Source organism: Oncorhynchus tshawytscha, linkage group LG10 (assembly GCF_018296145.1).
Source record: "Oncorhynchus tshawytscha isolate Ot180627B linkage group LG10, Otsh_v2.0, whole genome shotgun sequence".
Taxonomy (NCBI): Eukaryota; Metazoa; Chordata; class Actinopteri; order Salmoniformes; family Salmonidae; genus Oncorhynchus; species Oncorhynchus tshawytscha.
Window position 1 is genome coordinate 81,102,191 of NC_056438.1, and position 144,179 is coordinate 81,246,369.

At 44.2% G+C, this 144,179-nt stretch overlaps 4 protein-coding genes across 14 annotated transcripts in view; all 4 read right to left on the bottom strand.

Annotated features, from left to right (window-relative positions):
* Nucleotides 1-7,848: 7,848 nt before the first annotated feature.
* Nucleotides 7,849-23,008, bottom strand: tmem236 (transmembrane protein 236). The gene is made up of 4 exons (XM_042329182.1): nucleotides 21,775-23,008; nucleotides 19,831-19,903; nucleotides 14,463-14,592; nucleotides 7,849-8,662 (listed from the first exon to the last, which is right to left on the bottom strand). The coding sequence occupies exons 1-4, from the start codon at nucleotides 22,023-22,025 to the stop codon at nucleotides 8,067-8,069; spliced, it is 1,050 nt and encodes a 349-aa protein (XP_042185116.1). The 5' UTR covers nucleotides 22,026-23,008; the 3' UTR covers nucleotides 7,849-8,066.
* A 4,283-nt stretch (nucleotides 23,009-27,291) lies between these two features.
* stam (signal transducing adaptor molecule (SH3 domain and ITAM motif) 1) lies at nucleotides 27,292-70,152 on the bottom strand. 8 transcript variants are annotated; one of them, XM_042329185.1, is made up of 14 exons: nucleotides 69,920-70,152; nucleotides 67,677-67,761; nucleotides 61,699-61,774; nucleotides 60,915-60,989; nucleotides 54,526-54,717; nucleotides 54,306-54,396; nucleotides 53,833-54,031; nucleotides 50,557-50,651; nucleotides 48,549-48,637; nucleotides 41,634-41,721; nucleotides 36,728-36,782; nucleotides 36,406-36,553; nucleotides 28,276-28,385; nucleotides 27,292-28,059 (listed from the first exon to the last, which is right to left on the bottom strand). In XM_042329185.1, exons 1-14 carry the CDS (start codon nucleotides 69,957-69,959, stop codon nucleotides 27,882-27,884), a joined length of 1,521 nt encoding a protein of 506 aa, XP_042185119.1. In that variant the 5' UTR covers nucleotides 69,960-70,152; the 3' UTR covers nucleotides 27,292-27,881. The 8 variants fall into 8 exon arrangements, with proteins under 8 accessions (XP_042185119.1, XP_042185117.1, XP_042185118.1 ...); XM_042329183.1 differs by having other exon boundaries at nucleotides 60,873-60,989; XM_042329184.1 differs by having other exon boundaries at nucleotides 60,894-60,989; nucleotides 69,920-70,151.
* A 50,591-nt stretch (nucleotides 70,153-120,743) lies between these two features.
* LOC112238213 (glucagon family neuropeptides-like) lies at nucleotides 120,744-135,321 on the bottom strand. The gene is made up of 5 exons (XM_042329564.1): nucleotides 135,240-135,321; nucleotides 134,711-134,815; nucleotides 127,919-128,050; nucleotides 123,206-123,310; nucleotides 120,744-121,218 (listed from the first exon to the last, which is right to left on the bottom strand). Exons 2-5 carry the CDS (start codon nucleotides 134,812-134,814, stop codon nucleotides 121,035-121,037), a joined length of 525 nt encoding a protein of 174 aa, XP_042185498.1. The 5' UTR covers nucleotide 134,815; nucleotides 135,240-135,321; the 3' UTR covers nucleotides 120,744-121,034.
* Nucleotides 135,322-142,577: 7,256 nt separating this feature from the next.
* Nucleotides 142,578-144,179, bottom strand: part of clul1 (clusterin-like 1 (retinal)) — an 11,414-nt gene continuing 9,812 nt past the window's right edge. For 3 of the 4 annotated variants that reach the window (XM_042329193.1, XM_042329192.1, XM_042329191.1), the window contains exons 8-11: nucleotides 144,146-144,179; nucleotides 143,926-144,057; nucleotides 142,938-143,116; nucleotides 142,578-142,834 (exon numbers count right to left, since the gene is read on the bottom strand). The exon at nucleotides 144,146-144,179 is cut by the window's right edge and continues 49 nt beyond it. In XM_042329193.1, the coding sequence (XP_042185127.1) occupies nucleotides 142,819-142,834; nucleotides 142,938-143,116; nucleotides 143,926-144,057; nucleotides 144,146-144,179 (361 nt within the window). In that variant the 3' untranslated portion in view covers nucleotides 142,578-142,818. The remainder of the gene's footprint in view (nucleotides 142,835-142,937; nucleotides 143,117-143,925; nucleotides 144,058-144,145) is intronic. The other variant, XM_042329194.1, reaches the window with a different exon arrangement.

The window sequence follows — 144,179 nt, forward strand, 5'->3', positions numbered from 1 at the left end:
GCAACCTAGCTCATATCCGGAGCTCAGAGAACGAGGGAATGTAGATGACAGGAGATTTCAGCCTCTTTCTCTTAGCCATTCGGGCCACAGTGAATTGGGGCCTCCTCGCCAACACAATCACAGCATGACTTTTCCTCTTGGCCTTTCGGCCCACAATTCCCCACGGGAGAGTGCAGATGCTTCCCGCGCACTTGGCGGGATCGCCTTGGCAAAATCGTCAAAAACTCCCGCCTCTTTGACCCCGTTCCGGGAAAGCCAAACAACATTGAGACATTCTTAGCAGACATAGAGGACGCCTTGGATGGCTACCCAAATGCTACGAATGCAGACAGGCTCTACCATTTGAAATGAAAGTCCAACAGACACGTGACAAGGTTCATCCGTCTACAAGAGCAACACATGCAAAACGACTATGCTAAACTTGCCACGGTTTTGACAAATAGAATTCAGTGGTTCTGAGACTCGCAAACACGATAGCTCGTTGGCTAACAATATCAGACAAGCTCGAAATGAACATCCACAAGCCTACTATCACCGGCTTCGTTCAGCTTCCTTTGGCATGCTCACTGAAACCGGAATGGAAGATCGATTGCCATTTAACTTAAGGTATAGGGGGCAGCATTTTCACTTTTGGATAAATAGCGTGCCCAATTTCAACTTCCTACTACTCATGCCAGGAATATAAGATATGCATATTATTAGTAGATTTGGATAGAAAACACTCTGATGTTTTGAAAACTGTTTGAATCATGTCTGTGAGTATAACAGAACATATGTAGCAGGCGAAACCCAGAGGAAAAACCATTCCGATTAGTTTTTCTTTGAGGTCACTCTCTTTTCAATGGGGTTTCATTGGGAATCCAGATTTCTAAGGGACCCTCTTGCAGTTCCTACCGCTTCCAATGGATGTCTCCAGTCTTAAGAAATTGGTTGAGGTTTTTCCTTTGTGTAATGACGAAGTAGCCCTGTTCAAAACGAGGGTCACTTGAAGTGTACTGTTAGATAGAGGCGCGTGACCAGAAAGGTAGCGTCAGTTTGTTTTCTTCCTGTATTGAACACAGATCATCCCGTCTTCAATACAACCTAAAGTTGTATTACAAAAGTAGTTTGAAATGTTTTGGCAAAGTTTACAGGTACCTTTTGAGATATTTTGTAGTCACGTTGCGCAAGTTGGAACCAGTGTTTTTCTGGATCAAACGCGCCAAATAAATTGACTTTTTTTTTTGCGCTTGCAGGGTTGAAATATGTTTTCTCTCTTTGTTTACTATGGTGCTATCTTCAGATAATAGCATCGTTTGCTTTCGCCAAAAAGGCTTTTTGAAATCTGATATGTTGGCTGGATTCACAACACGTGTAGCTTTAATTTGGTATCTTACATTTGTGATTTAATGAAAGTTAGATTTTTATAGTAATTTATTTGAATTTGGAGATCTGCATTTTCTCTGGCTTTTGGCCATACGGGCAAGAATCTAGCTACACTTTTGATTGCAAGTTAAAGCTTACTGTTAGCTGACGTTAGGTGGCTGGCTCGCTAGATAACATTAAGTCTATGATCTGAGTAGTAATATTATCTCAGAAAGCCATTTGTATTGCTAGTTATAACCTAATGCTAGTTAGCTAACTAGCTAACATTGAACCTATTTGGTTAACTTTAGCTAGCTATGACCATCGGTTTGTATTGCTACTAGTACTCTATGGATTTGGATTATGGTTAATTGAGATTATGGTTTCAAAGCAGAATGACTTTCCCATTGTTCCTCAAATGCAGTGTATGTTATACCATTTCGTAGCTCTGAGTCTCTTCTTTTATCCAATGTAAAGAACACAATTTCATATTTTGTTTCATAAGACTGAACCAAGGCGGTCAGCCACATATTTCACAAACCCCCGAGGTGCCTTTTTGTCATTATAAACTGGTTACCACTGTAATTAGAGCAGTAAAAATAAATATTGTCATACCCGTGGTATTATATACCATGGGTGTCAGCCAATCAGCATTCAGGGCTCGAACCACTCAGGTCATAAATTACATTAACAACTGGGTGGTTTGAGCCCTGAATGCTGATTGGCTGACAGCTGTGGTATATCAGACCGTATGCCACGGGTATGACGAAGCATTTCTTTTTACTGCTCTAATTACGTTGGTATCCAGCTTATAATAGCAATAAGGCACCTCGGGATTTGTGGTATATGGCCAATATACCACGGCTAAGGTCTGTATCCAGGCACTCCGCGTTGTGTGTCTATGAACAGCCCTTGGCCGTGGTATATTGGCCATATACCACACCCACCCATTACATATGACATTACTCTAGTACAGTGATCTGACCATCTGTTTCTAATATTATCCCAATCCCAATTATCCCAATGTTTCCACATTTTAAAACATTTTTTAAACCTTTATTTAACTACAAAAGTCAGTTAAGAACAAATTCAAGAAGTACGAACATTGCTGTAAAGACATCTCTGAGGATCAATTTGTAAACGTTGATGTAATATTTAAAATAGTACAACAAAGTAAATCCTATATAGATTTGGCCATACAAGCAGAACTTATTGGACAGCTGCTGCTTAGCACTGGATTTCTTCAAATGCTTGAAGAAACTTCCGAAGAAATGACATGCACCTGCATGTTAAAACTCGGTTGCAACCAAAAACCCACAAGAATAAACCAGCAGATCAGTTGAACTTGCGCTTTTATTGAGTCAAACGAGTTAGATACCAGACAGCTGCGTCTAGGTTCTTTACTCTTGGCCCAATGAAATATCGATGTATCAGGAACATTGAAAATAGCAAGGCTGGTAATTAATATTTATCTTAAGAATATGGACCCATTGAATTGTAAGAAACTTGAGTACAGTAAACTCTAGTATAGTTCAGAACAGTACAGGAAAGTATTCAGTACAGTATAGTTCCATAGCGTGTCTAGGAGGTGTGAGTCACTTGAGTGAGTCACTGACGTGATCTTCCTGTCCAGATTGTTGCCCTCCCCTGGGTTGTGACGTGGCGGAGATCTTTGTGGCCTATACTCAGCCTTGTCTCAGGATGGTAAGTTGGTGGTTGAAGATATCCCTCTAGTAGTGTGGGGGCTGTGCTTTGGCAAAGTGGGTGGGGTTATATTCTGCCTGTTTGGCCCTGTCCGGGGTATCGTCGGACGGGGTCACAGTGTCTCCCGACCCCTCCGGTCTCAGCCTCCAATATTTATGCTGCAGTAGTTTGTGTCTCGGGGGGCTAGGGTTAGTCTGCTATATCTGGAGTATTTCTCCTGTCTTATCCGGTGTCCTGTGTGAATTTAAGTATGCTCTCTCTAATCCGCTCTCTCTCTCTCTCGGATGACCTGAGACTTAGGACCATGCCTCAGGACTACCTAGCCTGATGACTCTGTGCTGTCCCCAGTCCACTTGGCCGTGCTGCTGCTCCAGTTTCAACTGTTCTGCCTGCGGCCGGACCTGTTCACCGGATGTGCTACCTGTCCCAGACCTGCTGTTTTCAACTCTCTAGAGACAGCAGGAGCGGTACAGATACTCAATGATCGGCTATGAAAAGCCAACTGACATTTACTCCTGAGGTGCTGACTTGCTGCACCCTCAACAACCACTGTGATTATTATTATTTGACCCTGCTGGTCATCTATGAACATTTTGGCCATGTTCTGTTATAATCGCCACCCGGCACAGCCAGAAGAGGCCACCCCTCATAGCCTCTCCCCTCATAGTTCCTCTCTACGATTCTCCATAGGTTCTGGCCTTTCTAGGTAGTTTTTCCTAGCTACCGTGTTTCTACACCTGCATTGCCTGCTGTTTGGGGTTTTAGACTGGGTTTCTGTAGAGCACTTTGAGATATCAGCTGATGTAAGAAAGGCTTCAAAAATACATTTGATTGATTACATTCTACTTTGCCGTACTGAACTCTACTTTACTGTACTCTACTGTCCTTTGATTAAAAAAAACTACCATACTGTATTAAGACAAGCTTTTATTTATGGCTTATATACATTGGAAATGACAAGTAGACCAACAAGCCTTACATTCATCAAATGTGTAATGTGTAAATGTGTAAAATGAGTAATTTCAGTTGTACAGACTGATTGTCAATTTTTAGATCTGTGCTTAGTCTACTCAAATATGAGTTTTAAATCACACTGCAAATACAGAAGAAATTGTCTTGAAAAATGTTGGCCGCAACCAGGATCAAATCAGATTATTTTGTCACATGTCAAGAACAGTTGTAGACCAACAGTAAAATGCTTACTACTGGGGTAAAGGACCCCACCAGAGGGCAATGCCGTCCCCATTCTGACATAATTCCTGTTCTAGAGCCGGAAACTCTATTTTAGGTTCCACCTCCAAAGAATAAGGGAGGCTACATACTCACGAATTGGGGGTGGGAAGGAACATCGTCACGTGGAGAAACATCAACAAATAAGGCACTGACAGCTGTCAGTGTAGCTGCCTAGCTAATGTGTTGATGTTGCTGTTTGTTTTTTACTATATTCAGAAGATTAGCCAGCTGGCTGGTTCTGGATATGTCATAAGCATTTAGGAAAAACTTTGCAACAAATGGAAACCAGTATCGTTGACTTCGCCATCTATTGTTATCTAAAGTTTTAGCATTTTCATATAAATAAATGGAATAAGACAAAACTCAGGTAATATAGATAACTATTGAAAGGTTTGGGATAGAGATGCGCTTCCTTCATTGTTATGGACATTGTGCAACCTTTGGTAGGTAGGCTGCTGCCAGGCTTCGGCTGCGGTACAGCAAAGCCAAGTCAGCTGTGCTCATGGTTCTCACAGGGGAAGTGAAATGACTTTGCACATGATGCACTCTGCAAATGGCATGTAACACCCTGAGCGCATTGGACATGAAACACCAATACAAATGTAACAGCACAACACAGATTAACGAGTTCCTTGACACCAGTCTCAACGTCATCAGTGAAGAGGCGACTCCAGGATGCTGGCCTTCTAGGCACAGTTCTTCTGTCCAGTGTCTGTTCTTTTGCCCATGTTAATCTTTTCTTTTTATTGGCCAGTCTGAGATACGGCTTTTCCTTTGTAACTCTGCCTAAAAGACCAGTATCCCAGAGTCGCCTCCTCACTGTTGACACTGAAACTGGTGTTTTGCAGGTACTATTTAATGAAGCTGCCAGTTGAGGACTTGTGAGGTATCCGTTTCTCAAACTAGACACTAATGTACTTGTCCTCATGCTAAGTTGGGCAGAACAAGAATAGACTGACAAGTTTCAGACGAAAGTCCTTTGTTTCTGGCCATTTTGAGCCTGTAATCGAACCCACAAATGCTGATGCCAGATACTCAACTAGTCTAAAGGCAGACAGTTGTATTGCTTCTTTAATCAGGACAACCGTTTTCATCTGTGCTAACATAATTGCAAAAGGCTTTTCTAATGATCAATTAGCCTTTTAAAATGATCAACTTGGATCAGCTAACACAACATGCCATTGGAACACAGGAGTTATTGTTGCTGATAATGGGCTTCTGTAGATATTCCATTTTTTTAAAATCAGCAGTTTCCAGCTACAATAGTCATTTACAACATTAACAATGTATACACTGGATTTCTGATTAATTTGATGTTATTTTAAATTGACAAAAAATGTGCTTCCTTTCAAGAACAAGGACATTTCTAAGTGACCCCAAACTTTTGAATGCAAGAGTATATCATACTTTGACAAAAATGATGAGGTAAATCATTGTACAACACCATGGGTAAGCTCTGGCCATCATCGTTCAGCTTGAATAAGTGGATTTCAGTTGATATGGGTGTTTTAACATGGACATCAGCTTTAGGGAGCGGTAATAGTGGCCAATTGTAGTTGAAATTGAGATCAACTGGGCGGGTAATCTTAGCGCATATTATTGGTTTAACGAGAGATCACCTGGTGTTGAGACTGTTGGTTGTAATTGACCCACAAAGTCCTTTTGGATGATAACATGTGATAACTGATGATAACAAATGATAACATCCTTGAATTCTCTCTCCAGTCATGTAATATTTACAAATATGTAGTACGATGGAGTAGGAATAAATACTTAACTTACATTTAAACACATTTAACTCAAAAGCGATGGCTCACGACACATTTTACATTGTATTGTAGTTATATAGGCTAACCCTAGGGGGTATGCAATACCTTATACAAGAAACAAGCTGTAAAGTACCTGGGAAAGACGTGTCTGATACATTATGGGGATATCATTTCATTTCTTTGACATTCAGAGGCTGACTTTGCTTGGGAAGTAATCTAATTTTGTCACTATCAATTGATTAAGCTAGTCACTATCTGTACAATAGTAGATGTTTAACCCAGACCCTTTTTAGGGAAACACTTATTACCTTCTCTCATTAGGTTAAGCCTAATGACGTCTCAGATTGAACTATTTTCAAATAGGGATCATTTTGTTGCAAACAAGGCACACTTTGGCATTGGAGAAACATGTTAAGATGAACACATAGGCCTATCTCTGTCCATTCTCAGTCTGTAATTTGTTGTATTACAAAAAGATTATGCTAATGTGTTAAATTACATAGAATTGCATGGAATGTTAATGAAACGTAATTATTTCTCTGTGCTGCAAATACGATGATAGATCTGATAGCTTCTACTATAAATGAAATCGTTCCACCCCTACTCTTGTCTACGGTGGTCTGCAAACCCACAAACTCCTGTCCTGCAAACCCATGCACTATCAAAATTATCGCTTTGCCATGTAATGCTTACAGGACAAAGAACAGTTTTTAAAACGACATATCTAAAGTTTTAGTCTGTCCAAGAATTGAGGGTAAATTGTAGACATGTTCTCTGCTTTCCATTTAATTTTCATTATTATTTTGGCTATAGGGGATGGTTCAGGCAGGGCCATCCATTCTCATTTCAGAGGTGTCCAATTTTCCCCATGTAACCCTTACTATAAATAATGTTCACTCCCTAGCCCTAGGGGACATGGGCTAGCCCTAAAGTCTTCCTCAACGATGGTATAAAAACCAATAACAACTCAGTGAATCCTGATGATGTAATCTATTTAGAACATGCTTAACCTTGTCCCCAGGCTCGATTTGCTGACATATAGAGCCTGGTAACACTGCTATAAAGACTTGAAAGGGGTGTAGTTAAAATTGAGGTGTGAGAGGGAGCGAGCTGGCTACAGCTGTATTATGGGAATCTGAGAAATGGCAAAGTGTTCGATCACATTAACCATATTATTTTTGGGAAGCTCAACTGATTCTGTGTTCGGGCATATAAAGTTTATAAGTGAAAAAAAATCTAAGATGCATACTTTCAGATTGTCCTAACTCACTTCGTTGTTTAAATCACTTGCTCTGCTTGGCACATTAAACTCAACAATGGAGGGGGGAGGTTCTAAGGGTTCTGCTAGATGGTGATGGACTGAGCGATCAGCCAATTAAAACGGACTGTTTACCAGTGGTGGAATAAGTACCCAATTTTCATCCTTGAGCAAATGTAAAAAGATACCTTAATAGAAAATGGCTCAAGTAAAAGTGAAAGTCAACCAATAAAATACTACTTGAGTAAAAGTCTAAAAGTATTTGGTTTTAAATGTACTTAAGTATCAAAAGTAAAATAATAAATAGAAAATTCCTTATATTAAGCAAACCAGACAACACTATTTTCTTGTGTTTTAAATTTACAGATAGCCAGGTGCACAGTTCACCACTCAGATATAATTTGCAAACTAAGCATTTGTGTTTAGTGAGTCTGCCAGATCAGAGGCAGTAGGGATGACCAGGGATGTTATCTTGATAAGTGTGTGAATTAGACAATTATCCTGTGCAGCTAAGCATTCAAAATGTGATGTGTACTTTTGGGTGTCAGGGAAAATGTAAGGAGTAAAAAGTACATTATTTTCTGTAGGAATGTAGTGGAGTAAAAGTTGTCAAAAACATAAATAGTAAATAAAAGTACAGATAAAATGTACTTTACACCACTTTTCACTGCTCCTGCCATAGACTCCCCGTCATGTCCAGTTCTGAGGCGCTGTGAAACCAGACGTCTCGACAGAGAGAGAGTGTCTGGTGGGCAAGACTAGAACATGCTATCTCTGCGGAAGAGGCGGAGCTTGGTCAGGAAGTTGAAGTAGGTGAATGTAAGGCAGACCAACAGGTTCTTCATTGGGTAAAGCAGGGGTGTGATGTAGCCGTGGACAGAGATCAGACCGAGGCGCAGCAGCAGGAAAGGCAGGTCCTGCAGAAAAAAGCCAGCTGATGGCAGTAGAGCGCTGTGAGGCGTCACTGCCAGACGGAGACAGGACAGAAATGCCAGGATGTAGACAGCAAACACCCAGCCAGAGTAAAACACATCTGGAATCCCCGCCACACGCACCAGCTCCACCACATCCATCCAGAACAGGAAGCTGTGAACAATCACCTCTGACCTCATATCCTGGGACCACAGGACACGGAGCGGGCCAGAGTGGGAGTGTGATGAGGAGTACAGGTAGGCCGCGCTGGTTGATCGTGAGCCGACTGCTTCCTGGTCTCTCCACCTCCCTGTAGCAGAACTGTTCACCAACACCCCGTTCTGCCCCCTCTCATAGTACAGTTGGCCCGACACGCTGTTCACCTGCTCCAGGTGGGTCAGAACAGGACCCGGCATGTCCAGATCCATTTCCATATGGTCTGCTGGAGGAGACAACAGGACATCATTATATAGTAGTATCAGTGGTGCCCACATTGATCATGTCCCTGCTTAGAATAATAAAAATAAACTTATTTTATAGAAATTGGTCATGCCTTTCATCAAATAGCAGAAAACAGATAATTCAGTCTAAATTTTTACCGGTTACAGACCATGGCAATATTGTCTACATCAGGGATGTCAAACTCATTTGACCGCATTTGGTCTTCAACGAGGTCCGGAGGGCCACATTGAAAATGTGTTCTATTTCCTCGCTGACAAACCGTGGAAAAAATAATCTCAATGAATTGTTTTGGGAATTTTTGATGCTCTCTGACTGTTTCGCTTTTTCAGCGAGCTGGACCGTCAAGAAACAATATGAATGTAGGTCCATCATCATTACTACAGTTTCCATTTGGATTTAGTCATTTCTAAAAAGGTCCAATGCAGCTGTCTTTTTATCTCAAATAATATTTGATTCTGTATAATTCTGGCCCTTCTTTGGACACTGTGTTAGCTAACCTCCAGACAAGCTTGAATGCCATACAACACTCCTTTCCTGGCCTACAACTGCTCATAAAACTAAATGCATGCTCTTCAACCGATCGCTGCCCGCACATGCCCGCCAGTCCAGCATCACTACTCTGGACGGTTCTCACTTAGAATATGTGGACAACTACAAATACCTAGATGTCTGGTTAGACTGTAAACTCTCCTTCCAGACTCACATTAAGCATCTCCAATCCAAAATTAAATCTAGAACCGGCTTCCTATTTCGCAACAAAGCATCCTTCACTCATGCTGCTAAACATACCCTCGTAAAACTGACTATCCTACCAATCCTTGACTTCGGCGATGTCATTTACAAAATAGCCTCCAACACTCTACTCAGCAAATTGGATGCAGTCTACCACAAAGCCATCCGTTTTGTCACCAAAGCCCCATATACCACTGTGACCTGTATGCTCTCGTTGGCTGGCCCTCGCTTTGTATTCGTCGCCGAACCCACTGGCTCCAGGTCATCTAGAAGTCTTTGCTAGGTAAAGCCCCACCTTTTCTCAGCTCACTGGTCACCATAGCAGCAATCACCCGTAGCACACGCTTCAGCAGGTATATTTCACTGGTCACCCCCCAAAGCCTATTCCTCCTTTGGCCGCCTTTCCTTCCAGGTATCTGCTGCCAATGACAGGAACGAATAGCAAAAATCACTGAAGATGTAGACATATTTCCCTCACTAACTTTAAGCATCAGCTGTCAGAGCAGCTCACAGATCATTGCACCTGTACATAGCCCATGCACATAGCCCATCTGTAAATAGCCCATCCAATGACCTCATCCCCATAGTTATAATTTATTTATTTTTGCTCCTTTTCATCCCAGTATCTCTACTTGCACATTCATCTTCTGCACATCTATCACTCCAGTGTTTAATTTATAAATTCTAATTACTTCGCCACTACGGCCTACTTATTGCCTTACCTCATTTGCACAGACTGTATATAGATTTTTTTCTGTTGTGTTATTGACTGTACGTTTGCTTATTCCATGTGCTATAAATTCACAGACAACACAAAGATTCCTTGATGTCCTTCCAGATTCCCTCTGTCTACCCAAGGAAGCCAGAGGACAAAAATCAGTTAACCACCTAACTGAGGAACTCAATTTAACCTTGCGCAAGACCCTAGATGCAGTTGCACCCCTAAAAACTAAAAACATTTCTCATAAGAAACTAGCTCCCTGGTACACAGAAAATACCCGAGCTCTGAAGCAAGCTTCCAGAAAATTGGAACGGAAATGGCGCCACACCAAACTGGAAGTCTTCCGACTAGCATGGAAAGACAGTACCGTGCAGTACCTAAGAGCCCTTACTGCTGCTCGATCATCCTATTTTTCTAACTTAATCGAGGAAAATAAGAACAATCCGAAATTCCTTTTTGATACTGTCGCAAAGCTAACTAAAAAGCAGCATTCCCCAAGAGAGGATGGCTTTCACTTTAGCAGTGATAAATTCATGAACTTCTTTGAGGAAAAGATTATGATTATTAGAAAGCAAATGACGGACTCTTTAAATCTGCGTATTCCTTCAAAGCTCAGTTGTCCTGAGTCTGCACAACTCTGCCAGGACCTAGGATCTGGAGAGACGCTCAAGTATTTTAGTACTATATCTCTTGACACAATGATGAAAATAATCATGGCCTCTAAACCTTCAAGCTGCATACTGGACCCTATTCCAACTAAACTACTGAAAGAGCTGCTTCCTGTGCTTGGCCCTCCTATGTTGAACATAATAAACGGCTCTCTATCCACCGGATGTGTACCAAACTCACTAAAAGTGGCAGTAATAAAGCCTCTCTTGAAAAAGCCAAACCTTGACCCAGAAAATATAAAAAACTAATCGGCCTATAATCGAATCTTCCATTCCTCTCCATTTTTTTTGAAAAGGCTGTTGCGCAGAAACTCACTGCCTTCCTGAAGACAAACAATGTATACGAAATGCTTCAGTCTGGTTTTAGACCCCATCATAGCACTGAGACTGCACTTGTGAAGGTGGTAAATTACATTTTAATGGCATCGGACCGAGGCTCTGTATTTGTCCTCGTGCTCCTAGACCTTAGTGCCTCTTTTGATACCATCGATCACCACATTCTTTTGGAGAGATTGGAAACCCAAATTGGTCTACACGGACAAGTTCTGGCCTGGTTTAGATCTTATCTGTCGGAAAGATATCAGTTTGTCTCTGTGAATGGTTTGTCCTCTGACCCGGCTACCCGGATAAAGCACAAAATAAACTTCAGTTAGTGCTAAATACGGCTGCTAGAATCCTGACTAGAACCAAAACATTTTATCATGTTACTCCAGTGCTAGCCTCCCTACACTGGCTTCCTGTCAAAGCAAGGGCTGATTTCAAGGTTTTACTGCTAACCTACAAAGCATTACATGGGCTTGCTCCTACCCATCTCTCGGATTTGGTCCTGCCGTACATACCTACACGTACGCTACGGTCACAAGACGCAGGCCTCCTAATTGTCCCTAGAATTTCTAGTTCTAGAATTTCCATTTTTATGGAACGGTCTGCCTACCCATGTCAGAGACGCAAACTCGGTCTCACCCTTTAAGTCTTTACTGAAGACTCATCTCTTCAGTGGGTCATATGATTGAGTGTAGTCTGGCTCAGGAGTGGGAAGGTGAACGGAAAGGCTCTGGAGCAACGAACCGCCCTTGCTGTCTCTGCCTGGCCGGTTCACCCTCTTTCCACTGGGATTCTCTGCCTCTAACCCTATTACAGGGGCTGAGTCACTGGCTTACTGGGGCTCTCTCATGCCGTCCCTGGAGGGGGTGCGTCACCTGAGTGGGTTGATTCACTGATGTGGTCATCCTGTCTGGGTTGGCGCCCCCCCTTGGGTTGTGCCGTGGCAGAGATCTTTGTGGGCTATACTCGGCCTTGTCTCAGGATGGTAAGTTGGTGGTTGAAGTGGTGTGGTGTGGGGGCTGTGCTCTAGTGGTGTGGGGGCTGTGCTTTGGCAAAGTGGGTGGGGTTATATCCTTCCTGTTTGGCCCTGTCCGGGGGTGTCATCGGATGGGGCCACAGTGTCTCCTGACCCCTCCTGTCTCAGCCTCAAGTATTTATGCTGCAGTAGTTTATGTGTTGGGGGGCTAGGGTCAGTTTGTTATATCTGGAGTACTTCTCCTGTCCTATCCGGTGTCCTGTGTGAATTTAAGTATGCTCTCTCTAATTCTCTCTTTCTCTCTTTCTTTCTCTCTCTCGGAGGACCTGAGCCCTAGGACCATGTCTCAGGACTACCTGGCATGATGACTCCTTGCTGTCGCCAGTCCACGTGGCCGTGCTGCTGCTCCAGTTTCAACTGTTCTGCCTGTGATTATTATTATTTGACCATGCTGGTCATTTATGAACATTTGAACATCTTGGCCATGTTCTGTTATAATCTTCACCCGGCACAGCCAGAAGAGGACTGGCCACCCCATATAGCCTGGTTCCTCTCTAGGTTTCTTCCTAGGTTTTGGCCTTTCTAGGGAGTTTTTCCTAGCCACCGTGCTTCTGTACCTGCATTGCTTGCCGTTTGGAGTTTTAGGCTGGGTTTCTGTACAGCACTTTGAGATATCAGCTGATGTACAAAGAGCTATATAAATACATTGATTTGATTTGATCACTCCCATGTTCCAATGGCACATTTTGTTAGCTAATACAAGTTGATCATTTTAAAAAGGCAAATTGATCATTAGAAAAGCCTTTTGCGTTTATGTTAGCACAGCTGAAAACTGTTGTCCTGATTAAAGAAGCAATAAAAAAAATGGCATTCTGTTGAGTATCTGGAGCATCAGCATTTGTGGTTTTGACTACAGGCTCAAAATGTCCAGAAACAAAGCACTTTATTCTGAAACTAGTCAGTCTACACCTCACAAGTCCTCAACTGACATCTTCATTAAATAGTACCCGCAAAACACCAGTGTCATCGTCAACAGTGAAGAGGTGACTCCGGGATGCTGGCCTTCTAGGCAGAGTTGCAAAGAAAAAAAAGCCATATCTCAGACTGGCCAATAAAAATAAAAGATTAAGATGGGCAAAAGAACACAGACACTGGACAGAGGAACTCTGCTTAGAAGGCCAGTACCCCGGCGTCGAGACTGGTGTTTTGCGGGTACTATTTAATGAAGCTGCCAGTTGAGGACTTGTGAGGCGTCTGTTTCTCAAACTAGACACTAATGTACTTCTCCTTGTGCTCAGTTGGGCACCGGGGCCTCCCACTCTTTCTATTCTGGTTAGGGCCAGTTTGCTCTGTTCTGTGAAGGGAGTAGTACACAGCGTTGTACGAGATCTTCAGTTTCTTAGCAATTTCTTGCATGGAATAGCCTTCATTTCTCAGAACAAGAATAGACTAACATGTTATATTACTGAGTTTCAGAAGAAAGTGCTTTGTTTCTAGACATTTTGAGCCTGTAATCAAACCCACAAATGCTGATGCTCCAGATACTTAACTAGTCTAAAGGCCAGCTTTGTTGCTTCTTTAATCAGAACAGTTTTCAGCTGTGCTAAAATAATTGCATAAGGGTTTTCTAATGATCAATTAGCATTTTAAAATGATCAACTTCGATTAGCTAACAACGTGCCATTGGAAAACAGGAGTGATGGTTGCTGATATTGGGCCTCTGTACGCCTATATAGATATTCCACTCAAAATCAGCCGTTTCCAGCTACAATAGTAATTGTAACATTAACAATGTAACATTAACAATGTCTACACTGTATTTCTGATCAATTTGATGTTATTTTTATGTTTTTTGATTGCACTGGGCCTTTAAAATATTTCAACATTTGTAAAGGCAGTTTCTTGGCAATTTCTTCTTCAAATTCATTTCACAGGACATTTCAAGGAAATTTCTAAGTGACCCCAAACTTTTGAACGGTAGTGTACATCACTAGTAGAAGATATACATTACTAGTAGCAGATTTATCACTACCATCTGAAGTAAGTGAGCCAGTAACAACGGCACCACGCCCAGTGAGGCAGTAACAACGGCACCACGCCCAGTGAGGCAGTAACAACGGCACCACGCCCAGTGAGGCAGTAACAACGGCACCACGCCCAGTGAGGCAGTAACGCCCAACGGCACCACGCCCAGTGAGGCAGTAACAACGGCACCACGCCCAGTGAGGCAGTAACAACGGCACCACGCCCAGTGAGGCAGTAACAACGGCACCACGCCCAGTGAGGCAGTAACAACGGCACCACGCCCAGTGAGGCAGCAACAACGGCACCACGCCCAGTGAGGCATTAACAACAGTACCTTGCCCAGTGAGGCAGCACGGCCGGATCCTCTCGATGATATCCACACAGATGAGAGAGAAGAGCACAAGAGAGACGGGCAGCTCAGAGAAGTGGTCCTGTCTGTACTGCGGTCCCTTATCCACCTGCACCTGAATGGACCAACGTAGAGCGAGATTGAGTTAGGGTTTAGGGCTATGGGTTAAGGTTAGATGTCAGGGGTTAAGGTTAGGGTTAGATGTCAGGGGTTAAGGCAGTTCAGAGAAGTGGTCCTATCTGTACTGTGATTCTTTATCCACCTGCACCTGCATGGAGCAACTTAGAGAGAAACAGTTAAGGGTTAAGGTTAGGGTAAGGGCTTGGGGTTAGGATTTGGGGTTAGAGTGTTAAGGAAGTGCAGAGTATCTGTCCACCTGTATCAGAGAAAATGTCTTCTGTAACCATGTGTCAAATCAAATTTTATTTGTCACATGCGTCAAATACAACAGGTATTCAACGCTTACTTAGAAGCCCTTAAAACAACAATGCAGTTGAGAAAATGCCTAAAAGAAAGTAAGAGATAAGAACAACAAATAATTAAAGAGCAGCAGTAAATAACAATAGCGGGGCTATATACAGGGGGTACCGGTAAAGAGTCAATGTGCGGGGGCACCGGTGTTGAGGTAATTGAGGTAAAATGTACATGTGCAGTCATGGCCAAAAGTTTTGAGAATGACACAAATATTAATTTCCACAAAGTTTGCTGCTTCAGTGTCTAGATATTTTTGTCAGATGTTACTATTGAATACTGAAGTATAATTACAAGCATTTTATAAGTGTCAAAGGCTTTTATTGACAATTACATGAAGTTGATGCAAAGAGTCAAGATTTGCAGTGTTGACCCCTCTTTTTCAAGTCCTCTGCAATCCGCCCTGACATGCTGTCAATTAACTTCTGGGCCACATCCTGGCTGATGGGCAGCCCATTCATGCATAATCAATGCTTGGAGTTTGTCAGAATTTGTGGGTTTTTGTTTGTCTACCCAACTCTTGAAGTTTGACCACAAGTTCTCAATGGGATTAAGGTCTGGGGAGTTTCCTGGCCATGGACCCAAAATATCCATGTTTCGTTCCCAGAGCCACCTAGTTATTACCTTTTCCTTATGGCAAGGTGCTCCATCATGCTGGAAAAGGCATTGTTCGTCACCAAACTGTTCCTGGATGGTTGGGAGAAGTTGCTCTCGGAGGATGTGTTGGTACCGTTCTTTATTCATGGCTGTGTTCTTATGCAAAATTGTGAGTGAGCCCACTCGCTCGGCTGAGAAGCAACCCCACGCATGAATGTTCTCAGGATGCTTTACTGTTGGCATGACACAGGAATGATGGTAGCGCTCACCCTGTCTTCTCCGGACAAGCTTTATTCCGGATGCCCCAAACAACCGGAAAGTGGATTCATCAGAGAAAATGACTTTACCCCAGTCCTCAGCAGTCCAATCCCTGTACCTTTTGCAAAATATCAGTCTGTACCTGATGTTTTTCCTGGAGAGAAGTGGCTTCTTTGCTGCCCTTCTTGACACCAGGCCATCCTCCATAAATCTTCGCCTCACTGTGCATGCAGATGCACTCACATCTGCCTGCTTCCATTCCTGAGCAAGCTCTGTACTGGTGGTGCCCCGATCCCGCAGCTGAATCAACATTAGGAGACGGTCCTGGCGCTTGCTGGACTTTCTTGGGCGCCCTGAAGCCTTCTTCACAACAATTGAACAGCTCTCCTTGACGTTTTTGATGATCCGATAAATGGTTGATTTAGGTGCAATCTTACTGACAACAATATCCTTGCCTGTGAAGCCCTTTTTGTGCAAAGCAATGATGACGGCACGTGTTTCCTTGCAGGTAACCATGGTTGACAGAGGAAGAACAATGATTCCAAGCACCACCCTCCTTTTGAAGCTTCCAGTCTGTTATTCGAACTCAATCAGGATGACCGAGTGATCTCCAGCCTTGTCCTTGTCAACTCTCACATCTGTGTTAATGAGAGAATCACTGACATGTCAGCTGGTCCTTTTGTGGCAGGGCTGAAATGCAGTGGAAATGTTTTTTGGGGATTCAGGTCAATTGCATGCCAAAGAGGGACTTTGTAATTAATTGCAATTCATCTGAACACTTCATAACATTCTGGAGTATATGCAAATTGCCATCATACAAACTGAGGTAGCAGACTTTGTGAAAATTAATATTTGTGTCCTTCAAAACTTTTGGCCACGACTGAACAGTTGAAGTTGGGACTTTACATACACCTTAGCCAAATACATTTAAAAGCAGTTTTTCCACAATTCCTGATATTTCGTCCTAGTAAAAAATCCTTGTCTTAAGTCAATTATGATCAACACTATATTTTAAGAATGTGAAATGTCAGAATAATAGTAGAGAGAATTATTTATTTCAGCTTGTATTTCTTTCATCACATTCCTAGTGGATCAGAAGTTTACATGCACTCAATTACTATTTGGTAGCATTGCCTTTAAATTATTTAACTTGGGTCAAACGTTTCGGGTAGCCTTCCACAAGCTTCTCACAATAGTTTGGGGGAATTTTGGCCCATTCCTCCTGACAGAGCTGGTGTAACTGAGTAAGGTTTGTACATTAGGCCTCCTTGCTCGCACACACTTTTTCAGATCTGCCAGCAAATTTTCTATAGGACCTTGACTTTGTTGTCCTTAAGCCATTTTGCCACAACTTTGAAAGTATGCTTGGGGTCATTGTCCATTTGGAAGACCCATTTGCGGCCAAGCTTTAACTTCCTGATGTCTTGAGATGTTGCTTCAATATATCCATATAATTTTCCTGCCTTATGGTGCCATCTATTTTGTGAAGTGCACCAGTCCCTCCTGCAGCAAAGCACTCCCACAACATGATGCTGCCACCCCCGTGCATCACGGTTTGGATGTGTTCGGCTTGCAAGCCTCCCCCTTTTTCCTCCAAACAAAATGGTCATTATGGCCAAACAGTTATATTTTTGTTTCATCAGACCAGAGGACATTTCTCCAACAAGTATGATCTTTGTACCCATGTGCAATTGCAAACTTTAGTCTGGCTTTTTATGGCAGTTTTGGAACAGTGTCCTCTTCCTTGCTGAGCGCTCTTTCAGGTTATGCTGATATAGGACTCGTTTTACTGTGGATATAGATAAATTTGTACCCGTTTCCTCCAGCATCTTCACAAGGTCCAATGCTGTTGTTCTGTAATTGATTTGCACTTTTCGTACCAAAGTACGTTAATCTCTAGGAGAAAGAACACGTCTCCTTCCTTAGCGGTATGACGGCTGCGTGGTCCCATAGTGTTTATACTTGCATACTATTGTTTGTACATATACATGTGGTACCTTCAGGCGTTTGAACCAGACTTGTGGAGGTCTACAATTTGTTTTCTGAGGTATTGGCTAAATTATTTAGATTTTCCCATGATGTCAAGCATAGAGGCACTGAGTTTGAAGGTAGGCCTTGAAATACATCCACGGGTACACCTCCAATTGACTCAAATGATGTCAATTAGCGTATCAGAAGCTTCTAAAGCCATGACATAATTTTCTGGAATTTCCAAGCTGTTTAAAGGCACAGTCAACTTAGTGTATGTACACTTCTGACCCACTGGAATTGTGATACAGTGAATTGTAAGTGAAATAATCTGTCTGTAAACAATTGTCGGAAAAATTACTTGTGTCATGCACAAAATAGATGTCCTGACCGACTTGCCTAAACTATAGTTTGTTGAGAAGAAATTTGTGGAGTGGTTGAAAAATGTGTTTTAATGACTCCAACATAAGTGTTTGTAAACTTCCGACTTCAACTGTAGGAAAAGTTTACATTTTCCATCCAATTTTTATTCAAGTATCGTCATACCTTAAAAGTCTGATGGAAAGAGAAGGTTTTGGTACAATTTTCTTAATGCTGACAGATAATTGATTCGTTCGACATGGTGGGATATAAATAATTATGCAAGAAATGGCAGTGGAAACACCTTCATGCTCAAATATTGATTTAATAACCATCATATGGAGTAATGCGATGATATGGTGTGTGGTCCTCCCACCACAACTCTGAAAAGCATGGAGTTTATTAGGCTACAGATGAAAACATTTATGAACTTCACAGGCTGGTGAAAGGTCATGAGCTTGGTGCTCCTTTCCAATAAATATTGAAGGGCTGATTCTGGTGACATGATGATCCATGCTTGATTGCCGTTTGACAATAAAAATATTCTCCCTTTTATCCATAATAATCTCATGGAGACTAGCCTACCCGTTCTGTATCTGTGAGCTGTTGGCCAGAGTGCATATACCATGACCAGAGTAGGCATATTTGCTATTTAATGCAACAGTTTTTGTGACAAAAGCAAATGGTAGAGTTGAAAATGCAATAAAACATTGAACTTGAGGTTTTTCAGTACATGAAAACTTATACTTTTTTAAAAAAAGTATATTTTGTGTGCACTACATCACACAGATTTTTTTTCTGCAACAAGTCAGTTTGGTGGAAACCTATAACGTATACCTATAGAGGGAGACTGTCAGGAAAACGTCTTCATAGAGACGCCGTCAGGAAAACGTCTTCATAGAGACGCCGTCAGGAAAACGTCTTCATAGAGACGCCGTCAGGAAAACGTCTTCATAGAGACGCCGTCAGGAAAACGTCTTCAGAGAGACGCCGTCAGGAAAACGTCTTCAGAGAGACGCCGTCAGAAAACGTCTTCAGAGAGACGCCGTCAGGAAAACGTCTTCAGAGAGACGCCGTCAGGAAAACGTCTTCAGAGAGACGCCGTCAGGAAAACGTCTTCAGAGAGACGCCGTCAGGAAAACGTCTTCAGAGAGACGCCGTCAGGAAAACGTCTTCATAGAGACGCCGTCAGGAAAACGTCTTCATAGAGACGCCGTCAGGAAAACGTCTTCATAGAGACGCCGTCAGGAAAACGTCTTCATAGAGACGCCGTCAGGAAAACGTCTTCATGAGATAGAAAAATCTAAAATCTTCGTTATAAGATTTTGTCAGTAAGATCTCATTGAATGTCCTGAACATCAGCGAAGGAGATACTATGAAAGAGGAATGTAGCTGGTATATTTTGTGACCAAGTATTGGTTATTAGGGTTAAGGTGAGACGGTCAGGGTGAGACGGTCAGGGTGAGACTGTAATGACATGACGTAACCTTGTGTTTGAATTCCTACTTCATTCCACCGTGGATCAGGTTAATAGTTAAGCTGTTGTATTTAGGATTGTTAGTGAGTACCTGACTCCCCATCACATCCTGTTCCAGTGTGTGTGTTTGGTCACTGTGCACACATACTCCACTCACAAGAGAGTCAAAGTCAAGTGACACATGCCCTGACATTTATATAAAAAAATAAAAATATGTTTTACCTTGGAACCGGCGATCAGAATAGAGAAGCATGGTAATGTGCACAGAATCACATAGGCCAATGTTGTTGGTCTCCTGAAAAACAGCATGTTAGTCAATGACATAGGCCATACTACAATCCAAATCCTCCAATACCGCAACCCTGGCATTGCAAGTGACTCTACCAACTGAGCTACAGAGGAAAATGTAATATATAATGTAATGTATAATTAATGTATAATATATATACATATATATATATATATATATATATATATATATATATATATATGTTATGTATATTGAATCATGTATAATATAATGAATAATGTATAATGCAAAGTGTGATGTATAATAATGTATAATGTAATGCAAAGTGTGATGTATAATGTAATGTATAATGTAATGTATAATGTAATGTATAATGTAATGTATAATATACACTACTTCCGGCGCCGACAGAGATGGCCGCCTCGCTTCGCGTTCCTAGGAAACTATGCAGTTTGTTTTTTTACATTAGTACCCCAGGGCATCTTAGGTTTCATTACAGTCGAGAAGAACCACTGAATATAAGAGCAGCGTCAACTCACCATCAGTACGACCAAGAATATGACTTTCGCGAAGCGGATCCTGTGTTCTGCCTTTCACCCAGGACAACGGAATGGATCCCAGCCGGCGACCCAAAAAAACGACTTCGTAAAAGAGGGAAACATAGCGGTCTTCTGGTCAGACTCCGGAGACGGGTACATTGTGCACCACTCCCCAGTATACTTCTCGCCAATGTCCAGTCTCTTGACAACAAGGTTGATGAAATCCGAGCAAGGGTAGCATTCCAGAGGGACATCAGAGACTAACGTTCTTTGCTTCACGGAAACATGGCTCACTGGAGAGACGCTAGAACATTTGATTAGGGGTGTCAGTTTGGATGGGGAGTGTCACTGCACAGCTATTTTCAGGTCTCTTCAGAGATGTTTGATCGGGTTCAAGTCCGGGCTCTGGCTGGGCCACTCAAGGACATCCCCACAGCATGATGCTTTCACCACAATGCTTCACCATAGGGATGGTGTCAGGTTTCCTCCAGATGTGACGCTTGGCATTCAGGCCAGAGTTCAATCTTGGTTTCATCAGACCAGAGAATCTTGTTTCTCAAGGTCAGAGTCCTTTAGGTGCCTTTTGACAAACTCCAAGTGGGCTGTCATGTGCCTTTTACTGAGGAGTGGCTTCCGTCTGGCAACTCTATCATTAAGGCCTGATTGGTGGAGTGCTGCACAGATGGTTGTCCTTCTGGAAGGTTCTCCCATCTCCACGGGGGAACTCTGGAGCTCTGTCAGAGTGACCATCGGATTCTTGGTCACATTCCAGACCAAGGCCCTTCTCCCCCGATTGCTCAGTTTGGCTAGGCAGCCAGCTCCAGGAAGAGTCTTGGTGGTTCCAAACGTACTCCATTTAAGAATGATGGAGGCCACTGTGTTCGTTAGTACCTTCAATGCTGCAGAAATGTTTTGGTATCCTTCCCCAGAATCTGTGCCACAACACAATCCTGTCTCTGAGCTCTACAGACAATTCCTTCGACCTCATGGCTTGGTTTCTGCTCTGACAACTGTGGGACCTTACATAGAAAGGTGTGTGCCCTTCCAAATCATGTCCAATCAACTGCATTTACCACAGGTGGACTCCAATCAAGTTGTGGAAATATCTCAATGACGATCAAGATGCACCTGAGCTCAATTTCGAGTCTCATAGCAAATGGCCTAAATACGTATGTAAATAAGGTGTTTTTTATCGTTAATACATTTACAAAACTCTAAAAATCTGCTTTCGCTTTGTCATTTTGGGGTATTGTGTGTATATTGATGAGAAAAACGCATTTAATACATTTTAGAATAAGGCTGTTCCGTAACAAAATGTGGAAAAAGGGAAGAGGTCTGAATACTTTCCAAATACACTGTCTAATGTAATGTACTCACCACTGCGTGATGTCTGTGATGACCGTGCGCTGCTTGAGGACAAAGTACCGGAGTGGAACCCAGACCAGCAGAGATACAGAGGTAACGTAGGCAATGGAAGCTGCTACCACCAACCAATAGGCAGTCAGATCTCCTCTGACATGGAGCATCAGGGAAGCAAACCTCTCCATCACCACGAACATTGGAACACTGAGACAAGCGACCTGTAACACCTCATACACCACCAGCTTGATCATCCGCCCTGATGGCATGTCTTTAACCCTTGTTCCCCAGGGTTTAGATACAGCCCCTTCCTTTATCAACCTCTCACTCAACACCAGTCTGGTCTGAAACCCTTTCAATTCTCAGTCTGTTCTGAAACTACTCCTGTTCTCTGACTGGAGCAGAAACCAGTGAACCCTCCTGTGGACTCTGCTCACCAACACTGCTTACACGACTCGGGAAATCGTATACTTTTATTACTAAGGCAATAAGGTAGTCACGCTCAACTTTTTATGGGGTCGCAAGAAGAAGCACTCCCATACTGTACTAAGGGGGAAAATATTGTTGAACATTACCAGTGTCAACTAGATTATATATCCCAACCTAGAACATTACCCATGTCAGCTACATTACCTATCAACCTAGAACATTACCCATGTCAACTACATTACCTATCAACCTAGACCATTACCCATGTCACCTACATTGCCTATCAACCTAGACCATTACCCATGTCAACTACATTACCTATCAACCTAGACCATTACCCATGTCAACTACATTACCTATCAACCCAGAACATGATCAGTGTAAAAAGAAAAGCCAGTCATACAGAAATGATATAGTAAACCACAATATTCTGGATATTTGGCTTTTAGTTTTATTGTGAATACCAATGAATAAGCATGGTTAAAAGAGTAAATATTAAACAGCTGGGTACATTTAACAGAACCTTTACAACTATCATGTTTGAAAAGTAAACCCAGAGATCCTATTAAATGACAGTTAAACCAGGCATGAAGATTGATGCTACACTTTACTGTCAGTTGATCCAATGGGCTTTATATCCTCTTAAGGTCTGTTACATGCTCCGAGTATCAGGGATGTATAGACCAGAGCTAGGGGGCAGTAGAGGATGTAGTGACAGTATAGACCAGAGCTAGGGGGCAGTAGAGGATGTAGTGACAGTATAGACCAGAGCTAGGGGGCAGTAGAGGATGTAGTGACAGCATGGACCAGAGCTAGAGGATGTAGGGGACAGTAGAGGATGTAGTGACAGTATAGACCAGAGCTAGGGGGCAGTAGAGAATGTAGTGACAGCATGGACCAGAGCTAGGGGACAGTAGAGGATGTAGTGACAGTATAGACCAGAGCTAGGGGGCAGTAGAGGATGTAGTGACAATATGGACCAGAGCTAGGGGGTAGTAGATAATGTAGTGACAGTATAGACCAGAGCTAGGGGGGTAGTAGAGAACGTAGTGATAGTATGGATCAGAGCTAGGGGGAAGTAGAAGACAACACAGTAGACGACATTCCCCAGACTTGAAATGACAGGATTCTTTAGTTGTATAAACATAACCTTCATCCACAGACCTATTGCTCGGTTCTACTTCAGATAAATACAGTCAGAGGCCAGTCTATAAGGGGTAGTTAAGGTTAGATAAATACATTGAGATGAACAGCAGCTCCTGGATCTAAAGGGTTAAAATGAGAGAACACTTCTTATGAGCTATTTAAATATAGACCTAAAATCAGGAAGGACATCACATTCATTTTCTATCATGACAAATTCTGTAAAGTACTGTGCATGTAAAATAGCATAACAATAATCAAATATAAATTAAAACGCACAATAAAAAAAACTATCAATTTAACACTGGCAAGAGAAGCTTAAAGACAACAGCAGAATTAGTCAGATCCCCAGAGGCGGATCTCAAATGGAAATCTATTCCCTACATAGTTCAGTACTTTGGCCCGAGCTTCATAGGGCTGCCTCATAAGGCTCTGCTCTAGAGTAGTGTACTTCATGTCCCCAGGGACATGTGTTCACATGTCCAGGAGAGCAGGGGCAATTGCTGCTTGTTGTTTTGTTCGGGAAACACACACACACCCCATCAGACCTGGACAGACAAACACTATATAATATTACTAGTACATATACTATCTCATTCACTAGTACATTATATTATACACACACTATCATATTACTAGCACAGTACATATCACCAGTACAGTACACACACTACATATACAAAAATATGCGGATACCCCTTCAAACTAGTGGATTCAGCTATTTCCGCCACACCCATTACTTACAGGTGTGGAAAAATTGAGCACACAGCCATGCAATCTCAATAGACAAACATTGGCAGTAGAACGGCCTTACTGAAGAGCTCAGTGACTTTCAACGTAGCACTGTCATAGGATGCCACATTTCCAACAAGTCACTTCCTCAAATTTCTCCCCTGCTAGAGCTGCCCCGGTCAACTGTAAGTGGTGTTAGTGTGAAGTGGAAACTTCTAGGAGCAAAAACAGCTGCCCGAATGCATAGTGTCAACTGAAAAGTTGGTTGGAGGAGGAATAATGGTTCGGGCTCCTTCGTTCCAGTGAAGGGAAATCAACGCTGCAGCATACAATGACATTCTAGACGATTCTGTGCTTCCAACTTTGTGGCAACAGTTTGGGGAAGGCGCTTTCATGTTTCAGCATGACAATGCCCCCGTGGATAAAGCAAGGTCCATACAGAAAAGGTTTGTCGAGAACGGTGTGGAAGAACTTGACTGGCCTGCAGAGCCCTGACCTCAAACCCATCGAACACTTTTGGGATTAATTGGAACCCCGACTGTGAGCCAGGCCTAATCGCCCAACATCAGTGCCGACCTCAATAATGCGCTTGTGGCTGAATGGAAGCAAGTCCCTGCAGCAATGTTCCAACATCTAGTGGAAAGCCAGAAGAGTAGAGGCTGTTATTGCAGCAAACGGGGGACCAACTCCATATTAATGCCCATGAGCTTGGAATGAGATGTTCGAGGGAACAAGTGTCCACATACTTTAGGTCATGTAGTGTGTATGTATGCATGTATATATTTTTACTGCACTAGTCATATGATATAGTACATATGTACTATACTATATCATATGACTAGTTCAGTATGTGTCACCAGTACAGAATATATGTACTATACTATATCATATGAATAGTACAGTATATAGTACCAGTGGAGTATAAATGTACTAGACCATTTCATATGGCTAGTACAGCATGTCTCACTAGTATAAAATATACAGTGCATTCGGAAAGTATTCAGACCCCTTCACTTTTTTCACATTTTGTTGTTACAACCTTTTTATAAAACAGATTACATCTTTTTTTTTCTTCTCATCAATCTACACACAATACCCCCTAATGACAAAGAAGAAACTGTGTATTCAGACTCTTTACTCAGTGCTTTGTTGAAGCACTTATAGCATTGATTACAGCCTCAAGTGTTCTTGGGTATGACTCTACAAGCTTGGCATACATGTATTTGGGGAGTTTATCCCATTCTTCTCTGCAGATCCTCTCAATCTGGATGGGGAGCGTCGCTGCACAGCCGTTTTCAGGTCTTCAGATGTTCGATTGGGTTTAAGTCCGGGCTCTGACTGGCCACTCAAGGACATTCAGAGACTTGCCTTGAAGCCACTCCTGCGTTGTCTTGGCTGTGTGCTTAGGGTCATTGTCCTGTAGGAAGGTGAATCTTCACCCCAGTCTGAGGACCTGAGCACTCTGGAGCAGGTTTTCATCTCTGTACTTTGCTCCATTCATCTTTTCCTCGATCCTGACTAGTCTCCCAGTCCCTGCTGCATGGTGCCAGGTTTCCTCCAGATGTGACGCTTGGCATTCAGGCAAAGAGTTCAATCTTTGTTTCATCGGACCAGAAAATCTTGTTTATCATGGTCAGAGTCCTTTTGGCAAATTCCAAGTGGGCTGTCATTTTACTGAGTGGCTTCGGTCCGGCAACTCTACTATAAAGGCCTGATTGGTGGAGTGCTGCAGAGACAGTTGTTTTTCTGGAAGGTTCTCCCATCTCCACAGAGGAACTCTGGAGCTCTGTCGGAGTGACCATTGGGTTCTTGGTCACCTCCCAGACCAAGGCACTTCTCCCCGATTCCTCAGTTTGGCCAGACAGCCAGCTCTAGGAAGTCTTGGTGGTTCCAAACTTCTTCCATTTAAAAATGATGGAGGCCACTGTGTTCTTGGGGATCTTCAATGCTGCCGAAATGTTTTGGTACCCTTCCCCAGATCTGTGTCTCAACACAATCCTGTCTCAGAGCTTCACAGACAATTCCTTCCACCTCATGGCTTGGTTTCTGCTCTGACATGCACTGTCAACTGTGGGACCATTATATAGACAGGTGTGTATTTTCCAAATCATGGCCAATCAATTGTATTTGGACTCCAATCAAGTTGTCGAAACATCAAGGATGATCAACTGAAACAGGATGCACCTGAGCTCAATTTCGAGTCTCATAGCAAAAGGTCTGAATACTTATGTAAATAAGTTCTCTTTTTATTTTTTAAAATAAATTTGCAAAGTTTTCTAAAAACCTGTTTATACTTTGTCATTATGGGGTATTGTGTGTAGATTGATGAGGGGAAAAAGTAATTTAATCAATTTTAGAATAAGGCTGTAACTTAACAAAATGTGGAAAATGTCGGGGGGCCTGAATACTTTCCCGAATGCACTGTAGTACATCACCAGTACAGTACATTTAAACAATGTCTGCCTGTTTCACTATTTTCTCATCTTTAGTATTTCTAAAACGATGCAATGACAAGAAAGAATGAAGTAGCATAACATTGTCAGTTTCCTTTAAAAAAGAAAAGTTAAACAAGTTGCTGCTTCTCTTCATGATGTGGAACATCACTGTCTGTTCATATGCTGGACGGGCTTCATGGTTCTGCTCTTTTAGGGTGAGTGACAGATTAAATGACACAGAGAGCGAGAGACAGAGAGCGAGAGACAGAGAGCGAGAGACAGAGAGCGAGAGACAGAGAGCGAGAGACAGAGAGCGAGAGACAGAGAGCGAGAGACAGAGAGCGAGAGACAGAGAGCGAGAGACAGAGAGCGAGAGACAGAGAGCGAGAGACAGAGAGCGAGAGACAGAGAGCGAGAGACAGAGGAAATGACAGAGAGAGATGAAATGGCAGAGTATGCAGAATGTGTCCATGTCTACTTGTGTATCTGTAAATGTGTACTTGTGTGTGTAATTTGTAGTGTTTGTGTGGCGTGTGTAGTGTGGGTGTGTATTTTGCAGTGTGGGTGCGTAGTTTGCAGTGTGGGTGCGTGGCGTGTGTAGTTTGCAGTGTGGGCGCGTGGCGTGTGTAGTTTGCAGTGTGGGTGGGCAGTGTGGGCGTGGCGTGTGTAGTTTGCAGTGTGGGTGTGTGGCGTGTGTAGTTTGCAGTGTGGGTGCGTGGCGTGTGTAGTTTGCAGTGTGGGCGCGTGGCGTGTGTAGTTTGCAGTGTGGGTGCGTAGTTTGCAGTGTGGGCGCGTGGCGTGTGTAGTTTGCAGTGTGGGCGCGTGGCGTGTGTAGTTTGCAGTGTGGGTGCGTGGCGTGTGTAGTTTGCAGTGTGGGTGCGTGGCGTGTGTAGTTTGCAGTGTGGGTGCGTGTCGTGTGTAGTTTGCAGTGTGGGTGCGTGTCGTGTGTAGTTTGCAGTGTGGGTGCGTAGTTTGCAGTGTGGGCGCGTGGCGTGTGTAGTTTGCAGTGTGGGCGCGTGGCGTGTGTAGTTTGCAGTGTGGGCGCGTGGCGTGTGTAGTTTGCAGTGTGGGCGCGTGGCGTGTGTAGTTTGCAGTGTGGGCGCGTGGCGTGTGTAGTTTGCAGTGTGGGCGCGTGGCGTGTGTAGTTTGCAGTGTGGGCGCGTGGCGTGTGTAGTTTGCAGTGTGGGTGCGTGGCGTGTGTAGTTTGCAGTGTGGGTGCGTGGCGTGTGTAGTTTGCAGTGTGGGTGCGTGGCGTGTGTAGTTTGCAGTGTGGGTGCGTGGCGTGTGTAGTTTGCAGTGTGGGTGCGTAATGTGTGCGCGTGGCGTGTAGTAGCGTGGCATGGTGTGTAGTAGCGTGTAGCATGGCGTAGCGTTGCGTAGTGTTTTCTATAGAAGAGCCTTCTCGGGGTAGGGGTGCTGCTGTGTGTCAGGTGGGTGTGGAAGGCTCTGGCCAGGGTTGGGGATGGAGCTGTAGCCGGATGGCTGATTGGCTGGAGGCTGGTAGGACAAGCCCTCTGCAGCTGGACTGTAGACTGGAGGCTGGCCCATGTACATATGGAGATCACTAGAACACACACACAGCAGGTTAAAGGATCTACAGTAGGTAAAGTCCACCCAAACGGAGCTGACGGATGTCTGTTAGCATCGCTCTCTATGTAGTTCTATGTATATTTGTGCGGTTGAATTTTTGGAACGCAAACCAAACGGACTTCCATCAGCTCCATTTGTGAAGATCCCTTTAGGGTTAGGTGTGTGTGTGAATGGTTGTTAGGACAGTCACCTGGGTGCTGGCTGGCCAGTCTGTAGCTGCTCCAGAGAAACACTGTATCCCTGCTGAACCCCTCCTGGACCGCTCATCCCATAGGACCCTCCAGACTGACCCGGGTACACCTGGGGGAACAAACACAGAATACTAGAGAGATATATATATATAGACAGTTGAAGTCGGAAGTTTACATACACCTTAGCCAAACACCTTTAAACTCAGTTTTTCACAATTCCTGAAATGTAATCCTAGTAAAAATTACCTTTCTAAGGTCAGTTAGAATCACCACTTTATTTTAAGAATGTGAAACCTCCAAATAATAGGAGAGAGAATTTTTTTCAGATTTTATTTCTTTCATCACATTCCCAGTGGGTCAGAAGTTAACATACACTCAATTAGTATTTGGTAGCATTGCCTTTAAATTGTTTAACTTGGGCAAACGTTTCGGGGTAGCCTTCCACAAGCTTCCCCCAATAAGTTGGGTGAATTTTGGCCCATTCCTCCTGACAGAGCTGGTGTAACTGATTCAGGTTTATAAGCCTAGTTGCTCACACACGCCTTTGCAGTTCTGCCCACACATTTTCTATAGGACTGAGGTCAAGGCTTTGTGATGGCCACTCCAATACTTTGACTTTGTTGTCCTTAAGCCATTTTGCCACAACTTTGAAAGTATGCTTGGGGTCATTGTCCATTTGGAAGACCCATTTGCGACCAAGCTTTAACTTCCTGACTGATGTCTTGAGATGTTGCTTCACTATATCCACGTAATTTTCCTGCCTCATGATGACATCTATTTTGTGAAGTGCACCAGTCCTTCCTGCAGCAAAGCATCCCCTCTCCTGTACTTCCTGTTCACCCATGACTGCGTGGCCATGCACGCCTCCAACTCAATCATCAAGTTTGCAGACGACACTACAGTGGTAGGCTTGATTACGAACAATGACGAGATGGCCTACAGGGAGGTGGTGAGGGCCCTCGGATTGTGGTGTCAGGAAAATAACCTCACACTCAATGTCAACAAAACAAAGGAGAGGACTGTGGACTTCAGAAAACAGCAGAGGGAGCAGCACCCTATCTACATCGACGGGACAGTACTGGAATAGGTGGAAAGTTAAGTTCCTCGGCGTACACATCACGGACAAACTGAAATGGTCCACACATACAGACAGCGTGGTGAAGGCGGCGCAGCAGCGCCTCTTCAACCTCAGGCGGCTGAAGAAATTCAGCTTGTCACAGATTCACAATCGAGAGCATCCTGTCGGGCTGCATCACCACCTGGTACGGCAACTGCTCCTCCCACAACCGTAAGGCTCTCCAGAGGGTAGTGAGGTCTGCACAACATCACCGGACCAGGGGCAAACTGCCCTCCAGGACACCTACACCACCCGATGTCACAGGAAGGCCAAAAAGATCATCAAGGACAACAACCACCCGAGCCACTGCCTGTTCACCCCGCTATCATCCAGAAGGTGAGGTCAGTACAGGTGCATCAAAGCTGGGACCGAGAGACTGAAAAACATCTTCTATCTCAAAGACATCAGACTGTTAAACAGCCATCACTAACATTGAGTGGCTGCTGCCAACATACGGACTCATCTCTAGCCACTTTAAACAATGCAACTTTATATAATGTTTACAAACTCATCTCATATGTATATACTGTACTCTATACCATCTACTACATCTTGCCTATTCCGTTCGGCCATCACTCATTCATATTTGTTTTGTACATATTCTTATTAATTCCTTTACACTTGTGTGTATAAGGTAGTTGTGAAATTGTTAGGTTAGATTACATTTGAGATATTACTGCATGGTCGGAATTAGAAGCACAAGCATTTCGCTACACTCTCATTAACATCTGCTGACCATGTGTATGTGACAAATAACATTTTATTGGATTCTGTGCTTCACGGTTTGGATGGTGTTCTTCGGCTTGCAAGTCTCCCCCTTTTTCCTCCAAACATAACGATGGTCATTATGGCCCAACAGTTCTATTATTGTTTCATCAGACCAGAAGACATTTCTGCAAAAAGTACAATATTTGTCCCCATGTGCAGTTGCAAACTGTAGTCTGGATTTTCTATGGCGGTTTTGGAGCAGTGGCTTCATCCTTGCTGAGCGGCCTTTCAGGTTATGTCGATATAGGACTCGTTTCACTGTGGATATAGATACTTTTGTACCGGTTTCCTCCAGCATCTTCACAAGGTGTTGTAACTTGAATGTGTTAGAGTTAATGTTTATGTTAATTCATAGAGCTGTATCTGAAGATATTTCTTTACAGTTATTTACATATGTAATTGTATTGGTTAGTATTGAATTGTATTGGTTAGTATTGAATTACGCTTTTGACTGCAAGTTCCAGAATGCCTTGCGAATGAGAGAGATAACGTGCCAGTTAGGTGCAGGTGCAAAGTGATAAAGCTGATTTTCCGCTAGCATCTTACCTGCATTTCTCTGTAGAATCTAAAGTTGTTAAATGTAACGTGAACAAGTATTATTACTAAAAGAAGCTTTCATATCAAACCCGACGTCCCGAGTCATTACTTTGAAGACAGTTAATCTAAAACAAGGTCCTTTGCTGTTGTTCTGGGATTGATTTGCACTTTTCGCACCAAAGTACATTCATCTCTAGGAGACAGAATGTGTCTCCTTCCTGAGTGGTATGACGGCTGCGTGGTCCCACGGTGTTTATACTTGCGTAATATTGTTTGTAAAGATGAACGTAGTACCTTCAGGCGTTTGGAAATTGCTCCCAAGGATGAACCATATTTGGTGGAGGTCTACAATTTTTTTCTATAGTCTTGGCCACACTCCCCGTAGAGGCAGCAGCAGCAGGATAGGCAGCGAAACCTGGAGAGATGGACTTGGGAGGAGATTCTGGGCGGCAAGGGACCTGGACACAAGCAGGGGAATATTGGCGCCCTAAAGCAGAGCTGGAGGCAGCGAAAGCGGAGAGGCGCTGGTATGAGGAGGAAGCACGGCAGCGCGGCTGGAAACCCGAGAGGAAGCCCCAAACATTTCTTGGGGGGGGCACACGGGGAGTGTGGCTAAGTCAGGTAGGAGACCTAAGCCAACTCCCCATGCTTACCGGAGAGCGAGAGGGACCGGGCAGGCACCGTGTTATGCGGTGGTACGCAAGGTGTCCCCGGTGCTTGTGCATAGCCCGTTGCGCTACATTCCAGCTCCTCGTATCGGCCGGGCTAGAGTGGGCATCGAGCCAGGTGCCATGAAGCCGGCTCTACGCATCTGGTCTCCAGTGCATCTCCTTGGGCCGGCGTACATGGCACCAGCCGGTTCGCCAGCACAGCCCAGTGCGGGCTATTCCACCTCGCCGCACTGGCCTGGCTACGGGGAGCATTCAACCAGGTAAGGTTGGGCAGGCTTGGTGCTCAAGAGCTCCAGTGCGCCTGCACGCACCAGCCCTCCGGTGGCAGCCCCCTGCACCAGGCTGTCTCTCAGTCTTCTCCCTACAGGTGCTCCCGCCTGCCCGGCGCCGCCGGAGCCTCCCGCCTGTTCGGGACCCATTTCTGGGGTCCCCAGTCAGAGGTCGGCTGCGAGGGTCGCCGCTCGTACGAGGCCACGGAAGCGGACAATGAGGCGGAGAAAAACTGTGGTGAAGTGGGGTCCATGTCCCGCGCCAGAGCCGCCACCGTGGACAGACGCCCACCCAGACCCTCCCCTATAGGTTCAGGTTTTGCGGCTGGAGTCCGCACCTTTGGCAGGGGGGGAGGGGGGGGGGTACTGTCACGTTCTGACCTTGAATCCTTTGTTTTGTCTTTATTTAGTATGGTCAGGGCGTGAGTGGGGGTGGGCAGTCTTAGTATTTCTATATTTTCTATTTCTGTGTTTGGCCTGATATGGTTCTCAATCAGAGGCAGCTGTCTATCGTTGTCCCTGATTGAGAACCATATTTAGGTAGCCTGTTTTCCTTTTGTGTTTAGTGGGTGGTTATTTTCAGTCTGCGTGTCTACCAGATAGAACTGTTTCGGTTTTCATTTTGTTATTTTGTATTTGTAAAGTGTTCAGTTTGATTTAAAAAAAGGATGAACACTTACCACGCTGCGCTTCGGGTCCTCTCCTTCCAATGATGACAACCGTTACATTAACATAAGTATTTGGTACATCAGAAAAGCAGAACTTCATATTTGGTACAGAAACCTTTGTTTGCATTTACAGAGATCATATGTTTCCTGTAGTTCTTGACCAGGTTTGCACACACTGCAGCAGGGATTTTGGCCCACTCCTCCATACAGACTTTCTCCAGATCCTTCAGGTTTCGGGGCTGTCGCTGGGCAATACGGACTTTCAGCTCCCTCCAAAGATTTTCTATTGGGTTCAGGTCTGGAGACTGGCTAGGCTACTCCAGGACCTTGAGATGCTTCTTACGGAGCCACTCCATAATTGCCCTGGCTGTGTGTTTCGGATCGTTGTCATGCTGGAAGACCCAGCCACGACCCATCTTCAATGCTCTTACTGAGGGAAGGAGGTTGTTGGCCAAGATCTCGCAATACATGGCCCCATCCATCCTCTCCTCAATACGGTGCAGTCATCCTGTCCCCTTTGCAGAAAAGCATCCCCAAAGAATGATGTTTCCACCTCCATGCTTCACGGTTGGGATGGTGTTCTTGAGGTTGTACTCATCCTTCTTCTTCCTCCAAACACGGCGAGTGGAGTTTTTACCAAAAAGCTCTATTTTTGTCTCATCAGACCACATGACCTTCTCCCATTCCTCCTCTGGATCATCCAGATGGTCATTGGCAAACTTCAGACGGGCCTGGACATGTGCTGGCTTGAGCAGGGGGACCTTGCGTGCGCTGCAGAATTTTAATCCATGACGGCGTAGTGTGTTACTAATGGTTACTAATTCTTTGAGACTGTGGTCCCAGCTCTCTTCAGGTCATTGACCAGGTCATGCCGTGTAGTTCTGGGCTGATCCCTCACCTTCCTCATGATTATGCCCCACGAGGTGAGATCTTGCATGGAGCCTCAGACCGAGGGTGATTGACCGTCATCTTGAACTTCTTCCATTTTCTAATAATTGCGCCAACAGTTGTTGCCTTCTCACCAAGCTGCTTGCCTATTGTCCTGTAGCCCATCCCAGCCTTGTGCAGGTCTACAATTTTATCCCTGATGTCCTTACACAGCTCTCTGGTCTTGGCCATTGTGGAGAGGTTGGAGTCTGTTTGATTGAGTGTGTGGACAGGTGTCTTTTACACAGGTAACGAGTTCAAACAGGTGCAGTTAATACAGGTAATGAGTGGAGAACAGGGGGCTTCTTAAAGAAAAACTAACAGGTCTGTGGGAGCCGGAATTCTTACTGGTTGGTAGGTGATCAAATACTTATGTCATGCAATAAAATGCAAATGAATTACTTAAAAATCATACAATGCGATTTTCTGGATTTTTGTTTTAGATTGTCTCTCACAGTTGAAGTGTACCTATGATAAAAATGACAGACCTCTACATGCTTTGTAAGTAGGAAAACCTGCAAAATCGGCAGTGTATCAAATACTTGTTCTCCCCACTGTGTGAGTGTGTGTGTGTGTGTTTGTGTGTGTATATATACACACACACACACACACACACACACACACACACACACACAAACACTTAAGTATCAAAAGTAGAAATATTTTCAACTTCCTAATATTAAGCAAACCAGACAGCACAATTTTCTTGGGCAGGATGACAGATTTTCACCTTGTCAGCTCTGGGGATCCAATCATGGGACCTTACAGTTACCTAGTCCAACGCTCTAACCACCTGCCTCTCATTGCACTCCATGAGGAGCCTGCCTGTTACGCGAATGCAGTAGAGGCCAGGGTAAGTTGCTAGCTAGCATTAAACTTATCTTATAAAAAAAACAATCAATCATAATCACTAGTTATAACTACACATGGTTAATGATATTACTCATTTATCTAGCGCGTCCTGCGTTGCATATAATCGATGCAACGCTGGGGGATGATTTAACAAAAGCACAATTGCGGAAAAAGCACAATCTTTGGATGACTGTGCCTAACCATAAACACCAATGCCTTTCTTAAAATCAATACACAGAAGTATATATTTTTAAACCTGCATATTTAGCTAAAAGAAATCCAGGTTAGAAGGCAATATTAACCAGGTGAAATTGTTTAATTTCTCTTGAGTTCATTGCACGCAGAGTCAGGGTATATGCAACAGTTTGGGCAGCCTGGCTCATTGCGAACTAATTTGCCAGAATGTTACGTAATTATGACATAACATTGAAGGTTGTGCAATGTAACAAGAATATTTAGACTTAGGGATGCCACCCGTTAGATAAAATACCGAACGGTTCCGTATTTCACTGAAATAAAAAAAGTTTTGTTTTCGAGATGATAGTTTCTGGATTTGACAGTATTAATGACCAAAGGCTCGTATTTCTGTGTTTTATGTTATAATTAAGTCTATGATTTGATAGAGCAGCCTGCCTGAGCGATGGTAGGCAGCAGCAGGCTCGTAAGCATTCATTCAAACAACACTTTCCTGCGTTTTGCCAGCAGCTCTTCGCAAGCACAGCTCTGTTTATGACTTCAAGCCTATCAGCCTAATGGCTGGTGTAACCGATGTGAAATGGCTAGCTAGTTAGCTGGGTGTGTGCTAATAGCATTTCAAACGTCACTCGCTCTGAGACTTGGAGTAGTTATTCACCTTGCTCTGCAAGGCCTGCGGCTTTTGTGGAGCGACGCTGCTTCGAGTGTGGCTGTTGTCGATGTGTTCCTGGTTCAAGCCCAGGTAGGGGCGAGGAGAGGGACGGAAGCTATACTGTAACACTGGCAATACTAAAGTGCCTATAATAACATCCAATAGTCAAAGGTATTTGAAATACAAATGGTATAGAGAGAAATAGTCCTATAAATACTATATTAACTACAACCGAAAACCTCTTATCTTGGAATATTGAAGTCTCATGTTAAAATGAACCACCAACTTTCATATGTTCTCATGTTCTGAGCAAGGAACTTAAACTTTACCTTTTTTACATGGCACATATTGCACTTTTACTTTCTTCTTTGTTTTTGCATTATTTAAATCAAATTGAACATGCTTCATTATTTATTTGAGGCTAAATTGATTTTTATTGATGTATTATATGAAGTTAAAAATAAGTGTTCATTCAGTATTGTTGTAATTGTCATTATTGCAAATAAATAAATAATAAATATATATATATTTATTTAAAATCAGCCGATGAATCGGTATTGGCCTTTTTTGGTCCTCCAATAATCGGTATCGGCGTTGAAAAATCATATTCGGTCGACCTCTAATAAGAACAAAATGTGGAACAAGTCAAGGGTTCTGAATACCAAACGTATAGACCAAAAGTTACCTCATTAAAAAGTTGAAGGTGGTCTTGTCAAGTAGCTGTATTTCATCCTTACTACTATCACAAACTGGTGGTGGTCGTCTGCTAAGTCAGTAATTACTTCCCTGTAGCTAACCAGTCACCACCAGCCTTCTAGTGCCTGGTTAAGAAACAAGCTGATTTACCAAATTAAAATATACAGGTTCTGTAGTCTCTCTCAACCCTCCCACGTTACCACTGCCTTTCATATACAGGTTCTGTAGTCTCTCTCAACCCTCCCACATTACCACTGCCTTTCATATACAGGTTCTGTAGTCTCTCTCAACCCTCCCGCATTACCACTGCCTTTCATATACAGGTTCTGTAGTCTCTCTCAACCCTCCCACGTTACCACTGCCTTTCGTATACAGGTTCTGTAGCCAACTCCCCCTCTTTTCCTTAGAGAAAACTGTTTTCGTTCAACAATGTTTAAAATACATTTATAAAATGTGTTTAATTGAACCTATATTTTAACTAGGCAAGTCAGTTAAGAACAAATTCTTATTTACAATGACGGCCTACCCCGGCCAAACCCGGAAGATGCTGGGCCAATTGTGCACCGCCCTATGGGACTCTCAATCACGGCCGGATTTGATACTGCCTGGATTCAAACCAGGGACTGAGTGACTCCTTTTGCACTGAGATGCAGTGCCTTAGACCACTGCACCACTCGGGAACCAGCAATACATTTTTATCTTTCTACCGTGCATTGGTGGCCGCATTTTGAGAAAGAACGAGAGAGGGCAAGAAATAGAGAGAGATGAGTGACCTACCTGTTGTGCTGTGTTGGCAGATTGATGCATGTAGTACTGCTGGGTCTGTAGCTTTGTGTACATGGCATAGTCCTCATTCATAAGCTTAGCATAAAGAGACAGAGCCTCCATCAACTTCACATTCAGCTCTGACAGCTCTGAATGCTTCCTGAAACACAGGAGTCAGTCAGTCAGTCGGTCAACCAACCAAGCAACCAGTCAGTCAGCCAAGCAACCAGTCAGTCAGCCAAGCAACCAGTCAGTCAGCCAAGCAACCAGTCAGTCAGCCAAGCAACCAGTCAGTCAACTAGTCAGTCAGCAAGGTGTAAGCTGAATACCGTACCTGTCAGTGCTCTCAAGCTTCTGATCAATGAGGGGACACATCTGGTTGCAGGCACCTTAGCAGAACAAGAAACAATGTTATGTAATGTTTTGTAACTGTATAGTGCATTCTAAATGCAACCAGTGTTTTAATTAAGAAACGGGTTAAATAAATAATTAATGACAGTAGTTATTCAGTCTTACCCACTAGATGCAAGAGTTAGTCAGTCAGTCTTAGCCTCTAGCTGTAGGAGTTAGTCATTCTTACAGTTTAGCTGTAAGAGTTAGTCAGTCTTACTAACTAACTCTTACAGCTAGTGTGTTAGTTGGGTAAGAATGACAAACTAGCTAACTAACCCTCTAGCTGTAAGAGTTAGTCATTCTTAGCCTGTGTTTGTAATGGCTGCTCAGTGAAACGACCTGTCCTGATTTGTCATAGACGATTGCTAAAAAAACTTTAATGAGCAAGCCTTCCTTCATGACCTGGTCTCTGTAAAATGGTATAGAATCAGCTTGACGTTTGGACCTTCTTTTTTAATATTTCCAATGGTATTGTTAACAAACACGCCCCCATAAAGAAAATTTGAATTAAAAACAGGTTCAGCCCCTGGTTCGACCGTGATCTTGCAGAGTTACTCCACCTCAAGAATTGCATTGGCGAAAGGCTCAGCAAACGCATACTCAGAATGACTGGTTCTCGTCCAGGCAAATGAGGAACAAGTGCACTCAGGCTATCCGGAAGGCGAAATGTAGATACTTTAAGAAGCAGTTCTCTCTCTGTGGGTCTAACCTCAAGAAGTTCTGGGAAATGGTTAAAGACCTGAAGAATAAACTCTCCTCCTCACAACTGCCCATGTCCCTTAATGTTGATGTGGTTGTTACTGACAAGAAGCACATGGCTGAGCTCTTTAATCACCACTTCATTAAGTCAGGATTCCTATTTGACTCAGCCATGCCGCCTTGACTGTCCAACATTTCCTCATCTCCCACCCCTTCTAATGCGACTAACCCCGATGTTTCTCCCGCTCATCCTCCACATACAACACCAGCTCTGCCAGCCACATTATGTTAAAGGTCCCCAAAGCACACATCCATGGGTCACTCCTTTTTCAGTTTGCTGCAGCTAGCGACTGGAATGAGCTGCAAACAACATTCAAACTGGACAGTTTTATCTCAATCTCTTTATTCAAAGACTCAGTCATGGACACTCCTACTGACAGTTGTGGCTGCTTTGCGTGATGTATTGTTGTCTCTACCTTCTTGCCCTTTGTGTTGTTGTCTGTGCCAAATAATGTTTGTACCATGTTTTGTGCTGCTACCATGTTGTTGTCATGTTGTGTTGCTACCATGCTGTGTTGTCATGTGTTGCTGCCTTACTATGTTGTCATGTGTTGCTGCCTTACTATGTTATTGTCTTAGGTCTCTCTTTATGTAGTGTTATCTCTTGTCGTAATGTGTGTTTTGTCCCCTCTTTATTATTTATAATTAATTCTTAATTATTTATAATCCCAATTTTCAAACAGCTTTCTTGTCAGGGCAAAGTATTACTGCAGAGTCAATTAAACATTCTTTAATGAATTCTAACTCAGCGAATGGCTTTCTATGTTTAGCAATTTTGTGGGACAGTACATATCTAGCTATCGCAATTATGTTTGCTGAATGCAGTTTTGTGAAAACTCCTTGCTGCTTTTGCAACTGAGAAAGCAACTCTTTTGATGCAATTGCCCTCTGCTCAGAAGACATATTCCTATATTTCTCTGCATGCTTCGTCTGGAAGTGTTGGGACAAGTTCTAGTCATTCTATTTTTATTTTTTTTATAAATATTTTCTCCTTCCAGTTCTCTGCTGCAAATGACTGGAACGAACTACAAAAATCTCTGAAACTGGAAACACTCATCTCCCTCACTAGCTTTAAGCACCAACTGTCAGAGCAGCTCAAAGATTACTGCACCTGTACATAGCCCACCTATAATTTAGCCCAAACAACTACCTCTTTCCCTACTGTATTTAATTCATTTATTTATTTATTTTGCTCCTTTGTACCCCATTATTTTTATTTCTACTATGCACATTCTTCCACTGCAAATCTACCATTCCAGTGTTTTACTTGCTATTTTGTATTTACTTTGCCACCATGGCCTTTTTTTTTGCCTTTACCTTCCTTATCTCACCTCATTTGCTCACATCGTATATAGACTTGTTTATACTGTATTATTGACTGTGTGTTTGTTTTACTCCATGTGTAACTGTGTCGTTGTTTGTGTCAAACTGCTTTGCTTTATCTTGGCCAGGTCGCAATTGTAAATGAGAACTTGTTCTCAACTTGCCTACCTGGTTAAATAACGGTGAAATAAAAAAGATATATTTTTTTTTAAATTCTGCAAAAAAAAAAACATTTTGGTAAAAATGTCTTTTTTGCGTTCAAACAGCTCTCCTGTGAAGTCGTGACTTGCGACATACGCCTAGTTTACGGAATCAGATCACTATTAGCCCCCTTGTAATTAGATAACTCTCCATTGTTTGGTGAAAAAGATGAGAAAATATTGTTAAATTAAATCAACACCTTTATCGAATATTGAAATGGAAGGAAGTGGTCATAATTAATATTTTCTGTAATTTCAGTGTCACTGTTTATAAAATCTAGACAGAAATAACTTAATTACATAATTATTCAGACTTTTTGCTATGAGACTCTAACTTCAGCTCAGGTGCATCCTGTTTTCATTGACCATCCTTGAGATGTTTCTACAACTTGATTGGAGTCTAGGCACAGATCTGAGGAAGGGCATCATTTCTGCAGCAATGAAGGTCCCCAAGAACACAATGGCCTCAATCATTCTTAAACAGAATAAGCTTGGAACCACCAAGACTCTTCCTAGAGCTGGCCGCCCAGCCACACTGAGTAATCAGGGGAGAAGGGCCTTGGTCAGGGTGGTGACCAAGAACCCAATTGTCACTCTGTTGGAGCTCTAGAATTTCTCTGTGGAGATGAGAGGACCTTCCAGAAGGACAACCATCTCTGCAGCACTCCACCAATCAGGTCTTTATGGTAGAGCAGCCAGATGGAAGCCACTCCTCAGTAAAAAGGCACCTAAAGGACTATCAGACCATGAGAAACAAGATTCTCTGGTTTGATGAAACCAAGATTGAACTCTTTGGCCTGAATGCCAAGCGTCACGTCTGGAGGAAACATGGCACCATCCCTATGGTGAAGCATGGCTGTGGCAGTATCATGCTGTGGCGATGTTTTGTCAGTGGCAGGGACTCTCCAAATACAAGTGTGACAAGCTTGTAGCATCACACCCAAGAAGACTTGATGCCAAAAGTGCTTCAACTTATGTAAATGTGATATTTCAGTTTTACATTTTTTAAAATAAAATTGGCAAACATTTCTAAACCTGTTTTTGCTTTGTCACTATCGGATATTGTGTGTAGATTGATGAGGGAAAAAAAACTATTCAATCCATTTTAGAATAAAGCTGTAACAAAGTGAAGAGGTCTGAATACCTTCCGAAGGCACTGTATGTCTATGGTGTATTTACTATGGGTGTGTGTGTGTAAATGATGTATGTACTATGAGCTGAGCCATAAGGGAGACGAGACCTCTACCACCCCACTAGGGAGGTGGGGGGGTGTAGCCTGTTTTTTTCCCCCTACTATGTTTCTGAAATCACCATCACCCACTAATTAACTTGTCATTTTTGCAGATTAAATGTTTGAGCTGCTAATGAATCAATATTTATCGTTTTAATTAGCTATGACATAGCAAATTAATATATAGCACAACATTCGATTTCATCCCCATCTCAAAACAAAATTGTTTTGACCATTTGGAAGTGTTTCGTGAGCTTCTTTTGTATTCCAGCTTTGGCCTCGTAAAAGCGATTCCTCGTTACGAAAATATAAACTTTACCCTGTATATCTAAAAATGACCATATACACCATTTTATTTTAACAAAACTATTGCTGATGGTGAACCTGAACAATGTAAATAAACTATTGTAAGCCACGTAAAACAGGAATAGCCAGATCAGTTGTTTCCGGTAGCTTACTTTTATTCTGGTAAAATAACATAGGTTATCACTCAACCAATAAAGACGAATATTGGGCAAGCCATTTTAGCATTTGAATGCTGAAGGTGCTGTGTAAGATCAGGCCCTACTCGCTTTCGCAGCGCGGATCTGGGCACAGTGCGCAGTTTGACGAGGCTACTGATTTTCCCTAGGTTGTTCTGCATGCAAAATTACTTGTAGATCAATGACTGTCAACACAGTTAAATGCTTAGCTAGACACCAGAGGAGATCAGGTATTTTTGTAAGGAAGAAAGTAATATGAGCCAAAAATGTTGGTGAATTTGAAATTCGTAATGTTTGAATCGGTTTTGGGGTCCACAAACCATCTTAAACATTGAAATCAGTGACTGATGCGCATCGGTGAATTGTTACATACCTATTAGTTAGTCAGTCTTAACCTCTAGCTGTAAGAGACAGAGATAGATAGATGGATAGACTTAGCATTTAGCTTTAAGAGTTAGTCTTACCCTCAAGCTGTTTTGGTTAGTAGGTCTTATCCCCTCTAACTGTAAAGGTTAGTTAGTAATAGTTGTTCAGTAAGTCAATCTTACCCTCTAGCTGTAAGAGTTAGTAATAGTTGTTTATTAAGTGAGCATTTCCCTCTAGCTGTTTGATTAGATAGACGGTAAGAATGACTAAGTAACTCACAGCTAGAGGGCAAGAATGACTAACTAACTAGCTGTTAGTAATAGTTGTTCAGTAAGTCAATCTTACCCTCTAGCTGAAAGAGTTAGTAATAGTTGTTTATTAAATCAGTATTACCCTTTAGCTGTAAGAATTTGTTATTTAGTAATAGTTGTTCAGTAAGTTAATCGTAAGTCAGTCTAGCTGTAAGAATTAGTAAGTTGGTCTCACCCTCTAGCTGCAGCAGCTCACAGGCATCAGACTGGTTGTCTGTTGGATCTGCACTCTGGATCATGTGCAGCAGCTGGTCCATTTTCTCCTGGTCAGGAAAAATAACCAAATAGAACTTCAGTAGAGCTTTTTTATAAAAGGAAGTAAAACATTACACCTACAATAGTATACACTGAGTATACCAAACATTTGGAACACCTTCCTAATAAGAGTTGTGCCCTTTTGCGGTCAGAATAGCCTCCATTCGTCGGGCCATGGACTCTACAAGGTGTCGAAAGCGTTCCACAGGGATGCTGGCTCATGATGACTCCAATGCTTCCTACAGTTGAGTCAAGTTGGCTGAATGTCCTTTGGGTGGTGGACCATTCTTGAGACAAAAGGAAAACGGTTGAGCATGGAAAAAACAGCTGTGTTGCAATTCTTGATAAAACAATGCTTCTGGCACCTACTACCATACCCCGTTCAAAGGCACTTAAATATTTTGTCTTGCCCATTAACCTTCTGAATGGCACCATATACACAATCCATGTCTCAAGACTTAAAAACATTCTTTAAATTTGTCGCCCCCACTTCATTGAAGTGGATTTAACTAGTGACATCAATCAAGGGCTCATAGCTTTTAGTTGAATGCATTCAGTTGTACTATCCTTTCACCTGGATAGTCTATGTTTTGGAAAGAGCAGGTGTTCTTAATGTTTTGTATACTAAGTATATACACACACACACACACACACACACACACACACACAACATGACAAAAAGTATGTGGATACCTTCTCGTTGAACATCTCATTCCAAAATCATGGGCATTAATATGGAATTGGTCCCCCCTTTACTGCTATAACAGCCTCCACTCTTCTGGCTTTCCACTAGATGTTGGTACATAGCTGCAGGGACTTACTTCCATTCAGCCAGAAAAGCATTAATGAGGTCGGCACTGATGTTGGCCATTTAGGCCTGGTTTGCAGTCTGCGTTCCAATTCACCAAAAAGGTGTTCAATGGGATTGAGGTCATGGCTCTGTGCAGGTCAGTCAAGTTCCACACCGATCTCGACAAACCATTTCTGTATGGACCTTGATTCCTGCATGGGGCATTGTCATGATGAACTGGGAAAGGGCCTTCCCCAAACTGTTGCAACAATGTGAGAAGCACAGAATTGTTTAGAATGTCATTGTATTGTGTAGTGTTAAGATTAGCACAAGTGAAGGGCAAGGGGCCTAGCCCGAACCATTGTTCCTCCTCCACCAAAGTTTACAGTTAGCACTATGCATTGGGGCAGGTCGAGTTCTACTGGCATCTGCCAGGTTGTGAAGCGTTATTCATCCCTCCAGAGAACGCCTTTTCAATGCTCCAGAGGCGAGCTTAACACCACTCCAGCAGACGCTTAGCATCGCGCATGGTGATCTTAGGCCTGTGTTCGGCTGCATGGTCATGGAAAACCATTTCATGAAGCTCCCAGCTTGTGTGGCCCACCACTTTGCGGCTGAGCCGTTGTTGCTCCTAGACGTTTCCACTTTGAACTTACTGCTGACCGGGGCAGTTCTAACAGGGCAGAAATTTTACGAACTGACTTGTTGAAAAGTTGGCATCCTATGACGTGGCCACGTTGACAGTCACTGAGTTCTTCAGTAAGGCCATTCTACGGCCAATGTTTGACTATGGAGACTGCATGGCTGTGTGCTCAGTTGTATACACCTGTTGCAGGTGTAGACAAATTAGCCAAATCTAATTTGAAGGGGTGTCCATATACTTTTGCATATAAAGTGCATTCGGAAAGTATTCACACCCCTTGACTTTTTCCACATTTTGTTACGTTACAGCCTTATTCTAAAATGAATTAAATAAAAAAATCCTCAATCTACACAATACCCCATAATGACAAAGATAAATGTTAGCAAATTTATTACAAATAAAAAAATAGATAACATATTTACATAAGTAAGCTTCAACGCCATACAACACTCCAACCATGGCCTCCAACTGCTTTTAAATGGTAGTAAAACTAAGTGCATGCTCTTCATGCTGCCTGCACCCTCCCGCCCGACTACCATCACTACTCTGGACGGTTCTGACTTAGAATATGTGGACAACTACCTAAGTGTCTGGCTAGTGTGTAAACTCTCCTTCCAGACTCACATTAAGCCTCTCCAATGCAAAATGAAATCTAGAATCGGCTTCCAATTTCGCAACAAAGCCTCCTTTACTCATGCTGCTAAACATACCTTCGTAAAACTGACTCTCCTACCGATCCTGGACTACAGCGATGTCATTTACAAAATAGCCTCCAACACTCTACTCAGCAAACTGGATGCAGTCTACCACAATGCCATCCGTTTTATCACCAAAGCCCCATATACAGCCCACCACTGGGACCTGTATGCTCTCGTTGGCTGGCCCTCACCATATATCCGTCGCCAAACCCACTGGCTCCAGGTCATCTATAAGTCTTTGCTAGGTAAAGCCCCGCCTTAACACTCATGCGCTACGGCAGGTATATTCCACTGGTCATCCCCAAAGCCAACACTTACTTTTGATGCCTTTCCTTCCAGTTCTCTGCTGCCAATGACTGGAATGAATTGCAAAAAAAAAATCACTGAAGCTGGAGACTCATATCTCCCTCACTAACTTTAAGCATCAGTTGTCAGAGCAGCTTACCGATCACTGTACCCGTACACAGCCAATCTGTAAATAGCAGACCCGACTACCTTATCCCCATATTATTACTTACCCTCTTGCACCCCAGTATCTCTACTTGCACATATCACTCCAGTATTAATGCTACATTTTAATTATTCTCACCTCCATGGCCTATTTATTGCCTACGTCCTTACTCCTCTACATTTACACTGTACAAAGATCTTCTTATTTTTATTTTGTGTTATTGACTGCACGTTTGTCTGTTGTTGTTTGTATCGCAACGCTATGCTTTATCTTGGCCAGGTTGCAGTTGTAAATGAGAACTTGTTCTCAACTGGCCTACCTGATTAAATAAAGGTGAAACATATATATTTTTTAAAGTATTCAGACCCTTGGTTATGAGACTATAAATTCAACTCTGGTCTCCATTGTTCATCCTGGAGGTGTTTCTACAATTTGATTAGAGTCTGCCTGTGTTCAATTCAATTGATTGGACATTATTTGGAAAGGCACACACCTGTCTATATAAGTTGACAGTGCAGGTCAGTGCAATAACCAAGCCATGAGGTCGAAGGAATTGTCCGTAGAGCTCCGAGACAGGATTGTGTCAACGCACAGATGTGGGGAAGGGTACCCAAAAAATATATGCAGCATTGAAGATCCAAGAACACAGTGACCTCCAACATTCAAACCAAGACTGAACTCTTTGGCCTGAATGCTAAGAGTCACATCTTGAGGAAACCTGGCACCAACCCTACGGTGAAGCATGGTGGTGGCAGCATCATGCTGTGGGGATGTTTTACAGCGGCAGGAACTGGGAGACTAGTCAGGATTGAGGGAAAGATGAACTGAGAAAAGTACAAAAGAGATCCTTGATGAAAACCTGCTCCAAACCGCTCAGAACATTACACTGGGGCAAAGGTTTATCTTCCAGCAGGATAACGACCCTAAGCACAGCCAAGACAACGCAGGTGCGGCTTCGGGACAAGTCTCAATTTCCTTGAGCGGCCCAGCCAGAGCCTGGACTTGAACCCAATCGAACATCTCTGAAGACATCTGAAAATAGCAGTGCAGCAAAGACGCCCAACCAACCTGACAGAGCTTGAGAGGATCTGCAGAGAAGAATGGGAGAAACTCCCAAATACACATGTGCAAAGCCTGTAGAGTCATACCCAAGAAGACTCGAGGCTGTAATTGCTGCCAAAGGTGGTTCAACAAAGGAAAGAGTAAACAGTACGTTTTTTATATTTTATAAATCTGCAAAAATTATTTAAAAACTTTTGCTTTGTCATTATGGGGTAGATTGATGATGGAAAACCCCCAATTGAATCAATTTTAGAATAGGACTGTAATGAACAAAACGTGGAAAAAGTCAAGGGGTCTGAATACTTTCCAAACGCGCACACGCAGTCAAGTCTTAGAACACCTCATTTAAGAGCTTTCGTTATTTGTATTATTTTCTACATTGTAGAATAATAGTGAAGACATCGGAACAATGAAATTAACTACATGATTCCATATGTGTTACCAAAAAAGCGTTAAACAAATCGAAATATATTTTAAATTTGAGATTCTTCAAAGTAGCCACCCTTTGCCTTGATGACAGCTTTGCACACTCTTGGCATTCTCTCAACCAGCTTCATGAGGTAGTTACCTGAAATGCATTTCCATTAACAGGTGTGCCTTGTTAAAAGTTCATTTGTGGAATTTTTTTCCTTCTTAATGCGCTTGAGCTAATCAGTTGTGTTGTGGCAAGGAGGGGTGGTATACATAAGACAGCCATATTTGGCAAAAGACCCAAGTCCATAATATGGCAAGAACAGCTCAAATAAGCAAAGAGAAATGACAGTGCATCATTACTTTAAGACACGAAGGTCAGTCAATACGGAACATTTGAAGAACTTTGAAAGTTCCTTCAAGTGCAGTCGCAAAAACCATCAAGCGCTATGATGAAACTGGCTCTTATGAGGACCGCCAAAGGACAGGAAGACCCAGAATTACCTCTGCTGCAGAGGATAAGTTCATTAGAGTTAACTGTCTCTCATGAGGACCGCCAAAGGACAGGAAGACTAACTAAGAATTACCTCTGCTGCAGAGGTATATACATATGAGATAAGTTAAACCAAGTGGCATAGTTAAAGTGGCTAGTGATACATAGAGGTAGCATTGTTTAAAGTGGCTAGTGATATATTTACATCATTTCCCATCGATTCCCATGATTAAAGTGGCTGGAGTAGAGTCAGTGTCATTGACAGTGTGTTGGCAGTAGCCACTCAATGTTAGTGGTGGCTGTTTAACAGTCTGATGGCCTTGAGATAGAAGCTGTTTTTCAGTCTCTCGGTCCTAGCTTTGATGCACCTGTACTGACCTCGCCTTCTGGATGGCAGCGGGGTGAACAGGCAGTGGCTCGGGTGGTTGATGTCCTTGAACTTCCTGTAGCATCGGGTGGTAGGTGTCCTGGAGGGCAGGTAGTTTCTCTTATGAGGAGTTTGTGAGTGCTTTTGGTGACAAGCCGAATTTCTTCAGCCTCCTGAGGTTGAAGAGGCGCTGCTGCGCCTTCCTCACGATGCTGTCTGTGTGAGTGGACCAATTCAGTTTGTCTGTGATGTGTATGCCGAGGAACTTAAAACTTGCTACCCTCTCCAACTGTTCCATCGATGTGGATGGGGGTGTTCCCTCTGCTGTTTCCTGAAGTCCACAATCATCTCCTTAGGACAGGAAGCCCTCACCTCCTCCCTAGTAATTGTCTGCTGCAGAGGATCTTGTGGGGTTCATTAGAGTTACCACAGGAAGTCAGTACCCTCATCGAGAGGAGCCAGCCAGATAAAACAGCATTCTCACATAGGTATTCCTCTTGTCCAGATGGGTTAGGGCAGTGTGCAGTGTGGTTGAGATTGCATCGTCTGTGGACCTATTTGGGCGGTAAGCAAATTGGAGTGGGTCAAGGGTGTCAGGTAGGGTGGAGGTGATATGGTCCTTGACTAGTCTCTCAAAGCACTTCATGATGACATGTAGGTTTACTTAGCTTTCTTGGGAACAGGAACAATGGTGGCCCTCTTGAAGCATGTGGGAACAGCAGAATAGGGATTGATTGAATATGTCCTTTGGTCTGGACATATGCTCTGAGGGCGCGGCTGGGGATGCCGTCTGGGCCTGCAGAATTTTTAATGTCGGCTGCAGTGAAGGAGAGACCGCATGTTTCGTGTCAGCCTGTATTGTCCTCAGCGGGCAAAAAGGTCTGCCTGGGAGCAAGACATCCTGGTCCGTGACTGGGCTGGGTTTCTTCCTGTAGTCCGTGATTGATAGACCCTGCCACATACCTCTTGTGTCTGAGTGATAGCCTTGCGGAGGGAATAGCTGCACTGTTTGTATTCAGCCATGTTACCAGACACCTTGGTGCACATCAACTATAATGTGTGATTCAGGCCTTCATGGTCACATTGCTGCAAAGAAACCACTACAAAAGGACACCAATAATAAGAATAGGCTTGTTAGGGTCAAGAAACACGAGCAATGGACATTAGACCGGTGGAAATCTGTCCTTTGGTCTGGAGTCGAAATTGGAGATTTTTGGTTCCAACCACCCAGTCTTTGTAAGACACAGTGTGGGTGAACGGAAGATCTCTGCATGTGTATTTCCCACCATGGAGGAGAAGGTGTTATGGTGTGTGGGTGATTTGCTGGTGACACGGTCTGTAATTTATTTAGAATTCAAGGCACACTTAACCAGCATGGCTACCATAGCATTCTGCAGCGATATGCCATCCCATCTGGTTTGCGCTTATTGGAACTATCATTTGTTTTTCCAACAGGACAATGGCCCAACACATCTCCAGGCTGTATAAGGCTATTTGACCAAGATGGAAAGTGATGGAGTGCTGCATCAGATGACCTGGCCTCCACAATCACCAGACCTCAAACCAATTGAGATGGTTTGGGATGAGTTGAACCGCAGAGTGAAGGAAAAGCAGCCAACAAGTGCTTAGCATATGTGGGAACTTCAAGATGGTTGGAAAAGCATTCCAGGTGAAGCTGGTTGAGAGAATGCCAAGAGTATAAAAAAAACTGTCTTCAAGGCAAAGGGTGGCTATTTGAAAATATTTTGATTTGTTTGATTACTACATGATTCCATATGTGTTATTTCATAGTTTTGATGTCTTCATTATTATTGTACAATGTAGAAAATAGTCAAAATTAAGAAAAACTCTTGAATGAGTAGGTGTGTCCAAACTTTTGACTGGTACTGTACATAAAGCTGTAGAATAAAGCTGTCGTACCTCGTCTATGTAGACCGGTTCAGGCTCAGGCTCTATGCTCTCCACCTGGACCTCCTCACTGAACTGCACCGTCTTCTTTTCTGTCTTCACTGTGGACACAGGGCAGTAAGGGGGACAGTAAGGGGGACATGGAGGCAGTCATGGTTTTATTTTTATTTAACCCCTATTTTCTCAGGTAAATTATCTAAGAACACATTCTCATTTACAGCAACAATCTGGGGAATAGTTAGAGGAGACAGCGGGACATGGAGATAGCCAGTGGGGCTGTGTGTGTGTGTGTGTGTGTGTGTGTGTGTGTGTCAGGTTTTCCGTTAAGAGGTAATAGGCGGCTTTGGCAGTTAAAAAACAAAACAAATTGGCTACTGCCAATTATCCAGGAGATGAAAAAAATAGGTTATAGGTTAATTTCCATAATTTAGTGGAATTAAATTAATGCATGTGTGTATTTGTTACATTAATCTTATTCATCACACAGGCACAGCATTCAGATAGAGCCTTTGAGTGGAAAATATGTCAGACAGCGCGAGAACTGCTGTTACAGCGTCTCAAACTGCTAATTCGTTGGATGTTTCGAGCCAAATCATTGCGCAACAATTCTAAATGCAATCCCGTGTTGAGGTACTATTTGTATTTCTCAAGTGGTGATTGAAGTGTGCTTCCCATTCACCATTCAAATGTATAGGCAACGGAAGGCAGCCTTCATCAACGCATCACACACCACTTTGCAATGAGCTGGAGGTAGCATGCATTTTGAAAACACAATTGTTTGAAACCTGAACGTTTTTACCACTTATGAGGCATGTCTTACCTTGCTTCAAAGTAGCCTAGCCAAAATCAGACCATATCCTTGGAGGTAATTACTTTTTTAAAAATACTCCCATTTGCCATTGAAACCAGTAGTCCATTATTTTAAAGACTTCCACATGCCTTTGAAACCAGTAGTCTATTATTTATAGACTTCATATGCCATTGAAAACAGCATTTTTATAACATTCTATAGGTTTTCAAATCAACATTATTTTTGTCCAGCATCCAAAGGTATAATCCTAGTCATATTAGCATCCCATGCTAGTTGATGATAATCATAGTCATATTAGCATGTCATGCTAGTTGATGATAATCCTAGTCATATTAACATCCCATGCTAGTTGATGCATCTTTAAATCTCCCCTCTTTCTACATTTCTAACAGATATTTTCATCTATGTCACATGAAACCGCTTACGCACTTTTGACAACTGTGTTTTCCCACCAATTGCATTATGGAACGAACATAAGCGCATAGCCTACTGCCTTGTGCACATTGCTGCAGTTATAATGTGAAGAAATAATAGTTATCAACATTAAGCAAAATGTTATTATCTGTTGCAACAGACTCCTTGCTTTAAAACGTTTGTTTATTTTTATGTAGCCTAAGCCTACTGTAGCCTAAGCCTACTGGTTGTATGCATTTGGGATCTACCGTCCCACAACAGTCCCAGAGTCTGTTTGCAATAGGATATTACTTTCTCAACAAACTTTTCTACTATGGGGATAGTTAGATTAACATCTGCTGATCGTTACTCGTCTTGTTGGCTAGTGATTCTGCTGATCGTTACTGGTCTTGTTGGCTAGTGATTCTGCTGTTCGTTACTGGTCTTGTTGGCTTGTGATTTTGCTGTTCGTTACTGGTCTTGGTGGCTTGTAATTTTGCTGTTCGTTACTGGTCTTGTTGGCTGACAAAAAGTACATGTGGAATGTTACTAACATCTTCAAAGTGCGCATCGGAATTCAGTAAGGAAACCACGCTCATTGCATTCTCGATTTGGATGTTTTATTTAGATTAATGACCATAATGTATATGTGATTTCTGTCATTCTGAGCACCGTGAGTGGATGCCCTAATCTGGTTACGCACCCAATAAATATGAGTGCAGTACATTTGTCAAATGTCCGGTAAATTAAAATGCTGGTGGTCAAATGACCGCCGCCACATTTTCCTAACAGAAACCCTGGTGCATGTGAACTCACTCATCTCAGGCTCTGCAGTCAGATCAGCCGTTACAAAGTTTGAGGGGAAAAGTCCAACTCCCTGATACGTTTCTCCTTTCCACCAGTTGGGGTCACTGAAACCCCAAAATACAGCCTGTTAGTGAACAGTAAGGACTGGTTTCCCAGACACAGCCCAGAAGAACCACTACTCCTGGGCTAAACAGGGCCCACTACTCCTGGGCTAAACAGGGCCCACTACTCCTGGGCTAAACAGGGCCCACTACTCCTGGGCTAAACAGGGCCCACTACTCCTGGGCTAAACAGGGCCCACTACTCCTGGGCTAAACAGGGCCCACTACTCCTGGGCTAAACAGGGCCCACTACTCCTGGGCTAAACAGGGCCCACTACTCCTGGGCTAAACAGGGCCCACTACTCCTGGGCTAAACAGGGCCCACTACTCCTGGGCTAAACAGGGCCCACTACTCCTGGGCTAAACAGGGCCCACTACTCCTGGGCTAAACAGGGCCCACTACTCCTGGGCTAAACAGGGCCCACTACTCCTGGGCTAAACAGGGCCCACTACTCCTGGGCTAAACAGGGCCCACTACTCCTGGGCTAAACAGGGCCCACTACTCCTGGGCTAAACAGGGCCCACTACTCCTGGGCTAAACAGGGCCCACTACTCCTGGGCTAAACAGGGCCCACTACTCCAGCACACTGTGATATGGCAGGGATATGGTTTAGGGGTTAGGGTTTGTATGGTAGGGTTAGTGGTATGGCAGGGATAGGGTTTAGGGGTGGTATGGCAGGGATAGGGTTTAGGGTTTGTATGGCAGGGTTAATGGTATGGCAGGGATAGGGTTGGTATGGAAGCAATAGTGGTATGATAGGGATAGGGTTTGTATGGCAGGGTTAGTGGTATGGCAGGGTTAGTGGTATGGCAGGGATAGGGTTTAGTGGTATGGCAGGGATAGGGTTTGGAGGTTAGGGTTTGTATGGCAGGGTTAGTGGTATGGTAGGGATAGGGTTTAGTGGTATGGCAGGGATAGGGTTTAAGGTTTGTATGGCAGGGTTAGTGGTATGGCAGGGTTAGTGGAATGGTAGGGGTAGGGTTGGAAGGGATATGGTTTAGGGTTGGAATGGTAGGCATAGGGTTTAGGGCTGGTATAGTAGGGATAGGGTTTAGGGCTAAGGGTTAGTATGGCAGGGATAATGGTATGTTAGGGATAGGGTTTAGAGTTGGTATGGTAGGGTTAGTGGAGTGGAAGGGATAGGGTTTAGGGTTGGTATGGCGGGTTTAGTGATATAGCAGGGTTAGTGGTATGGTAGGGATAGGGTTTGGTATGGCAGGGATAGGGTTTATTGGAATGGTAGGAATTGGGTTGGTATGGCAGGGATAGGGTTTATTGGAATGGTAGGAATTGGGTTGGTATGGCAGGGATAGGGTTTAGGGTTGGTATGACATGGATATGGTGTAGGGTTGGTATGGCATGGATATGGTTTAGGGTTGGTATGGCATGATATGGTTTAGGGTTGGTATGGCAGGGATTGGGTTGGTATGGCAGGGTTAGTGGTATGGTATGGATAGAGTTTAGGGTTGGTATGGTAGGGTTAGTGGTATGGCAGGGATAGGGTTTATGGTTGGTGTGGTAGGGATAAGGTTTAGGGATGGTATGGTAGGGATAGGGTTTAAGGGTTGCTATGGTAGGGATAGGGTTTAAGGGTTAGGTTTGGTAGGGCAGGGATAAAGTTTAGGGTTGTATGATAGGGATAGGGTTTAAGTTTGGTATGGCAGGGATAGGGTTTAGGGTTGGTATGGCAGGGATAGGGTTTAGTGGTATGGTAGGGATAGGGTTTAGGTTTGGTGGGATAGGGTTTAGGTTTGGTGGTATGGATAGGGTTTAGGGTTGGTAGGGATAGGGTTGGTATGGTAGGGATAGGGTTGGTATGGTAGGGATAGGGTTGGTATGGTAGGGATAGGGTTGGTATGGTAGGGATAGGGTTGGTATGGTAGGGTTTAGGGTTGGTATGGTAGGGTTTAGGGTTGGTATGGTAGGGTTAGTGGTATGGTAGGGATAGGGTTTAGTGGTATGGCAGGGATAGGGTTTAAGGTTTGTATGGCAGGGTTAGTGGTATGGCAGGGTTAGTGGAATGGTAGGGTTAGGGTTGGTAGGGATATGGTTTAGGGTTGGAATGGTAGGGATAGGGTTTAGGGTTGGTATAGTAGGGATAGGGCTAAGGGTTAGTATGGCAGGGATAATGGTATGTTAGGGATAGGGTTTAGAGTTGGTATGGTAGGGGTTGGAAGGGATAGGGTTTAGGGTTGGTATGGCGGGTTTAGTGGAGGGTTAGTGGTATTAGGGATAGGGTTTGATATGGCAGGGATAGGGTTTATTGGAATGGTATGGAATTGGGTTGGTATGGCAGGGATAGGGTTTAGGGTTGGTATGACATGGATATGGTGTAGGTTTGGTATGGCATGGATATAGTTTAGGGTTGGTATGGTAGGGATAGGGTTTAGGGTTGGTATGGTAGGGTTAGTGGTATGGCAGGGATAAGGTTTAGAGTTGGTATGTCGGGATAGGGTTTAGGGATGGTATGGTAGGGATAGGGTTTAAGGGTTGGTATGGTAGGGAGGGTTTAGGGGCTTTAGGGGGTTGCAGGGATAGGGTTTAGGGTTGCTATGGCAGGGATAGGGTTTAGGGTTGCTATGGCAGGGATAGGGTTTAGGTTTGGTATGGCAGGGATAAAGTTTGGGTTGGTATGGATAGGGTTTAAGGGTTGGTATGGCATGGATACGGTTTAGGATTGGTATGGCATGGATACGGTTTAGGGTTGGTATGATAGGGATAGGGTTTAGGTTTGGTATGGCAGGGATATGGTTTAGGGTTGGTATGGTAGGGATAGGGTTTAAGGGTTGGTATGGTAGGGATAGGGTTTAAGGGTTGGTATGGCAGGGTTAGTGGTTTGGCAGGGATATGGTTTAGGCGTTAGTGGTATGGTAGGGATAGGGTTGGTATGGTAGGGAATAGGGTTTAGGGTTGGTATGGCAGGGATAGTGGTATGGCAGGGATAGGGTTTAGGGTTGGTATGGCAGGGATAGAGTTTAGTGGTATGGTAGGGATAGGGTTTAGGTTTGGTGGGATAGGATTTAGGCATTAGTGGTATGGTATGGTAGGGATAGGGTTTAGGGTTGGTAGGGATAGGGTTGGTATGGTAGGGATAGGGTTGGTATGGTAGGGTTTAGGGTTGGTATGGATAGGGTTGGTATGGTAGGGATAGGGTTTAGGGTTGGAATGGCAAGGTGACCTGACCTGTCGTCCAGGATAGTGATGATCTCTCCAGACTTGAAGGTGAGCTCGTTGTCCTCTGCAGCCTCAAAGTCATAGATGGCCCTGACCTTCCTGCCCTCAGGCCTCTGGGAAGAGAGGAAAGAGGCGCTGGGGTACAAACCAGACCCAGACAGCCCTGACCCAGGCTGACTTCGCTGCTCCTTTAGAGATAACTCTATGGCTGGGGGAGGAGAGGAGAATGGAAGACAGGAGAGAACAGGGGGGGGGGCAGAAGAGGACAGTCAGAGATTTACAATTACATTTCGGACTAATATACATTTAGAGGAATGGCCAACTGTGGCAAATCACATAGTAATATGCTAATTCAATGATCATGTCGTTACGAACTTTATTCCAGAAGACAGTCTATTTACCTGCGGCCAGGTCTAGTTTATATCTAGAACCCAGTCTAGTGGGCGTCTTTACCTTCAGCCAGGTCTAGTTGGTGTCTTTACCTTTAGCCAGGTCTTCCTCCTCCTTCTTGTTGGTTAAGGTGGATGGATCCTTTGCCACTAAAGCAGGACTTGCTTTAGCTTTCTCCGCAGCCTAAACAGACCAATATCCAAGAATGAATGCAGCCCTATTCTGCTCCAGAATGAATGCAGCCTTGTAACAGCAACGTGTTTAATCTCTGTTTTATAATCACACAGTACACCCCCCCCCCAGTGCACCCACCTGAGAGCCCACAGCAGGGAAGGTGACCGCCCCCAGTGCACCCACCTGAGAGCCCACAGCAGGGAAGGTGACCCCCTGTTCCCTGAGGTTCTTGATCATGGCTGAAATCAGGCTGAGCTGAGGGTCATTCCTAAAGTCCTCTGCCCACTCTACCATCAGTGCCTTCAGCTTCTCACATACCTTAGGGTGGCCCTGGACACACACATACACACACGCGTTTTGCACAAGTATGTAAAGTAGCCAGCCAAATAGAAAGAGTAGCCAGCAACGCGCCCAGGGACCAGGGGGTTAAAGTCTTATTTACAGTTGTTTTACTTCAAGATATGAATTGCCGCAATGTTTGTTTTTCGAATTACGTACACTACCATTCAAAAGTTGTCACTTAGAAAGTTCCTTGTTTTTTAAAGAAAAGACATTTTTTGGTCCATTAAAATTACATCAAATTGATCAGAAATCCAGTGTATACATTGTTAATGTTGTAAATGACTATTGTAGCTGGAAAAGGCTGATTTTTTTTATGGAATATCTACATAGGCGTACAGAGGCCCATTATCAGCAACCACCACTCCTGTTTTCCAATGGCACATTGTGTTAGCTAATCCAAGTTGATCATTTTAAAGGGCTAACTGATCATTAGAAAACCCATTTACAATTATGTTAGCATTGCTTAAAACTATTGTCCTGATTAAAGAAGCAATAAAACTGGTCTTCTTTAACTAGTTAATACTTTAGTTGAGTATCTGGAGCATCAGCATTTGTGGGTTCGATTACAGGCTCAAAATGGCCAGAAACAAAAGGACTTTATTCTGAAACTCGTCAGTCTATTCTTGTTCTGAGAAATTGCCAAGAAACAGAATAGAAAGTGGAGTGGGAGGCCCCGGTGCACAACTGAGCAAGAGAACAAGTACATTAGAGTGTCTAGTTTGAGAAACAGACTCCTCACAAGTCCTCAACTGGCAGCTTCATTAAATAGTACCCACAAAACACCAGTCTCAAAGTCAACAGCAAAGAGGCAACTCCAGGACGCTGGCCTTCTAGGCAGAGTTGCGAAGAAAAAGCCATATCTGACTGGCCAATAAAAAATAAAATAAAATGTATTTTTATTTCACCTTTATTTAACCAGGTAGGCTAGTTGAGAACAAGTTCTCATTTGCAACTGCAACCTGGCCAAGATAAAGCATAGCAGTGTGAACAGACAACACAGAGTTACACATGGAGTAAACAATTAACAAGTCAATAACACAGCAGGAAAAAAAAGTGTCTATATACATTGTGTGCAAAAGGCATGAGGTGGTAGGCGAATAATTACAATTTTGCAGATTAACACTGGAGTGATAGATGATCAGATGGTCATGTACAGGTAGAGATATTGGTGTGCAAAAAAGCAGAAAAGTAAATAAACAGTATGGGGATGAGGTAGGTAAAATTGGGTGGGCTATTTACCGATATTGTACAGCTGCAGCGATTGGTTAGCTGCTCAGATAGCAGATGTTTGAAGTTGGTGAGGGAGATAATAGTCTCCAACTTCAGCGATTTTTGCAATTCGTTCCAGTTGAAAGGCGGCCAAATGAGGTGTTGGCTTTAGGGATGATCAGTGAGATACACCTGCTGGAGCACGTGCTACGGGTGGGTGTTGCCATCGTGACCAGTGAACTGAGATAAGGCGGAACTTTACCTAGCATGGACTTGTAGATGACCTGGAGCCAGTGGGTCTGGCGACGAATATGTAGCGAGGGCCAGCCGACTAGAGCATACAGGTCGCAGTGGTGGGTGGTATAAGGTGCTTTAGTAACAAAACAGATGGCACTGTGATAAACTGCATCCAGTTTGCTGAGTAGAGTATTGGAAGCTATTTTGTAGATGACATCGCCGAAGTCGAGGATCGGTAGGATAGTCAGTTTTACTAGGGTAAGTTTGGCGGCGTGAGTGAAGGAGGCTTTGTTGTGGAATAGAAAGCAGACTTTAGATTTGATTTTAGTTGGAGATGTTTGATATGAGTCTGGAAGAAGAGTTTACAGTCTAGCCAGACACCTAGGTACTTATAGATGTCCACATATTCTAGGTCGGAACCATCCAGGGTGGTGATGCTAGTCGGGCGTGCGGGTGCAGGCAGCGAACGGTTGAAAAGCATGCATTTGGAATAAGATGGGCCAAAGAACACAGACATGTGAATATTGGACTAAAAGTGTTATGGACAGAAATCTAAGTTTGAGGTGTTCAGATCACAAAAAACAACATTCGTGAGACGCAGAAATGTTTTTAAATATGTTGAAGGAGTGCTTTTTTTAAATATTTTTTTTAACCTTTATTTAACTAGGCAAGTCAGTTAAGAACAAATTCTTATTTTCAATGGCGGCCTAGGAACAGTGGGTTAACTGCCTGTTCAGGGGCAGAACGACAGAGTTGCACCTTGTCAGCTCTGGGATTTGAACTTGCAACCTTTCGGTTACTAGTCCAATGCTCTAACCACTAGGCTACCCTGCTTGGTGGAGGCAATGTGATGGTCGGGGGTGCTTTGGTGGCGGTAAAGTGGGAGATTTGTACAGGGTAAAAGTGATCTTGAAAAAGGAAAGCCATCACTCCATTTTGCAACGCCATGCCATACTCTGTGGACGACGCTTAAATGGAGCCAATTTCCTCCTACAACAGGGCATTGACCCAAAGAACAGCTCCAAACTACGCAATAACTATTTAGGGAAGAAGCAGTCAGCTGGTATTCTGTCTATAATGGAGTGGCCAGCACAGTCACCAGATCTCAACCCGGCTGAGCTGTTGTGTTCCCATCAAGTCAATCCAACTTGTGGGATGTGCTTCAGGAAGGGGTGAAATCTCTTCAGATTACCTCAACAAATTGACAACTAGAATGCCAAAGGCCTGCAATGCTGTAATTGCTGCAAATGGAGGATTCTTTGACGAAAGCTAAGTTATTTCAATTAAAAATCATTATTTATAACCTTGTCAACGTCTTGACGATATTTCCTAATCATTTTGCAACTAATTTCATTTCATGTGTTTTCATGGAAAACAAGGACATTTCTAAATGACCCCAAACTTTTGAAAGGCAGTGTATTTTATTCAAACAGAACAATGAAGTAAAGGTCGAACGCAGCAGTTTATATCTCAATATCAAATTATTTCTGGGTAACAATTAAGTACCTTCCTATGGTTGTTTTCAATTAAAAATAAAAAAATAAAATAAAAAAAATAAGTAGCTTCTTTGCAGGACTGTCTGGGAGTGTTCTGCGTGGGGAGGAGAAACTGTTATTGGCAGAATTATGTTTGACAAATATAATGAAGGATAATTAACAACGTAAAGGCTTGATTCTGTCGACATTCTCAAGGTGCAGTTTTTGTTCAGACCAAATGTTAACCAAGACCGGAGTGAAGGTCAGTGGCTGTTGTGCACCTCACTTCACCCACCTGGAATCTGAGAGGAGGCGGTCAGCATTTTGAAACTATTTAACCATTTACTTAATTGTTTGAAACCTGGACGTTTTATGTCATTTTATGAAGCATTTCTTGCCCTGTTTCAAAGTAGCCAAAATACGACCATAGAAATGTGGGTGGAATTCTATAAAGAGTTCATATGCCATTGAAACCAATAATCTATTATTTTATGAAGACTTCATATGCCATTGAAACCAGCATTTTCATAACGTTCTATAGGTTTTCAAATCAACGTTTTAATTGTCCAGCAGCCAAAGGTATAATCCTAGTCATATTAGCAACCCATGCTAGTTGAAAAACTGGAATATGCTTAACACCCCGGCCGTCCTACAATCTAAACTAGATGCCCTCAATCTCACACAAATTATCAAGGAACCTACCAGGTACAACCCTAAAATCGGTAAACACGGGAACCCTCAGCTATCATCCTGACCAACCTACCCTCAGTTTGAAAAAACTAGCCTTTGCTTCCCTAACAGAAATTTGCATCCTGTAACACAAATTTCCAAATGTTTCGGGACACTGTAAAGTCCATGGAGAATAAGAGCACCTCCTCGCAGCTGCCCACTGCACTGAGGTTAGGAAACACTGTCACCACCGATAAATCTACGATAATCGAACATTTCAATAAGCATTTTTCTACAGCTGACCATGCTTTCCCCCTGGTTACCCCTACCCTGGCCAACATCTCAGCCCCCTCGTCCCCCCCGCTACTCCTTCACCCAAATCGCTGATGTTCTGAAAGAGCTGCAAAATCTGGACCCTACAAATCAGCTGGGCTAGACAATCTGGATCCTCTCTAAAATTATCCGCCGCCATTGTTACAATGCCTATTACTAGCCTATTCAAACTCTTTCGTATCATCTGAGTTCCCTAAAGATTGGAAAGCTGCCACGGTTATACCCCTCTTCAAAGGGGGAGACACTCTCGACCCAAACTGTTACAGACCTATATCTATCCTGCCCTGCCTTTCTAAAGTCTTCAAAAGCCAAGTTAACAAACATCACCAACCATTTCGAATCCTGCTGTACCGTCTCCGTTATGCAATCTGGTTTCCGAGCTGGTCATGGGTGCACCTCAGTCACGCTCAAGTTCCTAAACGATATCATAACCACGATCGATAAAAGACAGTAAGGTGCAGCCGTCTTCATTGACCTGACCAAGGCTTTCGACTCTGTCAATCACCACAATCTTATCGGCAGACTCAATAGCCTTAGTTTCTCAAATGACTGCCTCGCCTGGATCACCAACTACTTCTCAGATAGTTCAGTGTGTCAAATCGGAGGGCCTGTTGTCCGGACCTCTGGCAGTTTCTACGGGGGTACCACAAGGTTCAATTCTTGGGGCGACACGTTTCTCTATATGTATCAGTGATGTCGCTCTTGCTGCTGGTGATTCTCTGATCCACCTCTACGCAGACGACACCATGCTGTATACTTCTGGCCGTTCTTTGGAAACGGTTAACAAACCTCCAGAAGAGCTTCAATGCCATACAACACTCCTTCCGTGGCCTCCAACTGCTCTTAAATGCTAGTAAAACTAAATGCACGCCCTTCTACCAATCGCTGTCCGCACTCGCCCGTCCGTCTACCATCATCACTCTGACGGTTCTGACTTAGAATATGTGGACAACTACAAATACCTAGGTGTCTGGTTAGACTGTAAACTCTCCTTCCAGACTCAAATTAAGCATCTCCAATCCAAAATTAAATCTAGAAATCGGCTTCCTATTTTGCAACAAAGCCTCCTTCACTCATGCTGCTAAACATACCTTCGTAAAACTGACTCTCCTACCGATCCTGGACTTCAGCGATGTAATTTTCAAAATAGCCTCCAACACTATACTCAACAAACTACTACGCACCACTGCATCCTGTATGCTCTCGTTGGCTGGCCGTCGCTTCATATTCGTCGCCAAACCCACTGGCTCCAGGTCATCTATAAGTCTTTGCTAGGTAAAGCCCCACCTTATCTCAGCTAACTGGTCACCATAGCAACACCCAGCAGCACGCGCTCCAGCAGGTATATTTCACTGGTCATCCCCAAAGCTAACTCCTCATTTGGCTGCCTTTCCTTCGAGTTCTCCGATGCCAATAACTGGAACAAATTGCTTTTTTCTTTTTTAAATCACTGAAGCTGGAGACTCATATCTCCCTCACTAACTTTAAGCATCAGCTGTCTGAGCAGCTTACCGATCACTGTACACAGCCAATCTGTAAATTGCACACACGACTACCTCATCCCCATATTAATAATCCCCATATTAATGCTAAATTGTAATTATTTTCACCTATAGGGCCTATTTATTGCCTTACCTCCCTTATCCTACCTCATTTGCACACACTATATAGATTTTTCTATTGTGTTATTGACTGCATGTTTGTTTACTCCATGTGTAACTGTTGTTTTTGTTGCAATGCTTTGCTTTATCTTGGCCAGGTTGCAGTTGTAAATGAGAACTTGTTCTCAACTGGCCTACCTGGTTAAGTAAAGGTGAAATTAAAGATGATTAGTAACCAATGAATCTTTAGATCTCCCCTCTTAATTTCTAACATATATTTGCATCTATATTGCATGAAACCGCTCACGAATATTTGCATCTATGTCGCATGAAACCGCTCACGGATATTTTCATCTACATCGCATGTTACCGCTTGTGGTGCGCTTTGGAGAATTGTGTTTTCCGGCTAATGGCATTTTGGAAACTTTGCGCGTAGCCTTTAGCCATGTGTGCATTGTTGAGCTTATAATATGAATAAATAAAACTAAAATGGAAAAAGTAGCCAGCTGAAAATGGGCCTGTAAAACACACACACTTAGATTAGTATGGCCCTTCAAACTTTATACAACACGTTTCATACAACAATTTTCAAAGTAGATATTTCTGTAACATTACATACAATGACAGCGAATATCCAGACCTTGTTTAGAACGTTGCTGACCTCACTGGCAAACTCTCTGGAGCACACTTCTAGATGAAATATCTTCCCACAGTTTGAAACACAGGCACCAAGTAGCTGGGAAGGGAAAAACACGTTTACTTCAATAATGTAAAGATAAAGCTTTTTTAAGCTGTCATAAAGCTCTATGAAATATATTTATAGCATGAGACAGCTTTATGAAATACACACTATATCGACAAAACTATGTGGACACCCCTTGAATGAGTAGATCTGGCTATTTCAGCCACACCTGTTAATGACAGGTGTTTCAAATCGAGCACACTGCCATGCAATCTCCATAGACAAACATTGGTAATGACTTTCAACGTGGCACCGTAATAGAATACCACCTTTCCAACAAGTCAGTTCATCAAATTCATCAAATCTGCCCTGTTCGAGCTGTCCTTGGCCAACTATAAGTGCTGTTATTGTGATGTGGAAACGTCTAGGAGCAATATCCAATATCGGTGCCCGACCTCACTAAGGCTCTTGTAGCTGAATGGAAGCAAGTCACCGCAGCAATGTTCCAACATCTAGTGGAAATCCTGAAGAATGGAGGCTGTTATAGCAGCAAATGGGGGACCAAGTCAATATTAACGCTCATGATTTTGGAATGAGATGTTCGACAAGATGGTGTCCACATACTGTTGGTCATGTAGTGCATTTACAGCATAAGACAGGGCTTTATGACAGCTTAAGACCGCTTTATGAAATATATTTATACAGCAGACAGTTTTTCCTCCAAGCACCTGTTGTAATACATAGCTGTGTTGTCTGTGTTTACCGTCAGAGCCTGCATGGCAACATGTGGATCCTTGTGATTGACTCGTCTCATAATCGACCGAAGACATTCTTTAGGCCTTGAATAGAACACACATCAACCTTCATTATGATCATCAATAACACACACATCCTCATCAACAATGCTTTAGCGGGATTCTCTCTTCAGAACTGGCTAAGTGATTTTTGCAGCTTAATGGGTGTAATCTTTTTTGACAATTGTTGATATTCTGGAAACAAAACATGTTTTATAAGGAGGATTGAATCCACCCAAATCATTTGAGTTCATGGATCCATTCACAGCATTATAAGGCTACGTTGAAACAATGACTTAATGACTCACGCCCAGCTCAGTTAATCCCTACCATTGTGATGCTAGGTTCTCACCCTGCACTAACATAAATAACATGAGCACATCTACTGCTGCTAAGCTTCACAGTAAAGCAATGAAAACAGTAAGCATCCCGGGAGAAAAATGCTCAAAATAGCCCACGTTAACATATGTAGCTTAAGAAACAAAGTTCATGAAATCAATAATTTGCTAGTAACAGATGACATTCATATTCTGAGTAGCTCTGAAACTCACTTAGATAATACCTTTGATGATACAGTGGTAGCAATACAAGGTTATAACATCTACAGAAAATACAGAAATGCCAAAGGTGGAGGTGTTGATGTTTATATTCAGAACCACATTCCTGTGAAGATTAGAGAGGATCTCATGTTAAATACTGTTGGAGTAATATGGCTACAGGTTCAGCTGCCTCACCTAAAGCCCATTCTGGTGGGAAGCTGCTACAGACCACCAAGTGCTAACAGTCAGTATCTGGATGACAAGTGTGAAATGCTTGATAATGTATGTGATATCAACAGAAAGGTATATTCTCTGGGTGATTTAAATATTGACTTATATAAATATTTGCTTAAATATAAATATTGGCTTTCATCAAGCTGCTTCAAACTGTAACCAGTGCCTGCAACTTTAGTAGACACATCTAGGAAAACCAAAGTCCCAAAGGCTTGGCCTAATATAGTGTATAAGAGGTCATACAATACGTTTTGTAGTGATTCCTATGTTGTTGATGTAAAGAATATTTGTTGGTCCGTGGTGTGTAATGAGGAGCAAACAGACGGTATACTAAACACATTTATGAAATTGCTCATTCCAGTTAGTAATAAGCACACATCCATTAAGAAAATGACTAAAAACTGTAAAATTCCTGTGGACTGATAAGGAATTGAAAATTATATAGTTGGGAGGGATGAGGCAAAAGGAATGGAAAATAAGTCTGGCTGCACAATGGATTGACAAACTTCATGCAAATTGAGAAATCATGTGACTAAACAATAAAATAAAACTACACTATGAAACAAAGATAAATGTGAATGATAGTAAAAAATATTTGGAGCACCTAAAATTAAATTGTGAAAAAAGGCAAAATCGGCTTCATCATTCATTGAAACAGACGGCTCATACAACACAAAACCAACTGATATTGCCAACTACTTTAATGATTTTTTTCATAGGCAAGATTAACAAATTTAGGCATGACATGCCAGCAACAAACACTGCCACTATACATCCAAGTATATCTGACCAAATTATGAAAGACTAGAATTATACTTTTGAATTCCGTAAAGTCAGTGTGGAAGAGGTGAAAAAAAGATTGTTGATAAACAATGACAAACCACCGGGGTCTGACAACTTGGATGGAAAATTACTGAGGATGATAGGGGACGATATTGCCACTCCCATTTGCCATGTTTTCAATTTAAACCTACTAGAAAGTGTGCGCCCCCAGGCCTGGAGGGAACCAAGTCATTCTGCTACCCAAGAATAGTAAAGCCCCCATTGCTGGATAAAATAGCCGACCAATCAGGCTGTTACCAACACATTGTAAACTTTAGGAAAAAATTGTTTGACCAGATACAATGCTATTTTACAGTAAACAAACTGAGACTTTCAGCACACTTATAGGGAATGATATTCAACGAAAACAGCACTTACACAAATGACTGATTATTGTCTGAGAGAAATTGATGATAAAAAGATTGTGGGGGCTGTTTTGTTAAGACTTCAGTGTGGCTTTTGACATGATTGATCATTGTCTGCTGCTGGAAAAATATGTGTTCTGGCTTTACACCCCCTACTATATTGTGGATAAAGAGTTACCCGTCTAACAGAACACAGAGTGTGTTCTTTAATGGAAGCCTCTCCAACATAATCAGGAATTTCACAGGGAAGCTGTCTCATAGGCCCCTTACATATTGTTTTTTCAATCTTTACTAATGACATGCCACTGGCTTTGAGTAAAGTGTGTCTGTCTGCGGATGATTCAACACAATACACGCCAGCTACTACAGCGACTGAAATGACTGCAACACTTAACAAATAACACATAGAATCACGTAGTAACCAAAAAAAAAAGTGTTAACCTTTTTGGGATAGGGGGCAGCATTTTCACTTTTGGATGAATAGCATGCCCAGAGTGAACTGCCTCCTACTCTGTCCCAGATGCTAATATATGCATAGTATTATTAGTATTGTAGTTTTCCAAAGCTTGGCCTACCTTGTACACATTGAGATTTGGATGAGGTTGCACTTCCTAGGGCTTCCACTAGATGTCAACCGTCTTTTGAAACTTGAAGGAGGATTCTACTATAAAGGAGGGGCTCATGAAACCTGAGTCAGTGGTCTGGCAGAGAGCCTTGGTCTCATGACGCGCACTCCCGACAGAGTTACCTCTCGTTCCAGTGCCTTTCTGAAGAGAAAGGAATTCTCCGGTTGGAACATTGATGTTTCATGCTAAAAAACAATATTGATTCCATACATCGTTTGACATGTTTCTAAAGGACTGTAAGGGAACTGAGTTTTTGTCTGGATGAAATGCCCGCGCCTCATGAAGATGGTTTACTGGGCTGAACATGCTAACAAGTGGCTATTTGGACATAAATGATGGAACTTTATTGAACAAATCAGTAATTTATTATCGAACTGTGATTCCTGGGGGTAACTTCTGATGAAGATCATCAAAGTGAATATTTATGGTGTTGTTTCTAACTTTGTTGATTACAAAACGGCGGCTATTCCTCTGGATGTTTTGGGTTCTGAGTGAGGTTCTCAGATTATGCTTTTTCCGTAAAGTTTTTAAAAAATCTGACACAGCGGTTGCATTAAGGAGAAATCTCTTTAATTCTGTGAATAACACTAGTATCTTTTATCAATGTTTATTATTAGTATTTCTGCAAAATCATTGGATCTTTTGGAATCAAAACATTACTGCACGTAACGCGCCAATGTAAACAGATTTTTGGATAGAAATATGCACATTATCGAACAAAACATATATGTATTGTGTAACATGATGTCCTATGAGTGTCATCTGATGAAGATCATCAAAGGTTAGTGATTCATTTTCTCTCCATTTCTGCTTTTTGTGACTCCTATCTTTGGCTGGGAAATGGCGGTGTGTGTGTTTGTGACTTGACTCTGACCTAACATAATCATATGTTGTGTTTTAGCTGTAAAGCATTTTTGAAATCGGACACAATGGGTAGATTAACAAGATGTTTTTTTATTTGCTGTATTGGACTTGTTAATGTGTGAAAGTGACATATTTCTAAAAAATATTTTTGAATTTCACGTGCTGCCTTTTCAGTGGAATGTTGTCGAGGGCGCTAGAAAGGTTAAAAAAAAATCTAAATATATTCTATATGTTAGATTCCTCAAAGTAGCCACCCTTTACCTTGACAGCGTCGCACACTCTTGGCATTCTCTCAACTCGCTTCACAAGGTAGTCACCTAGAATGCATTTCAATTAACAGGTGTGTTTTGTTAAAAGTTCATTGGTGGAATTTCTATCCTTCTTAATGCATTTGATCCAATCAGGTGTGTTGTGACAACATAGGGTTGTAGAAGATAGCCCTATTTGGTAAAATACCAAGTCCATATTACAGCAAGAACAGCTAAAATAAGCAAAGAGAAGCAAAAGTCAATCATCACTTTAAGACATGAAGGTCAGTCAATCTGGAAAAATTTCAAGAACTTTGAAACATTCTTTAAGTGCAGTCGCACAAATCATCAAGCACTATGATGAAACTGGCTCTCATGAGGACCGCCACAGGAAAGGAAGACCCAGAGTTACCTCTGCTGCAGAGGATAAGTTCATTAGCGTTAACTGCACCTCAGATTACAGCCCAAATAATTAGTGCAAGTAACAGACATCTCAACATCAACTGTTTTTTTAAATAACTAGGCAAGTCAGTTAAGAACAAATTCTTATTTACAATGACAGACTAGGAACAGTGGGTTAACTGCCTTGTTCAGGGGCAGAAAGAAAGATTTTTACATTGTCAGCTTGGGGATTCGATTTTGCAACCTTTCGGTTACTAGTCCAATGCTCTAACCACTAGGCTACCCACCACCCGCATCATTCATGGTCGAATTGCTGTAAAGAAACCACTACTAAAGGACACCAATAAGAAGAGACTTGCTTAGGCCAAGAAACACAAGTAATGGACATTAGACCGGTAGAAATCTGTCCTTTGGTCTGAGGAGCCCAAATTGGAGATTTTTGGTTCCAACAGCCCTGTCTTTGTGAGACTCAGAGTAGGTGAACAGATGATCTCTGCATGTGTGATTCCCATCGTGAAGCTTGGAGGTGTGATGGTGCTATGCTGGTGACACGGTCTGTGATTTATTTAGAATTCAAGGCACACTTAACCAGCATGACTACCACAGCATTCTGCAGCGATATGCCATCCCATCTGGTTTGCGCTTAGTGGGACTATCATTTGTTTTCAACAGGACAATTACCCAAAACACACCTCCAGGCTGCGTAAGGGCTATTTGACCAAGAAGATGTGTGATGGAGTGCTGCATCAGATTACCTGGCCTCCACAATGACCCGGCCTCAACCTAATATAGATGGTTTGGGATGAGTTGGATCGCAGAGTGAAGGAAAAGCAGCCAACAAGTGCTCAGCATGTGGGAACTCCTTCAAGACTGTTGGAAAAGCAATCCAGGTGAAGCTGGTTGAGAGAATCCCAAGAGTGCAAAGCTGTCATCAAGGCAAACGGTGGCAACTTTGAAGAAACTCAAATATATTTTGATTTGTTTAACACTTTTTTGGTTACTACATGAATACATGTGTTATTTCATATTTGCTGATGTCTTCACTGTTATTCTACAATGTAGAAAATAGTACAAATAAAGAAAACCCCTTGAAAGAGTAGGTGTGTCCAAACTAACATCAACAACACATTAATATTCATCAACACATTTTTATTACAAACATCACACCTTCATGTGACCTACTCCTAGACATACATACATACTCTTATTCCTGGCCCGCTAGGAGACTGCCCTGTCTTATTCCTGGCCCGCTAGGAGACTGCCCTGTCTTATTCCTGGCCCGCTAGGAGACTGCCCTGTCTTATTCCTGGCCCGCTAGGAGACTGCCCTGTCTTATTCCTGGCCCGCTAGGAGACTGCCCTGTCTTATTCCTCTAGGAGACTGCCCTGTCTTATTCCTGGCCCGCTAGGAGACTGCCCTGTCTTATTCCTGGCCCGCTAGGAGACTGCCCTGTCTTATTCCTGGCCCCTAGGAGACTGCCCTGTCTTATTCCTGGCCCGCTAGGAGACTGCCCTGTCTTATTCCTGGCCCGCTAGGAGACTGCCCTGTCTTATTCCTGGCCCGCTAGGAGACTGCCCTGTCTTATTCCTGGCCCGCTAGGAGACTGCCCTGTCTTATTCCTGGCCCGCTAGGAGACTGCCCTGTCTTATTCCTGGCCCGCTAGGAGACTGCCCTGTCTTATTCCTGGCCCGCTAGGAGACTGCCCTGTCTTATTCCTGGCCCGCTAGGAGACTGCCCTGTCTTATTCCTGGCCCGCTGAGACTGCCCTGTCTTATAGGAGACTGCCCTATCTGGATATACAGTATACATATAATTGATTGACGTATTGATAGACATGTGTAACTGACCCGGAGCGAGACTGTCCTATCTTATCACAAAGGTCCAGGATGAGGCCCCAGTCCTCCGCTGTGTTCATCTCACTGGTGGCTTTCTCTGAAGAACAACAAACACAAAACATCAGCTCACTGCTGAAGTAGGCTATAACACAAACAAATCAATTTAGGGTAAGATAATGTGGGGAACCACTTGTCACATCTAGAGCCAGAGTTCTAACCGGATATGGCGCATCAGTTACTCAACATGTATTTATTCCTTATGTTATTATTTTTCTATTTATTCCCTGGGTTATTATTTTTTACATTTGTTCAACTATTTCTCTGCATTGTTGGGAAGGGCCGTAAGAAAGCATTTCACTGTTAGTCTACACCTGTTGTTTACGAAGCACCTGCAGTGCTTAATTAGAGCCGGATCAGGTTCCGGCACCTCCACGTTTTGGACTGTTTTGTTTCTAAACGTAATTTGCTGGATCCCGTACCTCTACTGGCCCAATAAATCATTTTCACATTTTTGCAACGTAACATGTTTAATAAAAGCGATCAAAGTTCATTTGAGTTCTCTATCAGTTAATTCTCCAGCCACCAGAAAAAAACGTAATGTGAAAAAGTCGATTTTCAGGCCGAGCCTAATATCCTAAGAGTTCATTTGGGTTGGGCCGGCCGTGTTTTAAGGTTTGCGCAAAATTGTAACCTATGGCACGCGGTACCGGAGCGCCAAGTCTAGGACCAAAAGGCTCCTTAATAGCTTCTACCCCAAGCCATAAACTGCTGAACAATTAATCAAATGGCCACCCGGACTATTTACATTGACCCCCATTTGTCTTGTACACTGCTGCTACTCGCTGTTTATTATCTATGCATAGTCACCTCACCCCTACCTTCATGTACAAGTTACCTCAACTAACCTGTACCCCGGCACACTGACTCGGTACAGGTGTTGTGCCGAAAATCTCCCACCTGCTTGAATTCTCCCCCCCCCCAGGATCTTCATTTCTGCGACTTGCTTGCTAGTTGAGATTTCTGAGATTTATTTTTTTAACTCTTCTTGAACTGCACTGTTGGTTAAGGGCTTTTAAGTAAGCATTTCACTGTAAGGTCTACATCTGTTATATTCGGCGCATCAGACAAATAACGTGATTTTATTTTTGTTTGAGACCAATGCGGACTGTGTGAGAAGCGCGCCAGTATGTCTCACATAACTAGAATGAGATTCATTTTCTATGACATCTCTCCTTTCTACTCTGATAGACATGAGCCTGCATCTCAACTCTCGTTGCACTTTATCATTTATTTCCTTATATAATCCAAGCCACGCGAAGGGTTCTGAACGAATTGCGGCACCCCTGACACATTTAAATATACTTGCCAAAGCCATAGAATTACTGCCGTCTGTTCAGAAACAAATTAAATCATTCAGAATAGGCTACTACACCATGACAAGGGCTATAATTTAGCGACAGAGGAATATTTCTAATCCCCTTCCAGTGTTGTCAATAACATCTCTTCCAGTCTCATCTTCTCCTGTGTAGGTCTTCCAAAAAGTCCTCATGGTCAAATCCAAAAAGTGTCCATCATGTCCATCCTTTCCATCCTGGAGCGATGGGTAACGATGCTTCGTGGGTGACTGTTGTTGATATGTGCAGCGGGTCCCTGGGTCGCGCCCGGGTATGGGCGAGGGGACGGTCTAAAGTTATACTGTTACATAGATAGCTAACCCCTTCACTAATCTATGCTTGATACACACACATCCAAGTTAACGTTAGCAACGTGTTTAGCTTCTTTGCCTGCATAGTTAGTTAGTCATTGTAGTGGCATCTAGTGTAGCTGACGTTTCGTAGCTGCAGATAAAATGCAACGTCATCTTCTCCGTCTGGCACCATGGAGCATCAGTTTGCTGCTAGTTAACATCTTTACTGTCGCTTATCAAAATGGTCTGACTTTATCAACATTCCCGGGGCCAGGTGTCTGGCTAACAACACTTCAGTAGTTAGCTAGTGAATGGGCTATCCCCATTGCTCTTACGGGCTAACGTTAGGTAGCCATGTTGACTGCCAGTCAGCTAACTAACAAGCTAGTTAACTAAAGAAGGGTGTTAGCTAGCTACGGCTACAAAACTTAAGAAGACGTGCCGCTAACGTTAACTAGCTACGTGAGGAAAATCAACTCAAGACCTGGATAACGTTCAGGTACTAAGTTACAGCTAGCAAAACACAAACAAAGCCGAGGCGTTAGAGTAGCCAACGTCAACAACTTACCAACATCTTGCTCAAATGGATTGGACGTGAAGAGAGGCATTACCGCAATTATATCAACCACAGTGTTGTAGTTCTCTTATTCGTTTCACTCGGCTATTCACTGACGTTAGTTATTACATTAAAACGCATAGCTAGTACAGAAAGTAGGGCATATGTAGTAGCCAGCTAGCTAGCCAGGCAGTCAGTCCTCGATCAGCCCGCAACAAACGAGGCATTCTGGGTAACGGACATCACTGCGTTCTGAACATAGACGTTCACGTGACCAACTAAAATGGACTTCTGGGGTTCGCCTTCAAACTAAAAGTTCCCAATTGAAACTGATACAAACGGATAACAATTGTGCAATCATGCCACAATTGGACTAAATAATGCTAAACAAGGTTGGAATGTTGTTATATACATTCATCAAAAGACAGTTATTAGTTGAAATTGCACTGGATGTATTTGAATTCAGAATTGCATTGGGGGCATACTCTACTATTGCAGCATTGAGGCTGAGACGGGGGACGGGGGACACTGTGGCCCTGTCCGACACTACCCCTGGATAGGGCCAACCAGGCAGAATACAACTCCACCCACTTTGCCACAGCCCCCATACCACTAGAGGGATATCAACAGACCACCAACTGACTACCCTGAGACAAGGCTGAGCATAGCCCACTAAGATCTCATCCAACATATGAGCCCGAGGAGGCACAAAACTGGACAGGGATGTCAGTGACTCAACCCACTCAAGTCGAGTATAGCGAAAAAAGCCTGGCACAAAGTGATGCATCCCTCCTGGGGATGGCATGGAAGAGCACTAGTAAGCCAGTTACTCAGCTCCCGTGATAGGGTCAGAGGCAGAGAATGTATTATTTTATTATTTAACCTTTAGTTAACTAGGCAAGTCAGTTAAGAACAAATGGGACCTATGGGACTCCCAATCACGGCCGGATGTGATACTGAAAGAGAGCCAAAACAAGGGCGGTTCCTCACTTCAGTGCCTTGCCGTTCACCTTCGCACCCCTGGGCCAGACTACACTCAATCATAGGAACTAATTATAGGAACTACTGAAGAGATGAGTCTTCAGCAAAGACGTAGGGCCGAGACCGAGTCTGCGTCTCTCACATGGATAGACAGACCATTCCATAAAAATTGAGCTCTATAGGAGAAAGCCCTGCCTCCAGCTGTTTGCTTAGAAATTGTAGGGACAATAAGGAAACCTTTATTTTGTGACAGTGGATCTGTAACTGCTACAGTGTAGTTTAGTAGGATGATGGCTCCATAGCTGTATGGATCTGTAACTGCTACAGTGTAGTTTAGTAGGATGGAGGCTCCATAGCTGTATGGATCTGAACTACTACAGTGTAGTTTAGTAGGATGGAGGCTCCATAGCTGTATGGATCTGTAACTACTACAGTGTAGTTTAGTAGGATGGAGGCTGTATGGGTCTGTAACTACTACAGTGTAGGTTAGTAGGATGGAGGCTGTATGGATCTGTAACTACTACAGTGTAGTTTAGTAGGATGGAGGCTCCATAGCTGTATGGATCTGTAACTGCTACAGTGTAGTTTAGTAGGATGGAGGCTGTATGGGTCTGTAACTACTACAGTGTAGTTTAGTAGGATGGAGGCTCCATAGCTGTATGGATCTGTAACTACTACAGTGTAGTTTAGTAGGATGGAGGTCCCATAGCTGTATGGATCTGCTACAGTGTAGTTTACAGATGGAGTTAGCTGTATGGATCTAGGTAGGATGGAGGCTGTATGGATCTGTAACTACTACAGTAGTTTAGTAGTTTAGTATGGATGGACAGTGCTGTTTAGTAGGATGGATCTAGTAATCTAACTACAGTGTAGTTTAGTAGGATGGAGGCTCCATAGCTGTATGGATCTGTAACTGCTACAGTGTAGTTTAGTAGGATGGAGGCTCCATAGCTGTATGGATCTGCTACAGTGTAGTTTAGTAGGATGGAGGCTCCATAGCTGTATGGATCTGTAACTGCTACAGTGTAGTTTAGTAGGATGGAGGCTCCATAGCTGTATGGATCTGTAACTGCTACAGTGTAGTTTAGTAGGATGGAGGCTCCATAGCTGATGGATCTGTAACTGCTCAGTGTTAGTTTAGTGATGGAGGATAGCTGTATGGACTGCTACAGTGTAGTTTAGTAGGATGGAGGCTCCATAGCTGTATGCATCTGTAACTGCTACAGTGTAGTTTAGTATGATGGAGGCTCCATAGCTGTATGGATCTGTAACTGCTACAGTGTTGTTTAGTAGGGTGGAGGTTCCATAGCTGTATGGATCTGTAACTGCTACAGTGTAGTTCAGTAGGATGACGGCTCCATAGCTGTATGGATATGTATTTATGTATTTATTTATTTTACCTTTATTTAACCAGGTAGGCAAGTTGAGAACAAGTTCTCATTTACAATTGCGACCTGGCCAAGATAAAGCAAAGCAGTTCGACAGATACAACGACACAGAGTTACACATGGAGTAAAACAAACATACAGTCAATAATACAGTATAAACAAGTCTATATACAATGTGAGCAAATGAGGTGAGAAGGGAGGTAAAGGCAAAAAAGGCCATGGTGGCAAAGTAAATACAATATAGCAAGTAAAACTCTGGAATGGTAGTTTTGCAATGGAAGAATGTGCAAAGTAGAAATAAAAATAATGGGGTGCAAAGGAGCAAAATAAATAAATCAAATAAATACAGTTGGGAAAGAGGTAGTTGTTTGGGCTAAATTATAGGTGGGCTATGTACAGGTGCAGTAATCTGTGAGCTGCTCTGACAGTTGGTGCTTAAAGCTAGTGAGGGAGATAAGTGTTTCCAGTTTCAGAGATTTTTGTAGTTCGTTCCAGTCATTGGCAGCAGAGAACTGGAAGGAGAGGCGGCCAAAGAAAGAATTGGTTTTGGGGGTGACTAGAGAGATATACCTGCTGGAGCGTGTGCTACAGGTGGGAGATGCTATGGTGACCAGCGAGCTGAGATAAGGGGGACTTTACCTAGCAGGGTCTTGTAGATGACATGGAGCCAGTGGGTTTGGCGACGAGTATGAAGCGAGGGCCAGCCAACGAGAGCGTACAGGTCGCAATGGTGGGTAGTATATGGGGCTTTGGTGACAAAACGGATTGCACTGTGATAGACTGCATCCAATTTGTTGAGTAGGGTATTGGAGGCTATTTTGTATATGACATCGCCAAAGTCGAGGATTGGTAGGATGGTCAGTTTTACAAGGGTATGTTTGGCAGCATGAGTGAAGGATGCTTTGTTGCGAAATAGGAAGCCAATTCTAGATTTAACTTTGGATTGGAGATGTTTGATATGGGTCTGGAAGGAGAGTTTACAGTCTAACCAGACACCTAAGTATTTGTAGTTGTCCACGTATTCTAAGTCAGAGCCGTCCAGAGTAGTGATGTTGGACAGGCGGGTAGGTGCAGGTAGCGATCGGTTGAAGAGCATGCATTTAGTTTTACTTGTATTTAAGAGCAATTGGAGGCCACGGAAGGAGAGTTGTATGACATTGAAGCTTGCCTGGAGGGTTGTTAACACAGTGTCCAAAGAAGGGCCGGAAGTATACAGAATGGTGTCGTCTGCGTAGAGGTGGATCAGAGACTCACCAGCAGCAAGAGCGACCTCATTCATGTATACAGAGAAGAGAGTCGGTCCAAGAATTGAACCCTGTGGCACCCCCATAGAGACTGCCAGAGGTCCGGACAGCAGACCCTCCGATTTGACACACTGAACTCTATCAGAGAAGTAGTTGGTGAACCAGGCGAGGCAATCATTTGAGAAACCAAGGCTGTCGAGTCTGCCGATGAGGATGTGGTGATTGACAGAGTCGAAAGCCTTGGCCAGATCAATGAATACGGCTGCACAGTAATGTTTCTTATCGATGGCGGTTAAGATATCGTTTAGGACCTTGAGCGTGGCTGAGGTGCACCCATGACCAGCTCTGAAACCAGATTGCATAGCATAGAAGGTATGGTGAGATTCGAAATGGTCGGTAATCTGTTTGTTGACTTGGCTTTCGAAGACCTTAGAAAGGCATGGTAGGATAGATATAGGTCTGTAGCAGTTTGGGTCAAGAGTGTCCCCCTTTGAAGAGGGGGATGACCGCAGCTGCTTTCCAATCTTTGGGAATCTCAGACGACACGAAAGAGAGGTTGAACAGGCTAGTAATAGGGGTGGCAACAATTTCGGCAGATAATTTTAGAAAGAAAGGGTCCAGATTGTCTAGCCCGGCTGATTTGTAGGGGTCCAGATTTTGCAGCTCTTTCAGAACATCAGCTGAATGGATTTGGGAGAAGGAGAAATGGGGAAGGCTTGGGCGAGTTGCTGTTGGGGGTGCAGTGCTGTTGACAGTGCTGTTGGGTAGGAGTAGCCAGGTGGAAAGCATGGCCAGCCGTAGAAAAATGCTTCTTGAAATTCTCAATTATGGTGGATTTATCAGTGGTGACAGTGTTTCCTATCTTCAGTGCAGTGGGCAGCTGGGAGGAGGTGTTCTTATTCTCCATGGACTTTACAGTGTCCCAGAACTTTTTTGAGTTAGTGTTGCAGGAAGCAAGGGCTATATCTGTTCCTGGTTCTAAATTTCTTGAATGGGGCATGTTTATTTAAGATGGTTAGGAAGGCATTTTTAAGAGATCTTGGTTGAAGACAGCAGAGGTGTATTTAGAGGGGAAGTTGGTTAGGATGATATCTATGAGGGTGCCCGTGTTTAAGGCTTTGGGGAGGTACCTGGTAGGTTCATTGATAATTTGTGTGAGATTGAGGGCATCAAGTTTAGATTGTATATGTAACTGCTACAGTGTAGTTTAGTAGGATGGCGGCTGTATGGATCTGTAACTACTACAGTGTAGTTTAGTAGGATGGAGGCTGTATGGGTCTGTAACTACTACCTTGTAGTTTAGTAGGATGGAGGCTCCATAGCTGTATGGATCTGTAACTGCTAGAGTATAGTTTATTAGGATGGAGGCTCCATAGCTGTATGGATCTGTAACTGCTACAGTGTTGTTTAGTAGGTTGATGGCTCCATAGCTGTATGGATCTGTAACTGCTACAGTAAGTGTATATTTTTTAGTTGAAGGATTCTTTCTTGTGGATGAAAGATAAGGGTTATATGCTTTAAAAGCGATGATTATTGACATTTGTAAATGTTAAAACACAGCATCGGGATAGTAGTTCACATTAGGCAGTTGTGGGTGAAGCTAATGGCTAAAAACTGTAGGGAGTTTGAGAGAAGAATGATATGCACTGTACAGCTTCAGCTATGGATTGTGCACCTGTGAAATGGGGTTTCAGCCTACACAGTGACACCCACAGAACACGACTGGGTAGAGTGTACACACAATTAGTGTCTTGGCTCTTTTTGCAGGACTTTGATTGTGGTAAATCACCTTTCCAGTCAGTCTATTGTGTGTATTGAATATTCATACAGGACTGTACAGCCTAAACTAACGTATTGATTTAGTGTGTCTACTGTGTGTATTGTATATATGACACAATAATGACAAATTACATCAGAAACAATGTTTTAATCAGTTCTGGCTTTTTTCAACCTTTACCATATCATGCATTCAGAGCTATCTATCTAATATCTAAGGGTTTTCTTTAATGGAAGCTTCTCTAATGTCAAACATGTAAAGTTGGTGTACTGCAGGCCAGCTCTCTAGACCCTCTACTCTTTTCACCAATGACCTGCCACTTGCATTAAACAAAGCATGTGTGTCCATGTATGCGGATGATTCAACCATATACAGTGCATTCGGAAAGTATTCAGACGCCTGGACTTTTTCCACATTATGTTACGTTGCAACCTTATTCTAAAATTGATTAAATCGTTTTTCCCCTTATCTACACATAATACCCCATAATGACAAAAAAAAAAAAAAAAATTGAATTTTTTGAAAATGTATTAAAAATTACACAAGTATTCAGACCCTTTACTCAGTACTTTGTTGAAGCACCTTTGGCAGCGATTACAGCCTTGAGTCTTCTTGGGTATGACGCTACAAGTTTGGCAAACCTGTATCTGAGGAGTTTCTCTTATTCCTCTCTGCAGATCCTCTCAAGCTTTGTCAGGTTGGATGGGGAGCGTTGCTGCACAGCTATTTTCCAGTCTCTCGAGAGATGTTTGATCGGGCTCAAGTCCGGGCTCTGGTTGGGTCACTCAAGGACATTCAGAGACTTGTTCTGAAGCCAAACCTGCATTGTCTTGGCTGTGCGCTTAGGGTCATTGTCATGTTGGAAGGTGAACCTTCACCCCATTCTGAGGTCCTGAGCGCTATGGAGCAGGTTTTCATCAAGGATCTCTCTGTACTTTTCTCCATTAATCTTTCCCTCGATCCTGACTAGTCTCCCAGTCCCTGGAAGCTGAAAAACATCCCCACAGCATAATGCTGCCACCACCGTGCTTCACTGTAGAGATGGTGCCAGGTTTCCTCCAGATGTGACGCTTGGCATTCATGCCAAAGAGTTCAATCTTGGTTTCATCAGACCAGATAATCTTGTTTCTCATGGTCTTCAGAGTCCTTTAGGTGCCTTTTGGCAAACTCCAAGAGGGCTATCATGTGCCTTTTACTGAGGAGTGGCGTCTGTCTGGCCACTCTACCATAAAGGCCTGATTGGTGGAGGCCTGCATAGATGGTTGTCCTCCTGGAAGGTTCTCCCCATCTACACAGAGCAATTATAGAGCTCTGTCAGTGACCTTCGGGTTCTTGGTCACCTCCTTGACCAAGGCCCTTCTTCCTCGATTCCTCAGTTTGTCTGTGTGGCCAGCTCTAGGAAGAGTCTTGGTGGTTCCAAACTTCTTCCATTTCTTGGGGATCTTCAATGCAGCACACAGCACACTGTGCCTCGACACAAATAACAAAGCTACATACAGGGGTTACTGGTACCGAGTCAATGTGCGGGGATACAGGTTGGTCAAGGTAATTTGTACATGTAGGTAGGGGTAAAGTGACAATGCATAGATAATAAACAGAGAGTAGCAGCAGAGTCAATACAAATATGGGGGGGTGGGTCAATGTAAATAGTCCGGGTGGCCATTTTATTAATTGTTCAGCAGTCTTATGGCTTGGGGGTAGAAGCTCCGGTACCGCTTGCTGTGCGATAGCAGAGAGAACTGTCTTTGACTTGGATGACTGGAGTCTTTTACAATTTCTTGGGCTTTCCTCTGATGCCGACTAGTATATAGGTTCTGGATGGCAGGAAGCTTGGCCCCAGTGATTGAGCTTAGCGTTCAACAACATGTCTACGATCCTGGTCTTCCTGATGGTAAAGGTAGCTGGTAAAGGTAGACCTCCAGGTGGTAAAGGTAGGCAACAACACATCTGCAACGTTGATCCTCAACACTGGGAACCCTCAGGGATGCGTGCTTAGTCCCCTCCTGTACTCCTTGTTAACCCATGACTGCGTGGCCAAACACAACTCCAACACCATCACTAAGTTTGCTGACGATACAACAGTGCCTGATCAACGACAACAATGAGACAAACTATGGGGAGGTCGTCAGAGACCTGGCATTGTGGTGCCAGGACAACACCTTCTCCCTCAATGTGAGCAAGACCAAGTTCCTTGGTGTCCACATCTCCAACAAACTATCATGGTCCAAACACACCAAGACAGTCATGAAGATGAACTCTACAGACAAGATGAGCCAATCCACCTTACAATCAAGAAGAGCCTGTCCACTCTAGATACAAGACAAGCTTGTTGACTGTACTAATAGAGACAAAATGAGCCTGTCCACAGACAAGATGAGCCTGTCGACTCTACAGACAAGGTAAGCCTTTCCAATCGACAAACCATTTGAGCCTGTCCAATCGACTGTTACAGACAGGATAAGATAGTCCACTCTACTGCTAAAGACTAGATGAGCCTGTTAACTCAACAGAAAAGACGGACCTGTCCAGTCTACAGACAAGATGAACCTCTTCAGTCTACAGACAAGATGAACCTGTCCAGTCTACAGACAAGATGAACCTGTCCAGTCTACAGACAAGATGAACCTGTCCACTCTACCTCTACAGAAAATATTAACCAATCGACTCTACAGACAAAATTAACCTGTACACTACACAGACACTACACTGTCCACTCCAAAGACAAGATGAACCTGTCCACTCCAAAGACAAGACGAGCCTGTCAACTCCAAAGACAAGACGAGCCTGTCCACTCCAGAGACAAGATGAGCCTGTCCCCTACAGAGACAAGATCAACCTGTCCACCTACAGACAAGAGAGACCAACCTGTCCACTACAGACAAGATCAACCTGTCCACTCTACAGACAAGATGGGCCTACAGACAAGATGAACCTCCACTCCAGACAGAGAAGCCTGGGCCTACAGACCACCTGTCCCACAGACAAGACCTGGCCTGTCCACTCCAGAGACAAGATGGGCCTGTCCACTCCTACAGACAAGATGTGCCTGTCCACTCCTACAGACAAGAGACGGTCCACCTACAGACACCTGTCCACTCTACAGACAAGACGGGCCTGGCCACTCTACAGACAAGACGAGCCTGGCCACTCTACAGACAAGATTAACCTGTCCACTCTACAGACAAGACCAGCCTGTCCACTCTACAGACAAGACCAGCCTGTCCACTCTACAGACAAGACCAGCCTGTCCACTCTACAGACAAGCTGAACCTGTCCACACTACAGACAAGATGAACCTGTCCACACTACAGACAAGATGAACCTGTCCACACTACAGACAAGATGAACCTGTCCAGTCTTACAGACAAGATGAAACCTTCCAGTCTACAGACAAGATGAAACCTTCCAGTCTACAGACAAGATGAACCTGGCCAGTCTACTGACAAGTTGAACCTGTCCACTCTACAGACAAGACCAGCCTGTCCACTCTACAGACAAGACCAGCCTGTCCACTCTACAGACAAGATGAACCTGTCCAGACTACAGACAAGATTAAACTGTCCAGACTACAGACAAGATGAGCCTGTCCATTCCACAGACAAGACCAGCCTGGCCACTCTACAGACAAGACGAGTCTGTCCACTCTACAGACAAGATTAACCTGTCCATTCTACAGACAAGAATAGCCTGTCCACTCTACAGACAAGACCAGCCTGTCCACTCTACAGACAAGACCAGCCTGTCCACTCTACAGACAAGATGAGCCTGGCCACTCGACAGACAAGATGAACCTGTCCACTCCACAGACAAGATGAACCTGTCCAGACAAGATGAACCTGTCCAGACAGACAAGATGAACCTGTCCACTCTACAGACAAGATTAAACTGTTCAGAATACAGACAAGATGAACCTGTCCACTCTACAGACAAGATGAACCTGTCCACTCCACAGACAAGATGAACCTGTCCACTCTACAGACAAGATGAGCCTGTCCACTCTACAGACAAGACCAGCCTGTCCACTCCTACAGACAAAGATGTGCCTGTCCACTCCACAGACAAGACCAGCCTGTCCACTCCACAGACAAGATGCCTGTCCACTCCACAGACAAGATGTGCCTGTCCAGTCTACAGACAAGATGAGCCTGTCCACTCTACAGACAAGATGAGACAGACAAGATGAACCTGTCCACTCTACAGACAAGATGAACCTGTCCAGACTACAGACAAGATGAACCTGTCCATTCCTACAGACAAGATGAGCCTGTCCACTCTACAGAAAAGACCAGCCTGTCCACCTCTACAGACAAGATGAACCTGTCCAGACTACAGACAAGATTAAACTGTCCACTCTACAGACAAGATGAGCCTGTCCACTCTACAGACAAGATGAACCTGTCCAACAGACAAGATGACCTGTCCACTCTACAGACAAGATGACCTGTCCACCTGGTCCACTCTACAGACAAGATGTGCCTGTCCACTCCACAGACAAGATGTGAACCTGTCCACTCTACAGACAAGACCAGCCTGTCCACTCTACAGACAAGACCAGCCTGTCCATTCTACAGACAAGATGAGCCTGGCCACTCTACAGACAAGATGAACCTGTCCACACTACAGACAAGATGAACCTGTCCACTCTACAGACAAGATGAACCTGGCCACTCTACAGACAAGATGGACCTGGCCACTCTACAGACAAGATGGACCTGTCCATTCTACAGACAAGATGAACCTGTCCACTCTACAGACAAGATGAACCTGTCCACTCTACAGACAAGACTTGCCTGTCCACTCTACAGACAAGATGAGCCTGTCCACTCCACAGACAAGATGTGCCTGACAGACAAGATGCCTGTCCACTGTCCACAGACTGAACCTGTCCACTCTACAGACAAGACTCTACAGACAAGATGAACCTGTCCACTCTACAGACAAGATGAACCTCCACTACAGACAAGATGCCTGTCCACTCTACAGACAAGATGAGCCTGGCCACTCTACAGACAAGATGAACCTGTCCACTCTACAGACAAGATGAACCTGTCCACTCTACAGACAAGATGAACCTGTCCACTCTACAGACAAGATGAACCTGGCCACTACAGACAAGATTACAGAGACAAGACCTGAACCTGTCCACTACAGACAGACAAGACCTGCCTGTCCACTCTACAGACAAGATGAGCCTGTCCACTCTACAGACAAGATGAAACTGTCCAGACTACAGACAGAGATTAAACTGTCCACTACAGACAAGATGAGCCTGTCCATTCCACAGACAAGATGAGCCTGGCCACTCTACAGACAAGACGAGTCTGTCCACTCTACAGACAAGATTAACCTGTCCATTCTACAGACAAGAATAGCCTGTCCACTCTACAGACAAGACCAGCCTGTCCACTCTACAGACAAGACCAGCCTGTCCACTCTACAGACAAGATGAGCCTGGCCACTCGACAGACAAGATGAACCTGCCACTCTACAGACAAGATGAACTTGTCCACTCTACAGACAAGATGAACCTGGCCACTCTACAGACAAGATGAAGACTGAACCTCCACTCTACAGACAATGAACCTGTCCACTCTACAGACAAGATGAACCTGTCCACAGACAAGATGAACCTGTCCACTCTACAGACAAGATGAACACAGACAAGATGAACCTGTCCTACAGACAAGATGCCTGTCCACTCTACAGACAAGACCAGCCTGTCCACTCTACAGACAAGACCAGCCTGTCCACTCTACAGACAAGATGAGCCTGTCCACTCTACAGACAAGATGAACCTGTCCACTCTACAGACAAGATGAGCCTGTCCACTCTACAGACAAGATGAGCCTGTCCACTCTACAGACAAGATGAGCCTGTCCACTCTACAGACAAGATGAACCTGTCCAGACTACAGACAAGATTAAACTGTCCAGAATACAGACAAGATGAACCTGTCCACTCTACAGACAATGAGACTGTCCAGTGTACAGACAAGATGACCCTGTCCACTCTACAGACAAGCTGAACCTGTCCACTCCACAGACAAGATGAACCTGTCCACTCCACAGACAAGATGTGCCTGTCCACTCCACAGACAAGATGTGCCAGTCCACTCCACAGACAAGATGTGCCTGTCCACTCCACAGACAAGATGTGCCTGTCCACTCTACAGACAAGACGAGCCTGGCCACTCTACAGACAAGACGAGCCTGGCCACTCTACAGACAAGATTAACCTGTCCACTCTACAGACAAGACCAGCCTGTCCACTCTACAGACAAGACCAGCCTGTCCACTCTACAGACAAGACCAGCCTGTCCATTCTACAGACAAGATGAGCCTGGCCACTCTACAGACAAGATGAACCTGTCCACTCTACAGACAAGATGAACCTGTCCACTCTACAGACAAGATGAACCTGGCCACTCTACAGACAAGATGAACCTGTCCAGTCTACAGACAAGATTTGCCTGTCCACTCCACAGACAAGATGTGCCCGTCCATTCCACAGACAAGATGTGCCCGTCCATTCCACAGACAAGATATGCCTGTCCACTCTACAGACAAGATGAACCTGTCCACTCTACAGACAAGATGAACCTGTCCACTCTACAGACAAGATGAACCTGGCCACTCTACAGACAAGATGAACCTGGCCACTCTACAGACAAGATGAACCTGTCCACTCTACAGACAAGATGAACCTGTCCACTCTACAGACAAGATGAACCTGGCCACTCTACAGACAAGATGAACCTGTCCACTCTACAGACAAGACAAGACTCTACAGACAAGAGCCTGTCCACTCTACAGACAAGACCAGCCTGTCCACTCTACAGACAAGACCAGCCTGTCCACTCTACAGACAAGATGAGCCTGGCCACTCGACAGACAAGATGAACCTGTCCACTCCACAGACAAGATGAACCTGTCCACTCCACAGACAAGATGAACCTGTCCACTCTACAGACAATGAGCCTGTCCAGTGTACTGACAAGATGAACCTGTCCAGTGTACAGACAAGCTGAACCTGGCCACTCTACAGACAAGATGAATCTGTCCACTCCACAGACAATATGAACCTGTCCACTCTACAGACAAGACCAGCCTATCCACTCTACAGACAAGAATAGCCTGTCCACTCCACATACAAGATGTGCCTGTCCACTCCACAGACAAGATGTGCCTGTCCACTCCACAGAAAATACCAGCCTGTCCACTCCACAGACAAGATGTGCCCGTCCACTCCACAGACAAGATGTGCCTGTCCAGTCTACAGACAAGATGAGCTTGTCCAGTCTACAGACAAGATGAACCTGTCCAGTCTACAGACAAGATGAACCTGTCCAGACTACAGACAAGATGAACCTGTCCATTCCTCAGACAAGATGAGCCTGTCCACTCTACAGAAAAGACCAGCCTGTCCACTCTACAGACAAGATGAACCTGTCCAGACTACAGACAAGATTAAACTGTCCAGAATACAGATAAGATGAACCTGTCCACTCCACTGACAAGATGTGCCAGTCCACTCCACAGACAAGATGTGCCTGTCCACTCCACAGACAAGATGTGCCTGTCCACTCTACAAGACAATACAAGTGCCTGTCCACTCCTCAGACAAGAGTGCCTGTCCACTCCAGACAGCCTGTCCACACAGACAAGATGAACCTGTCCACTCTACAGACAAGAGCCTGTCCAGCCTGGCCACTCTACAGACAAGATGAACCTGTCCACTCTACAGACAAGATGAACCTGTCCACTCTACAGACAAGATGACCTGCCACTCTACAGACAAGATGAGACCTGTCCACTCTACAGACAAGATGTGCCTGTCCACTCTACAGACAAGATGGACCTGTCCATTCCACAGACAAGATGAACCTGTCCACTCTACAGACAAGATTGCCTGTCCACTCCACAGACAAGATGTGCCTGTCCTGTCCACTGTCCATTCCTACAGACAAGATCCACTCTACAGACAAGACCTGAACCCACTCTACAGACAAGATGAACCTGTCCACTCTACAGACAAGATGAACCTGGCCACTCTACAGACAAGATGAACCAGACAAGACGAACCTGGCCACTCTACAGACAAGATGAACCTGTCCACTCTACAGACAAGATGAACCTGTCCAGTCTACAGACAAGATGAACCTGTCCACTCTACAGACAAGATGAACCTGTCCTCTACAGACAAGATGAACCTGTCCACTCTACAGACAAGATGAACCTGTCCACTACAGACAAGATACAGACAAGAGCCTGTCCACTCTACAGACAAGACCAACCTGTCCACTCTACAGACAAGATGAAACCTGTCCAGACTACAGACAAGATGAACCTGTCCATTACAGACAAGATGAGCCTGTCCACTCTACAGACAAGAGCCTGTCCACTCTACAGACAAGATGTGCCTGTCTACAGACAAGATGAACCTGTCCACAGACAAGATGCCTGTCCCTGCCTCCACTCTACAGACAAGATGAGCCTGTCCACTCTACAGACAAGACCAGCCTGGCCACTCTACAGACAAGATGAGCCTGGCCACTCTACAGACAAGATGGACCTGGCCACTCTACAGACAAGATGGACCTGGCCACTCTACAGACAATATGAACCTGTCCAGACTACAGACAAGATGAACCTGTCCATTCTACAGACAAGATGTGTCCGTCCATTCCACAGACAAGATATGCCTGTCCACTCTACAGACAAGATGAACCTGTCCACTCTACAGACAAGATGAACCTGTCCACTCCACAGACAAGATGAACCTGTCCAGACAAGATGAACCTGTCCACTCTACAGACAAGATGGACCTGTCCACTCTACAGACAAGATGAACCTCCACTCTACAGACAAGATACAGAACCTGTCCACTCTACAGACAAGATGAACCTGTCCACTCTACAGACAAGACCTGTCCACTCTACAGACAAGATGAACCTGTCCACTCTACAGACAAGATGAACCTGTCCACTCTACAGACAAGATGAGCCTGTCCACTCTCCACAGACAAGATGTGCCTGTCCACTCACAGACAAGATGAGCCTGCCACTCTACAGACAAGATGAGCCTGGCCAGACAAGATGAACCTGTCCACTCTACAGACAAGATGGACCTGGCCACTCTACAGACAAGATGAGCCTGGCCACTCTACAGACAAGATGAGCCTGGCCACTCTACAGACAAGATGGACCTGGCCACTCTACAGACAAGATGGACCTGTCCAGACTACAGACAAGATGAACCTGTCCATTCTACAGACAAGATTTGCCTGTCCACTCCACAGACAAGATGTGCCCGTCCATTCCACAGACAAGATGTGCCCGTCCATTCCACAGACAAGATATGTCTGTCCACTCTACAGACAAGATGAACCTGTCCACTCTACAGACAAGATGAACCTGGCCACTCTACAGACAAGATGAACCTGTCCACTCTACAGACAAGATGAACCTGTCCACTCTACAGACAAGATGAACCTGTCCACTCTACAGACAAGATGAACCTGTCCACTCTACAGACAAGATGAACCTGGCCACTCTACAGACAAGATGAAACCTTCCAGTCTACAGACAAGATGAACCTGGCCACTCTACTGACAAGTTGAACCTGTCCACTCTACAGACAAGACCAGCCTGTCCACTCTACAGACAAGACCAGCCTGTCCACTCTACAGACAAGATGAAACTGTCCAGACTACAGACAAGATGAACCTGTCCATTCCTCAGACAAGATGAGCCTGTCCACTCTACAGACAAGCTGAACCTGTCCAGACTACAGACAAGATTAAACTGTCCAGAATACAGACAAGATGAACCTGTCCACTCTACAGACAAGCTGAACCTGTCCACTCTACAGACTGAACCTCCACTCTACAGACAAGATTGAACCTGTCCACTCTACAGACAAAGTCCATCTACAGACAAGACCAGCCTGTCCACTCTACAGACAAGATGAGCCTGTCCACTCTACAGACAAGATGAACCTGTCCACTCTACAGACAGACAAGATGAACCTGTCCACTCTACAGACAAGATGAACCTGTCCACTACAGACAAGATGAAACTGTCTACAGACAAGAGAACCTGTCCACTACAGACAAGATGAACCTGTCCACTCTACAGACAAGATGAGCCTGTCCACTCTACAGACAAGATGAACCTGTCCACTCTACAGACACCTGTCTCCACAGACAAGATGAACCTGTCCACTCACAGACAAGAGACACAGACAAGTGCCTGTCCACTCCACAGACAAGATGTGCCTGTCCACTCTACAGACAAGACCAGCCTGTCCACTCTACAGACAAGACAAGATGAGCCTCTACAGACCACTCTACAGACAAGATGAACCTGTCCACTCCCTACAGACAAGATGCCTGTCCACTCTACAGACAAGATGAACCTGTCCAAGTCCCTCTACAGACAAGATGAACCTGTCCACTCTACAGACAATGAACCTGGCCACTCTACAGACAAGATGAACCTGTCCACTCCACAGACAAGATGAACCTGTCCACTCTACAGACAAGACCAGCCTATCCACTCTACAGACAAGAATAGCCTGTCCACTCCACATACAAGATGTGCCTGTCCACTCCACAGACAAGATGTGCCTGTCCACTCCACAGAAAATACCAGCCTGTCCACTCCACAGACAAGATGTGCCCGTCCACTCCACAGACAAGATGTGCCTGTCCAGTCTACAGACAAGATGAGCCTGTCCAGTCTACAGACAAGATGAACCTGTCCACTCTACAGACAAGATGAACCTGTCCAGACTACAGACAAGATGAGCCTGTCCATTCCTCAGACAAGATGAGCCTGTCCACTCTACAGAAAAGACCAGCCTGTCCACTCTACAGACAAGATTAACCTGTCCAGACTACAGACAAGATTAAACTGTCCAGAATACAGACAAGATGAACCTGTCCACTCTACAGACAAGATGTGCAAGTCAGACAAGATGCCTGTCCACTCCACAGACAAGATGTGCCTGTCCACTCCACAGACAAGATGTGCCTGTCCACTCTACAGACAAGATGTGCCTGTCCACTCCTACAGACAGACAGACAAGTGCCTGTCCACACAGACAAGATGAGCCTGTCCACCACAAGACCAGCCTCTACAGACAAGATGAGCCTGGCCACTCTACAGACAAGATGAACCTGTCCACTCTACAGACAAGATGGACCTGTCCACTCTACAGACAAGATGGACCTGTCCACTCTACAGACAAGAGACAGACAAGATGAACCTGTCCATTCTACAGACAAGATGACCTGCCTGTCCACTCCACAGACAAGATGTGCCTGTCCACTCCACAGACAAGATGTGCCCGTCCATTCCACAGACAAGATATGTCTGTCCACTCTACAGACAAGATGAACCTGTCCACTCTACAGACAAGATGAACCTGGCCACTCTACAGACAAGATGAACCTGGCCACTCTACAGACAAGATGAACCTGTCCACTCTACAGACAAGATGAACCTGGCCACTCTACAGACAAGATGAAACCTTCCAGTCTACAGACAAGATGAACCTGGCCACAAGATGAACCTCCACTACAGACAAGATGAACCTGTCCACTCTACAGACAAGACCAGCCTGTCCACTCTACAGACAAGACCAGCCTGTCCACTCTACAGACAAGATGAACCTGTCCAGACTACAGACAAGATGAACCTGTCCATGCCTGTCTACAGACAAGATGAGCCTGTCCACTCTACAGACAAGATGAGCCTGTCCACTCTACAGACAAGATGAGCCTGTCCACTCTACAGACAGACAAGATGAACCTGTCCACTCTACAGACAAGATGAACCTGTCCACTCTACAGACAAGATGAACCTGTCCACTCTACAGACAAGATGAACCTGTCCACTCTACAGACAAGATGAACCTGTCCACTCTACAGACAAGATGAGCCTGTCCACTCTACAGACAAGATGAGCCTGTCCACTCTACAGACAAGATGAGCCTGTCCACCTGTCCACAGACAAGATGAACCTGTCCTCTACAGACAAGATGAACCTGTCCACTCTACAGACAAGATGAACCTGTCCACTCTACAGACAAGATGTGCCTGTCCACTCTACAGACAAGATGAACCTGTCCACTCTACAGACTCCCACAGACAAGATGTGCCTGTCCACTCTACAGACAAGATGAACCTGTCCACTCTACAGACAAGATGAACCTGTCCACTCTACAGACAAGATGAACCTGTCCACTCTACAGACAAGATGAACCTGTCCACTGGCCAGACTACAGACAAGATGAACCTGTCCACTCTACAGACAAGACAAGATACAGACAAGACCTGTCCACTCCACAGACAAGATGTGCCTGTCCACTCCACAGACAAGATGTGCCTGTCCACTCTACAGACAAGATGAGCCTGTCCACTCTACAGACAAGATGAGCCTGTCCACTCTACAGACAAGATGAGCCTGGCCAGACAAGATGAACCTGTCCACTCTACAGACAAGATGGACCTGGCCACTCTACAGACAAGATGAGCCTGGCCACTCTACAGACAAGATGAGCCTGGCCACTCTACAGACAAGATGGACCTGGCCACTCTACAGACAACCTGTCCAGTCTACAGACAAGATGACCTGTCCAGACTACAGACAAGATGAACCTGTCCATTCTACAGACAAGATTTGCCTGTCCACTCCACAGACAAGATGTGCCCGTCCATTCCACAGACAAGATGTGCCCGTCCATTCCACAGACAAGATATGTCTGTCCACTCTACAGACAAGATGAACCTGTCCACTCTACAGACAAGATGAACCTGGCCACTCTAAGAACAAGATGAACCTGGCCACTCTACAGACAAGATGAACCTGCCACTCTACAGACAAGATGAACCTGTCCACTCTACAGACAAGATGAACCTGGCCACTCTACAGACAAGATGAAACCTTCCAGTCTACAGACAAGATGAACCTGGCCACTCTACTGACAAGTTGAACCTGTCCACTCTACAGACAAGACCAGCCTGTCCACTCTACAGACAAGACCAGCCTGTCCACTATACAGACAAGATGAAACTGTCCAGACTACAGACGAGATTAAACTGTCCAGACTACAGACACGATGAGCCTGTCCATTCCACAGACAAGACCAGCCTGGCCACTCTACAGACAAGACGAGTCTGTCCACTCTACAGACAAGATTAACCTGTCCATTCTACAGACAAGAATAGCCTGTCCACTCTACAGACAAGGCCAGCCTGGCCACTCGACAGACAAGATGAACCTGTCCACTCCACAGACAAGATGAACCTGTCCACTCTACAGACAAGACCAGCCTGTCCACTCTACAGACAAGACTAGCCTGCCCACTCTACAGACAAGATTAACCTGTCCACTCTACAGACAGACAAGACAGACAAGAACCTGTCCAGAACCTACAGACAAGATTAAATGACTACAGACAAGATGAACCTGTCCACTCTACAGACAATGAGCCTGTCCACTCTACAGACAAGATGAGCCTGTCCACTCTACAGACAAGATGAGCCTGTCCACCACAGACAAGATGAACCTGTCCACACAGACAAGATGTGCCTGTCCACTCTACAGACAGACAAGATACAGTGCCTGTCCACTCTACAGACAACTCTGACCTGCCTCCAGACTGAACCTGTCCACTCTACAGACAAGATGTGCCTGTCCACTCTACAGACAAGACTGAGCCTGGCCACTCTACAGACAAGATTAACCTGTCCACTCTACAGACAAGATGAGCCTGTCCACTCTACAGACAAGATGTGCCTGTCCAGTCTACAGACAAGACCAGCCTGTCCACTCTACAGACAAGATGAGCCTGGCCACTCGACAGACAAGACGAGCCTGTCCAGACTACAGACAAGATTAAACTGTTCAGAATACAGACAAGATGAACCTGTCCACTCTACAGACAAGATGAACCTGTCCACTCTACAGACAAGACCAGCCTGTCCACTCTACAGACAAGACCAGCCTGTCCACTCTACAGACAAGACCAGCCTGTCCATTCTACAGACAATATGAGCCTGGCCACTCTACAGACAAGATGAGCCTGGCCACTCTACAGACAAGCTGAACCTGTCCACACTACAGACAAGATGAACCTGTCCAGTCTACAGACAAGATGAAACCTTCCAGTCTACAGACAAGATGAACCTGGCCAGTCTACTGACAAGTTGAACCTGTCCACTCTACAGACAAGACCAGCCTGTCCACTCTACAGACAAGACCAGCCTGTCCACTCTACAGACAAGATGAACCTGTCCAGACAAGATTAAACTGTCCAGACTACAGACAAGATGAGCCTGTCCATTCCACAGACAAGACCAGCCTGGCCACTCTACAGACAAGACAAGTCTGTCCACTCTACAGACAAGATTAACCTGTCCATTCAACAGACAAGATGAACCTGTCCACTCTACAGACAATGAGCCTGTCCAGTGTACTGACAAGATGAACCTGTCCAGTGTACAGACAAGCTGAACCTGGCCACTCTACAGACAAGATGAATCTGTCCACTCCACAGACAATATGAACCTGTCCACTCTACAGACAATGAGCCTGTCCAGTGTACTGACAAGATGAACCTGTCCAGTGTACAGACAAGCTGAACCTGGCCACTCTACAGACAAGATGAATCTGTCCACTCCACAGACAATATGAACCTGTCCACTCTACAGACAAGACCAGCCTGTCCACTCTACAGACAAGACCAGCCCATCCACTCTACAGACAAGACCAGCCTGTCCACTCCACATACAAGATGTGCCTGTCCACTCCACAGACAAGATGTGCCTGTCCACTCCACAGAAAATACCAGCCTGTCCACTCCACAGACAAGATGTGCCCGTCCACTCCACAGACAAGATGTGCCTGTCCAGTCTACAGACAAGATGAGCTTGTCCAGTCTACAGACAAGATGAACCTGTCCAGTCTACAGACAAGATGAACCTGTCCAGACTACAGACAAGATGAACCTGTCCATTCCTCAGACAAGATGAGCCTGTCCACTCTACAGAAAAGACCAGCCTGTCCACTCTACAGACAAGATGAACCTGTCCAGACTACAGACAAGATTAAACTGTCCAGAATACAGATAAGATGAACCTGTCCACTCCACAGACAAGATGTGCCAGTCCACTCCACAGACAAGATGTGCCTGTCCACTCCACAGACAAGATGTGCCTGTCCACTCTACAGACAATATGTGCCTGTCCACTCCTCAGACAAGAAGTGCCTGTCCACTCCACAGATAAGAAGTGCCTGTCCACTCTACAGACAAGACCAGCCTGGCCACTCTACAGACAAGATGAGCCTGGCCACTCTACAGACAAGATGGACCTGGCCACTCTACAGACAAGATGGACCTGGCCACTCTACAGACAAGATGAACCTGTCCACTCTACAGACAAGATGTACCTGTCCACTCCACAGACAAGATGTGCCTGTCCACTCTCCAGCCTGTCCACTCCACAGACAAGATGTGCCTGTCCACTCTACAGACAAGATGAACCTGACAGACAAGATGAGCCTGTCCACTCTACAGACAAGATGAACCTGTCCACTCTACAGACAAGATGAACCTGGCCACTCTACAGACAAGATGAGCCTGGCCACTCTACAGACAAGATGAGCCTGGCCACTCTACAGACAAGATGGACCTGGCCACTCTACAGACAAGATGGACCTGTCCAGACTACAGACAAGATGAACCTGTCCATTCTACAGACAAGATGTGCCTGTCCATTCCACAGACAAGATGTGCCTGTCCACTCTACAGACAAGATGAACCTGTCCACTCTACAGACAAGATGAACCTGTCCACTCTACAGACAAGATGAACCTGTCCACTCTACAGACAAGATGAACCTGTCCACTCTACAGACAAGATGAACCTGTCCACTCTACAGACAAGATGAACCTGTCCACTCTACAGACAAGATGAACCTGTCCACTCTACAGACAAGATGAACCTGTCCACTCTACAGACAAGATGAAACCTGTCCACTCTACAGACAAGATGAACCTGTCCAAGACAAGATGAACCTGTCCACTCTACAGACAAGACCAGCCTGTCCACTCTACAGACAAGACCAGCCTGTCGACAGAGTTAATGAGTGTAATGGAATTTAAGTAGTTATTGTTGTGTCAGCTCTGTAACCTGCACATAAAATATATCTACTGTAGTTGTGTACATTCTCAGCCTCAACCTAGCCGTACTAACCCAGCCTTACTAAGCTAGCCGTACCAACCTAGCCATACCAACATAGCCGTACTAACCCAGTCTTACTAAGCTAGCCATACCAACCTAGCCATACCAACCTAGCCGTACCAACCTAGCCGTACCAACCTAGCCGTACCAACCCAGCCATACCAACCTAGCTGCACTAACCTTGCCGTACAGCGTAGTTACATCTCCTGACTCCTGCCCTGCTCCAAGATCACAGCACACAGCCATAGTCATATATTTCAGCAAATAGCTGTTCAATTATTAACCGGTAGTGCTATTTACAGGAATATGTCTTTAAATATACATAAGGTGTCTATAAAGAACGTGATGTCCTCTCACCACTGGTGGAGTGACCACAACTAGCACAGAGCTGTTGACAGACAGAGCCAGACAGACAGACAGACAGACAGACAGACAGACAGACACACGCACGCACGTCAGCTCTCCAGTGTTTCTAAAAAGAGGAATGGGACATCAGTCGTCCTGACCAAGCTGGTCTCTATTAAACATAATGCTATAAAATGGTGACGTTCCACTCTACAGGCAAGATGAGCCTGTCCACTCTTCTGCTAGAGACAAGATGAGAATGGCCTATTAAACATAATGCTATAAAATGGTGACGTTTTCAAATGTTGAATGCAGAATAACCTGTTATTGACAGGGGAATGTGTGGTCCTCGGAATGTGTTGCGTGGCATAGAATTAACCATGTGTGGTCCTCGGGAACATGTTGACCAGCATAGAATTAAACATGTGTGGTCCTCGGAACGTGTTGACCAGCATAGAATTAACCATGTGTGGTCGTCGGAACGTGTTGTGTTTGGGGTCTAATATATAGTGTGAGAGCAGTGAGAGCAGGGAGAGGTGGTAAGGGTTTAACTGCTGTAGCAGAATGTCAAGACCCTACCTAACCCTAACATCTTATTTCCTTCTTAAAACTTGTTTGGGATAGGGGGCAGTATTTTGACGTCCGGATGAAAAGCGTGCCCAAAGTAAACTGCCTGTTACTCAGACCCAGAAGCTAGGATATGCTTATAATATATGATTTGGATAGAAAACACTCTACAGTCTCTAAAACTGTTATAATTATGTCTGTGAGAATAACAGAACTGATGTGGCAGGCGAAACCCCGAGGACAAACCATCCACCAGCCTACCACTATTTTCAATGGCTATCACTTTTATTATAAGGCGAAGTCCTCCTAGATTGCAGTTCCTAGGGCTTCCACTAGATGTCAATAGTTGTTAGAAAGAGTTTCGGGCTGGATTTTGGAAAAATTTGCCAGAAATTGTAGTTTTTCTAGGTGGCTCCCATTTTGGCTGTAGTGTTTCCAAGTGCGTGAATGAAAGCGCGTTCTTTGGTATTTTTCTCCGGTAAAGACAATAATGATTCTCCGTCTTACATTTTATAGTTTATTTACATATTAGGGTACCTAAGATTTGATTATAAACATTGTTTGACTTTACTAGTAACATTTGAGATTCATTTTGTATGCATTTTGATGGAGGGAAAATGAGTGGAGTATTGACTGAAGCGCGTCAGATAATTGCATGGTGTGCTTTCGCCGTAAAGCATTTTAGAACTGACATATCTGCTGGATTAACAAGAAGTTAAGCTTTATTTTGATGTTGTGATTTTAAGAAAGTTAAATATTTATAATTCTGTAGTTTGAATTTCGCGCTCTGCAATTTCACCAGATGTTGTTGAGGTGTCACGCTAGCAGCACTCCTTTCCCAAAGACACAACAGTTAGAGCGGCCATTCTATCCACTATTCATTCAACACCTTGTTTTAGAGTTTAACTGCTGTAGCAGATAGCGTGGTCCTATATCGACCATCAGGACACCAGACAGTCAATGTGGTCCTGTATTGACCATTAGAACAGCAGACAGACAGAGCGGTGAAAATCAGGACAGCATACAGACAAAGCGGTCCTGTGTCGACCATCAGGACAGTAGACAGACAGAGCGGTCCTGACCATTAGAACAGCAGACAGAGTGGTCCATCAGGACAGTAGACAGACAGAGCGGTCCTGTGTCCTGTATCGACCATCAGGACAGTCAGACAGTCAGAGCAGAGTGGTCCTGTCGACCATCAGGACAGCAGACAGTCAGTGTGGTCCTGTAGAACAGCAGTCAGACAGACAAGAGTGGTCCTGTATCAGGACAGCAGCAGGACAGCATCAGAACACAGACAGACAGTTAGAGTGGTCCTGTATCGACCTTCAGGACAGCAGACAAACAGAGTTGTCCTGTATCGACATTCAGGACAGCGTACAGACAGTCAGAGCGGTCCTGTATCGACCATCAGGACAGCAGACAGTCAGAGCGGTCCAGTATCGACCATCAGGACAGCATACAGACAGAGTGGTCCTGTATCGACCATCAGGACAGCAGACAGTCAGTGTGGTCCTGTATTGACCATCAGGAAATTATCCATACAGTCAGATTGGTCCTTTATTGACATTCAGGACAGCAGATTGTAAGTGTGGTCCTGTATCGACCAGCAGGACAGCAGACATACAGAGTGGTCCTGTATCGACCATCAGAACAGCATACAGACAGAGTGGTCCTGTATCGACCATCAGGACAGCATACAGACAGAGTGGTCCTGTATCGACCTTCAGGACAGCATAAAGACAGAGGGGTCCTGTATCGACCATCAGGACAGCATACAGACAGAGGGGTCCTGTATCGACCATCAGGACAGCAGACAGAAGTTAAATGTACAGCTGTACATTTCAATGAAACATGGTGAAGCCCCAAAATTGCCCTCGCTAGAAGCATGTGTTTCAGACATAAGGAAGTGGATGGCTGCAAACTTTCTACTATTAAACTCGGACAAAACAGAGATGCTTGTTCTAGGTCCCAAGAAACAAAGAGATCTTCTGTTGAATCTGACAATTAATCTTAATGGTTGTACAGTCGTCTCAAATAAAACTGTGAAGGACCTCGGCGTTACTCTGGACCCTGATCTCTCTTTTGAAGAACATATCAAGACCATTTCAAGGACATCTTTTTCCATCTACGTAACATTGCAAAAATCAGAAACTTTCTGTCCAAAAATGATGCAGAAAAATTAATCCATGCTTTTGTCACTTCTAGGTTAGACTACTGCAATGCTCTATTTTCCGGCTACCCGGATAAAGCACTAAATAAACTTCAGTTAGTGCTAAATACGGCTGCTAGAATCCTGACTAGAACCAAAAAATTTGATCATATTACTCCAGTGCTAGCCTCCCTACACTGGCTTCCTGTCAAAGCAAGGGCTGATTTCAAGGTTTTACTGCTAACCTACAAAGCATTACATGGGCTTGCTCCTACCTATCTCTCTGATTTGGTCCTGCCGTACATACCTACACGTACGCTACGGTCACAAGACGCAGGCCTCCTAATTGTCCCTAGAATTTCTAAGCAAACAGCTGGAGGCAGGGCTTTCTCCTATAGAGCTCCATTTTTATGGAACGGTCTGCCTACCCATGTCAGAGACGCAAACTCGGTCTCAACCTTTAAGTCTTTACTGAAGACTCATCTCTTCAGTGGGTCATATGATTGAGTGTAGTCTGGCCCAGGAGTGGGAAGGTGAACGGAAAGGCTCTGGAGCAACGAACCGCCCTTGCTGTCTCTGCCTGGCCGGTTCCCCTCTTTCCACTGGGATTCTCTGCCTCTAACCCTATTACAGGGGCTGGGTCACTGGCTTACTGGGGCTCTCTCATGCCGTCCCTGGAGGGGGTGCGTCACCTGAGTGGGTTGATTCACTGTTGTGGTCATCCTGTCTGGGTTGGCGCCCCCCTTGGGTTGTGCCGTGGCGGAGATCTTTGTGGGCTATACTCAGCCTTGTCTCAGGATGGTAAGTTGGTGGTTGAAGATATCCCTCTAGTGGTGTGGGGGCTGTGCTTTGGCAAAGTGGGTGGGGTTATATCCTTCCTGTTTGGCCCTGTCCGGGGTGTCCTCGGATGGGGCCACAGTGTCTCCTGACCCCTCCTGTCTCAGCCTCCAGTATTTATGCTGCAGTAGTTTATGTGTCGGGGGGCTGGGGTCAGTTTGTTATATCTGGAGTACTTCTCCTGTCCTATTCGGTGTCCTGTGTGAATCTAAGTGTGCGTTCTCTAATTCTCTCCTTCTCTCTTTCTTTCTCTCTCTCGGAGGACCTGAGCCCTAGGACCATGCCCCAGGACTACCTGACATGATGACTCCTTGCTGTCCCCAGTCCACCTGGCCATGCTGCTGTTCCAGTTTCTGACCTGACTTCCACCTGACTGTGTCCACCTGCTGCTCCAGTTTCAACTGTTCTGCCTTACTGTTCTTATTATTCGACCATGCTGGTCATTTATGAACATTTGAACATCTTGGCCATGTTCTGTTATAATCTCCACCCGGCACAGCCAGAAGAGGACTGGCCACCCCACATAGCCTGGTTCCTCTCTAGGTTTCTTCCTAGGTTTTGGCCTTTCTAGGGAGTTTTTCCTAGCCACCGTGCTTCTACACCTGCATTGCTTGCTGTTTGGGGTTTTAGGCTGGGTTTCTGTACAGCACTTTGAGATATAAGCTGATGTACGAAGGGCTATATAAATAAATTTGATTTGATTTGATTTGACAGTCAGAGCGGTCCTGTATCGACCATCAGGGCAGCATACAGACAGAGCGGTCCTGTATCGACCATCAGGACAACAGACAGTCAGAGAGGTCCTGTATCGACCAGCAGGACAGCAGACAGACAGTTAGAGTGGTCCTGTATCGACCTTCAGGACAGCATACAGACAAACAGAGTGGTCCTGTATCGACCTTCAGGACAGCAGACAAACAGAGTTGTCCTGTATCGACCATCAGGACAGCATACAGACAGAGTGGTCCTGTATCGACCTTCAGGACAGCAGACAGACAGTTAGAGTGGTCCTGTATCGACCTTCAGGACAGCATACAGACAAACAGAGTGGTCCTGTATCGACCTTCAGGACAGCAGACAGAGTTGTCCTGTATCGACATTCAGGACAGCGTACAGACAGTCAGACCGGTCCTGTATCGACCATCAGGACAGCAGACATACAGAGTGGTCCTGTATCGACCATCAGGACAGCATACAGACAGAGTGGTCCTGTATCGACCTTCAGGACAGCGTACAGACTGTTAGAGTGGTCCTGTATTGACCTTCAGGACAGCGTACAGACGGTTAGAGTGGTACTGTATCGACCTTCAGGACAGCGTACAGACAGTTAGAGTGGTCCTGTATCGACTATCAGGACAGCATACAGACAGAGTGGTCCTGTATCGACCATCAGGACAGCAGACAGTCAGAGCGGTCCTGTATCGACCATCAGGACAGCATACAGACAGAGCGGTCCTGTATCGACCATCAGGACAGCATACAGACAGAGCGGTCCTGGATCGACCATCAGGACAGCAGACAGTCAGAGCGGTCCTGTATCGACCATCAGGACAGCAGACAGACAGTTAGAGTGGTCCTGTATCGACCTTCAGGACAGCATACAGACAAACAGAGTGGTCCTGTGTTCAGGACAGCAGACCTGTCCTGATCGACCATCAGGACAGCAGACAGTCAGAGCGGTCCTGTATCGACCATCAGCAGGACAGCAGACAGACAGTTAGAGTGGTCCTGTATCGACCATTCAGGACAGCAGACAGTCAGAGGGGTCCTGTATCGACCATCAGGACAGTATACAGACAGAGAGGTCCTGATTGTCCATCAGGACAGCATACAGACAGAGCTGGTCCTGTATCGACCTTCAGGACAGCAGACAGACAGTCAGAGTGGTCCTGTATCGACCTTCAGGACAGCATACAGACAAACAGTGGTCCTGTATCGACCTTCAGGACAGCAGACAGACAAACAGAGTGGTCCTGTATCGACCTTCAGGACAGCATACAGACAGAGTTGTCCTGTATCGACATTCAGGACAGCGTACAGACAGTCAGAGCGGTCCTGTATCGACCATCAGGACAGCAGACATACAGAGTGGTCCTGTATCGACCATCAGGACAGCATACAGACAGAGTGGTCCTGTATCGACCTTCAGGACACAGACAGTTAGAGTGGTCCTGTATTGACCTTCTGTTAGAGTGGTCCTGTATCGACCTTCAGGACAGCGTACAGACAGTTAGAGTGGTCCTGTATCGACCTTACAGACAATCAAGACACCAGACAGTCAGAGTCATCCTGTATCGACCATCAGGACAGCAGACAGTCAGACAGCGGTCCTGTATCGACCATCAGGACAGCAGACAGTCAGAGCGGTCCTGTATCGACCATCAGACAGACAGACAGTTAGAGTGGGTCCAGTCGACCATCAGGACAGCAGACAGTCAGAGCGGTCCTGTATCGACCATCAGGACAGCAGACAGACAGTTAGAGTGGTCCTGTATCGACCTTCAGGACAGCATACAGACAAACAGAGTGGTCCTGTATCGACCATCAGGACAGCAGACAGTCAGAGCGGTCCTGTATCGACCATTCAGGACAGCAGACAGACAGAGTGGTCCTGTATCGACCATCAGGACAGCATACAGACAGAGTGGTCCTGTATCGACCATCAGGACAGCAGACAGTCAGAGGGTCCTGTATCGACCATCAGGACAGTATACAGACAGAGAGGTCCTGTATTGTCCATCAGGACAGCATACAGACAGAGCTGTCCTGTATCGACCAGCAGGACAGCAGACAGACAGTCAGAGTGGTCCTGTATCGACCTTCAGGACAGCATACAGACAAACAGTGTTCCTGTATCGACCTTCAGGACAGCAGACAGACAGTTAGAGTGGTCCTGTATCGACCTTCAGGACAGCATACAGACAAACAGAGTGGTCCTGTATCGACCTTCAGGACAGCAGACAAACAGAGTTGTCCTGTATCGACCTTCAGGACAGCGTACAGACAGTCAGAGCGGTCCTGTATCGACCATCAGGACAGCATACAGACAGAGTGGTCCTGTATCGACCTTCAGGACAGCAGACAGACTGTTAGAGTGGTCTTGTATCGACCTTCAGGACAGCGTACAGACGGTTAGAGTGGTCCTGTATCGACCTTCAGGACAGCGTACAGACAGTTAGAGTGGTCCTGTGTCGACCTTCAGGACAGCGTACAGACGGTTAGTGTGGTCTTGTATGAACCTTCAGGACAGCATACAGACAGTTAGAGTGGTCCTGTACAGACAATCAAGACACCAGTCAGTCAGAGTCATCCTGTATCAACCATCAGGACAGCAGACAGTCAGAGCGGTCCTGTATCGACCATCAGGACAGCAGACAGTCAGAGTCATCATGTATTGACCATCAGGACAGCAGACAGTCAGAGCGGTCCTGTTTCGACCATCAGGACAGCATACAGACAGAGGGGTCCTGTATCGACCATCAGGACAGCAGACAGTCAGAGCAGTCCTGTATCGACCATCAGGACAGCATACAGTCAGAGTCATCATGTATTGACCATCAGGACAGCAGACAGTCAGAGCAGTCCTGTATCGACCATTAGGACAGCATACAGACAGAGTGGTCCTGTATCGACCATCAGGACAGCAGACAGTCAGAGGGGTCCTGTATCGACCATCAGGACAGTATACAGACAGAGAGGTCCTGTATTGTCCATCAGGACAGCATACAGACAGAGCTGTCCTGTATCGACCAGCAGGACAGCAGACAGACAGTCAGAGTGGTCCTGTATCGACCTTCAGGACAGCATACAGACAAACAGAGTGTTCCTGTATCGACCTTCAGGACAGCAGACAGACAGTTAGAGTGGTCCTGTATCGACCTTCAGGACAGCATACAGACAAACAGAGTGGTCCTGTATCGACCTTCAGGACAGCAGACAAACAGAGTTGTCCTGTATCGACCTTCAGGACAGCGTACAGACAGTCAGAGCGGTCCTGTATCGACCATCAGGACAGCATACAGACAGAGTGGTCCTGTATCGACCTTCAGGACAGCAGACAGACTGTTAGAGTGGTCTTGTATCGACCTTCAGGACAGCGTACAGACGGTTAGAGTGGTCCTGTATCGACCTTCAGGACAGCGTACAGACGGTTAGTGTGGTCTTGTATGAACCTTCAGGACAGCATACAGACAGTTAGAGTGGTCCTGTACAGACAATCAAGACACCAGTCAGTCAGAGTCATCCTGTATCAACCATCAGGACAGCAGACAGTCAGAGCGGTCCTGTATCGACCATCAGGACAGCAGACAGTCAGAGTCATCATGTATTGACCATCAGGACAGCAGACAGTCAGAGCGGTCCTGTTTCGACCATCAGGACAGCATACAGACAGAGGGGTCCTGTATCGACCATCAGGACAGCAGACAGTCAGAGCAGTCCTGTATCGACCATTAGGACAGCATACAGACAGAGTGGTCCTGTATCGACCATCAGGACAGCAGACAGTCAGAGGGGTCCTGTATCGACCATCAGGACAGTATACAGACAGAGAGGTCCTGTATTGTCCATCAGGACAGCATACAGACAGAGCTGTCCTGTATCGACCAGCAGGACAGCAGACAGACAGTCAGAGTGGTCCTGTATCGACCTTCAGGACAGCATACAGACAAACAGAGTGGTCCTGTATCGACCTTCAGGACAGCGTACAGACAGTCAGAGTGGTCCTGTATCGACCATCAGGACAGCATACAGACAGAGTGGTCCTGTATCGACCTTCAGGACAGCAGACAGACAGTTAGAGTGGTCCTGTATCGACCTTCAGGACAGCATACAGACAAACAGAGTGGTCCTGTATCGACCTTCAGGACAGCAGACAAACAGAGTTGTCCTGTATCGACATTCAGGACAGCGTACAGACAGTCAGAGCGGTCCTGTATCGACCATCAGGACAGCAGACAGTCAGAGCGGTCCAGTATCGACCATCAGGACAGCATACAGACAGAGTGGTCCTGTATCGACCATCAGGACAGCAGACAGTCAGTGTGGTCCTGTATTGACCATCAGGAAATTATCCATACAGTCAGATTGGTCCTTTATTGACATTCAGGACAGCAGATTGTAAGTGTGGTCCTGTATCGACCATCGACCATCAGGACAGCATCGACCACAGACAGAGTGGTCCTGTATCGACCATCAGGACAGCATACAGACAGAGTGGTCCTGTATCGACCATCAGGACAGCATACAGACAGAGGGGTCCTGTATCGACCATCAGGACAGCATACAGACAGAGGGGTCCTGTATCGACCATCAGGACAGCAGACAGTCAGAGTCCGGTCCTGTAGACCATCAGGACAGCAGACAGACAGAGCGGTCCTGTATCGACCATCAGACAGACAGAGAGTGGTCCTGTATCGACCAGCAGGACAGCAGACAGACAGACAGAGTGGTCCTGTATCGACCTTCAGGACAGCATACAGACAGAGTGGTCCTGTATCCACCATCAGGACAGCAGACAGACAGAGTGGTCCTATATCGACATTCAGGACAGCAGACAGACAGAGTGGTCCTGTATCGACAATCAGGACAGCATACAGACAGAGTGGTCCTGTATCCACCATCAGGACCATCAGACAGACAGACAGAGTGGTCCTGTATCAACCTTCAGGACAGGACAGCAGACAGACAGCAGACAGACAGTAGAGTGGTCCTGTATCGACCTTCAGGACAGCAGACAGACTGTTAGAGTGGTCCTGTATCGACCTTCAGGACAGCGTACAGACGGTTAGAGTGGTCCTGTATCGACCTTCAGGACAGTGTACAGACAGTTAGAGTGGTCCTGTACAGACAATCAAGACACCAGACAGTCAGAGTCATCCTGTCTCAACCATCAGGACAGCAGACATTCAGGACAGCGCTCCTGTATCGACCATCAGGACAGCAGACAGTCAGAGCGGTCCTGTATCGACCATCAGGACAGCATACAGACAGAGCGGTCCTGTATCGACCATCAGGACAGCATACAGACAGAGTGGTCCTGTATCGACCTTCAGGACAGCAGATAGACAGTTAGAGTGGTCCTGTATTGACCTTCAGGACAGCAGACAAACAGAGTGGTCCTGTAATCGACCTTCAGGACAGCGTACAGACAGAGAGGTCCTGTATTGACCTTCAGGACAGCAGAGAAACAGTGTGGTCCTGTATCGACCTTCAGGACAGCATACAGACAGTCAGAGTGGTCCTGTATCGACCATCAGCACAGCAGACAGTCAGAGCGGTCCTGTATCGACCATCAGGACAGCAGACAGTCAGAGTCATCCTGTATTGACCATCAGGACAGCAGACAGTCAGAGTGGTCCTGTATCGACCTTCAGGATATCAGACAGACAGTTAGAGTGGTCCTGTGTCGACCTTCAGGACAGCGTACAGACGGTTAGAGTGGTCCTGTATCGACCTTTAGGACAGCGTACAGACAGTTAGAGTGGTCCTGTACAGACAATAAAGACACCAGACAGTCAGAGTCATCCTGTATCAACCATCAGGACAGCAGACAGTCAGTGCAGTCCTGTATCGACCATCAGGACAGCAGACAGTCAGTGCAGTCCAGTATCGACCATCAGGACAGCAGACAGTCAGAGTCATCCTGTATTGACCATCAGCACAGCAGACAGTCAGAACGGTCCTGTTTCAACCATCAGGACAGCATAAAGACAGCGGGGTCCTGTATCGACCTTCAGGACAGCAGACAGACAGTTAGAGTGGTCCTGTATTGACCTTCAGGACAGCAGACAAACAGAGTGGTCCTGTAATCGACCTTCAGGACAGCATACAGACAGTCAGAGCGGTCCTGTATCGACCATCAGGACAGCAGACAGTCAGAGCGGTCCATTATCGACCAGCAGGACAGCAGACAGACAGTTAGAGTGGTCCTGTATCGACCTTCAGGACAGCAGACAGACAGTTAGAGTGGTCCTGTATCGACCTTCAGGACAGCATACAAACAAACAGAGTGGTCCTGTATCGACCTTCAGGACAGCAGACAAACAGAGTTGTCCTGTATCGACCTTCAGGACAGCGTACAGACAGTCAGAGCGGTCCTGTATCGACCATCAGGACAGCATACAGACAGAGTGGTCCTGTATCGACCTTCAGGACAGCAGACAGACTGTTAGAGTGGTCTTGTATCGACCTTCAGGACAGCGTACAGACGGTTAGAGTGGTCCTGTATCGACCTTCAGGACAGCGTACAGACAGTTAGAGTGGTCCTGTATCGACCTTCAGGACAGCATACAGACGGTTAGTGTGGTCCTGTATCGACCTTCAGGACAGCATACAGACAAACAGAGTTGTCCTGTATCGACCTTCAGACAGTCCGTCGACCACAGACAGTCAGAGTGGTCCTGTGTCGACCATCAGGACAGCATACAGACAGAGTGGTCCTGTATCGACCATCAGGACAGCAGACAGTCAGAGTGGTCCTGTATCGACCTTCAGGACAGCAGACAGACAGTTAGAGTGGTCCTGTATCGACCTTCAGGACAGCATACAGACAAACAGAGTGGTCCTGTATCGACCTTCAGGACAGCAGACAAACAGAGTTGTCCTGTATCGACATTCAGGACAGCGTACAGACAGTCAGAGCGGTCCTGTATCGACCATCAGGACAGCAGACATACAGAGTGGTCCTGTATCGACCATCAGGACAGCATACAGACAGAGTGGTCCTGTATCGACCTTCAGGACAGCGTACAGACTGTTAGAGTGGTCCTGTATTGACCTTCAGGACAGCGTACAGACGGTTAGAGTGGTACTGTATCGACCTTCAGTACAGCGTACAGACGGTTAGAGTGGTCCTGTATCGACCTTCAGGACAGCGTACAGACAGTTAGAGTGGTCCTGTACAGACAATCAAGACACCAGACAGTCAGAGTCATCCTGTATCGACCATCAGGACAGCAGACAGTCAGAGCGGTCCTGTATCGACTATCAGGACAGCATACAGACAGAGTGGTCCTGTATCGACCATCAGGACAGCAGACAGTCAGAGCGGTCCTGTATCGACCATCAGGACAGCATACAGACAGAGCGGTCCTGTATCGACCATCAGGACAGCATACAGACAGAGCGGTCCTGTATCGACCATCAGGACAGCAGACAGACAGTTCAGAGTGGTCCTGTATCGACCTTCAGGACAGCATACAGACAAACAGAGTGGTCCTGTATCGACCTTCAGGACAGCAGACAAACAGAGTTGTCCTGTATCGACCTTCAGGACAGCGTACAGACAGTCAGAGCGGTCCTGTATCGACCATCAGGACAGCATACAGACAGAGTGGTCCTGTATCGACCTTCAGGACAGCAGACAGACTGTCAGAGTGGTCCTGTATCGACCATCAGGACAGCATACAGACAGAGTGGTCCTGTATCGACCTTCAGGACAGCAGACAGACAGTTAGAGTGGTCCTGTATCGACCTTCAGGACAGCATACAGACAAACAGAGTGGTCCTGTATCGACCTTCAGGACAGCAGACAAACAGAGTTGTCCTGTATCGACCTTCAGGACAGCGTACAGACAGTCAGAGCGGTCCTGTATCGACCATCAGGACAGCAGACAGTCAGACAGACGGTCCATGTATCGACCATCAGGACAGACAGACAGACAGTTAGAGTGGTCCTGTATCGACCTTCAGGACAGCATACAGACAAACAGAGTGGTCCTGTATCGACCTTCAGGACAGCAGACAGACAGACAGAGTGGTCCTGTATCGACCTTCAGGACAGCATCAGGACAAACAGACACAGAGTGGTCCTGTATCGACCTTCAGGACAGCATACAGACAGTTAGAGTGGTCCTGTATCGACCTTCAGGACAGCAGACAAACAGAGTTGTCCTGTATCGACCTTCAGGACAGTACAGACAGTCAGAGCGGTCCTGTATCGACCATCAGGACAGCATACAGACAGAGTGGTCCTGTATCGACCTTCAGGACAGCAGACAGACTGTTAGAGTGGTCCTGTATCGACCTTCAGGACAGCGTACAGACAGTTAGAGTGGTCCTGTATCGACCTTCAGGACAGCGTAAAGACAGTCAGAGTGGTCCTGTGTCGACCTTCAGGACAGCATACAGACAAACAGAGTGGTCCTGTATCAACCTTCAGGACAGCGTACAGACAGTCAGAGTGGTCCTGTGTCGACCATCAGGACAGCATACAGACAGAGTGGTCCTGGACATCGACCATCAGGACAGCATACAGACAGAGTGGTCCTGTATCGACATTCAGGACAGCATACAGACAAACAGAGTGGTCCTGTATCGACCTTCAGGACAGCAGACAAACAGAGTTGTCCTGTATCGACCATTCAGGACAGCATACAGACAGTCAGAGCGGTCCTGTATCGACCATCAGGACAGCAGACATACAGAGTGGTCCTATATCGACCATCAGGACAGCATACAGACAGAGTGGTCCTGTATCAACCTTCAGGACAGCGTACAGACGGTTAGAGTGGTCCTGTATCGACCTTCAGGACAGCGTACAGACAGGTTAGAGTGGTCCTGTATTGACCTTCAGGACAGTGTACAGACAGTTAGAGTGGTCCTACAGACAATCAAGACACCAGACAGTCAGAGTCATCCTGTATCGACCATCAGGACAGCATACAGACAGAGAGGTCCTGTATTGTCCATCAGGACAGCATACAGACAGTCAGAGTGGTCCTGTATCGACCATCAGGACAGCATACAGACAAACAGAGTGGTCCTGTATCGACCTTCGGGACAGCAGACAGACAGTCAGAGCGGTCCTGTATCGACCATCAGGACAGCAGACAGTCAGAGTCAGTGGTCCTGTATTGACCATCAGCACAGCAGACAGTCAGAACGGTCCTGTTTCAACCATCAGGACAGCATACAGACAGAGGGGTCCTGTATCGACCTTCAGGACAGCAGACAGACAGTTAGAGTGGTCCTGTATTGACCTTCAGGACAGCAGACAAACAGAGTGGTCCTGTAATCGACCTTCAGGACAGCAGACAGACAGTCAGAGTGGTCAGAGTGGTCCTGTATCGACCATCAGGACAGCATACAGACAAACAGAGTGGTCCTGTATCGACCTTCAGGACAGCAGACAGACAGTTAGAGTGGTCCTGTATTGACCTTCAGGACAGCAGACAAACAGAGTGGTCCTGTATCGACCATCAGGACAGCATACAGACAGAGCGGTCCTGGATCGACCATCAGGACAGCAGACAGTCAGAGCGGTCCTGTATCGACCTTCAGGACAGCATACAGACAGTTAGAGTGGTCCTGTATCGACCTTCAGGACAGCATACAGACAAACAGAGTGGTCCTGTATCGACCTTCAGGACAGCGTACAGACAGTCAGAGTGGTCCTGTGTCGACCATCAGGACAGCATACAGACAAACAGAGTGGTCCTGTATCGACCTTCAGGACAGCGTACAGACAGTCAGAGTGGTCCTGTGTCGACCATCAGGACAGCATACAGACAGAGTGGTCCTGTATCGACCATCAGACAGCATACAGACACAGACAGTGGTCCTGTCGACCATCAGGACAGCATTCAGGACAGCATACAGACAAACAGAGTGGTCCTGACAGCATACATCGACCTTCAGGACAGCAGACAAACAGAGTTGTCCTGTATCGACATTCAGGACAGCGTACAGACAGTCAGAGCGGTCCTGTATCGACCATCAGGACAGCAGACATACAGAGTGGTCCTGTATCGACCATCAGGACAGCATACAGACAGAGTGGTCCTGTATCGACCTTCAGGACAGCGTACAGACGGTTAGAGTGGTCCTGTATCGACCTTCAGGACAGCGTACAGACGGTTAGAGTGGTCCTGTATTGACCTTCAGGACAGTGTACAGACAGTTAGAGTGGTCCTGTACAGACAATCAAGACACCAGACAGTCAGAGTCATCCATCGACCATCAGGACAGCATACAGACAGAGAGGTCCTGTATTGTCCATCAGGACAGCATACAGACAGTCAGAGTGGTCCTGTATCGACCATCAGGACAGCATACAGACAAACAGAGTGGTCCTGTATCGACCTTCAGGACAGCAGACAGACAGTCAGAGCGGTCTGTGTATCGACCATCAGGATCAGGACAGCAGACAGTCAGAGTCATCCTGTATTGACCATCAGCACAGCAGACAGTCAGAACGGTCCTGTTTCAACCATCAGGACAGCATACAGACAGAGGGGTCCTGTATCGACCTTCAGGACAGCAGACAGACAGTTAGAGTGGTCCTGTATTGACCTTCAGGACAGCAGACAAACAGAGTGGTCCTGTATCGACCTTCAGGACAGCAGACAGACAGTCAGAGTGGTCCTGTATCGACCATCAGGACAGCATACAGACAAACAGAGTGGTCCTGTATCGACCTTCAGGACAGCAGACAGACAGTTAGAGTGGTCCTGTATCGACCTTCAGGACAGCAGACAAACAGAGTGGTCCTGTAATCGACCTTCAGGACAGCATACAGACAGTCAGAGCGGTCCTGTATCGACCAGCAGGACAGCAGACATACAGAGTGGTCCTGTATCGACCATCAGAACAGCAGACAGACAGTTAGAGTGGTCCTGTATCGACCTTCAGGACAGCAGACAAACAGAGTTGTCCTGTATCGAACTTCAGGACAGCGTACAGACAGTCAGAGCGGTCCTGTATCGACCATCAGGACAGCATACAGACAGAGTGGTCCTGTATCGACCATCAGGACAGCAGACAGACAGAGTGGTCCTGTATCGACCTTCAGGACAGCGTACAGACGGTTAGAGTGGTCCCTGACCTTCAGGACCTTCAGGACAGCGTACCTTCAGACAGAGTTGGTCCTGTATCGACCTTCAGGACAGCATACAGACAAACAGAGTGGTCCTGTATCGACCTTCAGGACAGTACAGACAGTCAGAGTGGTCCTGTATCGACCATCAGGACAGCATACAGACAGAGTGGTCCTGTATCGACCATCAGGACAGCATACAGACAGAGTGGTCCTGTATCAACATTCAGGACAGCATACAGACAAACAGAGTGGTCCTGTATCGACCTTCAGGACAGCAGACAAACAGAGTTGTCCTGTATCGACATTCAGGACAGCGTTCAGGACAGACAGTCAGAGCGGTCCTGTATCGACCATCAGGACACAGCAGACATACAGAGTGGTCCTGTATCGACCATCAGGACAGCATACAGACAGAGTGGTCCTGTATCAACCTTCAGGACAGCGTACAGACGGTTAGAGTGGTCCTGTATCGACCTTCAGACAGCGTACAGACGGTTAGAGTGGTCCTGTATTGACCTTCAGGACAGTGTACAGACAGTTAGAGTGGTCCTGTACAGACAATCAAGACACCAGACAGTCAGAGTCATCCTGTATCGACCATCAGGACAGCATACAGACAGAGAGGTCCTGTATTGTCCATCAGGACAGCATACAGACAGTCCTGTATCGACCTTCAGGACAGCATACAGACAAACAGAGTGGTCCTGTATCGACCTTCAGGACAGCAGACAAACAGAGCGGTCCTGTATCGACCATCAGGACAGCAGACAGTCAGAGTCATCCTGTATTGACCATCAGCACAGCAGACAGTCAGAACGGTCCTGTTTCAACCATCAGGACAGCATACAGACAGAGGGGTCCTGTATCGACCTTCAGGACAGCAGACAGACAGTTAGAGTGGTCCTGTATTGACCTTCAGGACAGCAGACAAACAGAGTGGTCCTGATCGACCTTCAGGACAGCAGACAGACAGTCAGAGTGGTCCTGTATCGACCATCAGGACAGCATACAGACAAACAGAGTGGTCCTGTATCGACCTTCAGGACAGCAGACAGACAGTTAGAGTGGTCCTGTATTGACCTTCAGGACAGCAGACAAACAGAGTGGTCCTGTCGAATCGACCTTCAGGACAGCATACAGACAGTCAGAGCGGTCCTGTATCGACCATCAGGACAGCAGACAGTCAGAGTGGTCCTGGATCGACCATCAGGACAGCAGACAGTCAGAGCGGTCCTGTATCGACCTTCAGGACAGCATACAGACAAACAGAGTGGTCCTGTATCGACCTTCAGGACAGCAGACAGACAGTTAGAGTGGTCCTGTATCGACCTTCAGGACAGCATACAGACAAACAGAGTGGTCCTGTATCGACCTTCAGGACAGCGTACAGACAGTCAGAGTGGTCCTGTGTCGACCATCAGGACAGCATACAGACAGAGTGGTCCTGTATCGACCATCAGGACAGCATACAGACAGAGTGGTCCTGTATCGACCTTCAGGACAGCAGACAGACAAACAGAGTGGTCCTGTATCGACCTTCAGGACAGCAGACAAACAGAGTTGTCCTGTATCGACATTCAGGACAGCGTACAGACAGTCAGAGCGGTCCTGTATCGACCATCAGGACAGCAGACATACAGAGTGGTCCTGTGTCGACCATCAGGACAGCATACAGACAGAGTGGTCCTGTATCGACCATCAGGACAGCATACAGACAGAGTGGTCCTGTATCGACCTTCAGGACAGCGTACAGACGGTTAGAGTGGTCCTGTACGGTTAGAGTGGTTGACCTTCAGGACAGTGTACAGACAGTTAGAGTGGTCCTGTACAGACAATCAAGACACCAGACAGTCAGAGTCATCCTGTATCGACCATCAGGACAGCAGACAGACAGAGAGGTCCTGTATCGACCATCAGGACAGCATACAGACAGTCAGAGTGGTCCTGTATCGACCATCAGGACAGCATACAGACAAACAGAGTGGTCCTGTATCGACCATCAGGACAGCAGACAGACAGTCAGAGCGGTCCTGTATCGACCATCAGGACAGCAGACAGTCAGAGTGGTCCTGTATCGACCATCAGGACAGCAGACAGTCAGAGCGGTCCTGTTTCGACCATCAGGACCATCAGGACAGCATACAGACAGAGAGGGTCCTGTATCGACCTTCAGGACAGCAGACAGACAGTCAGAGTGGTCCTGTATTGACCTTCAGGACAGCAGACAAGACAGAGTGGTCCTGTAATCGACCTTCAGGACAGCAGACAGACAGTCAGAGTGGTCCTGTATCGACCATCGACCATCAGGACAGCATACAGACAAACAGAGTGGTCCTGTATCGACCTTCAGGACAGCAGACAGACAACAGAGTGGTCCTGTATTGACCTTCAGGACAGCAGACAAACAGAGTGGTCCTGTAATCGACCTTCAGGACAGCATACAGACAGTCAGAGCGGTCCTGTATCGACCATCAGGACAGCAGACAGTCAGAGCGGTCCAGAGTGGTCCTGTATCGACCTTCAGGACAGCAGACAGACAGTTAGAGTGGTCCTGTATCGACCTTCAGGACAGCATACAGACAAACAGAGTGGTCCTGTATCGACCTTCAGGACAGCAGACAAACAGAGTTGTCCTGTATCGACATTCAGGACAGCGTACAGACAGTCAGAGCGGTCCTGTATCGACCATCAGGACAGCAGACATACAGAGTGGTCCTGTATCGACCATCAGGACAGCATACAGACAGAGTGGTCCTGTATCACCTTCAGAACAGCGTACAGACTGTTAGAGTGGTCCTGTATTGACCTTCAGGACAGCGTACAGACGGTTAGAGTGGTACTGTATCGACCTTCAGTACAGCGTACAGACGGTTAGAGTGGTCCTGTATTGACCTTCAGGACAGCGTACAGACAGTTAGAGTGGTCCTGTACAGACAATCAAGACACCAGACAGTCAGAGTCATCCTGTATCGACCATCAGGACAGCAGACAGTCAGAGCGGTCCTGTATCGACCATCAGGACAGCAGACAGTCAGAGTCATCCTGTATTGACCATCAGGACAGCAGACAGTCAGAGCGGTCCTGTTTCGACCATCAGGACAGCATACAGACAGAGGGGTCCTGTATCGACCATCAGGACAGCAGACAGTCAGAGCGGTCCTGTATCGACCATCAGGACAGCATACAGACAGAGTGGTCCTGTATCGACCATCACGACAGCAGACAGTCAGTGTGGTCCTGTATTGACCATCAGGAAATTATCCAGAAAGTTAGAGTGGTCCTTTATTGACATTCAAGACAGCAGATTGTAAGTGTGGTCCTGTCACGACCAGCAGGACAGCAGACATACAGAGTGGTCCTGTATCGACCATCAGGACAGCATACAGACAGAGTGGTCCTGTATCGACCATCAGGACAGCAGACAGACAGAATGGTCCTGTATCGACCTTCAGGATATCAGACAGACAGTTAGAGTGGTCCTGTGTCGACCTTCAGGACAGCGTACAGACGGTTAGAGTGGTCCTGTATCGACCTTTAGGACAGCGTACAGACAGTTAGAGTGGTCCTGTACAGACAATAAAGACACCAGACAGTCAGAGTCATCCTGTATCAACCATCAGGACAGCAGACAGTCAGAACAGAGTGGTCCTGTATCGACCATCAGGACAGCATCAGGTCCAGCACCACAGACAGAGGGGTCCTGTATCGACCATTCAGGACAGGACAGACAGACAGGACAGCAGACAGACAGAGTGGTCCTGTAATCGACCTTCAGGACAGCATACAGACAGTCAGAGCGGTCCTGTATCGACCATCAGGACAGCAGACAGTCAGAGCGGTCCATTATCGACCATCAGGACAGCAGACAGTCAGAGTCATCCTGTATTGACCATCAGGACAGCATACAGACAGAGCGGTCCTGTATCGACCATCAGGACAGCATACAGACAAGCAGCGGTCCTGTATCGACCATCAGGACAGCAGACAGACAGTTAGAGTGGTCCTGTATCGACCTTCAGGACAGCAGACAGACAGTTAGAGTGGTCCTGTGTCGACCTTCAGGACAGCGTACAGACGGTTAGAGTGGTCCTGTATCGACCTTTAGGACAGCGTACAGACAGTTAGAGTGGTCCTGTACAGACAATAAAGACACCAGACAGTCAGAGTCATCCTGTATCAACCATCAGGACAGCAGACAGTCAGTGCGGTCCTGTATCGACCATCAGGACAGCAGACAGTCAGAGTCATCCTGTATTGACCATCAGCACAGCAGACAGTCAGAACGGTCCTGTTTCAACCATCAGGACAGCATAAAGACAGCGGGGTCCTGTATCGACCAGCAGGACAGCAGACAGACAGTTAGAGTGGTCCTGTATTGACCTTCAGGACAGCAGACAGACAGTCAGAGCGGTCCTCTATCGACCATCAGGACAGCAGACAGTCAGAGCGGTCCATTATCGACCATCAGGACAGCAGACAGTCAGAGTGGTCCTGTATCGACCATCAGGACAGCATACAGACAGAGCGGTCCTGTATCGACCAGCAGGACAGCAGACAGACAGTTAGAGTGGTCCTGTATAGACCATCAGGACAGCATACAGACAGAGTGGTCCTGTATCGACCATCAGGACAGCAGACAGACAGTTAGAGTGGTCCTGTATCGACCTTCAGGACAGCATACAGACAAACAGAGTGGTCCTGTATCGACCTTCAGGACAGCAGACAAACAGAGTTGTCCTGTATCAACCTTCAGGACAGCGTACAGACAGTCAGAGCGGTCCTGTATCGACCATCAGGACAGCAGACAGTCAGAGCGGTCCTGAATCAACCATCAGGACAGCGTACAGACAGAGTGGTCCTGTATCGACCATCAGGACAGCAGACAGTCAGTGTGGTCCTGTATTGACCATCAGGAAATTATCCAGACAGTTAGAGCGGTCTTTTATTGACATTCAAGACAGCAGATTGTAAGTGTGGTCCTGTATCGACCAGCAGGACAGCAGACATACAGAGTGGTCCTGTATCGACAATCAGGACAGCATACAGACAGAGTGGTCCTGTATCGACCATCAGGACAGCATACAGACAGAGTGGTCCTGTATCGACCTTCAGGACAGCAGACAGACAGAGTGGTCCTGTATCGACCTTCAGGACAGCAGACAGACAGTTAGAGTGGTCCTGTATCGACCTTCAGGACAGCAGACAGACGGTTAGAGTGGTCCTTTATCGACCTTCAGGACAGCGTACAGACAGAGTGGTCCTGTATCGACCATCAGGACAGCAGACAGACAGAGTGGTCCTGTATCGACCTTCAGGACAGCAGACAGACAGTTAGAGTGGTCCTGTATCGACCTTCAGGACAGCAGACATACTGTTAGAGTGGTCCTGTATCGACCTTCATGACAGCGTACAGACGGTTAGAGTGGTCCTTTGTCGACCTTCAGGACAGCGTACAGACGGTTAGAGTGGTCCTGTATCGACCTTTAGGACAGCATACAGACAGAGTGGTCCTGTATCGACCTTCAGGACAGCAGACAGACAGTTATAGTGGTCCTGTATCGACCTTCAGGACAGCAGACAAACAGAGTGGTCCTGTAATCAACCTTCAGGACAGCATACAGACAGTCAGAGCGGTCCTGTATCGACCATCAGGACAGCAGACAGTCAGAGCGGTCCTGTATCGACCATCAGGACAGCATACAGTCAGTGCGGTCCTATATTGACCATCAGGAAATTATCCAGACAGTTAGAGTGTTAGAGTAGTTGGTAAACCAGGCGAGGCAATCATTTGAGAAACGAAGGCTGTCGAGTCTGTCAATCACCACATTCTTACAGTAGTGTCTGTTATCTGTACAGTAGTGTCTGTTATCGATGGCGGTTATGATATCGTTTAGGACCTTGAGCATGGCTGAGGTGCACCGATGACCAGCTCTGAAACCAGATTGCATAGCGGAGAAGATACGGTGGAATTCGAAATGGTTGGTAATCTGTTTGTTAACTTGGCTTTCGAAGACCTTAGAAAGACAGGGTCGGATAGATATAGGTCTGTAGCAGTTTGGGTCTAGAGTGTCTCCCCCTTTGAAGAAGGGGATGACCGCGGCAGCTTTACAACCTTTAGGAATCTCAGACAATACGAAAGAGAGTCTGAACAGGCTAGTTATAGGGGTTGCAACAATTTCGGCAGATAATTTTAGAAAGAAAGGGTCAGATTTTTAACCGGGCTGATTTGTAGGGGTCCAGATTTTGCAGCTCTTTCAGAACATCAGCTATCTGGATTTGGGTAAAGGAGAAATGGTTGGGGCTTTGGCAGGTTGCTGTGGAGGGTGCCGGGCAGTTTACCGGGGTAGTGGTAGCCAGGTGGATAGCATGTACAGCCGTAGAGAAATGCTTATTGAAATTCTCAATTATAGTGGATTTATCGGTGGTGACAGTGTTTCCTAGCCTCAGAGCAGTGGGCAGCTGGGAGGGGGTGCTCTTATTCTCCATGGACTTTACAGTGTCCCAGAACTTTTTTGAGTTAGTACTACAGGATGCAAATTTCTGTTTGAAAAAGCTAGCCTAAGCTTTTCTAACTGCCTGTGTATATTTGTTCCTAACTTCCCTGAAAAGATACATATCACGGGACTATTCGATGCTAATATATAACGGGGGCTATTAGATGCTAATGCAGAACGGGGGCTGTTCGATGCTAATATATAACAGCGGCTATTCGATGCTACTGCAGAATGGGGGCTGTTCGATGCTAATGAAGAACGCCACAGGATGTTTTTGTGCTTGTCAAAGGCAGTCAAGTCTGGAGTGAACCAAGGACTATATCTGTTCCAAGTTCTACATTTCTTGAATGGGGCATGCTGATTTAAGATGGTGAGGAAGGCACTTTTAAAGAATAGCCAGGCATAATCTGCTGACGGGATTAGGGCAATGTCATTCCAAGATACCCCGGCCAGGTCGATTAGAAAGGCCTGCTTGCAGAAGTGTTTTAGGGAGCGTTTGACAGGGATGAGGGGTGGTTGTTTGGTCGCAGACCGATTACGGATGCAGGCAATGAGGCAGTGATCGCTGAGATCTTGATTGAAAACAGCAGAGGTGTATTTGGAGGGTGAGTTAGTTAGGATGACATCTATGAGGGTGCCCATGTTTACAGATTTGGAGTTGTACCTGGTAGGTTCATTGATAATTTGTGTGAGATTTAGGGTATCAAGCTTGGATTGTAGGATGGCCGGGGTGTTAAGCATGTCCCAGTTTAGGTCACCTAGTAGCACGAGCTCAGAAGATAGACGGGTGGCAATCAATTCACATATGGTGTCCAGGGCACAGCTGGGGGCAGAGGGAGGTCTATAGCCAGCGGCAACAGTGAGAGACTTGTTTCTGGAAAGGTGATTTTTTAGAAGTAGCAGCTCAAATTGTTTGGGTACAGACTTGGATACTAATACAGAACTCAAAAGGCATTTCTGCCAAAAAACGCATTTAGATAAACAATTTTTTACAATTAAATGGCTCTCCTGTGAATTCGTGACTTGTGACACATGCCTAGTTTCCTCAGGGTCACATTTGGTGTTTGTACCAAACATGAATTCACAATAAATGGTGAGTGGACCTCACAACCGTAAAGGGAAATTGGTTCTATAACTGATTCAAGTATTTTTAGCTAGATCCTAATTGGATGTAGAATTTTATGTTCCTTTTGATGGCAAGAAGGCCCTTTTCGTCTTCTCTCAGGTTGTTCATAGCTTTGTGGAAGTTACCTGTGGTGCTAATGTTTAGGCCGATGTGTGTATAGTTTTTTGTGTGCTCTAGGGCAACAGTGTCGAGATGCAACTTGTATTTGTGATCCTGGTAACTGGACCTTTTTTTAGAATAGCACTTTTTTTTTTGTTTTACTGAGAATTACTGTCAGGGCCCAGGTCTGTCAATCTGTGCAGAAGATCTAGGTGCTGCTTGTAGACCCTCCTTGGTTGGGGAGAGAAGCACCAGATCATCAGCAAACCGTAGACGATTTGACTTTAGCTTCTAAAAGGGTGAGGCCGACTGTTCAAGGGCCCTCGCCAATTTGTTGATATACCTGTATATATGTTGAAGAGGGCTCAAGCTGCATCCCTGTCTCACCCTACGAGCCTGTGGAAATAAATGTTTGTTTTTTTAGAATTTTAACCGCACACTTGTTTGTTCATGGATTTTGTAATATTGTATGTTTTTTCCCCCAACAATGCTTTCCATCAATTTGTATATCCAACCCTTGTGCCAAATTGAGGCAAAATATTTTTTGAAATCAACAAGGCATGAGAAGACTTTTGTTTTGGTTTGTCTGTCTATTACGTTGTGCAGGGTGAATATGTGGTCTGTCGTATGGTAATTTGGTAAAAAGGCAATTTGACATTTTCTCAGTACATTGTTTTCACTGAGGAAATGTACGAGTCTGCTGTTAATGATAATGCAGAGGATTTTCCCAGCGTTAGATATTGGGGTCAAAGTTGTCTCCCCTTTTGGGGATTGGGGTGATCACTCCTCGTTTCCAAATATTGGGGAAGATGCCAGAGCTAAGGATGTTAAAGAGTTTAAGTATAGCCAATTGGAATTTGTGGTCTGTATATTTTATCATTTCATTTAGGACACCATCAAACTCACAGGACTTTTTGGGTTAGAGGGTTTGTATTTTGTCATTCAATGTAATTGGAGAATCCAGTGGGTTCTTGTAGTCTTTAATAGTTGATTCTAAGATTTGAAATTGATCATGTATATGTTTTTGCTGTTTGTTCTTTGTTGCAGAGACAAAAAGATTGGAGAAGTGGTTTATCCATACATCTCCGTTTTGGATAGAACTCTTCGTGTTTGTTTAGTGTGTTCCAATTTTCCCAGAAGTGGTTAGATTCTATGGATTCTTCAATTACATTGAGCTGATTTCTGACGTGCTGTTCCTTCTTTTTAAGGTAGTGTATTTCTGTATTGTTTAAGTGATTCACCATAGTGAAGGTGTAGGCTCTGCTTTTTTGGGTCTCTAAGTTTTTGGTTTGATAGGTTTCTCAATTCCTTTCTTAAGTTTTTGCATTCTTCAAGTCCTTTTTGTTAATTGTCTTAGGTTGTCTGCTTAATATATTTAGATTTGATAGGGAAGCTGAAAGGTCAAATATACTGTTTAGGCTTTTCACTGGAAGGGATTGAATTTGTTGTTGCCTCATTTTTTCCCCTTCAATCTATAACATTTGTGCAGTTCCTTTGACTTTGCCTCATTTGAGTGTTGCTGTGATCTGATAGGGGTGTTAGTGGGCTGACTGTGAATGCTCAGAGAGACTGGATTTGAGGTCAGTGATAACGTTAGTAGTCTAACCTGCCTGGCCGGTTCCCCTCTTTCCACTGGGATTCTCTGCCTCTAACCCTATTACAGGGGCTGAGTCACTGGCTTACTGGGGCTCTCTCATGCCGTCCCTGGAGGGGGTGCGTCACCTGAGTGGGTTGATTCACTGATGTGGTCATCCTGTCTGGGTTGGCCCCCCCCCCCTTGGGTTGTGCCGTGGCGGAGATCTTTGTGGGCTATACTCGGCCTTGTCTCAGGATGGTAAGTTGGTGGTTGAAGATATCCCTCTAGTGGTGTGGGGGCTGTGCTTTGGCAAAGTGGGTGGGGTTATATCCTCCCTGTTTGGCCCTGTCCGGGGGCGTCCTCGGATGGGGCCACAGTGTCTCCTGACCCCTCCTGTCTCAGCCTCCAGTATTTATGCTGCAGTAGTTTATGTGTCGAGGGCTAGGGTCAGTTTGTTATATCTGGAGTACTTCTCCTGTCCTATTCGGTGTCCTGTGTGAATCTAAGTGTGCATTCTCTAATTCTCTCCTTCTCTCTTTCTTTCTCTCTCTTGGAGGACCTGAGCCCTAGGACCATGCCCCAGGACTACCTGACATGATGACTCCTTGCTGTCCCCAGTCCACCTGACCGTGCTGCTGCTCCAGTTTCAACTGTTCTGCCTTATTATTATTCGACCATGCTGGTCATTTATGAACATTTGAACATCTTGGCCATGTTCTGTTATAATCTCCACCCGGCACAGCCAGAAGAGGACTGGCCACCCCACATAGCCTGGTTCCTCTCTAGGTTTCTTCCTAGGTTTTGGCCTTTCTAGGGAGTTTTTCCTAGTCACCGTGCTTCTACACCTGCTTTGCTTGCTGTTTGGGGTTTTAGGCTGGGTTTCTGTACAGCACTTTGAGATATCAGCTGATGTACGAAGGGCTATATAAATAAATTTGATTGATGATAGGACGCTAGAAAAAAGGTTTTGGTAGGACAGTGTTGTAGATATGAATATTGAATACAGGTAGATGTAGGACAGTATTGTGGATGGTAGGACAGAGGTTGTTAGACAGTATTTGTTACTTAAATTTTCTATTTTCTACCTATCTATTTTTTTCCCTAACACTTGTTATCTTAACTTCTTAAAGCATTGTTGGTTAAGGTCTTGTAAAGTAAGCATTTTACTGTAAGGTCTACACATGTTGTATTCGGCTAATGTGACAAATAAAATTTAACTTTTACAGTGTTGGGGATTATGACATGATTGTAGAATAAAGGTTGTAGGAGAATGTTGTAGAATAAAGGTGGTTTTGGAAAAGGGTGAAAACCAGGAGGGGGAGAAAAAGACTGGGTAAAGCAGGAGCTGAGAAACAAAACCGCTGACTTGACAAAGACGAACTGGCACCGGACAAACAGTTTGTCAAGTCAACCAGTGTTTTGTTTCTCAGCTCCTGCTTTTTCCCAGTCTCTCTTTTCTCGCCCTCCTGGTTTTCACCCTTGCCTGTCCTGACACTGAGCCCGCCTGCTTGACCACTCTGCCAGCCCCTGAGCCTGCCTGCCGAACTGTACCTTTGCCCCACTATGGATTGTTGACCTCTGCATGCCTGCCTTGACCTGTCTATTGCCTGCCCCTATTGGATCATTAAACTATTGTTTATTCGACATGGTCTGCATCTTACCTTCATACTTGATGCCAATATTAAACAATCAATAATCCCTTGATATCAACATGTAACACTGTCGTTGGTTCACAACTCTAACAAACACTAGACACAAAGGTTGGTCTGCTTCTGGACATGGACTTTTGGACATGCCTTAATAGTTACAGGTTAAAAGAGGGGGGATGAATGAGCTAATTTAAGGCTGGTAGCCATGATGATATGAGGGCCAGATTGGGAATTTAGCACCCCTACTCTTACGATAAGTGCCATGGGATCTTTACTGATCAGGACACCCGTTTAACATCCCATCCGAAAGACAGCACCCTCACAGGGCAATGTTTAGGGTGCTGCATAGCTTCAGAGGCAAGCCAGCATTGGGATGCCGGGTGGTATGCTGCTGGTTATGTTAAATGTAGAAGACACATGTTGGTTGAATGCATTCAGTTGTGCAACTGACCAGACCTCACTCTGCCCAGTCTCCATACACTACTGATTCCATAACAATGTGTGGCCTCTGTCATTCTATCACATCTTTCACTCTATCATGCTCTCTAACCATACAGATTCAAATTAGGTCAGCTTTGTGGTTTCTATACATGGATCATATCAGTTACCATACTAGAAGAACAAACAAGCCAGACCTGGTTAGGGGTACTGCATTGACCCCCTCTGTATCCTAACTCTAAACCTCTGTTCATCTTCCCAAAATAATTCAAAGAAAGACTAGTCTGAGTGTACATGCATAATGAGTATAACACACATTCACTCAAATGACCTGCATTTTATCAAGGCAACGCCCTACATATGACCCTAAAGGAATGACAGGGTTAAGGGTCCTTAGGAGAGAATTGGTCAAATACTATACTAACCAAAACCTGCTTGTAAATATAAGTTTTACTCTTTGGGCCTGCTTGGAAACATAAAATATTGGTTGCAAAAATAAGTATAACATTCAATGCTTTGATTGTCTTTTTCAAATCTCTTTATTTTCTGCATATGTATAGTACTTCTTAAATATTTCAAGAGCATAAAATTGAAGGTGCACAATTTCCTTTTTATCTGTTTTTTATATATATTGACATGAACATCCAATATTGCTTAAACAAGTATGTATAGGCAGTTGAATTCAGAAGTTTACATACACTTAGGTTGGAGTCATTAAAACTCGTTTTTCAACCACTCCACACATTTCTTGTTAACAAACTGTAGTTTCGGCCAGTCGGTTAGGACATAAACTGTGAGCATGACACAAGTCATTTTTCCCAAAATTGTTTACAGACAGATTATTTCACTTAAAATTCACTGCATCACAATTCCAGTGGGTCAGAAGTTTACATACACTAAGTTTACTGTGCTTTTAAACAGCTTGTCATGGCTTTGTAAGCTTCTGATCGGCTAATTGACATCATTTCAGTCAATTGGAGGTGCACCTGTGGATGTATTTCAAGGCCTACCTTCAAACTCAGTGCCTCTGCTTGACATCATGGGAAAATTAAAAGAAATCAGCCAAGACCAAAAATTGCCAAGACCATATCAGCCAAGACCAAAAATTGTAGACCATTTGAAATTGCAAATTCCAAATGGCTGAAGGTACTACGTTCATCTGTACAAACATCAGTACGCAAATATAAACACCATGGGACCACTCAGCCGCCATACCGCTCAGAATGGAGACGCATTCTGTCTCCTGGAGATGAACGTACTTTGGTGTGAAAAGTGCAAATCAATCCCAGAACAAGAGAAAAGGACCTTGTGAAGATGCATGAGGAAACCGGTACAAAAGTATCTATATCCACAGTAAAACGACTCCTATATCGACATAACCTGAAAGGCTGCTCAGCAAGGAAGAAGCCAGGAAAAAGGGGGAAGCTTGCAAGCCGAAGAACACCATCCAAACCGTGAAGCACGAGGGTGGCAGCGTCATGTTATGGGGGTAATTTGCTGCAGGAGGGACGGGTGCCCTTCAAAAAATAGATGGCATCATGAGGCAGGAAAAGTATGTGGATATATTGAAGCAACATCTCAAGACATCAGTCAGGAAGTTAAAACTCGGTCACAAATGGGTCTTCCAAATGGACAATGACCCCAAGCATACTTCCAAAGTTGTGGCAAAATGGCTTAAGGACAACAAAGTCAAGGTATTGGAGTGGCCATCACAAAGCCCTGACCTCAATCCCATAGAACATTTGTGGGCAGAACTGAAAAGGCGTGTGCGAGCAAGGAGACCTAATGTACAAACCTTATTCAGTTACACCAGCTCTGTCAGGAGGAATGGGCCAAAAAATCACCCAATTTATTGTGGGAAGCTTGTGGAAGGCTTCCCGAAACGTTTGACCCAAGTTAAACAATTTAAAATCAATGCTACCAAATACTAATTGAGTGTATGTTAACTTCTGACCCACTGGGAATGTGATGAAAGAAATAAAAGCTGAAATAAATCATTTTCTCTAGTATTTATTCTGACATTTCACATTCTTAAAATTAACTGGTGATCCTAACTGACCTAAGACAGGGAATTTTTACTATGATTATATGTCAGGAATTGTGAAAAACTGAGTTTAAATGTATTTGGCTAAATTGTATGTACTGTAAGCTTTCGACTTCAACTGTAAATATACGTTTAAGGAACACAGGCACAAACCACATTTTGGTCAGATATAGTATAGCATTCATAAGGATGTAGTTTGAAGGATGAGTATATATAACAGAGAGTTAGGGTCAGAATTGGGGTCAGAGTTAGGGTCAAAGTTAGGGTTAGGGTCAGAGTTAGGGTTAGGGTCAGAGTTAGGGTCAGAGTTAGGTTTAGGGTCAGGGTAAGGGAGGGCTAGAATCGCTACGAATATGTGAGCCTCCATACTTTGTTCCTAAATCGCTGTCTGTACCTTCTCCCCAACACTGCCTCCAGGTACTTCTTCATAGCCATCTGTTTCCTGTAGCGACTGTAGCCGTCTGTGAAGATGCCGTCTGAGTGACGCTTTGATAACGGCTCCGATTCATCCTCCATTCGACTCTCCTCACTGCATTGACATGGGACAACATATTAGTACAGCATGGTACTACATAACACTCTCCTCAAATAAACACATAAACATCATATTACTACGTCATACTATATGTCATATTAGTATATAAATCCTACTAAATAGATCTTACTACATACAGTAGATCCTACTACATACACTAGATCCTACTGTACTACATAGATCCTACTACATACAGTAGATCCTACTGTACTATATAGATCCTCCTACACACAGTAGATCCTACTACATACAGTAAATCCAACTACATAAATCCTACAACACACAGTAGATCCTACTACATACTGTAGATCCTACTACATAGATCCTACTACATACAGTAGATCCTACTACATACAGTAGATCCTACTACATAGATCCTACTACATACAGTAGACCCTACTACATACAGTAGATCCTACTACATATATCCTACTACATACTATAGATCCTACTACATAGATCCTACCACATAGATCCTACTCCATATATCCTATAATCATACAGTAGATCCTACTACATACTGTAGATCCTACTACATAGAGCCTACTACATACAGTAGGTCCTACTACAAACTGTAGATCCTACTACATAATGTAGATCCTACTACATAGATCGTACTACATACAGTAGGTCCTACAACATACTGTAGATCCTACTACATACAGTAGATCCTACTACATATTGTAGATCCTACTACATGTAGATCCTACTACATACTGTAGATCCTACTACATAGACATACAGTAGACCCAGTAGATCCTACTACATACAGTAGATCTACTACTACATAGATCCTACTACATAGATCCTGTAGATCCTACTACATACTGTAGATCCTACTACATACTGTAGATCCCTACTACATACAGTAGATCCTACTACATACTGTAGATCCTACTATAGATCCTACATACAGTAGATCCTACTACATTAGATCCTACTACATACTGTAGATCCTACTACATACAGTAGATCCTACTCCATATATCCTATAATCATACAGTAGATCCTACTACATACTGTAGATCCTACTACATAGAGCCTACTACATACAGTAGGTCCTACTACAAACTGTAGATCCTACTACATAATGTAGATCCTACTACATAGATCGTACTACATACAGTAGGTCCTACAACATACTGTAGATCCTACTACATACAGTAGATCCTACTACATATTGTAGATCCTACTACATACTGTAGATCCTACTACATACTGTAGATCCTACTACATAGATCCTACTACATACAGTAGATCCTACTACATACAGTAGATCCTACTACATACAGTAGACCCTACTACATACAGTAGATCCTGCTACATAGATCCTACTACATACTGTAGATCCTACTACATACTGTAGATCCTACTACATAGATCCTACTACATACAGTAGATCCTACTACATACTGTAGATCCTACTACATAGATCCTACTACATACAGTAGATCCTACTACATTAGATCCTACTACATACTGTAGATCCTACTACATACAGTAGATCCTACTACATAGATCCTACTACATACAGTAGATCCTACTACATACTGTAGATCCTACTACATAGATCCTACTACATACTCTAGATCCTACTACAAACAGTAGATCCTACTACATACTGTAGATCCTACTACATAGATCCTACTACATACTGTAGATCCCATTACATACTGTAGATCCTACTACATAGATCCTACTACATACAGTAGATCCTACTACATAGATCCTACTACATACTGTAGATCCTTCTACATAGATCCTACTACATACAGTAGATCCTACTACATACAGTTGATCCTACTGCATAGATCCTACTACATACTGTAGATCCTCCTACCACACAGGTCATACTACTGTAGGCTATACAGGTATCATCATCAGAGCAGTGAATAACAGGTTCATACAGGTATCATCAGAGCAGTGAATAAAAGGTCCCATCAGGCATCATCATCAGAGCAGTGAATAACAGGTCTCTTACCCTACAGGTATCATCATCAGTGCAGTGAGATACTGCCTCGCTGTCAGCTGGCCCAGAATCTCCCTCAATGTTCTAGCTACCACCTCCTCCGCACGTCTCTCTGTTCTGAGACAACACAACAACACAGAGACATGTTAAAATCAGAACTTGACACACCAACACAACCCTAGACACGTTATAATCAGAACCCCTACACAACACAACTCTAGAAACATTAGAATCAGAACCCCTATGCAACACAATCGACAAATAAGAATCAGAACCCCAACACAACACCAGACACGTTAGAATCAGAACCCAGACACAATAACACAAACCTAGACACATTAGAATCAGAACCCCTACACAACACAACCCTAGAAACATTAGAATCAGAACCAATACACAACACAAGACATATTAGAAACTGAACCCCGAAACAACACAACCCTAGACACATACGAATCAGAACCACAACACAACAACACAACCCTAGACACATACGAATCAGAACCACAACACAACAACACAACCCTAGACACATTACAATCAGAACCCTTACATAACAACACAACCCTAGACACATACGAATCAGAACCACAACACAACAACACAACCCTAGACACATACAATCAGAACCACAACACAACAACACAACCCTAGACACATTACAATCAGAAACCCGGCACAACACAACAACACAACCCTAGACACATTACAATCAGAAACCACAACACAACAACACAACCCTAGACACATTACAATCAGAACCACAACATAACAACACAACCCTAGACACATTACAATCAGAACCCTTACATAACAACACAACCCTAGACACATACGAATCAGAAACACAACACAACAACACAACCCTAGACACATTACAATCAGAACCACAACACAACAACACAACCCTAGACACATTACAATCAGAAACCACAACATAACAACACAACCCTAGACACATACAATCAGAAACCACAACACAACAACACAACCCTAGACACATTACAATCAGAACCACAACACAACAACACAACCCTAGACACATTACAATCAGAACCCTTACATAACAACACAACCCTAGACACATACGAATCAGAACCACAACACAACAACACAACCCTAGACACATTACAATCAGAACCACAACACAACAACACAACCCTAGACACATTACAATCAGAAACCACAACACAACAACACAACCCTAGACACATACGAATCAGAACCACAACATAACAACACAACCCTAGACACATTACAATCAGAACCCTTACATAACAACACAACCCTAGACACATACGAATCAGAACCACAACACAACAACACAATGCTAGAAACATCAGAATGCTTTTTGGGCAGAAATGCCTTCTCGAACATGTGAACAACTGAACACAATGTCTTAAACTCAGAATGTACTGTTTTGACTAGCAGAATATGTCTTAAACTGAAGTTTACTGTTAGCTGACTAGCTAGGTATATGTCTTAAACTACAGTGTACTGTTAGCTGACTAGCTAGGTATATGTCTTAAACTACAGTGTACTGTTAGCTGACTAGCTAGGTATATGTCTTAAACTACAGTGTACTGTTAGCTGACTAGCTAGGTATATGTCTTAAACTACAGTGTACTGTTAGCTGACTAGCTAGGTATATGTCTTAAACTACAGTGTACTGTTAGCTGGCTAGCTCTGTAGCTGGCATTATTATTCAGATCCCAGAGATCCCAGCTTTTCCTGTTAGAAGTCGGAAGTTTGCATACACTTAGGTTGGAGTCATTAAAACCCATTTTCAACCACTCCACAAATTTCTTGTGAACAAACTATAGTTTTGGCAAGTCGGTTAGGACATCTACTTTGTGTATGACACAAGTAATTTTTCCAACAATTGTTTACAGACAGATTATTTCATGTATAATATCACAATTCCAGTGGGTCAGAAGTTTACATACACTAAGTTGACTGTGCCTTTAAACAGCTTGGAAGATTCCAGAAAATGATGTCATGCTTTAGAAGCTTCTGATCAGCTAATTTAAAAAAAACATTTTTTTAACCTTTATTTAACTAGACAAGTCAGTTAAGTCCAAATTCTTATTTTCAATGATGGCCTAGGAACAGTGGGTTTAACTGCCTGTTCAGGGGCAGAATGACAGATTTGTACCTTGTCAGCTCAGGGATTTCAACTTGCAACCTTCCAGTTACTAGTCCAACACTCTAACCACTAGGCTACACCAAATGACATCAATTGAGTCAATTGGAGGTGTACCTGTGGATGTATTTCAAGGCCTACCTTCAAACTCAGTGCCTCTTTGCTTGACATCATGGGAAAATCAAAAGAAATCAGCCAAGACCTCAGAAAAAAACTGTAGACCTCCACAAGTCTGGTTCATCCTTGGCAGCAATTTCCAAATGCCTGAGGGTACCACGTTCATCTGTACAAACAATAGTACACAAGTATAAACACTATGGGACTACACAGTTGTCATACCACTCAGGAAGGAGACGCATTCTGTCTCCTGGAGATGAACGTACTTTGGTGCGAAAAGTGCAAATCAATCCCAGAACAACAGCAAAGGACCTTGTGAAGATGCTGGATGAAACAGGTACAAAAGTATCTATATCCACAGTAAAATGAGTCCTATATCGACATATCCTGAAAGGCCGCTCAGCAAGGAAGAAGCCACTGCTCCAAAACCACCATAAAAAAGCCAGACTACGGTTTGCAACTGCACATGAGGACAAAGATCGTGCGTTTTGAGAAATGTCCTCTGGTCTAATGAAACAAAAATAGAACTGTTTGGCCACAATGACCATTGTTATGTTTGGAGGAAAAAGGGGGAAGCTTGCAAGCCGAAGAACACCATCCCAACCGTGAAGCACAGGGGTGGCAGCGTCATGTTATGGGGGTGCTTTGCAGCAGGAGGGACTGGTGCACTTCACAAAATAGATGGCATCATGAGGCAGGAAAATTACGTGGATATATTGAAGCAACATCTCATGCATCAGTCAGGAAGTTAAAGCTTGGTCACAAATGGGTCTTCCAAATGGACAATGACCCCAAGCATACTTCCAAAGTTGTGGCAAAATGGCTTAAGGACAACAAAGTCAAAGTATTGGAGTGGCCATCACAAAGCCCTGACCTCAATCCCATAGAAAATTTGTGGGCAGAACTGAAAAAGCGTGTGCGAGCAAGGAGGCCTACAAACCTGATTCAGTTACACCAGTTCTGTCAGGAGGAATGGGCCGGAATTCACCCAACTTATTGTGGGAAGCTTGTGGAAGGCTTCCCGAAACGTTTGACCCAAGTTAAACAATTTAAAGGCAATGCTACCAAATACTAATTGAGTGTATGTTAACTTTTGACCCAATGGGAATGTGATGAAAGAAATCAAATCTGAAATAAATAATTCTCTCTGCTATTATTCTGACACTTCACATTATTAAAATAAAGTGGCGATCCTAACTGACCTAAGACAGGGAATTTTTACTCGGATTAAATGTCAGGAACTGTGAAAAACTGAGTTTAAACGTATTTGGCTGAGGTGTGTGTAAACTTCCGACTTCAACTGTAGCTAAGTTTAACCTGTTTGGTTAGCCCCCAGCATTGTAGCATTGTTTGTACTTTGTTCATTGTTGTTTAACTAGCTAACGTTAGCTGGCTGGCTTGTTAGCTGAGGTTACGCGACATTTGTACAACTCCCGTTGAACATGTCCGGTGTCAGTAAATGTTTGCAAAAAAGCTAAAATAAATTGTTGCCAGCAGAGTTTGTGTGGCTGTTTTCATGTTATCCATATGTAAACAAATCATCGGTCAGAGTGCTCCGAAAGCGAAACGAGATGAGTGGGGCTAAAGATTAATAAGAGGGTGTGAATGATGCTGAATCGGTGTAGACAAAGCAGAGCTCTTGACTAGATACCAAAACATTCAAAGGAGATTTTCTCAAAAGTGAGTATAAAAGTTGATCAACTTTCAAAGCAGAATTGCTTTCCCATTGTTCCTCAAATGCAGTGTATGATCTAAAGCCAACATCTCATTTGGCCGCCTTTCCTTCCAGTTCTCCGCTGCCTGTGACTGGAACGAATTGCAAAAATCGCTGAAGTTGGAGACTTTTATTTCCCTCACCAACTTTAAACATCTGCTATCTGAGCAGCTAACTGATCGCTGCAGCTGTACATAGTCCATCTGTAAATAGCCCATCCAATTTATCTACCTCATCCCCATACTGTTTTATTTATTTACTTTTCTGCTCTTTTGCACACCAGTATCTCTACTTGCACATGATCATCTGATAATTTATCACTCCAGTGTTAATCTGCTAAATTGTAATTATTTGCTCTTATGGCCTATTTATTGCCTACCTCCTCATGCCTTTTGCACACAATGTATATAGACTCTTTTTTTTCTACTGTGTTATTGACTTGTTTATTGTTTACTCCATGTGTAACTCTATGTTGTTGTCTGTTCACACTGCTATGCTTTATCTTGGCCAGGTCGCAGTTGTAAATGATAACTTGTTCTCAACTAGCCTACCTGGTTAAATAAAGGTGAAATTAAAAAAAAAAATTGTAGCTCTGAGTCTCTGCTTTTATCTAATGTAAAAAACACCATTTCACATTTTGCTACAAAAGACCAAATCTAGGTGGTGGGTCACAAATAAGCAAAATCGAAAAGGTATCAGTAATGAGGTTACGCTCATCATTCTTCTGTAGAATCATAAGTCAGTTCTCTACCCTTTCTCTGTCGGGTACTTCAATGTGTAAACGTCATCTAAAGAAGGCAGGCTTCGTATCGATATCTGATCGTTGTCAAAAGATATGTCTGTTAACATATTCCCCTCCTCTTCATACACTTTATTTTCTAGTCTGGAATGACAAAAACAATGGTGTAAATAACCTACTGGTAAACACATTAAAACACATTCTGTATACATGAAAGAAAACAACAAACGTAGGCTATAACATAAAATATGTATATTTTTTATTTCACCTTTATTTAACCAGGTAGGCTAGTTGAGAACAAGTTCTCATTTACAACTGTGACCTGGCCAAGATAAAGCAAAGCAGTGCAACACAAACAACAACAGAGTTACACATGGAATAAACAAACATGCAGTCAATAATACAATAGAAAATGTCTATATACAGTGTGTGCAAATGAGGTAGGATAAGGGAGGTAAAGGCAATAAACAGGCTATAGTGGCGAAATAATGACAATTTAGCATTAACACTGGAGTGATAAATGTGCAGATGATGATGTGCAAGTAGAGCTATCTCTGCAGTAGATTGCAACTCCAGTCCCTTTGGCAGTTCTATCTTGATGGAAAATGTTATAGTTAGGGATGGAAATTACAGGGTTTTTGGTGATCTTCCTAAGCCAGGATTCAGACACGGCTAGGGCATCAGGGCATCAGGGTTGGCGGAGTGTGCTAAAGCAGTGAATGAAACACATTTAGGCTTCTGATGTTAAACTCCTTAGGGCTAGGGGGCAGTATCCTGAATTTCTGCCTGTCTGACATGCTCAAAGTAAACTTACTGTTAAGGGAAATTTTATCAATGATGACTAATTATGTATACATTTCAATCAGGACTGACTAATCCGAATACTATTATGTTACTGTACATGTATGAATTTTCTCTCTTGCTCCCAGTATTGAATATAATGTAGTCAAGAGTTTGGAACAATGACGGTCTGTTCCTTGTCTGTTCTCCAATTTCACCGGATGTGGTTGGCTTCTATCCCAGTGTCAAGAAGAGCGGGACACCATTTTCAGTTTATCCCTGTGGTAAAAGAGGTTTTAACCTCTACATCAGAAGGTTACTAAAACTGTTAAAATAATGGGCTGATATGGCAGGTGAAAATCAGAAGAAAATCCGCCCAGAATTAGTTTTCTTTTCAGCTCCCAGGCTCTTATTTTATAAAAAGCTATAAGAACGATTTTATCGAAAAAAACGACCATTCATATTGTAGCTGGGACCCTTGGGATTGCAAACAGAGGAAGATCTTCAAATGTAAGTGATTTATTTAATCGCTATTTGTGATTTTGTTAAGCCTGTGCTTGTTGAAAAATATTTTGATGTGGGGCACTGTCCTCAGATGGTTGTGCTTCTAAAAATAGCGGGACACCGAGTCCCAAGAAGGTTACGGCTAAAAGCTATAAGAACTGGTTGTCTAGTGCATTGGGGGCAGAGAATAAAATGAGCAGATTTCTGTGCGTGTTAGAATAGATTCAGGGCATAATGTACAGACAATGGTATGGTAGGATGTGAGTACAGTGGAGGTAAACCTAGGTGTTGAGTAACAGTGAGCGGTTTCGTCTCTGGAGGCACCAGTTAAGCCAGGTGAGATCTCCGCATGTATGTGGGGTGGGACAAAAGAGCTATCTAAGGCATTTTGAGCAGGACTGAGGGATCTACAGTGAAATAAAACAATAAGAACTAGCCAAGACAGCACTAGACATGGCATATTGACATTAGAGAGAGGCATAAAGCAATCACAGGTGTTGATCAGGAGAGCTAAAACAACAACGGGTAAAGGGTGATGAATGGGCAGAGTGAGTCAGTTAGGTACATACAGGACCTGAGTTTGAGGTTGGGGCCAACAGGTTAACAAAATGAGGTACCATGTTATTGAAACAGTCCAGGGGACATCAGCTATGTAGCCGAGTGATTATAGGGTCAAAAGAGCAGCAATAGGTGAGTCGGGATGCCATTCGGTAGTCACTACTACGCTAGGCGAGAAGGGGACACACCGTTCAGAAAAGCTAGCGGGCCGGGGCTAGTAGATGGCTCTTCGGCGACATCGTAACAGAATAGCCTGTTGAGACCACATCAGGAAATCACGTCGGCAGTCCAGTCGTGATGGATCGGCGGGGCTTCGTGTCGACAATAAAGGGTCCAGGCTAATTGGCAAAGGAGGTAAGCCCAAGAATTAGCTGGTATATGGACCTAGCTCGAAGATAGCTCAAGGCTAGCTGGTGCTTGCTTCGTGACAGTGGCGTTAGCCACTCGTTTGCAGCTAGCTAGCTGTGGTGATCCGGTGTTATGATCCAGAGCGGCAGGAATCCAGTGATATGATAGAGAGAATTCCGATATGCTCTGGGTTGATATTGCGCTGTGCAGACTGGCAGGTGTTGTGAGAGCTAAGGCTGGCTGGTGACCGAGGAAAAAGGTGAAGACCGCTAGCCGTGGCTAACAAAGACCAGTAGCTAGTTAGCTCCTGATGGAAGTTCCAGTTATAAGGAATAAAAATAGCAGATCCGTACCACATTGGGTGAGACGGGTTGCAGGAAAGTATATTTATTTCGTAGATAGAATGTGAGATTAAGATATATACGAAAAAGACCGGCTATTTACACAGGATAAGACACGAGATAAGACAAATACACACGTCCTACTGCTACGCCATCTTGCCATCTTGGATTTCAAAATAACACAATAGATATTGTAAAAGACAATACAAATAAAAAACAACATTTTTTTTGTACCATCATCTTTGAAATGCAAGAGAAAGGCCATCATGTATTATTCCAGACCAGGTGTAATTTTGATTTTGGCCACTAGATGGCAGCAGCGTATGTGCAAAGTTTTAGACTGATCCAATGAACGATTACATTTATGCTAAAATGTTTGTATCAAGACTGCCCAAATGTGCATAATTTGTTTATTAATAACTTTTCATGTTCAAAATTGTACACTCTCCTCAAACAATAGCATGGTATTATTTAATTGTAATAGCTACTGTAAATTAGAGTCTTGAAGCTAGGGGGCACTATTTTTATTTTTGGAAAAATAACGTTCCCAAAGTAAACAGCCTATTTCTCAGGACCAGATGCTAGAATATGCATATAATTGACAGCTTAGGATAGAATACACACTAAAGTTTCCAAAACTGTGAAAATATTGTCTGTGAGTTTAACAGAACTGATATTGCAGGCGAAAGCCTGAGAAAAATCCAATCAGGAAGTGACTCTTATTTTGAAACCCCTGTCTTTCTATGCATCCCTATTGCCCATTGAAAGGGATATCAACCAGATTCCTTTTTCTGTGGCTTCCCTAAGGTGTCTAAAGCCTTTAGACGTAGTGTCAGGCCTTTATTTTGAAGAATGAGTGTAAACGTCCACATTGCGTAAGTGGTCAGTTGTTGGCTCTCAGTGTGATTTTTGCGCAAAACAGAGAGGTAGCCATTTTTCCTCCCGGTCCTAGTGAAAAGCCAACTGTCCCGGTTGATATATTATCGAATAGATATTTGAAAAACACCTTGAGGATTGATTATAAAAAACGTTTGCCATGTTTCTGTCGATATTATGGATATAATTTTGATTTTTTTTCTGCGTTGTCGTGACCGCTATTTCTGGTGGATTCCTGGGCATAACGCATCAAACTAGTGGAGGTATTTGGATATAAAAAATATCTTTATGGAACAAAAGGAACATTTGCTGTCTAACTGGGAGTCTCGTGAGTGAAAACATCCGAAGATCATCAAAGGTAAACAATTAATTTGATTGCTTTTCTGATTTTCGTGACCAAGTTACCTGCCGCTAGGTGTACATAATGTTTTGCTAGTATATCGATAAACTTACACAAACGCTTGCATTGTTTTTCGCTGTAAAGCATAATTTCAAAATCTGAGACGACAGGGTGATTAACAAAAGGCTAAGCTGTGTTTCGCTATATTTCACTTGTGATTTCATGAATATGAATATTTTCTAGTAAGATTATTTGACCGTTGCGCTATGCTATTTAACGTAGTTGATGACAATTATCCCGGATCTGGGGTGGGTGGTTCCAAGAGGTTTTAACAAGAATTTAAGCTTTCTGCCAATATCAGATATGTCTATGTCCTTGAAAGTTTTCTTGTTACTTACAACCTCATGCTAATCGCATTAGCCTACGTTAACTCAACCGTCCCGTGGACAGGACACTGATCCCGAGAAGTTTTAAAGCTTGTTGTTAGCTAGCTAATGTTAGCTGAGGTCAGATGGCTGGCTTGCTATCTAAAATTAACTTCCATTTATGAACTGTGTACCGTTAGTAATGTTTTGTCAGAATGCTATTCTGCGTTGCTAGTTGTAGCCTAATGTTAACTAGCTAACATTAATCTTATTTGGTTAACTTTATCTAGCTATGACAATCGGTTTGTATTGCTAGTACTCAATGGATTGAGCTATGGTTCAATATTTAACTAGCTACACTTTTTAACAAAGACCCCAAGTTAAAGCTTCCTGTTAGCTAGATAACATTAGCTGATGGTAGATGGCTGGCTAGCTAGCTAACCTTACGTGTATGAAGTGTGTAGTGATATCTCAGAATGCCATTTCATATCTATTGTATAATAATGCTAAAATATTTGTATCTGTAATTTCTCTTTCAGCATCAGTAGAACACGCCTGACTCTCCTCCACCAGTCATACAAGGAGAATGGTCTAACCCTCTGCAGGTACATATTAGAATTGTGCAATAGTAGAGCATAAGTGATTTGGCCCATCATTGTAACACTGAGTTAATTAGTTAAGTTATTGTTATAAAAGGTTATATTCCAATGTTATTTAATGTTTATTTATATTCCATTCCAATATTATATTCCAATGCTTTTTTAAAATTAATTAAAAACAACCATTGAAAACCTTTTGCTCCTGAATTTAATTTTAAAGACCGCTGGGATTTAAAATCTTGCATTGTTCAAATTATATTTAGTGCAATTGTACATAATGGATTGTATGGAAAAGGAACAATAAACAAAGACAAAGAAAATGAATGTGCAGGTGGGTTAAAAAGAGGGACTTTACATCAAATCTCCTCATTGTGAGGATATTAATGGTGACATGGGCAAAACAATTTCCCCCCATATTTTGTTTCAATCATCAAAGAAGACAACTAGACTTAGCTTTAGCTTTTAAGTATTACTTACTAAATAAAACTGATTAAATGGGGGGCAGTTACCCCTGAAAACGGCCCTTTCCTAATAGCAACATTCCATTTATTTCCCTTTATAGTTTATTCACCAAAGCATGACCTTCATCCACATACCAATTTGTTTTCCAAACGTTGCTTTTTTGTGTCAGCAGTTAGACATTGTTCTTAAGGTTACCCCCTAGTACCCTACTAACCTATCGTTTTCGTGTCCAAACAATGACAATACTGTGTTTCTGTTAGCTAATATTAATACATATATTTTTATATAGTGCTTTCATTACAAAGAATCTCAAAGACCCTGTAAAAACAAACAAAACAAATGTAGAGATCTGGCTGGTCTTAGGCAATGGCCTTCCAAGGCTTCAGATGACAAGGTATTGTTCAGCCACGTGGTTCAGAAAGGCAACAATGTATTGTTCCGTCGAAACTTCATTTAGTAATGTGGATTTAAAATAATAATATCTAATTAACTACATTTTGAAAGATTTATTCACACACATTCATTATTATAACAGTAAGGTCAATAATAAGGTTATTCATTCCACCATGATTTGAAACTCTAAGCTATAAGGACTGTCTGACAACTGCAAAATAATTGATTGAAATATGCAGGTAAATTATGGATAACTCTGATAAATATAATAAATGTTGATGGAGCCTTGGCTCTCACTTTGGATTTCCCCAAGGCTCTGCCCATGGCTCTGCCCTCGGCTCTCCCCTCTCCCCACAGCTCTGCCCTTGGCTCTCCCCTCCCCACAGCTCTCCCCTTGGCTCTCCCCAGCTCTGCCCTCAGGCTCAAGGCTCTGCCCCTCTCCCCACAGCTCTCCCCTTGGCTCTCCCCATGGCTCTCTCCCCTCAGCTCTCCCCATGGCTCTGCCCATGGCTCTCCCCATGGCTCTCCCCTCTCCCCTCGGCTCTCCCCATGGCTCTGCCCTCTCCCCTCGGCTCTCCCCTTTCCCCTCGGCTCTCCCCACGGCTCTGCCCTCTCCCCTCGGTTCTCCCCTCTCCCCTCGGCTCTCCCCTTTCCCCTCGGCTCTCCCTCTCCCCTCGGCTCTCCCCATGGCTCTCCCCTCTCCCCTCGGCTCTCCCCACGGCTCCCCCGCGCCCCATCTTCATCCCAGGCAGGGCTATGCTCCTGCAGGTTTCATTCATTCCTCTCATTTTATTCAGGGTGTCATGATGTAGTACATCTACTATACTATCTACTGTTTCTCTAATGTAATACGGGTTCTATTGTCCTGTCTGGACGGGACCTCTGTCTATTTCAACAAACTAACACCAGCTGACGTTACACACGTTCAAGCCTATCAGTCAAAATAAAGACATATGAAAAATATTATATAGATCAAATATGATTTGCAATCATTTTAGACTATTCCATAACAAACATTTAAAATGTTGTTATAAAATACATAAACTATAATAGCCTGTGCTATTCTGCATAAAAATGTCCATATAATATTCCAATATTGAACACTGATTCCTGTTGATAAAAACACTGTTTAATTTAGCTTTGATTCATAAATCTTGATAAAGAATAGAGATGGCTTCAGTCTGAGATTAACCCCGATCAGAACTAATATCTATTTTAAATAGGAATGAATAACCAACCTTATCTTGGGATACCTGAGTCCTATAGACGAGCAGTAGATTCTGTAGTGCATTAGGATGCCGCAGACCAACAGCACTAGAGTGGCTCTATGACACCGTGCCATTCTAGAAGGGAAAAACACACTAACTGTTCAAATATAACTGGTAAAACAAACTATTATATATTGTACACAAATTGCTAAATTAAACTAATAAAAATAGAACCGCACAAAAACATATTAATGTGTCTATGTGCAGGAAATTCATAATTCTGTATTCTTCTAAATTAATTTGAAGATTAAATAAGAAATTATGTGTCATATTCATTCAAAGAAGGAATTCTGTTTAGAGTCTCTCCTCTCCATTTCATAAAGTTTGGGAGTGCCGCTGTGTTGCACACTTCACCCCGTTCCACTGGGCAGAACTGGGCGTCAAGAGGATACATTCTGCATAAAAATACATTCCACAACTTAACTTATAGATCCTCCTTCATATTCCCCCAAATGAAAACAGCTAGTTTATAAATCAGAAGCTAGATTGGGTAACGTACTTATCGCAGAAGGTAGGCAGAGTAGCGTGCTGCAATGTGCTGGTCCAAGCAGGCTGTTGGTTGTTAGATAGAAAGATACCGATCTTCTTCTTCCTATAATGGCACCTTGTAGCGCCTTTCTTCCTCATCTCTCTCTCTCTCTCTCTCTCTCTCTCTCTCTCCCTCAGCGCGTCACTCCACACAGCCTCTGCACTTTCATACACAATAGGGATAGAACATGCAGTTGAACAAACACCACCTCGGTAGAAAGGAACGTTGCTGTTTGTGTCCATGTCTTTTTTGAAACTTTTAGTCCTGATCTCAGGTTATCTGAAGTTTTATCAGTGGATCATCAGCTGTGCCTTCTTCACTATTCACATAAAAGATTCTACAGATGTCATCACACTAAGGGTAGGGTGACACTTGTCGGATGTGGCAAGCCTTGCAAACTATTATGAACTACAAAGGGAAACCCAGCCGTGAGCTGCCCAATGATGCAAGTCTACCATTTGGGCTAAATGCCTTTTGTGCTTGATTCTAGGCACACAACACTGAAGCATGCATGAGAGCACCAGCTGTTCCGGACGACTGTTTGATCACGCTCTCCATAGCCGATGAGAGCAAGACCTTTAAACTGGTCAGCATTGACAAGGCTGCAGGGCCAGACGGATTATCAGGACGTGTACTCAGAGCATGCCCGGACCAACTGGCAAGTGTCTTCACTGACATTTTCAACCTCTCCCTGACCGAGTCTGTAATACCTACATGTTCCAAGCAGACCAATATAGTCCCTGTGCCCAAGAAAGCAAAGGTAACCTGGGAACGTTGTCATACACATCAATCCAGAGCATCTCAAACATGCTCAATGGTTGACAAGTCTGGTGAGTACGCAGGCTATGGAAGAACTGGGACATTTTCAGCTTCCAAGATTTGTGTACAGATCCTTACGACATTCACATCGAAGGTGCTGCAGTGGAGCGGGTCGAGAGTTTCAAGTTCCTTGGTGTCCACATCACCAACAAACTATCATGGTCCAAACACACCGAGAAAATCATGAAGAGGACACGACCGTTTTTTCCCCCTCGCCTTTCCCCCCTCGGAAAAGATTTGGCAAGGGTCCCCAGATCCTCAAAAAGTTACACAGCTGCGCCATCGAGAGCATCCTGACTAGTTGCATTACTGCCTGGTATGGCATTTGCTCAGCATCCTACCGTAAGGCACTACAGAGGGTAGTGGGTATGGCCAGGTACATCACTGGGTCCAAGCTTCCTGACATCCAGGACCAATATACTAGTCAGAGTCAGAGGAAGGCCCAAAAAAATTGTCAAATACTAGTCACTCAATCCTAGACTGTTCTCTCTGCTACCGCACATCAAGCAGTACCAGAGCTTCAAGTCTAGGTCCAAAAGGCGCCATAAGAGCTTCTACCCCCAAGCCATAAGACTGTTGAACAATTAATCAAATCCCCCCCCCTTTGTTTTTACAATGCTGCTACTCACTGTTTACTATCTATGCATAGTCACTTTACCCCTACCTACATATACAAATTACCTCAACTAACCTGTACCCCTCATATTGACTCGGTACCGGTACCCCCTGTAAATATTGTTATTTTATTGTGTTACTTTAGTTTATTTAGTAAATATTTTCATAACTCTATTTACTTATTAAAACTGCATTGTTGGTTAAGACTTTGTAAGTAAGTATTTTACGGTTGAATTCAGTGCATCATTTTTGGGGGATTTGATTAGATTTTTTTAATGGCGGCGGATGAATGGCACTACAATGGGCCTCAGGATCTTGTCAAAGATTCGATAAAATGCAATTTTGTTCATTGTCCGTAGCTTATGGCTGCCCATACCATAACCCTGCTGCCTCCATGGGGCACTCTGTTCACAATGTTGACATCAGCAAACCACATGGTTTCTGACAGTTGTTCACAATTTTCTTTGGTTGTGCAAACCCACAGTTTCATCAGCTGTCTGCATACAGTATACCTGTAATTAAATATAAATAAATAAATAAATAAATCAAATCAAATCAAAGTTCCAGATAGTTTAATAGATAGAGATCAACAATCTATACTCGGGTCATGCAGCTTTTCTTTAGATTATTTCATATTAAAATGACCGACACATACACACACAACATCCCACCAAACAGTTGACCTCATATTAAGATGGCCGACTTACACACACCACATCACACCAAACAATTGACCTCATATTAAGATGGCCGACTTACACACACCACATCACACCAAACAGTTGACCTCATATTAAGATGGCCGACATACACACACCACATTACACCAAACAATTGACCTCATATTAAGATGGCCGACATACACACACTACATCACACCAAACAATTGACTTCATATTAAGATGGCCGACCTACACACACCACATTACACCAAACAATTGACCTCATATTAAGATGGCCGACATACACACACACTACATTGCACCAAATAGTTGACTTCATATTAAGATGGCCGACATACACATACCACATAACTCTATATTCCCTGGTGAGTGTAAGCGGGTTATATTAGGTGGCCTTCAGATATAAAACACTATAAGTAGACAGTCTGCCTCCTGACTTCATGAAGAATCCATCCTGAATCCATGTCACAACACGTGGTTCCTTTCAACAACACGTGGTTCCATTCAACAACGTGTGGTTCCATTCAACAACACGTGGTTCCATTCAACAACACGTGGTTCCATTCAACAACACGTGGTTCCATTCAACAACCTGTGGTTCCATTCTGGGACTATGAAGAGGATAAAGAGTTTTCAGGTTGACAGTAAGCTGCTGGTCTGGATGAATGGCGCCATCGTGGGGGCAAGAGATTGAACTACAGTCTATACTGCAATCCTTCCGATTCACTGCCCACACACACACAAATATAATGTGGCATCTGTAAGTGATACATATTTCTGTGGTTCAAATTTCATCCTCAAATATGCAGTTTAGGTTGATGACTTTTTGTGAATCCAATATATTTTCCACTTAGATTTCACATCACAATACGCTGAGTGGGTGGAGTAGTCTAGTCGGTCATTCATATGGTATCAGTAGCCTAGTCTGTTATTCATATGGCATCAGTAGTCTAGTCTGTCATTCATATGGTATCAGTAGCCTAGTCTGTCATTCATATGGTATCAGTAGCCGAGTCTGTCATTCATATGGTATCAGTAGTCTAGTCTATTGAGTTAATGCCGTAATTCAATTAGAGACGGACTGCCAGGCAGACAAGACAAACAGACAGACAGAGCTCAGTATTACCACCATTATGAGGCACACAGGGATAAATGCTTTACTGTAACCCATCTCTTGCTGCCACATCCGCCCCACAACTATCAATATGAACCTCAGCCCCACAACTATCCACTTGTTTGTTTGTTTTTGAAATAATAGACCGGGTGTGTGAGTGAATGAGTGTGTGTGTTCATGTGTGCATGTGTAGACAATAAAGAGTGTGTTCCTATGACAGAGAAAGTTCTGAGCAGTAAAGTTAAGTGAAGTGATGAGACCATCCAGCTTCCAGATCCAGAAGGACCCATTGGGAGTGATTAACTAACCATAAACCACAGAGGGATCTGATCAAATCAAATCAAATGGTATTTGTTACATGTGCCAAAAACAACAAGTCTGAAATGCTTACTTACAATCCCTTAACCAACAATGCAGTTCAAGAAAAGGAGTTAGGAAAATATTTACTAAAATAACTAAATTGATTTAAAAAATGTTTTTATCTAAAAGTAAGATAATTACATAACAACAACGAGGATATATACAGGGGTACCGGTACCGAGTCAATGTGCAGGGGTGCAGTTTAGTTGAGGTCATTTGAACATGTAGCTACTCTCGCATTAACATCTGCAAACCATGTGTATGTGACCAATAAAATGTGATTTGATTTGTGTTAACTAACCTACAGACGAGCTTCAATGCCATACAACACTCCATCCGTGGCCTACAACTGCTCTTAAATGCAAGTAAAACTAAATGCATGCTCTTCAACCGATCGCTGCCCGGACCTGCCCGCTCGTCTAGCATCACTACTCTGGACAGTTCTGACTTAGAATATGTGGACAACTACAAATACCTGGGTGTCTGGTTAGACTGTAAACTCTTCTTCCAGACTCACATTAAGCATCTCCAATCCAAAATTAAATCTAGAATCGGCTTCCAATTTCGCAACAAAGCATCCTTCACTCATGCTGCAAAACATACGATCTCCAACACTCTACTCAGCAAATTCGATGCAGTCTATCATAGTGCCATCCGTTTTGTCACCTAAGCCCCATATACTACCCACCACTGCGACCTGTATGCTCTCGTTGGCTGGTCCTCACTTCATATTTGTCGCCAAACCCACTGGCTCCAGGTCATCTATAAGTTTGCTAGGTAACGCTCCACTGGTCACCATAGCAGCACCCATCCATAGCACACACTCCAGCAGGTATATTTGACTGGTCACCCCCAAAGCCAATTCCTACTTTGGCCGCCTTTCCTTCCAGTTCTCTGCTGCCAATGACTGGAACGAACTGCAAAAATCACTGAAGCTGGTGAGTCATATCTCCCTCACTAACTTTAAGCATCAGCTGTCAGAGCAGCTCACAGATCATTGCACCTGTATATAGCCCATCTGTAAGTAGCCCACCCAACTACCTCATCCCCATATTGTTATTCAAACAAATGTTTTCCTTTGCACCCCAGTATCTGTACTTGCACACTCATCTTCTGCACATCTATCACTCCAGAGTTTAATTGCTAAATTGTAATTATTTTGTAATTAAATTGTAATTAATCTTACTTCATTTGCACACACTATATATACACTTTTCTGTTGTGTTATTTATTGACCGTATGCTTGTTTTTTCCATGTGTGACTCTGTGTTGTTTGTGTCACACTGCTTTGCTTTACCTTGGCCAGGTCGCAGTTGTAAATGAGAACTTGTTCTCAACTGGCCTACCTGGTTAACTGAGGGATAGCCCCCTTTTTTTCAATTTTCCCCTAAATGACATACGCAAATCTAAGGCCCTAATAATAATATAGCCTAAATAATAATAATAATATAGCCTAAAAATAATAATAATAGTAATATAGCCTAAATAATAATGATAATAATAATATAGACTTGAAATAATAATAATAATATAGCCTAAATAATAGTAATAATAATATAGCCTCGAAATAATGATAATAATATAGCCTAAATAATAGTCATATAGCCTAAATAATAATAATAATAATAAAAGTAATAATCATAATATAGCCTACTTAATAATAATAATAATAATAATATTGCCTAAATAATTCATTTTGTTCCTTAGGCTGCCTGCCCTGCTCCTGAGTGATTCACTGTTAGTGTGTTGTTTATTAGCCTGTTGAAATGTTGAACATCAGTTGATAGTGACAGAATCATACCCTTGGTTTAATCATGATAGTGACAGAATCATACCCTTGGTTTAATCATGATAGTGACAGAATCATACTCTAGCCCTTGGTTTAATCATGATAGTGACAGAATCATACCCTTGGCTTAATCATGATAGTGACAGAATCATGCCCATGGCTTAATCTTGATAGTGACAGAATCATACCCTCGGTTTAATCATGATAGTGACAGAATCATACCCTTGGCTTAATCTTGATAGTGACAGAATCATACCCTTGGCTTAATCTTGATAGTGACAGAATCATACTCTTGGTTTAATCTTGATAGTGACAGAATCATACCCTCGGTTTAATCATGATAGTGACAGAATCATACCCTTGGCTTAATCTTGATAGTGACAGAATCATACCCTTGGCTTAATCTTGATAGTGACAGAATCATACTCTAGCCCTTGGTTTAATGATGATAGTGACAGAATCATACCCTTGGTTTAATCATGAGATTCTAGAATCTATCCAAGCAAGGAATAAGGCATTACAATTTTTTAAGAACTCTCAAGAACAGTCTGATTTTGTCCTATATAAACGTCACAGAAATGAAGCACAGAGCAGGATGGATGAAGCTAAGAGGGGTTACTTTGCTGAGAAAATCATTGAAAACAAAAATGACCCTAAAAAGCTTTGGAAATCATTTAAAGAACTAGTCTGTAGTAGTACTACCAACTGAACAGGATATTAGTAGGCCTAGTTCGTATCCACAAATATTACATTTTCGGAAGAAGCCTTTTGCTCACCTGCTGAAGATCCACCGTACACAGCACACTCATTGGATAGGCAACAAATCAACTTGACATAGGGAGTGAGGAGATATATGAACCTGGTGAAATTCACACAGTGCTTTAACAACTGTTAGACTGATGTTAACCCTTTTACTACCCTTTTAATTTCACCAGGTTCATATATTAATATGTCATGTTGATTTGTTATTATGCATGCCTGCATCCTGGGAGTAGAGGAGTGTGTACTTACGTTTTGCCCTGCATGCTCAAATCATTTTGATGCACTATGAGAGTTAGGCACGCTTTTTCTGTCGTCTTCAGAAAAGTTTGATTCTTTTAACACAAAGTCATACACACAGTGTTCTGTTCATGAATACTGTTGTATATTAAGAAGTTACTCATAAGTGGATGGTATTGTTAAGATGTAATTGTACTTTTTAGGATGATATCAACATTCTGAATTCAACATGTGGTTAATAGCTAGCTAAGGTATTAGCAGGCTATTGTATGTGTGAATGATGGCTAGCTCCTCGAATGATCCCAGTTCCTCCAATTGTGCATCTGTTGTAGAAAGAGGTGACGATTCGCAGACCATATGTGCTCTATAAATGTTTTATTTTCTTTTGGATGCAGATGCAGAGAGTGAATTCTGCTTAATTAAAACTACCTGACCTCCAAAGTCCACGTCTATAGTCTCAATCAACCACACACAACGCAGAGTTACAGCGGTGCAGCACAGCACTGGTTACATCAGCAAGAGCAGGGCAGTCTGGGGCTAGTGATTGAGAATGCCTATCCATTGCAGTGTGTAATGCAGTGCAGCCTAGTTTTTTATACAGCACAAAAAAAATCAGGAAAGAAGTACATTTTCTTAGAAATATAACTTTGCCCTGTGCTTCTTCAAGCATGCTCTTCATATAGTATAGACTTTGGATCATTTGAATGAGACCACACTAGGTGAACGTGATATAGCGCACCCAGCAGAGAATCGGGGATGAGGGGCCTTATTTATCCCTGTAATACTGAATTTGTAAAAGAGAAGCTTTGTTAATTTCACCATTTGTAGCTTTTGTATGCTAGCTGAGTACCACTAGAAGAAAAAAAAGTTCTGAACTTTTGAAGTTTGAAGCCAAAAAGTCAGTGTTAAATGAAAATGTTGTACTTGAATCTAGCTCCTCCTTTTATTGTACAACATGCAACATGACAACTGGTACAAGTTACTTTGGTTCAATTTTACATGTAATTAATTCCAACATTACAATAAGTTGTTTCATTAATCTTAAAATGTTCCCTAAATAAATAAATATTCATTTGTTTACAAAACTATATACATTAAATCTAGTAAACAAAAACACACAGCGTACTGTCCACTAACTATGACATGACAGTGAGTGAACTTTCTTCATGCTTAGTCGTCATTGTGTCTGAAAGCAGAAAATAGCATTAATCAACACAGGCATGTTCAGTGGCGCTCTGGAATGTTGTTCGGTAAAAATGTTAGTTTAACATAGTAGTAGTATATATTACCTGAACATCTGCTTGTACATCCCCAGGGCCTCCTGAGCGACGAAATTGATAAAGGCGGGGTCCTGCAGCTCCACACCAGCTGGGATGGTCAGAAGGAGAGGAGGAGAGTTTAGGATGTTCAGCTCCACCTTGGTGTCTCCCCCTGACGAGCTGCCGCCATCAACTCCCTCTGACACCACCTGGGTAAAAACAACAATGTGTTGTACTCATACTGACACCACCTGGGTAGAAACAACATACTGTACTCATACTGACAACACCTGGGTAGAAACAACAATATACTGACACCACCTGGGTAGAAACAAATATATACTGACACCTCCTGGGTAGTAAGAACAATATACTGACACCACCTGGGTAGAAACAACAATATACTGACACCACCTGGGTAGAAACAACAATATACTGACACCTCCTGGGTAGAAACAACAATATACTGACATCACCTGGGTAGAAACAACAATATACTGACACCACCTGGGTAGAAACAACAATATACTGACACCACCTGGGTAGAAACAACAATATACTGACACCACCTGGGTAGAAACAACAATATACTGACACCACCTGGGTAGAAACAACAATATACTGACACCACCTGGGTAGAAACAACAATATACTGACACCTCCTGGGTAGAAACAACAATATACTGACACCACCTGGGTAGAAACAACAATATACTGACACCTCCTGGGTAGAAACAATATGCTGTACTAATACTGACACCTCCTGGGTAGAAACAACAATATACTGACACCACAATATAAACCTTTCTCTAATAAGAGCATGTTGTGTTCAGGGATTTAAGCAAATGAATGCCTCGGTTATTCATTTAAGTTTTACGGTATGTACTGTCTGTCTGTCTGTCTGTCTGTCTGTCTGTCTGTCTGTCTGTCTGTCTGTCTGTCTGTCTGTCTGTCTGTCTGTCTGTCTGTCTGTCTGTCTGTCTGTCTGTCTGTCTGTCTGTCTGTCTGTCTGTCTTACCTTTCTGATGCGGAATATGGTATCAGGTGTGGTGTTGTTGTTGACCATTTCTGTCACCCAGCTGAACTCAGTAGCCATGTTGCTTATCCAGCTCGCCGTGTCACCTGTGTGCTGCTGCACAATGCTCAGAACCTGGAGTAATGGATTAAACAGAACGGATGGTATGTTATCCTATGCTATGCTATGATACGGAATGCTACACAATACTATGCTATGTTACCTCGTCGTACTGCTCCTTCGACATGTCCCGCAGC

Coding starts and splice junctions, on each gene's coding strand:
- tmem236 (XM_042329182.1), bottom strand. CDS start 22,025: ATGCCATCAGGGCGGATGATCAAGCTGGTGGTGTATGAGGTGTTACAG. Junction 19,904..21,774: donor ATCACAGACATCACGCAGTG/GTGAGTACATTA, acceptor GCTGTTTTTCAG/GAGACCAACAACATTGGCCT. Junction 14,593..19,830: donor TTCTGATCGCCGGTTCCAAG/GTAAAACATATT, acceptor TGGTCCATTCAG/GTGCAGGTGGATAAGGGACC.
- stam (XM_042329183.1), bottom strand. CDS start 69,959: ATGCCTCTCTTCACGTCCAATCCATTTGAGCAAGATGTTG. Junction 54,718..60,872: donor TCTGGATATTCGCTGTCATT/GTATGTAATGTT, acceptor GTGTGTGTCCAG/GGCCACCCTAAGGTATGTGA. Junction 36,783..41,633: donor TGAGCTGCTGCAGCTAGAGG/GTGAGACCAACT, acceptor TGTTCTGCTAAG/GTGCCTGCAACCAGATGTGT.
- LOC112238213 (XM_042329564.1), bottom strand. CDS start 134,814: ATGGCACGGTGTCATAGAGCCACTCTAGTGCTGTTGGTCTGCGGCATC. Junction 128,051..134,710: donor CTCAGGTATCCCAAGATAAG/GTTGGTTATTCA, acceptor TTGTCATTCCAG/ACTAGAAAATAAAGTGTATG. Junction 123,311..127,918: donor AAGTACCCGACAGAGAAAGG/GTAGAGAACTGA, acceptor GTGTTGTCTCAG/AACAGAGAGACGTGCGGAGG.